This window comes from Myotis daubentonii, chromosome 4 (genome assembly GCF_963259705.1).
Source record: "Myotis daubentonii chromosome 4, mMyoDau2.1, whole genome shotgun sequence".
NCBI lineage: Eukaryota > Metazoa > Chordata > Mammalia > Chiroptera > Vespertilionidae > Myotis > Myotis daubentonii.
The window spans coordinates 38,194,011-38,338,189 of NC_081843.1; the positions used below are offsets into that span (position 1 = coordinate 38,194,011).

At 39.1% G+C, this 144,179-nt stretch overlaps 1 protein-coding gene across 3 annotated transcripts; it reads right to left on the reverse strand.

Moving 5' to 3' along the window:
* Positions 1–528: 528 nt before the first annotated feature.
* On the reverse strand, positions 529–102,107 carry SLC12A2 (solute carrier family 12 member 2). Of its 3 annotated transcripts, XM_059693720.1 has the most exons (27): positions 100,911–102,105; positions 75,192–75,311; positions 73,912–73,987; positions 73,511–73,606; positions 64,420–64,559; positions 62,385–62,495; positions 60,063–60,171; positions 53,940–54,067; positions 53,740–53,824; positions 44,794–44,945; positions 36,619–36,726; positions 35,139–35,262; positions 34,042–34,143; positions 32,695–32,850; positions 31,307–31,406; positions 29,556–29,667; positions 26,963–27,103; positions 22,491–22,597; positions 19,703–19,782; positions 16,055–16,180; positions 12,602–12,649; positions 11,111–11,233; positions 9,597–9,708; positions 7,928–8,014; positions 5,585–5,720; positions 5,215–5,282; positions 529–3,420 (listed from the first exon to the last, which is right to left on the reverse strand). In XM_059693720.1, exons 1-27 carry the CDS (start codon positions 101,625–101,627, stop codon positions 3,285–3,287), a joined length of 3,600 nt encoding a protein of 1,199 aa, XP_059549703.1. In that variant the 5' UTR covers positions 101,628–102,105; the 3' UTR covers positions 529–3,284. The 3 variants fall into 3 exon arrangements, with proteins under 3 accessions (XP_059549703.1, XP_059549705.1, XP_059549704.1); XM_059693722.1 differs by lacking the exon at positions 5,215–5,282 and having other exon boundaries at positions 100,911–102,107; XM_059693721.1 differs by lacking the exon at positions 16,055–16,180 and having other exon boundaries at positions 100,911–102,106.
* Positions 102,108–144,179: the final 42,072 nt, after the last annotated feature.

A 144,179-nucleotide genomic window follows, 5' to 3' on the forward strand; every position in this document is an offset into this window, starting at 1 on the left:
TCCCCCGAGGAGTCCCAGACTGCGAGAGGGCACAGGACGGGCTGAGAGAGACCCCCCACCCCCGAGTGCACAAATTTTTGTGCACTGAGCCTCTAGTATTATATATAAAAGTCTAAGCGACTGATCGGTAACTATGATATGCAATGACCACCAGGGGGCAGATGCTCAATGCCAGAGCTGCCAAGCGACAGCAACCTTGCAGTGTGCCCTCTCGAACTCCGGGACCCCTCGAGGGATATCTGACTGCCAGATTCAGCCTGATTCCCCGCAGGCCAGGCTGAGGGACCCCACCTGCCAGAGGGGCCCCGCTCATTCTGCAGACACCCTTTGAGCCCCTGCGCTGCCCCAGGTGCAGCCTGCTGGGGAGAAACCATGGGAGGTTGGCTCCAGGGCATGTCCTGCCTGCTAGCCACCTTCTAATTACTAATTAATTTACTTTCAATGTGCACAGGGCCTCTAGTAGTTATATAAATGAGGTTAAGTTAAAGCTGACATAGACTTACAAAACAGATAAAATATGAGTAGACATTATATAGTTTTAATGAATCCACTTCCTTTATTGCAGTAACCTCTGTACAAAGCAGCAACTGCAATACTCAATGTTAAAACATTAGAAAAGCATGTGTGACAGTTATCATACAATATTATCAAAATATTACATTTTCAAACTTAGTAAACATCCACCAGAGCGCAAATCTTTAAATTATTTCCATAGTCTTTAAAAATATGTAATATCAGAAAGTATATAAAAAGAATGTAAAAGAAAACCTAAAATACAAATGAAGTAATGTAACAAATAAATATCTGATTTAATTAACCATTAATAATCAGCGTAACACCACCATTCTCTCTAAACCCATTGAATTTTTACCTCTAGGAATAATGAATGCTCAAATGCCATTGCATAATTATTTATTTCCAAGTTACCACGAATGATTAGAACTAAAAAAAAAAAAAAAAAATGGCATTAAAATAATCAAATTCAGTATAAATAAAAGACTAGAATAGCTTTGACACTAGCTAGCATCTCTAAGAATTAATTATTGAATTTTATTAGCGCACTATATTAACCTTAAAAATTCTGACCTGGTGTCTAGTGTTAAGTAAAAGTAATGCACATTTTTAAAAAGTGAAAAGCTTCTTACATTATTTCACAGACAATATTACCCTCCCCCCATTATGCATATTTAGATATATTTTATGTACTTTATACACAATGTATGATGCATGACGTTTGGTTCCTGCAGTACAAATCACAATGATGTTTTCCTGAATGGGAAAAACTTGAAAAAAAAAAAAAAGTAAGTGTACCTGTGCACATTTCAAGATAGCAGCACTTAGTTCATGCCCTATTATCCATTTTAAAAATTCAGACATAAATAGTTTATTGACTAATCAAACATTTCTACCATTCTTACCCCCAAACACTATAAAACCTGCCATAAAAGCAACAATGTTGTGCGTTATAACAGAGGAAAAAATATTTTGGAAAACAACAATTATTTCATTTTCTTAACATTCTGAATTCAAAATTATTATCAGATCTTCATTTTTATGTTAACTTAGTTCATACTTATGCAGCAAAAATACTGCACTGTTGACAACAATAATTTTATAATTTCTATCAAGATTTATTAAAACCTGCATAAATTCTTCACCATTGAAACTTATACCAATGAACCCACAAACAGTACTTTAGATGAAATGTTCCCCATTTTCTATCTGAATGATAACTGTGTGAATTACATGCCCTTCAAATAACCACCTTTGTTCTCCAGGAAACCTGTCTCTTTCAATCTAATTTTGAACTTACGTTTACTCAAACAAAAACCATTTTAATCTAATGATTCTTGATCATTTAAAATGCAAAAAAAAGCAACGTAAATGTCATTATATATACATATGCATCTGTGTATGTATATACATATGCACACACACATACATATATGTAGATATAGATCCCTTGAAATGTTTTTAGGAAATCCTTCCTTGAATAAAAACTGAAAAACTTTACATTAATAATTGTATATAAAGCTTTTAATAACAGTACATACGCACTGTCATATTTGTACTAGTAGACTATGTCAAAACAGACATTTCAAAAGCACAATCTGGCAGTTTTTCTTAACACAAAAGTTTTAAAGTATTAAGAATGGATTAAATTTAAATGTTCAGAATAATCTGTTCAAACCTGAGTATATTAATTAAGACTAAGTGTACTTGACATTTGAATGAATTAAGCCTAAAAACATTTCACTAAGAAACCAGTGGTCCATTTAACCATTTGATGAAACATTATTTTAATGACTTGTAAAGGATGGTATAGTGAAATTCCATGTAGTGTTTGAAATATTCTATGAAATGGCAATGATTTTCCTCCAGAAAAATTATTTAGCATTTCTTAAAAGTCCCTCAGATTTAAAGAAAACTCTAAATTAGGACAAATCTCTTTTAATAAATACAATTGATTTTGAGAATTTCTGTCAAAAGAATAACTATATAATTTGTCTAAAGAATGACTATGTAATTTTTCAGCGGTATATAGAAGTACTAGATAAATCTCCAACCTTCCCTAACATTTTAGTAATATTGAATGAAGATACAAATAAGAACCACATAGAAGTTAAAAAAAAAAAAGATTTATTGGGCCTTTTCCCCCTAGATCTACATTTATACATACTCATACAATCTAAACTTGGGGTCACTTTTTGGTTCCCATTTTCCCCCCCCCCAATTAACTTGCCCTAACTCGCACCTTTAATGTCTAACATAAACCTTTACAAAAATAATAGACAACGTACAGTACTCAACACTAACTGGTCAATGGAAGAAAAGCAGTGTCCATTTTAAGGTAGAAGAGACTAGAAATAAAACTAATAGTTGAAGGCAAAGTTTGACATTCTATAAATTTATAAAAGAGGATATATGGATGAAATTTGGTTATTTTCAGAAGGCACCTCAAGGCTAAAGGCTTTTTGTATTTCTTTCATCAGTCAGAAAATAACATACTTTTATTGCTATTTAAGTAGCAAAGGAAAACTTTACTTCATGAGCTTTAGTCCAACAACAAGGAATCATCATTAAAATTGAGATACATTAATGACTAAAACTGAAGTCTCCATATACATGTCAATGGATCAACTTCCCTGTGTGCTTTCAAATTAATGAAATAGTGAAAGAAAAGTCACAGTTCGCCATTGTGATGTTAACGTGTCATTGAAGATTTCAGTTACTTCACTAGGCAATGCAGTACTGTCTGAAGGGCGGTCCACTGTGTAGAAAGTTTAAGAATAGAATGTAAGGACACTCTGATGATTCCCACGAACTAGGAGAATTGGTGGCAGGTCCTCAGACAAAGCTTCTAACCAGGCCATGTAGAGAGCACTGGATACAGCACCTTTTCGTGCAACTGGGAGACTCCTGGTATCAAAAGGAGAAAGGAAATTCAGCAATGCATTTAAGTTGAGAAGAATAAAATGTAATAAAAATTAGATTATGTCAAAATATAGTAATTAAAAGTTACTATAGTTACAGCAGATAATATTAAGTGTGGGGAAATTCTGCATAAAGTATAGCAACTACTATACTACCATAACACTACTCCTATTTTTTCAAGTTCTAACAAAATATGTTTAAAAATTTCTTCCCACAAATACCATAACCCATTTGGTATCTAACATTAAGCCCTAAATTTCCCTTTCTTCAGTAAGTATAGAATTCTTTTAAGAGAAGATGATGTTTCCATCTGATGGTAAAAGTGGAAACTAAAATAGATAAATAAAATTCAAACAATTATTTCTAGATACTCATTTTTATCTTCTTGTCTCTCTGTGCTTTCACTTCTATTTGTCGATAGTAGTAGTAGCGGCCAATTGCTCTATAGTGTTTCTAGATTCTATGTTTTACCATCTTCCATTACAGATGTATGATTACTGGCAAAACTTAATTTCTGATGTAATAATAAATGTTTATTGTTAATCAGAAGCACAATCCTTTGGTGTTAACTTTATTCAATCATTTGCCATGTTTTTGAAGGCCTGAGCTTTTCTCACCCATTTAAGAACCCAGGTTATAGGACAGAGGGAATTTGGGTTCAAGTTAATATCTAGCTAACCTGGTTCAGTGGAAGGAAAGCCAGAGTTAGCTATATTCACTGCCAGGACAATGTGTCTATATGTAAAGTCTTGTGTGTGGGAACTTGGTGCAGGATTCAGACAGGAAACCATTTTAAAAATGTAATCCTCCAAGCAACTTTATTACAGTTAAACCTCATTTTTCAAAGTCTTCCATCTCAAACAATTTGGTTCTCAACCAAGATGTTCACAGGAAAAATGTCTCAGTGGTAGAACCAAACTTCAGTTTTTAACCTGACAACCCTTTCTGGTGATACCTTAGCAAGACAAAAAGCGTCTCAAGGTAACAAAGGAGAGGATGCTTACGTTGCTGGTGAAATCAACATTAGCACAATTTTAAAACATAAAGAGGCCATCAAGAGTTGCTAAGGTTGTGAAAGAAGCAATGATCACAGGTAATTGAAGAGGTAGAAAAACTGTTGTTGATTTGGATAAAGGAAAAGCAGTGAGCTAGTGACTGCATTTTGGAGGCAGTGATATATGAACAAGCAAAGATACAGCGTTTTGACCTGAAAGACACCTCTGTAACAAGTGCTGAAGGTGTTTGATTCCTTTAAGGCTAGTAGGGGGCTTGTTCGATAAATTTAAGGAAATAAGTTTATAGACTAAACAGTACAATAGACATGCATTGTATTTGGGGGTCTGGAATGGATTAATTTAATTTACATTATTTCTAATGGGGAAAAATGATTCTGTTTGCGAACAAATCGCTTCTGGCACTGCCTTCTGTAATGAATTAAGTTTGAGAACCAAGGTGCCTGGGGTCCAAATTTGAATTTCAGGCCATCATACCCCATATGGTTGATGGCAAAGTTAAACACAGTTAAAAGGTGGGAAAATTGCAAAATATACAATAATAAAAAATTACTTAGATTCATATAAGCTTAAGATTTTTCTTTCCTCCTACTTAATTTCTTCCCATATGCTTAGAGCAAAGTGTATTTTAAAGTTTGTTTTTCCTTCTTACAACTACTAGGTCATTATGAATGTTAAATAGATATGTACTTGTATAGAAATTAACCCTAATTGCATTATCATAAAAATTAATACCTAAGAAAATCTTAGTGCAGGTATTACTTACATGACAATGATACTAGCTGTGCTTGAATGTTCCTTTAATAATTCATTTAACCTAATCTGCCGGTATGTCTGAAATGAAACAAGACAAAGTCATGCCTAGACCATTTGAAAATTGGAATCTATCATGGTTCATAAAACTCTAAGTAGACAAAAAGAAACCAAAATCAATTTTGGTAAATAAAAATCAGTTCCATAATTTTAAAAAATCATTCTTTACAAAGACCACATATAAATCCAACTTAAAGTAGATTTAATTTACACAACTGGGTCCTTCTGTAACAAACTGCAGTTCTTGATACTTTTATGTCTTAGTATTTTTTAAAAATCACATGGAAGGTTAATGAAAAGTAAGCAGAAATAAAAAAGAATACCTTGGTCTTATAAAGTTCAAGTTCATTATCTGTTATTCGCCATGGTTCATCTTCTTTCATTTTATCTGCAATATCTTGTTCTTTATCATCTTCATGAAGTCTGTATGGCTCAATCATTTCATCAAAAGCTATAATACTTAAAAACAATAGAAAGAATACTGATAACCTTATTTTGAATTACTTAACAGTATTATCTTGAAACACAAAATTATAAATTAAGCAGTTATTGTTTTCCATCTACTGTGCTCCCCTCTATACCTTTAACTACTCTGATCTTTCTCATCTATCCCTGCTCCTATGTCTAACTACCCACCCCAATAGAAGTAAATTTTCACCACAATGCCAGAATGATCCCTTTGAGCAGTAAGTCAAATTGTGTTATTCCTTTACGCAAAACACTCAAAGGCTTTCCCTTTCCCAGTTCAAATACCACTAAAGAAAAGTAGTATAAGAAAAGGTACTAGAACATTTTGAAGGGAGGGACAGGCAGATACTAAACATTTAAGTAGATGGAGAATTAATCTCTAGATCCAAAAATACTTAATAGGACAAAAGATAATTAAAAGAACATGAACAGCATTCTAATCCTCTATGAATGTGAAAAACATTTTTCAGTATTGCAATATTGTGATTTATATAAGATATTTGGTCTTCATCTACAGTTCCTGGCTCACAGCTCCCCCAACCCCTTGGAATTTCCCAAGTGTTGAGAGTTATAAAGGTGTTTTTTTTTAATTAATGAGATGATGTTTGGACCCAACCCAAGGGTGGGGCTGGTTGCCAGTTGAACCCACCTTGTGACTAGAGGTTTGGATCTTTCAGTTGTCTCCCCCTACAAACCTCCAGTGTCCCACAAAAAGGAAAGGGCTGGAGATTGAGTATAATTGCCAGTGACCAATGACTTAGTCAGTCATGACTAATTTTTAACTAATTATGGAACTGATTTTTATTATACCAAAAGTTCAATCATGACTAAGTAATGACGCTTCAGAAAAACTGGGAGGACAGCTCCTTGGTCCTTTTCCCTCTTTGTTGGAGACCAGAATGCTTCCAGGTGCCACCTTGCTGAGCCCCAAGCTCCACAAGGCCAGAAGCTCCTTTGTTGGGGACCTCACTCAATGTATCCCTTCATCTGATTGTTAATTTGTATCCTTTGTAATAAATTAGTAATCTAATGAGTAAATGGGTTTTCTTGAGCCATTCTAGCAAACTGAAATTGGAGAGGGAAGTCATGTGAACCTCTGATTTATAGCTAGTCTGTCAGAAGTATAGGTAACAACCTGTGCTTGTGGCTGGAATCTAAAGTGGAGGGCAGCCCAGCTGGTGTGGTTCAGTGGTTGAGTTTTGACCTATGAACCAAAAATCGTGGTTCAATTCCTGGTCAGGGCATATGCCCCGGGGTTACGGGCTCAATCCCCAGTGTGGGGAGTGCAGGAGGTAGCTGATCAATGATTCTCTCTCATCATTGATGTTTCTCTCTCCCTTCTTTTCTGAAATTAATAAAAACATTTTAAAAATAAAAAAAATTAAGTGGAGGGCAGTTCTTGTGAGGCTGAGCCCTTTACCTGTGTAATTTGATTCTATCTTTGGGTAGATGGTGTCCTAATCGAGTTGAATTCTCGATACTCTGCTTCTGTCTGAGAATTGGTTGGTGTGGGAAGCCTCCACACATACATTGGAATTGAGTCCTTGAACACCCTTTTCAAGTATGTCTCATACAAAGCTCCTGGTTTTTATTGTTTTATAACAGGAAACAAATCTCTCCCTGATTACAATCTTACACAATATAATCTTACTATTATTTTTTAATTTAAAGTGGATTCTTTACACCAACTTCATCATTTATTCAATGTTTATCTGAGAATTAAAATTCTGTCCAGTAATATATATATGATAACAACCATAATATTACCATCTTCAGATACACTATTCCACAAATCTTTTCATTCTTGAGAATTGTAAATGCACTTAGACTTTTCTATTTTAGTAATAAAAGAGTGTGAATAATTTCTATGTGGAGTAGGGACTGAGTGGTCATAATGAACGTGGGCATAAACAATGGAAATTTAAAGAACCATGTGGAATTTCTGTGGTATTAATGATTTTCAGAAATTTCTTATAAAGCGGTAATTGAATTCTCTGAAAATGGAAGGCCTTTAGACTTACTTTGAAATCTGCTATAAGCATGCCAACTCTCAGTGCTAAATTTAAAAAGTTATGTAACTAACAGCAGGCCAAAAGGCCATATATTAGTTTAAGTTGAATGATCTATTACTGGAGTATCTGAGCAGGTTATCCAAAAGTATCAGAAATTTGTACAAAGTAATTTATTCAATAACTTACTTTTCTTTCTTTGGTTTAGTATTAATATCTCCTAGGACCATTATATCAGAGAAGTCTATCCGAAACTTGCTAAGCAAAGTAGCCATCCTAAAACAAAAATAAATAGCACTTAGACACATTTCTATTCTATTTAGAGCTGAATCTATGTATCTGAAAAGCATGATTTATAGGAAAAATATCTATCACATACAAAACAAACCCATCTGAATTAATTTCCATTGTACATTAACAAAGTGGATCTAAAAAATTCCTTGAGAAGAGACTTCTGTTATTTTACATTTTCTGAATCTCACCCAGTAATGGACAGTGAAAGACATTAATAATGAAGTTTGAATACAACTAGTATTTTTAAATTTAATTTTAGTGGAATTATATTAAGTATAAGGATTTCAATAAAAACTAGTTATTTGTTTAATTATTTTTGGATTATTCTTCCCTCCATGTTGAATGCATATCTCAAAAGGTCCAAATATAACCTTTTGGACCAAACTGAAGTTATAACTGAGAGTAGGTTAAGTTCACAGTATTTGGGAGGGGTGGGGGATTGAACTTGGACAGGCATGGGATAGGAGCTCCAACAGCCTCTGGCTTTTCAGTAAATATCGTTTTGGAGGCAGAGTTGGCAATGAAGCCTTGGTGGCAACAATAGAAAAGTTGAAACATATAAACAGTAAAAGCAATGAACAAAACAGGATTTTATTCTTAATGAGTTTTACCCAGATGAGAAACAGGTTTAACTTTTTTAGTTATTTCTAATACTGCTTGCATAATTCACTATTTGAAATGAATAAACACTTAATTGAATTCTGGCATAAAATAAATATAACAGAAGCCCAGAATGTGATGAGTGGTATCAAGTATATTGTGATTCAGGAAGGAAATGTAACAACTAGTGGGGGACAAGGGAGAAAATTAGGGAAGGTGTAATGAAGAAGGTGGCAACTGTCCTGAACTTTAAAGGATGGAGTATTTTAACTGAGAAGTACAAAGCTATTAATAGTAGAGAGAGGAGAGTAAGCAAAGGAGTGAAAGTCTGAAACCATCTGCATTTTTAAAGCAGGTACAGAAATGTAAACTGAAGTATAAGGCAATTGGGGGACTAAGAGATAACAATAGGGAATAGGAGGGTAGATTGTAAGGACTTCGATTGCCACATTTAGCATAGACCTTCTCTGTTATGTTACAGAGGAAAAGTTATGAAGTATTTTGGGCAGAGGAATCATGAGATCAAGCTCTGCTTTCCAAACCTGAAATTGGGAGCAATGTGCAAAATACATGCAAGCAGGTCAGAGACACCACAGGCACTTAGAGAAGCACTGAACCCAGAACCAGAACTGTGACAACACAGACAGGGAGTAGATGACAATGGCTGCACACTCTCCCCCGATTTAAAAAAAAAGAGCTGCTTAACACTTTAATGCCATAAATATTAATACTTTCTAAAATGTCAATATATTTAAAAATATTACATATCAGTAAAACAATCTACAACTTAAACGTAAAGACTAACTTAAAATTAAAGATGGTTTATTTGAGAATTTTCAGCTTCAGCATAGAATAGAGCAACATAACTGACATCTTATGGATTGCCTATGGATTATTCTATCAAATCTATATAGTAATAATAAAGTATTACAGATAAATGTCCTTCAATTTAAAGTAGACTTACGCTCTCCGATCATGGTCTATTCTGTTTATTTTTCCACCAATGAATACTCTGATCTTACAATCTTTCCACTTTTTCTTGGTAGTCAGAAGGTAAGGTATCAATAAGGTCAAACCTGAATCATAAAAATAAATCATATACTAAGTACTATTTTCTTAAATAAAAACTTTTAATTCAATTTAGTCTCTAAAAACATGTTTACAACAACTCTGTAAAACTAAATTTTTCTTTCTATCCTTCCTTGATTCAGTCATAAAGCCATAAGGCAGGACTGAACTAGAAGGGAGACCCAGTGGAGTCAGGGCCCATGTGAGGAAGTCAGTGAAATGGGATTGTGACCTGGCAGAGTTGGGAGATTAGTCCCCTACAGGAAGAGGGAGGAAGGAGAATATTTGCTGAAGCTAATGGGAGCAACATTTCTCACTAAAATGAGAAACATAGAGGGAGAAGCTGGATTGAACCCTGCAGTGTTGGGCTGGAATTAGTTTTCAGCCTGTAAGTATACATACAAACACTTCTATGTGTATTTCATAGATCTGTCCACTGAGAGGGCCTGGGAGCAATGACACCCTAATACCAACGAGCACATCTAATGCCCCGTTTTTGGTTCCTCAATACCACTCTCCACTAAAAGTAATCAGGGCTTCTTAGATAAAGGGTGGTTCAACGGATGCTGTAGGGAAGTACAAAACTGAGCCTGGAACTTCTTACTGTATTAGAAAACAAAGAGTGGTTGGGACATGCCACATGGACATAACAGTCAGACTAAACAGGAAATCTGGGACAATTTGAATATCAAAACAAATAATGAGAATGACAAATCATATCCCAGTGAATAAAATAGGAATCCATGGGAAGAAATAATAGGACTGGAAAATTATCATCTGGCAACCACAAACAAACCATAACAATAATAAATTCAGGCAGAAATATCAATGGATACTAAAGATGGTGGTAACAGTTGCAGTAACAATAGTATATTTACATAGTCTCAAAGTAACTCCTCATCCCCCAAATGCCTACAATTATAAAAGGGGAAAACAGTAACTCTTCAGTGTAATAACCCTGGTGAAAACCACCTTACTCCATAGTCAAAGCTAACTTCACCAGTGATGAGACAAAGCAACATCATGTGCCACCTGATGAGATATAGACAGAAGAGCACAGCATCACTTGTGATATTTCTGCTAAAAATACATAACTTGAAAATAATTATGGTGAAACATCAAATAGCACTCCAGATTAAGTGACATTCTATAAAATATTTGGTCTATAATATTTAAATATTAAGGTCATGAAGCTCAAAGAAAGACCTAGCAACTCCCAAATTAAAGGACAATAAAGAGAGATGACAACTAAGTGCAACACCTGATTCCGAAATTAATCCTGTTGCTTTTGGGAATGTTGGCTAAACTGGAATGTGGTCTATGAGTAAGGAATACATGCCAATTTTTAGTACTATTCCCACAACTTCAGTAAATTTAAAACTGTTAAAAAAAATGTATTAACAACCTTACCTCCATCATCAAAAAGCCACCAGACATCAATAGTATTCTTTCCTTGTTTTTTCTGAAACTGTGTACTAGCTTCAAGAAGCTTTTGGTCAGCTACATTTAAAGGCACAGCAGGGCCTTTGGATTCTAAAGGATTAAGCAGAAAAAGAAGATGTAAGGAAGCTAAATATTAAAGTCCCTTTTGCTGCATTCCTACAGTTTCCTAACTTTTACATATTTCGCAGATAGTAGTATATGGTATCAATCATAAGCTTTCAATTGTTTATAATTTAAACATACAATTAAGATGGCTAGAGATAAACACATCTTCACAACAGTTAAACTCATTTAGACCATCTTGCCTATTTTCCAATATTTTGAAGCATTCTGAATGAAAGAGAATTATAAATATCAATCAAGAAAATTATAACTGCTGGATTTTGATTTTTGAAAAGATTTTTTAGGCTAACTGGACAAATTAAGTTTATGCCTTTTCTTTTCTAGTCTAGTTTTTAAACCATTTAAAGCTCAAAAAAAAATTTTAAATAAAATGTTATATGGAAGACAGAAATGGAAGACATACCAATACAATCTTAACAATTATCACAGCGAAACCTTAGTCTAAGGAAAAAAAACTCTCATTTTTATCTAGCATTTGTCCCATTAATATGTGATACCCAATTATAAAGCCACATAACCATCACATCTTTCTTTAAACCACAGAAAGATGGTGGGAACTCCCTGGAAGGGCACCCATATACTGCAAGTTGAAAGAGCAATATACCAAGGGAGTTCCCATTTATATTCCCAGTAAATTAAAAAAAAGAAATCAACACTGGCTCTGTGAGTAAAAAAATGACTATTGTGAAACTCCTAGACCAAATTTTTAAAGCAAAAATCCATAGGAAATCTGATCACGTTTGCAGAATGCCTATCATTCACTTTTCATGCTGCCACGATGTATGCAAACATGACGAATGATTTGCATGATGAAGTAATATGGCTACCAAACCACACTGCTCCATAACTCTCACCTCTATCTCCTTCTCATAAAATTCATGTACGTTGACATGACAGTGTATCTCCCAAACGCAGCAGGACTGTGAGAAATATTGTAATTTTTGAAATGAAAAATATATTAGTATCAAAATTAAGGACTTGGCTGGTACCACTGATGGTAAAGAATGCAGTGACACTGTGAATAAACCTATTTCAGTGCCTCTACTTATCATCTAAACCATGCAGTTAAAATTAAAAAATTAATACTGACTTTCAGGGTTTGAATATTTCAGAAATGCTATGATGACTTAGAAGAATTTATATTTGATATATCACCTTTTCCTGGGATGATTTAACGCTTTAATTACACTAATGATAATTTTTCTAATCTGCATTTAATAAATAACTGTAACATCACCTCACCATGAAAATAAAAACTAAGATAAAAAAGAAAATAATAAATAAGAGTTAATAGTATGAAAAAGGGGTTAAAATAAAATGATGAAAAATGCCTGCCTTTTTTCAACAGTGGTTGAGTTGGAGTCTTGCCATCCTCTTCCTCATCTAGATTATGTTTAAAAAACACAAAATATAAGTTAATTGCCTTTATATTAATAAAATAATGAAAATGTAAATAGAGCACATTTATAAACAAAACATAGTACGAAGAAACAGTCTGAAAAATAATCAAGACTGAAGATCAATATTTTCTGCACTAAGTGTTCAGGATTTAAAAAAGCAAACATTTTAGACCTCTCCAATGGGGCTACTGATTAACACCCCTAAAATTTTATTCCTCTACAACTGACCAAAACTTTAGCAGAATTTTTAAACTTTTATGCTTGAAATCAGATGACAAGATGTTGAACTATGGCTAATAGAGTAGGAATATGGCATTAAAAAATTGATGTTTCAGATAACACATAAACTTTTATCATTATGCAAATGACTGAAAAGTAATTTTGGAAACACTTAAGGGATATTTGGTATATGTTCAAATCATTTGCCACTTGAAATATTAAGGAATTTGATCAGCCAGAGTCTCTTGGTTTATATAAAATGCCAGGTTATACAGGAGAGCGATTTTTTTTTCAAATACATAAAGTTGTATATATGCATATGCAAGTATGTCTGCATATACTTGTCCGTTGACATTTAAATCCCTATAAATGTTTTCCTGGAGTTAACAGTTTTCCTAATCTCTCTCTTCTTTTTTATTTATTTATTTTTTTAAAACATAAGCTTGCATTATTTGTTTAAGGCACATAAAACTCCCAGTTTGGTCAGGGAAGAGCACACTGCAGTGGGCTCTTGAGCCAGACTCCCAGCATTCCAGTATTACCACTGACCCCTTTCCTGGCTGTGACTCAACTCCTCACTTTCCTCAGTTGTAAAGAGGATGAACAATACCTACCTCTTAATGTTATTATATTGCAAACATTAATGCACTTAAGTCAGTGCTTAGCACAAAATAAAAGGGTGCTCCTTTTGTTCTTTTGAATACTCAATAATCAAGGCAGAAATATCAAATATCTACGACTACATAATAACCATACCAGAATGTTTATAATTCTGAAGACTTTTAAAACTGTATAAACTTTCCTATGATTTCTATGATAATTTTGAAAATAATTGGAAAAATAGGAAAATAAACACAAAAAATATTAATGCTATTTTTGAATGCTAATTTCTTACGCCTGTTAATGGAACAAGAAACATTTCAATTATTTTAATTTCTTAGTATTAAATACTGTTCCTATAGATATTTGATATTATCTGTCTTTGAAGATAAAAAACATTTATAAATATAACTATGGACATTCTGTATTCATTTCAGAGAGCTCAGAAAATCAAGGAAATATTGACATTTTGATTTAAACTAAATTAAAATTATTTACATTTTTATAACAAGAAGATAAATAGAAATATACTGACCCAGTTTCCTATTTCATAAAAATAATGATTCATAAGATTATGACACATTAATGAGCTAATGTATGGATAATATCTATTAAATTGTGGAAGGCACAAAGTAGATGCTTGATAAATATTACTTCTTCCCCTTCCATCATAGTTTTATCTATTAATTTCTAACAGATTCTGTAAAGGAAAGGATTTGTTTTAGGCAAGAGAAAAGGACAAATGAAAAGTAAGAGGAAATGAAAGAATGAATACCATAAACTAAAAATAAATGCAGGAACATAAGAACAGTTCTGTCATAATCAGTTTATAGAGTTTTGAGATGAAAAAGAAAAAATTATAATCCCAAGCCAGCAAAGAACTGAAAGGGACAATGGGTCTCAACTAAGCTCTCAACTACCATTCTCTAAGCAAACAGATAAATTAAATAAGGAGGAAATAAATAAATGCATGCTTCTAAATCTAGAAATGATCAATTTTCTGAGACAGGAACTATCCAATGTTATCAATTTCAGACAAAGAATGGCAATTATTTTACAGAAATAAAAAATATGATATGGTTTGATGATTTACAGTGCAGATTTTTCTTGTTGCATGTCAACTGGGAATAGGACAGATGGAGATACTAAACTAAACAGAGGTAGGAGAGTGAGGGTGGGAGAGTAAGATTTGGAAGTCATCTCTCTTTCCTTCTCATAAACATTACATATAGATTTGTGGATGAAATTATCTGAAAGTCTCATGAAACCTGGAAATTGTTTTGTGGCTTAGAGCACATAAGTTACCAGTGGTATTATGTCTGTAATTATGGCTGAATAGTTCAGCACCCAAATACAAATAGCTTGTTTCTTCAGAAAGACTAAATTAAGAAGTAAAATTGCACTTGATTTTTTATTTCATTGTTTTACCCAAACTTCAGATGCAGAAGTAGAAATATTCTGAATATATCAACACATAAATAAAAGCCTTGGCATTTAAATACCTTGATTTACTAAAAAGAATAAAAAAGGTTAATCAATTACATAAACTTAATTTCTTTCAATATTATCACATGCTTATAATAGGTACATCACTCTAAAACAGTGGTTCTCAACCTTCCTAATGCTGCGACCCTTTAATACAGTTCCTCATGTGGTGACCCCAATTTCATTGTTACAAATTGAACATAATTAAAGCATAATGATTAATCACAAAGACAATATGTAATTATATATGTGGTGTCTGATGGTCTTATGCGACTCCTGTGAAAAGGTCATTCTACCCCCAAAGGGGTCGCGACCCACAGGTTGAGAACTGCTGCTCTAAAATTATGTTTCTTTACAAGTTCAGATTTAACCAAAGCTTCAAATTAAAATGTTTTCTTTAAAGCAAGTATAAATAAAAACATACAAGAGCATATTAGTAGGTAATTAATTAGTATAGTTTCTGTTCTGTGATCCACTTTAATGCCTTATAAATTAATTATTTTGTAGACAGTTTTTTTTTTGTCTAATGTTTTACATATGTCTCCCTCTTCCCCAATTTGCCCTCCCCACCCCAGCCATTCCCACTCCAGGCAAGCCCCCACCATCCCAGTATCTGTGTCCATTGGTTATACCAGTGGTCGGCAAACTCATTAGTCAACAGAGCCAAATATCAACAGTACAATGATTGAAATTTCTTTTGAGAGCCAAATTTTTTAAACTTAAACTATATAGGTAGGTACATTGTTATTAACTTAATTAGGGTACTCCTAAGGCTTAGGAAGAGCCACACTCAAGGGGCCAAAGAGCCGCAGTTTGCCGACCATGGGGTTATACTAATATGCATGCATACAAGTCCTTTGATTGCTCTCTAACCTCCCCCACCCCCCCCCGCAACTCATTTGTCTCTGGATCTATTCTTGTTCATCTGTAGATAGTTTTGAAAGCCATAAATTTTGAGCAACTAGAAATGAAAAGTAAAAATTTGAGGACAGGTTACCTTATTAGCTATGTTACATAATAAAGCTATTTCTCTCCAAATTAAAACATTACCATTAATGAAATTTCTTGTTTGAATAAAAATTACCTTTATGTGTAACGGTTTTTTCACCAGATGGTTTGGAAGTATCTAAATCTGATTTCTTACTATACTCCATGCTTAGTACCACATCCTTGACACCAGGAGATTTCTCTTGTGATGACAATAATTCTTCTGTAGATATGAAAGTATTTAAAATATGATCTAAACCTTATTTTAAACATTAAGGAAAGCATGATGGTATAATATCAATTAAATGACCATTTCAAGCAAAGTTTATTACAAAATCCTATATAATAAAAGGGTAATATGCAAATTGACCCTAACAGCAGAACCACTGGGAATGACTGGTCACTATGACACACACTGACCACCAGGGGGCAGACGCTCAATGCAGGAGCTGCCCCTTGGTGGTCAGTGCTCTCCCACAGGGGGAGCTCTGCTCAGCCACAAGCCAGGCTGACGGCCGATGGCTGCCAGCACAGTAGTGGTGGCGGGAGCCTCTCCTGCCTCCTCAGCAGCACTAAGGATGTCTGACTGCAGCTTAGGCCTGTCCCCGCTGGCAAGTGGACATCCCCTGAGTGCTCCCAGGCTGCCAGAAGGATGTCTGACTGCCAGCTTAGGCCCGTTCCCTCAGGGAGCGGGCCTAAGCCAGCAGGTGGACATCCTCCGAGGGGTCCCTGACTGCGAGAGGGCACAGGCCAGATGAGGGACCCCCCCCCCACCCCCCGCGCCGAGTGCACAAATTTTTGTGCATCGGGCCTCTAGTAAGTTTATAATAAGTGAATGTGCTAATCTGTTTTGAAATGACTATTCACTTCAATATCTTGAGCCACAACTAAGTGTCAGACATCTGAATTAAGTGCAGGGGAATCAGTAATGAATGAGATTCATGAAACGCAAGAATCTGGCAGACAAAAGAATAATGTATGGAAATGTGAGTCAACTCTACTCTCAAAGTCATTTACACAAGTGAAAAATGTAAAATGTGACAGATGTTCATATATAATGTAAGAGGACAGACAACACTGAAAAATTACAGCCATAACTACAAAGCCAAACTAGGGAATAGAGTCCTTTACCAAACTCATTGTAAAAGTACCATTTCTTCATTTTCTGTTTTTTTGGGAAGAGTTAGGAAATATTTAACTTCCACCATAAAAATATTTTCATGAAGATAAACATAATATGAATTTGATCATCTATCCATAATCCTCATCACTGATTTGTGCATTAAGAGAAATAACAGTAGAAACTATGTGAGCTTCTGTGTAGGCACTGCTAAAAGCTTCACAGGCCTTACATCTTTTTTAATCTTCACAATGACCCTATGAAGTAATTATGTTTTAACAGATGAGAAAACTGAGGCTTGGATGTCAATACATTTGCCCAGACTACAAAACTACCTAGGAAAAAATACTGGGATTTCTAAAGCAGATATGACTCTGTTCTTTAATCCTTGTGCTAAATCAAATCCCTGTCTTCAAATCTTAATGATGAATAACAAGGATTTCAAAACAATTTTCATGATTGAAAACACATAAAAATACTTTCAAGTTCCAATATTCAAAATCTCAGTAAATTATAGAATTATGTAATTTATTGGCCAAACTGTGATATTTTTGAATGAAAGGGGACACTACAAATAATTATGCAGAGTTAACCCTAAACCTAAATTACTCTCAGAGCAAGTAAGAATTAAAGTTGTATGTTGCAAGGCATACTCTAGATAGAGTAAGAAAGTGCATTTTCAGCAAGCCATACTTTTGTGTTATATGGATAAAGATCTTAAAGCATTCCTTTCGGGAATGCACAATATACTTAAAATGGTGGAGGGAGTGGGAAGAATAAAACAGTTTAAATTATGGTTAGAAACAGATGACAAAAGTTCATTATGTCTCTCAGCTATTTAGGCTTTAGTTAATTTGGATGATTTGGTTATTCAGTTGATAATGGTAAAATATTAGGTATGCAAATTTTCTTAAGCTTTTAATATTTTTTTTAAATCATTAGAGGCTATGGAATTTTCCATAGTTTAAAAGTTTGCAAAAGCTAATATTATACCATAACTGGTTTCAATGTTCACTTTTTAAAAAATGGTTGGTTTGTTTTATAAATGCTTTGAAAATTATATTGTTGGAGAAGAGATTGGTGGGTGTCAGAGTTTAAGGATGGAGAGCGAGGAAGAATATGGTGAAAGCTATATAGGGGTAGAACAAGGGAGATCTTTGTGGTGATGGTACAGTTCTGTATCTTGATTGTGGTGCTGATTACATAAATCAAAATATGTGATACATACCACAAAGTACACATGTGTGTGCATGTATAGAACTACAGATATGTAAGATGTTACCATTGGGAGAAATTTGTAAAAATATCCTATATAATAAAACCCTAATATGCAAATCGACCGAACAGCAGAACGAAGGATATGAATGAAGGGTACACAAGACCTCTTTACATTTTTATAATTTCTTGTGTACCTATAATTATTTCAGAATAAAATGATTTAAAAATGATTTCTAGGGTCTTTTCCGGAGTTTAGTTTTTCACTATTAATGTGCCTCTATATATAAAGCATGACTTTCATAAACATGATCATGTCTAACAATTTAGCACTCATTAATTTTGTTTTTCTCCAACAATTCTATTTATTACTAGAGGCCCAGTGCATGAAATTTATGCATTGGTAGGGTCCCTAGCGGCTGCCAGCTACTGGCCAGGTACTCCCTCCTATCCCCCGGCTGCCTGCCACCACTGCTGGCCAGGGCCTTCCTTCCTTCCCCCAGCTTGCCCACCCACTGGTCAAACTCCCGGAAGAACTCTGGTCAAGGGGACAATTTGCATAGTATGCTTTTATTATATAGGATACTAGAGGTCCGGTGCATGACATTTGTGCACTGAGAAGGAGGGAGGGATGTCCCTCAGCCTGGGAGCGGGCCTAAGCTGACAGTAGGACATCCCCTGAGGGGTCCTTAGCGCTGCTGCGGAGGCGGGAGAGGCTCCTACCACTGCCACTGCACTCACCAACCGTGAGCCCGACTCTGGCTGAGTGGCACTCCCCTTGGAGTGCACTGACCACCAGGGGGTAGCTCCTGCATTGAGCATCTGCCCCCTGGTAGTCGTGTGTCATAGCAACCAGTTGTTCTGCCATTTGGCCGATTTACATATTAGGGTTTTATTATATAGGATATTTTTACAAATTTGGCCGATTTAGAATCATTACTAATGTTTGTTTTTCTTAAACTGATGATGTGGATTGAATTTTATTCTCTAATCACTAGCCATCATCCAGGTTAGTATAATGAATGAAAAAGCACAAACTTTGGTGGAGCCAAACATGTGACCTTTTTTTGTGTTTTTTTGTTTTTATATGTTTTTATTGATTTCTGAGAGATGAAGGGAGTGGGAGAAACAGATAGAAATAATACCGATGAGAATCATCAATTGGCTGTATTCTGCATGCCCCCTACTGGAGATCAAGCCCACAACCCAGCCATTTGCCCTGACAGGAATCAAACCATGACCTCCTGGTTCATGGGTTGACTCAAATCGCTGAGCCACACTGGCAGGGCCAGATCTGATCTTAAAATGCCATTCACAACAGATGGTAAATATTAAAATTATTGAAGGACTTGTAAGACTTAATTTTAATTTATATATTTAAAATAAAAAATTATTTCAAAGAAGATTTACCTTGTCCTTGAAGATGAGATATATCCAGACCCTCTTTTAGGCGAATAACCACTACTCCGTATTGTATGTCAAAGGCATCACTATAATAGGAAAAATATAAAAAAAATTTGTCCCTCCTCTATAAAATGAAGGCAATAATTGAAGGTCTTTAAAATTACTTTCAGCTTTAACATTTGATTCTTTAATATGCTTAAAACATTATGGTGAGAGCCAAGATAGTTTCAAATACTATACCATTCCTTTTCCCTTTTTCTGTAATGCCTCTAAAACTATTTACATGAAGATCTTTATAATACTGATAATCTACTTAAAGCAGCTATTTAAAGCAGTAACTATTTTTATCCTATTAGAAACAAGCTAACATTATGGAGTCAAACCATTATTTAATTTAAACTTAAACCCCTAAAGTCAAGAGAAATACATGAAGACAAAGATGGATTTTATTACTGAGAATGAGATCATATTGTAGAGGATGAAGGGATCATTTCTCAAAGGAGAAAGGGTATTTTTAAGTAATTTACAATTTTTTACAAAACTAGTTTTAAAAAGTACTAAGATTTTATATACATTTGCAGACATGTATTCAAAAGTCGTTTTGATTTTTTTAAACACAAATGGGAGCATCCCATACGTATATAATATACATTAAACCTTTGTACACAACTCTAAAACCAGACTTTAATTCTATAAACTTCGTTAACACCATAAATCACATAAACCCAAGTTCTCCTCAGATCTACTAAAAAAGTTCGAAATTGCAAAACTTCAGGTTGTTCCACTGAGGGGCAATTGGCTTACAGTAGGAGAATCCTGGGTTACAACAAAGTATAAACCCAAAGCCAAAGGGCAGTTACACATGTGTGACAAACCAGCAAAGCTTTCATTTTACGAAAAGCATTTAACAATTACTTGGGAAATCTTATTCATTGTATACTTTATTATGTTTTTTATCATCTACTTTACATAATCAATAGAGATTTTAAAAGTAAAGTATGAGATCTGCCTACTTCCTCAAATTGTTTTAAGGCATCTGTGAAGACAAAACTATCCTATATGATACAGGCAAATAATTATGTGCTTTTATCTATAGATACAAAAGGCGTTCCAGTAAGGGAAATAAAAAATAATATGAACAGAGTAAAATCAGAAAGACAAAGTAACAAAACAAACACTAGAAAACCCCTAACAGAGAAGTTAAAATGATGTAAATAAAAACTTAGCCAACTGGTAAAGATCATTGGAAATAGCACTAACCGTGAATAGTGAACTCTGAACTTATACTTTAAGGGGTGTAAAAGCAAAACATATTAGTACATTTTAAAAAAGAACTCATGGACAACAATGTGGTGATTGTTTGGGAGAGGGGGATGAAAGAAGTGGATGAGGGCATGGGGGGATAAACGGTGATGGATGGAGACTTGACTTGGGGTGATGAACACAATACAGTGTACAGATGATGTGTTACAGAATTATGCACCTGAAACCTGTATAATTATGTTAACCAGTGTCACCCCAATAAGTTAAAAAAGATAAATAACAAAGAAGAAAAGTAAATAACCTAATAGATGAACCAAATAATTAACAGCAAAATTAGTTTGAGTGGGAAACAAATCTAACCTCTGAGGTTGATATCAGTGATGATATGCCTTCCTCAGCATCAGATATTATAATGACACTAGAGGCCCGGTGCACAAAATTCATGCACTGGTGAGGGGTGTCTCTCAGCCCAGCCTGCACCCTTTCCAATCTGGGACCCCTTGGGGGATGTCCGACTGCTGATCAGACATCCCTCTCACAATCTGGGACTGCTGGCTCCCAACCGCTCACCTGCCTGCCTGCCTGATCACCCCCTAACCGCTCCTCTGCCAGCCTGATTGACGCCTAACTGTTCCCCTGCCAGCCCGATCGCCCCCAACTGCCCCCCCCGCCGGTCCAATCGCCCCCAACAGCCCTCCCCTGCAGGCCTGGTCCCCCCCAAACTGCCCTTCCCTGCAGGCCCAGTCACCCCTAACTGCCCTCCCCTGCAGGCCTGGTTGCCTCCAACTGCCCTCCCCTGCCGGCCATCTTGTGGCACATGGGGGTGGCCATCTTGTGTGTTTAAGTGATGGTCAATTTGCATACTGGTCATGACTAATCAGCATACCAGGGCGAATTAGCATACCCCTCTCTTATTATATAGGATAACTTAAAAGGGGATGGGTCTGACAACATTCAGGAACTCTGCTCGACAATAGCTGTAGGGATGTGAAAAAGCCAACTAACTTAAATGGGAAGTCAAATTATATGCGCGCGCATGTATATGTGTGTGTACACACACACACACACACACACACACACACACACACACAAGATTTCCCCCAAAAAATGTATACACACCTTAGCTGATAGTTCACTTTTGCAAAGTAAATGTTTTTTTAATAAACAAGTGGGGGGTGGGGAGGTTGGGGGTTAATGGGGGGATGAGGACACATTTGTAATACCTTAACCAATAAAGAAATTTAAAAAAATAAAAAATAAACACTGCCTTTATAATTATTCAAATGGTGTGTGTACATTTTTGGGGGGACACCCTATATGTGTATGAATGTTCATGTCTATAAAAAAACAAAGAAAAGATCAGTCAAAATGTTTCATTAATAGATCAATTCAAAACCCAGGTAAGCGTGTGATTCTTTTCATTCTTATGCTTCTACTAGAGACTATTATGAAAAACAGGCTTCAAAAATCAGTGCAAGCTTTCAAAATTAACATTTTCTGAACCAAGTTATTGAATTAAAAGGATACTTACTGGAATACGTTTATATACATATCCACTTCCCTCATATCTGCTTGCAACCAATCTTTCTTAAATCCAAGGACAAGTGTGTTTGGTTTCATACGCCCAAGACCAGCAGCCTAAAATGAACGAAAAATACAACTTTAAAGATATACTTAGTCTTTTATAAAAATCATAGTAACAGTTTTCTCAGTTACATATTTTGAAAACTAAAACCTATAAGCAAAAGACTAAATGCATTGTTGGTTACAGTTCTGAATCACGTCAACACTAAATGCCCCAAAAGCCAATAAAGCACTCCTTTTGTAAGATTTTAAAATTTGATTCCCAGGGTGTGTGTGTGTGTGTGTGTGTGTGTGTGTGTGTGTGTGTGTGTGTGTGTGATTGTAAAAAATTAAAACATTTTGCCATTTTAACCATTTTAAAATGTATAATTTGTTGACATTAATTATATTCACAATGTTGTACAACTAACCCCACCACCTACTTCCAAAACAAACACAGCAGAAATTCTGTAACCATTAAGCAATAATCACTCATTCTCAACTTCCTCCAGACCTGGTAACATTGCCTTTAGTCTCTATGAATTTGCTTATCCTAGATATTTCCTACAAGTGGAAATATCAATGTATAGTGCCTGAACCATACAGCAAGAGCATCACGTGGAAACTTTTTGGAAATGCTAATTCTTGGGTCTTACCCCAGACCTACTGAAATCATTTCAAAGGTGGGGCCTAGCAGTGTGTGTTTTAACAAGTCTACTAGGTGATTCTCATGCATAATGAAGTTTAAGAACCATTGCTCTAAGAAAATATTTTCATAACATTTATTAAATATATAAGTAGTTATCAAAATATTCCTATAAACCAGGGGTCCTCAAACTTTTTAAACAGGGGGACAGTTCACTGTCCCTCAGACCGTTGGAGGGCCAGACTATAATTTAAAAAAAAAACTATGAACAAATTCCTATGCACACTGCACATATCTTATTTTGAAGTAAAAAAAACAAAACGGGAACAAATACAATATTTGTATTTGCATGTGGCCCGCGGGCCGTAGTTTGAGGACCCCTGCTATAAACTGTACAAGAGCAAGCAAGATTTACCCACTAGAACCAACTTTATGAACAGGAGTCACATTCTACTTGAAATATTTACATATTTTGCATACAAAGGTGAATAAAGTAATAAATAATCATGTACCCACTGCCTAGCTTAAAAAAATAAACATTACAAACACTCATCAAGTGTCCCATTCTCATGCCCCCTTTTATTTTCACTATGTATTCCATTATTTAGACACACATACGTATATATTTTAAATTTATATATTTAAAAAGTTTATATCTTAAAATTATTCATATAACTTGCAGTTTTTCCTTCATACTTTTTCAAGTTTATTTTTGTTGATATATATAGCTCCTTTTACCATTATATAGAATTCCATTGTATTATTACACCACAATTTAATTTTGTGATTGATAACTGAAGGCTGAAGTTTCTTCTTTATTTTTTTTCTTCCACTATCACAAATGATGTTTGTAAGAAGTTTCAGATAGCCTTTTTCACATGTTACATTTTCTCTAAGGTATACACTTAAGAATGGAATGTCCTAGGGTACCCATGTCCTAGGACAGTGATGGCGAACCTTTTGAGCTCGGCGTGTCAGCATTTTGAAAAACCTTAACTTAACTCTGGTGCCATGTCACATATAGAAATTTTTTGATATTTGCAACCATACTAAAACAAAGACTTATATTTTTGATATTTATTTTATATATTTAAATGCCATTTAACAAAGAAAAATCAACCAAAAAATGAGTTTGCGTGTCACCTCTGACACGCGTGTCATAGGTTCGCCATCACTGTCCTAGGATATCCACACTTTGAAATTTGCAGGATATTGCCAAGTTGCTGTACAAAGTAATTGTCCAATCTACCACACAGTTCAACGATTCCAATTTCTCTACACAATTTTTAACACTTTGCAGGCTTAACTTTGGTCACTCTGATGGGTATGCAGTTTTAATTTTTATTTCTATCATTTAGGTTTCCTCTTCACCTTGTATCTTTTGCTTCCTTTTTTCTCTTACTAATTTACTAGTGGCCCGGTGCACGAATTTATGCACATTGAAAGGAAATTAATTAGAAGAAATATTTTAATATCACTATTCGCCCTTTCTCTATAATAGAAGTGTCAACCAAATTCACGATCAACAATGACAGACTGAAACACACGTATGCAGTTGGCACCAGGGAGAGCTTTATATATATATATAAAGATAAATTTGCTTAATTAGACCTGCTTTCTGATTTAGCTAAACTTTTTCCAGCCGAATGAAGCACCCCAACTTCTCTTTCAGGTAATTGTCAGCAACACAGCAGTAAACATCAACACGAAGCAGATTATTATTATAGATGCAGGGAGAACAAAAGGTAAAATATTTAACTCCAGCAGTATTTGACTATATTCTGCACAGTGAGAAAACCTGAAGTCATTTTCAAGGTTCACCATTTCTTCTTTTCAGTCGGGTCAAGTTTCTAAGCTTTCTAAATCTCCATTTTCCAGCTAATGAAAAGAAAATAGGATTCCACTGAGTCTCCTACTCCAGGACTTCTGTGAGGATCAAATGAGATGAGACGTAGGAAAACACTTCACAGACATTTGGTTAAAGTGTAAAATGTTTCCGCCTGGCTATAAAGCAAGTCGTGTTCCTGGGCTGAACAAACTCCAAGGAGGCTAGTCGCTAGAGAAAGGAAGCCGGGCGTTGCTACGTGATGTCATTACCTGGTGCCCACAGCCACCATTTCTGGGCTGGGCTGGGCTGTGGGCCACATTTTGTGCCATGGGGTCTCTGCAGTGTGGGCTGAGATTTGGTGTTGCTCTGGGGTGATGGCAGGGCCTGTGACTCACTTGGGGGAAGCTGAGTGTTGCTTTGTGGGAGCCAGGTCCGTGGTGCTGTTCTCTGTAAATGGCCAGTGCGCATCACGGCAGCCCCTGCACTGAGCATCTGCCCCGTGGTGGTCAGTGTGCATTATAGCGACCAGTCAGACGGTCAGACACTTAGCATACTGGGATTTTATATATGTAGATAGTATTGCTTTATACATGGTGGACAAAAGTAGGTTTACAGTTGTTCGTTTGGAAAATAATATGATAGTTAGCAAATAATAATACAAGTACTTATAACTGTAAACCCACCCTGTATATTCTGATCTATCTCTGGTGTGTGGCTTCCTTTTTTTCGTTTTCATTATAAGCAGGAAAGCATTGTCTCATTTTTTAAAAAGTCTTCCCTATACTTTAAAAGATTTTAAAAATTGCCTTTCATACAGGTCTTTAATCCATGGATAATCAATTGTTCCAGCTGATCCTTTCAATGCCACCTCGGTCAAATATTAAATTTCCTAAATGGGTGGCTCTATTTCTTCTGATTTCTTTCATTGCTACTTCAACACCACAGTGTCTTAATTACTATAGTCTCATGATATCTGCCAAAGCAACCCCACTCTCACCTCTTATGAATCCTGAGGATTGCCTATCCCATGGTCAGCAAACTGCGGCTCACGAGCCACATGCTGCTCTTTGGCCCCTTGAGTGTGGCTTTTCCACAAAATAGCACGTGCAGGCGCGCATGTACAGTGCGATTGAAACTTCGTGGCCCATGCGCAGAAATCGGTATTTTGTGGAAGAGCCACACTCAAGGAACCAAAGAGCCGCATGTGGCTTGCGAGCCGCAGTTTGCCAAGCCGCAGTTTGCCGACCACTGGCCTAACCTATTGTTAACCCTATGTTTGTCAAGTTTTAAGAAACACAAAACAGAAAGGGCTTAGATGACAGTACTGAGCCTCCAACTTCTATTTAGCAAAATAGCTCCACAATTAACACAATGAGAAAGCTTTTTTTGAAGAAAGGGATTCCTATAAAAATTTATTGGCAAACACTGTATCAACCCATCTTTTTTTCTTCCCACAACCTTTAGAGTTTCAGAGGAGAGGAAACTGAGTTTCAGAGTATTTTGTTAACTTGCTCAGTCCCAAATCCATAATAAGGAAGTGGCAGTGCTAGCCTTTAACCCTACAGCTGACTCTAAATCCCACAATCGGGCTACTATGCTATACACAAAACTGAAAAAGAAGTCTAAGTTTAGTACTAGTAAATAGTGAGAAATACAATAAAGAACTAGAATTTTTTTAAAAAAAAATAAATAAGGGCTTCCATTACATCATACTCCTACAAAAAAACAAAAACAAACCCAATAAGGTTAGAGAAATAGGCTAAGATAATAGGTTCTTCAATAAGCCAAAAGCACATTGTTTTTATAGTCCCTTTAACTCTCAAATTATACAAATCTTAATTTACTTTAATAAAGATTTTTTAAAAGGTTTACCATCTATATCAATATGAAGAATGAAACCTAGCATAAGAGTTTTTAAAAGCTTACAATAAACTAAAATGTCATTTGGAAGACATAAGAAATTTACCTGCATCAAATACTGTGCTCCTTCTCTCAAGTCATCTGCATGTACTGGAGCATAAAAGGCTTTCATTTTGTTTTTAATAAGCCATCGCTGATACTTAGCTTGATCAATGGACATCTCTTTCATGGCTTGTCTTCGTGGCCCCTGTAAGGTAAAAATATTAATAATACCTTTAATTGAAAGATGATCTATTCCACATTTATAAAAATCTATTATATTGGCTTAAACAAGGTGCCTAAACATTGAGGGCTGGGGAGAAAGGTATAATAACGGCATTTCATTTTCATGTAAGTGAATTCTTTCCAATACTTGATTATAAAAAGATGGAGTTGATGAAATAGTAAAGGCACACAGGGAGTGCCTGTAGAAGAGAGAATAGAAGAGAAAGAAACACAGACTGAAAAACAAGAAGTTTTTTGGTTTAAGTAAATGCAAGTAGAAGTTATCGAATCTGGAGAAAATATTATGCAGAAAAAAAGAGCTTTCTGTTGTTCCACAGAAAGTTTCCCAGCTTGTTCTCTGTTTATCCCAAATGTCTGTTATTAATTTTCAGTAACCTAGAAATATCATTGAAAATCAAAGTCAGCTATACAATATAAATGCATTTTTTCTTCATACTTCTGTTAAACAATGAAATAATAAAGGACATCTTTCTTTCTTATTGTTAATCCTCAGCTGAGGATATTTTTTTCCATTGCTTTTTAGAGAGTGGAAGAGAAGGAAGAATGGGGTGAGAGAGAGACATCCACTGGTTGCTTCTCGCACGGGCCTGACAGAGGACAGATACCCAACCCACAACCCAGGAGTGTGCCCTTCACCAGAAATGAAACCCAAGACCCTTCAGTTCTCAAGCTGACACTCTAGCCACTGACCCACACTGGCCAGGGCAGGAAATGAGCTTTTTAAACTTGCAATTCAATTTGATCCTTGCAAGCAACACATAAATATGTTACATACAAATGTATAAAGCAAAAATCTAAAAATAAGTTTAAGAGCATTCCCTAATTACACATGAATACGCAAAAGAAAAATACAACTTATCTTTCCTCATAGAAAAATTGCCCCATATCTAATTTCTTGTGCTCAAGATCCCAACTTGAATTGATGAACTTGGAGACAAACTAGGAAACTCCTCAGGTCCCAAATGGGATCAGTGTCTAAATGTCTTCTTCCACCACCCTACACACACAACACAGCTTTGACTTTGCTACTATTTAAGTAGAAGAGCAACTCTAGCAGGGGCTTGGACATGGGCATACAACACACATTTCTAGCACCAAACAATAGAGCTTGGGAGAAAAGCTAACCTGATAAATACTCCAATACTTATGCAGAACAGGTGATCCATCTTCTAGTGACTATTTTCAATAGCCAAGAGGCCAAAAAACAGAAAACTACTTTTAGACAAAAGCTTACCACTATTTTTAATATTGTTTTACTCATGGTTAAAACAAAAATTAATGAGTAATTAAAAGTGTTTGAACTTGGAAATTCAGCATTCGCTCTATTCTTCCTATATACTGGACTAGGGGCCCGGTGCACGAAATTCGTGTACTGGGTGGGGGGGGGAGTATCCCTCAGCCCAGCCTGCCCCCTCTCACATACTGGGAGCCCTTAGGTGTTGACCGCCATCACCCTCCAATCGCAGGATTGGACCCTTGCCCAGGCCTGACGCCTCTGGCCTAGGCGTCCGGCCCGGGCAGCGGGGACCCACAGCTGCAGCGGCCCCGCGATCGTGGGCTTCGCTTTAGGCCCAGGCAAGGGACCCCTAGCTCCCGGGACTGCCAGCTTCGACCGTGCCCAGCTCCCATCGCTGGCTACACCCCTACTTCCTGCTATCACTGGCCAGGGCGGCACAGGCGCCTGATTCTCCGATCATGGCTGGGGGGCAGGGCAAAGGCAGCCCCAGGGCCGCCTTTGCCCTGCCCCCCAGCTCTTAGTTCCCCCCTGGGTTTCTGATCACTGTCAGTGGCAGGGGGCTTCTTCCTGCTTTCCCTTTCGCCTCCCTGCATTGTGCCTACATATGCAAATTAACCGCCATCTTGTTGGCAGTTAACTGCCAATCATAGTTGGCAGTTAATGTGCATATAACCCTGATTAGCCAATGAAAAGGGTATCGTCGTATGCCAATTACCATTTTTCTCTTTTATTAGTGTAGATACTAGAGATATTCATGGTGATTTGTCTACCTCCTCCAACTTTTTTTTCTGGTAAGTAAATATTCCCAGTGTTCTCAGGACTTTATGAGAAATATCAGTAAGAAAAAATACATACTACCTTTCATTTAGCTCCCTTACTTAGTTATCAAGAAGCTACTTTGCTTAACCAAACCATTCCATAAGGGCAATATAGGTTGCTAAAATCTACCCAAAATAAATAAGAAAAACAATTAAGATTTCAAATTCTAATATCGTGTTAGAAATAAGATTTTAAGACAGTTTAGCAGCAAAAATATTTTGACAAAAATAACTGCCTTTTAAAAAAATACATGCAACAGATTTGTTTATCTTATCAAATTATTTCAGGTCTAGAAAGCCCCACAAATTACATACAGAGTAAAAAATGTTTTAATATAGAAAACAAAACAAACACTTACCATATGTACATGACCACAGATCATCAAACCAACATTTTTTGTGAAATCATGGACAAGATGAAGTAGAGCTGGGCGTGAGTTTGGAGCACCTGTCATAACAAGACACTGTGGCCTAATTTACGATTGAAAATAAAAACAAAATTAGAGTTTAGGTTTTTGGTAACATAGACATGACTTTAAGTTGTTTCTCTAAGAATATATTATTACACTAGAATCTCATTCATGTAGGTGTCTTTAAGACACATGCCACAGGATTCTCATAAAAGATGACTTTTAGTCAGGGTTTCTTGCTATATGAGAAATGCAGAAACAGAACCTTCTTAGAACAAACATCATGCCAAATGTTCTTCGAAAGTAATAGGTAATATGATACATCAAGATTCTGGTAGGTATTACAGAAGGAAATAACCATACTGATTAAAAATTATGTAACAACTTTGCATCTTGTAAAGGTAATAAATATCCCAGTTCTTTCATGGAATTCACAGAACTTCTTCAGAGCATGGCCTTGCCTTCATGTACAAAAAAACAGGTGACTGTCCTTCTTAGCTTGATGACATGATAATTACTTCGGCTTTGTAATATTAGCCCTCTCCATTCTAGCTTAATTTTTATGGCTGCTGCCATATAAGTAAATGCACCTATGGTGAAAAAAAGGCTTTTATGGCTTCTATTTGGACTAAACATTTTGAATCTAATTAATTATGGTGAGAGCCAAAATTCAATTAAAATAACAGTGGCATGACTTTCATATTTATTTTCCCTGACTACAAATAGAAATCAGTTTTTTGATGAAAAAATATTTAGGTATCCTTTTTATAAGTTCAAACAGATAAGCAAAAATTCTTTAAAACAAGAATTTGTACAATTAAAACAAAATAACAAAAAGCAAATAGACTAAAAATTCTGCTTTAATCACTAATTATTACGGTAGTTACTGACTGTACTCATAAAATAAGCATGAAAGCCTGAATAAAAATGGAAAATATACTAACATTCATAATTTTAGCAAGTTATCTAAAAAACCAATTCTGTCTCCCGAACTGCTTTGGAGCAATCAAACGTGAAATCATCCTCTATGGCCCAGCCTGCTAATATAGTCCACTGTCCCCATCTGAGCTTTAGCAGGTTAGGTGGGCTCCCAGGTACAGATTACATTTCTTAGCCTTCCTAGCAGCTAAAACTAGCCTCATGACTGATTTACAGCCCACATGATATTCCTGTTTCCAGGATGTGTCCTTTAATAAGGAAGCTGACCACTGTTGCTCCTCGGTGGTTAGAGTGTTGGCCCAAGCACCACAGGATCACAGATATGATTTCCGCTCAAGCACACATACCTGGGTTTCAGGTTCAATCTCTGGCTCTGGTTGGGGCATGTGTGGGAGGCAGCCAATCAATGTATCTCTTTCACAGTGATATCTCTCTCTTCCTCTCTCTCTCTCTCTGTCTCTCTCCTTCCTCCCTCTCTTCCACTCTCTCTCGAAAATAAAATTTAAAAATCAATGAAAAAATATAAAAATAGAAGTTTTCAGATGATATTTTGTAGATAATTTACCTCTTTGTAAAATTTGATAACTAAGAACCTCAACCTTGTTCTTGAATTAACTGCCCAAGTCCAACAACAACAAATATTCTATGTATACTTTTTGAGAACTTCTCATGAAGTATCAGTATATAAAAATTTACCGAACAATAAGTGAATAACTGATTGCCACCAAAGACAAATGTTTCTATATTACCTTATCACTTACCTAAAGTTTTTCACATGGTCTTCCACTCCAGAAAGTCGAATGGAATGCTGCAGTGCACTCAGGTAAGTCAGGGCTTGTGTGGAGGATCCCCAGTTCACATCTGTGGGAAGATAGTGTTCATGCAGCAGAACACCAATATTAACAGCCAATCAGTAACCAATGAGACACACAGAGAAGTAAACAATGCTTTCCCATTTAAAAAGTCAGTTGCTAAAATAAACTATTATAGTTGAAACTTTTAATAATTCAAGTTCACAGCATGACATTAAGAAAATGCTAATGTGAACTATAATTGCATTTAAAGAGAGAGTACAATTTAGAAAAGACGGAGATGACAGGGCCGCAGACATGCTATGGGTGCAATTCAAGAGTCTTTTATAAATAAAGGAAACATTTTAAAATTATTGTTTATATTGCCAAAGGTTGAAAGGAAAAGAGGCAGCTCTCCAAATGTTATTTATAGTACTTAACAATTTTAAGTTATTTTAATAGGCAAATTTTTTTCTTATTGATAAACAGCCTAAACACAAATGATTTTAGGCATTTGTTACTCTAGAGACTTAATAAGCATATTAGAGAAATTATTGCTTCTAAGGTGGTTAAAATAGTATCCTTTGTCCATTTCATTTCTAAAGCCACCACTGTAATCCAAAACCTCATCCTGTAGTATTATAATTACGAAATGTTTCCTCACAACTACACTGCAACTACTCTTGTAATTTCTTCCTAATCTATTCTGTTAAGCCAAAACCTTTTAAACCTATATCACTGGATCTTTCTTCTGTGTTACAGGTCACCATAGTGAATAGTGGACCAATCCTAATATATCTTAGCATCCTGTTATGTGAAGATATACCAACAGTTATTAATAAAACACATTCAAGGTAATCTGTGACCATTTTCCAGTTAAAACATGTTTGTCCAATTTTCCCCACCACACATAAACTAGTGGGAAGATAATAGGTCTTCTGGTATTTTGTGAATTCCATGGTATTACAGTAGGTACAGTAGGTAGATCGATCATACATACATATGCTTATTAAGCTATCAAGCTTCTATAATACTGCAAATCAAAGCCTTTCAAATAATAATTTTAAAATTTGTTGAGTGCAACAGAATGTTAAATATATGATTTTGTTATTTTCCTACAAATAAAATTAAATTTAATTTATGGAAAAGAATGGAATTCCATAGAATAAAATGTCACAATTCTTTCATTAAAACTACATGTATTTGGAAATAAAATATTTGAAGTTTTATACAGCCCTGGCCAATTTGGCTATACAAAGTACCATTTAATTATATATCAGATGATGCTTAGATATGAAAAATAACAAAGAACTTTTAATGTTTGTAGCTTGAAATACTAAATAGAAAAGGTTACTGACCTGGCTTTTTATAGGTAACATAAATATATAGCCCAAGGACTATCACATATGTCAGCAATGCAGCCCACCAATTAATGACAAACATTACTATGCAACAAAGAATTGCTCCAATAAGTGATATCCACATATTGTAGTATTTGAATGCAGGACGCCATCCTATCAATAACAAATAAAATAGATTAATACAAGTCACTCACATACATCATCTATCTGCTTTAGACAATAGTTCATATGTATGCAAAAAATAACTTTCTTTATGGCTGCTCCAAGAGAGGGCTTTAAACAGTAAGTATAAAACTAATACATAACAGTAAAGTCATAGATCATAGATCATGATTTAATTTCACAATTCTTGACAGCCATGAAAAGGGCACACCTATTTACTTCCACATTATTTTATCTTACTAGTTCTGTATCCAATAAACTCTTTACCAAAAAAAGTGTAAATCAACCTACCATAGTGAACACTTAAAACTAAAGATGGTTTTTTAAAAAGAAGTTTAAATTGAGTCTTAAATAGTGTGGTGGTTTTCTTTCTTGATTTTTAGGGCTTCTCCACCTCCCCCTGCTCCTGAGGGGCAATCGGGGCCAGCAGCCACCTCTCACACCCACTGCCAGCAACAGCCCCGCTTGCACCCATTGCTGGTGCCAGCCCTGCTCGTACCCACTGCCAGCCCCTGGTGCCAGTCCCAATCGCTTGGTGCCATCAGCGTGTGCAAGCAGCAGCTGCTGGCCCTGACTGCCCCTGAGGGCTTCTCCACCTCTCCCAGCTCCTGAGGGGTGATCGGGGCAGCAGCCGCCATTCGCCCCCACTGATGGCACCAATCCTGCTTGTACCTGCTACTGGCGCCGGCCCTAATTGCTCTGCGCCTTCAGCAGGTGCAAACAGGACGGAGGCTGTCAGCGCATGGGAGTGGTGGTGGTGGGAGCAGGGCTGCTGGCAGACAGGGGACCAGGGGCCACAGCGGAAGGGGCTGGCCGAGACCCGCCCCTGTGCCCACCACAGCCTTGCGGCCCACAGTTCCTTTCAAGGTGCACAAATTTATGCACTGGACCCCCAGTATCATAATATTCTTAGAACTGAAAGAGAAAGCAGATAAACAAAAATAAAACAAAAAAGCAAAGTAAGTCTTTCACAGTGCTGCTCAGATTTTTAAAACAAAATACAGAATATTATCAGTAAAGTTCACAATAAAGAGATCTTTGAAGACTCAATTTGACTCAATTATAAAGGCAGACTGAGCATTAATGAGCTAATCCCACACATACTATTTTTTAAAATGTGTTTTATTTCCTCTAGAATCAAAGACATTACATTTAAAAAACTTTTTAAAAGTGTAAAATCACCTGGAGATTTTGCAAGTGATGCATGGAATACTGAAAAATTGATCAGAGCATAGGATGCAAGGAAGAAGTTAGAGATAATTGGAGCAATAACGTTCAGTTCAGCTGCAAAAGAAACAAGGCATATTTATTGACATATTAGACATTTTTAACTTTTCAAAATTATGAATTATTTCAAAACTTTAGATAATGGCATATTGGCCATCTAGATTTAATAACTACATTTTGCCATGTATACTTCATGTACTTTTAAGAAATCAAATCTGAAACGTACAGTTGAAACCCCCTGTATACATCACTCTTCCAAAACTGGCATATTCTTTTTCCAATGCTATATAGTTTTACTACATACATAGTCAATCAGTATTATGTAGTAATGTTTGGGGTATTTTAAAAGTTACATGAAATTCGACTTCACACTTTCTATATTTGAAGTTTATCCATATTGATATGTAAAAACCAAGTTCATTCTTTTTTACTGCTAAATATTATTTTGCAGTTTCATTCTTCCACTGATAGATATTCAGGTTGCTTCCATTTTTTACTATTATAATTAACACTAAAACATTCTTGTATATGGGCACAAATGCAAGTTTCTATAGGGTACATTCCCCTAGAGAGAATTGCTGAATTTCGGAAAACTTTACTAAATGTTGCCAACTTGTTCTCAAAAAGCAGCTATACCAAATACATACCTAGCAGTACATGAGAGTTAGTTTCCACACCTGGTGGTATAATCAGACTTTTAATAAAAGTCGAATGGACTGGTGATCAGAGGCAAAGAACAGATAAGTAGAGGCCCCACTTTTAGGGGCGATCCTAAAATCCTTTTCTTTATGCTATTATTAAATTTTTTTTTAGGGACAACAACCTAAGAGTTCTTTCTACCCCTAATGGGGACTTAGTGATAGTAAAAATTTAAGAAAATATGTATTGAGTGCTATTATTTGCAGTATTTTTTAAACACTCTTTCATTTGATCAGAAACTAATTTAGTAAACTAGGCAAAGTAGCATTATTTATTATTTAATAATTCAATGTTTAGAGCTAACATTATAAATGCACCAAAACCTACATTAGCACACCATTTATTTGACTAACCAATTAAGATGAATCCAAGTGCAATTAAGAATGTTAAGATGTAACCACGAAGAGGTTCGTTATTTTTCCCATAACCTTTAGCAAACATCTGGAAAGCTGGGTAGATGTTGTCCTTACATAGAGCCTAATGAAAAAATGTAAACAATAAAATGAAACATTTTGACATACAGATTTGCTTATACTGACAACTGGTTAGTCAGGAATGGAGTCCATGTTTCTAATTCTTTGTCCTCTTAATTTCCCCTATCTCATACTGCTTCACCTACATACTGTACAGGAGAGTCTTAACATTTTAAGAATCAGAAAGAGTATAGAATACCAAAAGTTTTTATCCACCTTACTCCCTCCCCATGCTGAAATTCTTTATGAAGAAGGAACCAGGAAAGAAGGCATACAAATAAAAGAAATTTAGAAGCTTGAGAAGTATGACAGAGATGGGAACTGCTTTACAACAAGTCCAAATACTAGACTTAAAGCAGATAAGAATCCTAATTACAGAACTTAATTATTTTTCTTAAAACACTACTAGAAACTGGTTGAGAGTGTGTGTGTGTGTGTGGTTAATCCTCACCCAAGGATATTTTCCCCATTGATTTTTAGAGAGAGTGGGAGAGAGGGAGAGAGACAAAGAGAGAGCAACATCTATGTGAGAGAGACACATTGATTGGTTGCCTCCCACATGCACTCCAACTGGAGCCGGGGACTCAGCCTGCAACTGAGACATGCCCTTGACCAGCATCGAACCTCCAACCCCTCAGTCTTTGGGTCAATACTCTAACCACTGACCCAAACTGGCCAGGGCCTGAAAACTGTTTTAAGAAAGATATCCTAAATCTTCACTGTACTAACTGGCTACAACTACAACATTAAAAACAAAGCTGCAGAATCAACGTTTTGTTGATTCGATTTAGTAATAAAAAATACTTCCTATTCAGTATCAGCTATTCATTTAATGCTCATTAAAAGGAGATAATATCTATCTCATTCATCATTATACTCAATGTATAGCACATATTAGGCATTCAGACATCTGTAAAATAAAACATTTAGGTTGGCGTCATGCTATTGGAAACAAGATACCTTAATTCTTTTGATTTATGGTCTTGGACCGCACTCCTTATCTTTGGTACAACATTATGAAAATTTATGCTAACAGAGAATATCCAAAAAAGCAAAAATTTATTACTACTTCCAGAAACACAATTCAAAGACTGCACTCTAACTGTATGTAAATGCACAAATGTTATATAAATATATATATTCAAATATATATATATATATATACATATATATATATATATATATATATATATTCACATTCATATGCATAAAGTTAAATATACCAGTCGTGTGTGTGTATGTGTGTTATAATAATATACATCTGGGATTGACAGAAGCAATTCATTTAAAAATATTAACAATCTCAGACAATATTGCCTAAACTCTCCTTTAATAAAGATTGTAATATGAAAGTACTTACCTGAAATATTTTGGGAGCACTCACAAGGGATGCTAATGCAGATGAAAGAGTGGCTGAAAAGATACCTGCAGAAATCAATGGAGCAAATCCTGACACCATGCTCATTACCTTAAAAAAAAGTGATAAAATAGAAAAATAAGTCTTAAAAACAAGAACATAATACTTTACATCATTATTCTAATGAAGGAGACTAATATTGGGGAAAATTTGATAATAGTAAACACTAATAAATTGTTATGGGCATTACAAATTCAGAAATAGATCGACCACTAGCACTTACCTTAGAAAACTTTTTATTTTATAAAATAAACCAGAGGCCCGGTGCACAAAAATTTGTGCACTTGGGCGGGGGGGGTTCCTCAGCCCGGCCTGTGCCCTCTCGCAGTCTGGGACCCCTCGGGAGATAACGACCTGCTGGCTTAGGCCTGCTCCCGGGTGGCAGAGGGCAGGCCCAATCCCTAGGTGCAGCCCCTGGTCGGGCTCAGAGCAGGGCCGATTGGGGAGTTGGGGCGCCTTCCCCTGTCACGCACAGAGCAGGGCCCATTTGGGGGGTTGGGGCTCCGTACCCTGTCACGCACAGAGCAGGGTCAATCAAGGGGTTGGGGAGTTCCCCCCTGTCATGCACAGAGCAGGGCCGATCAGGGGGTTGAGGAGCTCCCCCCTGTCACTCACAGAGTAGGGCCAATAGGGGAGTTGGGGCACCGCCCCCTGTCACACTCAGGGCAGGGTGGATCAGGGGGTTGGGGCGCCGCCCTCTATCACCCACAGAGCAGGGTCATCAGGGGGTTGGGGCGCCGCCACTGTCACACTCAGGGCAGGGCCGATGGGGAGGTTATGGCTCTACCCCATCACACACAGAGCAGGGCCCGTGGGGGGGAGGGAGGGGTTAGGGCACCGTACCCTGTCACACACAGAGCAGGGCTGATCAGGGGGTTGAGGCGCCGCACCCTGTCACACACAGAGCCGCAGGGCGATCAGGGGGTTAGGGAGCTCCCCCCTATCAGGCACAGAGCCGGGCTGATCAGGGGGTTGGGGCGCCTTCCCCTGTCATGAACAGAGCAGGGCGGATAGGGAGGTTGTGGCCCCGCCCCCTGTCACACACAGAGCCACAGGGCGATCAGGGGGTTTGGGCGCTGCCCCCTGTCACACTGATCCCGGTGCCGGGAGGCCTCGCGGCTCCGCTGATCCCGGTGCTGGGAGGCATATTACCCTTTTACTATATAGGGTAGAGGCCTGGTGCATGGGTGGGGCTGGCTGGTTTGCCCTGAAGGGTGTCCTGGATCAGGGTGGGGGGTCCCCACTGGGGTGCCTGGCCAGCCTGGGTGAGGGGATGATGGCTGTTTGCAGCTGGTCACACACCCTTCAGGGTGGGGGTCCCCACTGGGGTGCCTGGCCAGCCTGGGTGAGGGGATGATGGCTGTTTGCAGCTGGTCACACACCCTTCAGGGTGGGGGTCCCCACTGGGGTGCCTGGCCAGTCTGGGTGAGGGGCTGAGGGCTGTTTTCAGGCTGGCAGGCGACTGAAGCTCCCAACTTCTCCTTTTTTCCTTTTTTTTTTTATTCTGGGCCAGCTTTAGCTCTGGCTCCAGCTCTGAGGCTTCTGCTGCTGAAAAAGGTATCTGGTTTGTTTCGGTTCTATAATCAAATCTCTGTATCAACTCCAGCTCTGAGGTCCAGGCTCGCTGAAAGCAGGTTTCTGGGGTTTTGTTTAGCTTCTATATTCGTTACAATGTTTCTTAAACTGCAGGCTCAGAGGCCGGCAAAGCAGGCGGGGAGCGTTGGTTTCCTCCGTCACTGAAGCAAGCAAGCCTCATGTTAGTTTCAAGCTGCCTGGCTGCCGGCCGCCATCTTGGCTGGCAGTTAATTTCAATATCTCGCTGATTAGCCAATGGGAAGGGTAGCGGTCGTATGCCAATTACCATGTTTCTCTTTTATTAGGATGACACACAATGACAGAAGAGCATATTGAACCACTAAGGATCCATCACCTAGTTTCAACAATGACCTACTCAGGGCCAATCTGCACATTATGGTCAATCAAACTACAGATATCATCTATATATATAAATGCCTAAGCAACTGGACGACCATTAGACCGGCTGACCAGTAGCTACGATGCGCACTGACCATCGGGGCCGACACTGAACATAGGAGCTGCCAAGCTGGGGTGACTTGGCAGCTGCAGTTCCCGGGTGATGCACCTGGAGCCAGAGGAAGGAGCCCAATTCCGGGGTGCACCACCCAAGACACCACCCTCTCACAATCTGGAACCCCTCAGGGGATGTTGGCCCAATCCCCACAGGCCAGGCCAAGGGACCCCACAGGTGCATGAGTCCTCTGCCCATTGCAGAGGTCGTGGGTCTTGGCCTTACAGAAACTTTCAGATTCAATTAGTTAAATAATGAGAAATGCAGGACCTACTGGCTATAGCCCCGACATCTGGCACCCATGCTGGGCAATCCACTTAATATCAATTTCCAGTGGAGATAGCATATTTTCCCGCTACCAGTCTCAGTTGGGAAACTGGCTGTGGCTTCCCTCCTTCTGGTTGGACAATAGCACCAGTGGGCAACCTCCGGGAAGGGAAGGAGGCGAAAGAGCAGCTCAGGTGGGAAGGAGGAGGTTCCCGCCGCCACAGGACTCCACCTGGGTGGAAGGGCCTGCATGGGAGCCTGACATTGAGCAGGATCCTGCCCTAGGCCAACTATATTCCAGGCTAAGTATATCCTGTTTGCTAAATAATTACATTTTGCAGTTAAATGACCACAAGTCATCAGTTACTGCCAAACTTAGGGTAAAGTGAGATGAAAGAAGTGAGACAGATACAGAGAGAAAGTGACACAATATTGGGAGAAGAGCGGACGGAGCCCGATTCCAGGGTGCATCACCCAAGAACCGCCCTCTCGCAGTCCGGGACCCCTCGGGATATCAGAGAGCCAGTTTTGACCTGATCCCCGCAGGCCAGGCCAAGGGACCCCGCCAGTGCACGAATTCGTGCACCAGGCCTCTAATATGCATATAAGATCTTTGGTTAATCTCTTCCCGGCCTTCCCTCTCTCCCCTTCCCACTGAGATTCATCAGTCCGTTTCATGTTTCCATGCCTGTGTGTTGAGCATCTGCCCCTGGTGGTCAGTGCACATCACAGCTTCCAGTAGAACGGCTGGACAGTCGCTTAGGCTTTTATATATATAGATGAGTGAGAACTTTTAAAACCTGTAACTGCAAAGCCCTGTCACTGCTTAAATACTAAATTAATTTCTTTACAGCACTAAATAGCCACACAGCATTCAAATTTCCCAAATTGTCCCTCATTTCTTGCTTTTCAAACTGGTTTATGCAAATCAGGATTGGCAAAAAGATTATACTTTACATTTAATGTGTCTCTTAAAAGTCTCTTTAAATATGCAGGTTTATCTTTTCCTTTACATTTTATTATTTTTATGTCGTTTCTCCTATAAACCTCCCCCCCACTCTGGATTTTGCTGACAGCATTTCCACTTTGTTGTTTAACCTGTTTCTTCTCACCTCTGAATTTTAGCCAACTGCTCAGTAGATATGGAGTTAATCAGATTGAAGTATAAATTTTCTAGCAAGAATATTTCAAGGTGATGTGATATACTTCCATCAGGAAGGTTATTTTTTGGATGTTAATAAATTGGTATTATGTTTTTTGAATGTTTGTTTTGCTTTCCCTATCTTTGTACATGTTCAAACATTTCCCAATAATGAAGTCTTTTTTAAAAAAATGGATAGATCATTTAGATCATAAGACAATCAGATAAATCCAAACTGAGGGGTACAATGCAGAACACCTGCCCTAACTCTTCAAAGTGTCAGCATACTGAAAGATTAAAATAGGCAAATTAGGGACTCCTCTAGGTTAAAGGATTTTAAAATAACATGGTAACTAACTGCCATTCATGATCCCAGTTTGGATCCTAAATGTGGGAAAAATAGCTATAAGCGACATTTGTGGGACAAGCAGAGAAATATGAATATGGTATATTTAGATAGAAGTATTTCATCAACATTAAATTGCCGGAATGGGATAATTGTACTGTGCTTGTACAGAATGTTTTAAATACTTCAAAGTGACTGTCATGTTGCAATGTCTACAATTTATTCTTATATGTTTGAGAGGAGAAAGAATAGACATACATAGAAAGGAATGGGGCAAAATATAAACAGCTAGCAAATATAAGTGAAGGGTAGGTACACAGATATTCATTGCACTGTTCTTTCTGCATTTTTGAAATTTGTCAAAATACCAAATTGAGCCCTGGCAGGTGTGGCTGAATTGGTTACAGTGTCATCTCAGGTTTGATTCCCAGTGTGAGGGCACATACTTAGGATGCAGGTTCAGTCCCGGTAGGGGCACATAGATGGAGGCAATCTCTCTCTCTCTTTCATTTCGATTAATTAGAAAATCAGATTTATGTATACAAAACTCCTCTTTATTTGAATGAGTCCGTACTAGACTTGATAAAGACAACGTACTTTTCTATTTTAAGGCAGCAACGCAGAAATCTGATTGGCATTTCAGTCACTGGGCAGAGACCAACATTTGTGCCTTTCATACACAATATCAATGTCAGAATTGGCCTGAATCATTAGTTGGACATGAATACTTTCTTTCATTCCTATGATTTTGCCTAGTCTTGTGACTAGCAAAAACAAACTTCTGTTACATAATTGAGTTCAATATTTGGAACCACAGAAAGTGTAGTCAATTGCTTGAAATGATACAATAGAAAATAAAAATAATGCCATTAAAAATTTAAGTCCCAGATTTTTATATAAAATTTATATATTCTACATAAAATTTATAATTTTCTGAAATATATTAAATCCTCGACTATTCTGCTTGATGTGTTTACATAATACTGGGAAAACATTAGGAAGCAAAATTTTTACTTTGAATTAGTAGAACCATCTATTATAAAAATTTATATCTATTATAAAAATAGATGTTTTAGTCTCCTGAATCTATTACATCTTTTGTGTTATTTTCCTTCTAGCATTCTATGACTTAACAAGCAGCTCTCAAAATTATCTTCGTAATTCCTTCTCCCTTTATTTTTTATTATTTTTTATTATTTTAATTCTCACCCAAGAATATTATTCCATTGATTTTTAGAGAGAGGGAAAGACAGAGATAAATACTGAGGTGAGAAAAACACATCAATTGGTTGCCTCCTGCATGCAGCCCAGGTGGGGAGGAGCCTGCAACCAAGGTACATGCCCTAGACCAGGGGTGGGCAAACTTCTTAACTCAAGGGCCACAATGGGTTCTTAAACTGGACCGGAGGGCCGGAACAAAAGCATGGATGGAGTGTTTGTGTGAACTAACATAAATTCAAAGTAAACATCATTACATAAAAGGGTACGGTCTTTTTTTTTTTTTTTTTTAGTTTTATTCATTTCAAACGGGCCAGATCCGGCCCGCAGGCCATAGTTTGCCCACGGCTGCCCTAGACAGAACTGAACTCAGGACCCTTCGGTCTGCAGGCCAGTGCTCTATCCACTAAGGCAAACTAGTTAGGTCTCCTTCTCCCTTTATATAACCTACTAGTGGCCCACTGCACAAAATTCATGCATGGGGGCGGGGGGTTTCCCTCAGCCCCGCCTGCACCCTCTCCATTCGGGGACCCTTTAGGGGATATCCTAAACCAGCAGTCGGACATCTCTCTCACAATCTGGGACCCCTGGCTTCTAACTGCTCACCTGCCTCTGCCTGCCTGATTACCCCTAACTGCCGTCCACTGCCGGCCTTATCTCGCCCCCAACTGCCCTCCACTGCTGGCCTTTTCTTGCCCCCAACTGCCCTCCCCTGCTGGCCTGATCTCGCCCCCAACTGCCCTCCCCTGCTGGCCTGATTGCCCCTAACTGCCTCTGCCTTGGTCTCCATCATAATGGCTTTGTCCAGAAGGAAGTCAGATGTCCTGAAGATGGCCATTTGATCTGATATAATTAGCATATTACCCTTTTATTAGTATAGATTATTAGTATAGATAGATTATATAGGATAGGATTGCTTAAATGGGTGGGGGGAGCCTTTTTCAGGAGGAGGAGATGCTCTTGGCAAACAAAAACACATAATCCCTATATCTGGACTGATAGCCAGCTATATGCACTATACTGCCAAACTGATCATGAAAAAAAATGAAACCCCTTTCTTACACCTTACACCAAACAGCTGTTGCCCTTAAAACCCCTCCTCAGCCCCCATCTTAGATTCTGCCTTCGCAGTTCACCCAGATTAGGTTCTGATTGGTCAGTTTCTATGCAAGTCAGCGTCAAATGCTCCACCTCCTAGGCAGCCATTGGCTCCTCACAGTTCACCCAGATTTGATTCTGGTTGGTTTCTATGCCAGTCAGTGTCTCCAGGCCTATCTCCGGGCCTGATCAGAGAGCGGGGCTGATCAGCAGCCCCCACGGCTGCTGGCAAGGCCTGGAGAGAAAGAGGGACAAGGGCTGATCAACAGCTGCCACTGAGGCTGTAGATCAGACCCTGCTTCTCTCTCCATGCCTCTCTCTGGGCCTGATCTGCAACCCCCTCAGCAGTCAGTGCTGGGTCACCATGGCAACCCAGCACTGACTGCAGGACTGACTTCCAGTGTTCGGTCAAGTCTTAAGTCATTTTGGATATTACAGTCCTTGGCTCTTTATATATATAGACTCTCAGTTTCTAAAACCTATTAACTTTTATTAAAAAAAACTAGTGGCCTGGTGCACAAATTCATGCATGGGCAGTGTCTCTAGGCCTGGCTGGCTATCAGGGCTAATTGGGGCCGGTGGGGGGAGGGACTGTGGGAGGTTGGCCGCTGGCCCCATTGGGAAAGAGGCCGCATCTTCTGCCACCCACCCCTGGTTCCCTGTCCCAGCCTAGGCCCCAAAGGTCCTGGCGGTGTTGGGAGATGGTTGCTGGGCACAGAAGGAAAGGACACTGCCATCGGCGCCCAGTGGTTCCCAGTTTCCTTCTCCCCCCCCCCGCCCCCATTCCCTTGCCGCCGTGCTACCACCATGGCAGGTGGGTGGCCCCCCGGGAAGGGAGAGGACAGGAGCAAGACAAACCCTTGTGTTGAGGGCTGATTTTCAATAGATCGCAGCAAGGGGACTGCTCTGCTCTGTATGAAACTCTGACCCAGAAGCTGGTCGTCTATGAATGATTTAGCACCAGGGGGCCGGCCAGCCGGGGGGAGGGACCACGGGCGGTTGGCTCTGGGAGCACACCAACCAGCTAACCAGCAGGGGGCAGCTCCTGCGTTGAGTGCCTGCCCCTGGTGGTCAGTGCGTGTCATAGCGACTGGTTGACCAGCCGTTCCGGTCATTCGGTCATAAGGGTCACTTAGGCATATATATATAAAACCAGTACTTTTAAAGGAGTATTTATATTTAAAGTAATTGAGATACTTTAATTAGAAAACTAAACTCATTTCGGTTAGTTTGGATCTAAACTGCTCAAAATAAAAATGAAATACTTAGGTGTATATTTAATAAAATATGTTTAAGACTTGTATTCTGAAAACTACACAATGCTAATGAAAGAAATCAAAGAAGTTTTAAGTAAATGGAAAAACATACTGTGTTCATGGATTGGAACACTCAACATAGTAAATATGTCAATGCTCCCCAAATTGATATACAAGTTTTTTGCAGATAGAATAAAAACATAAGATTATTCTAAAATTTATATGGAAAAGCAAAGGAACTAAAATAGCTAAAACAATTTTGAAAAAGGATAAAATGGGAAAAATCAATCAATCTGACTTTAAGACTTTTATAACTACAGTAATCAATAATGTATGGCATTGGTGGAGGAATAGACACACAGATCAATGGAATAGGCAGAGAATCCAGAAATAGGCTCAGCAAACATAACCATATGTGAGATGCCTCTGATGCTTTCTTCCTTTCTGAAACAGTATTCTACATATATTATACTCTTGGTATTACCCTTGGAGGTCCTTCTGCTCTTGAATGGCTTCAGATTTTAACTTTTCATATTTTTCTGTTTGTCCAGTTAGTTACCTACAGTCTTTTAAAAAAAAATCTAGATATAATATAAAAACAGTCCTCCTTTCTAAGTTATTGCTGTACTCTGAATGGTCAGATTTGATAGTAGTCTGACCTTAGATAAGTATAGAATGTGTATAATATAAATTTAATACTCACCTGGAAGTTGTTCATTAGGCCATAGGAACAAGGATTGCTTTCACAATAAGAAAAGTCAAAGTTTAATTTGCAGGCTGCAGAAGTACAGTTTGTTAGCTCTGTCACAATAGTATCATTAATGTTCCCGGTGGCATCCCGAACAACACAAGCACCTGAAGCACAAGTGACAACGAGAACAGATAATATAGCTAATGTTTATGTTCATTTCAAATTATATATACCCATAAAGAAATGATACTGACTGCATATAAACTTGCTTATATTAGCACACACTGCATTTACAGTTAAGATAGCTTTATGTGGAACAGAACTGGGAAAGCATCATTGTCCCCAATATCTTAATGAAATAGAACCTTACAAAGAGTAGTACCTACACATATACACTTAAGCTTGTGAAATATAGTTGTTTATAAATGGTATATTAGGAAAACTATTCCCTGGCCTATTTGGTTAATGTGTCCTTAAGCAAATATAAAAACCTTGTGTTCAAAGAGTTCCACATGGCAGAAGCATTTTCCTATACTTCAAGTACTTTATATTTGAAACCTATCAAAGATCAGACTTCAGGTAATTTCTTCTGTACAGGAAAACAATTTGAATATTAATAAATTATAATTCTATTTAAACATTTGTCTCAAATAAGTCTAACCTGATATTAAGAAAATACATGTTATCTGTGGTTTGCTTAGAAATAACCTTTAGAGCAGAGTGAATGGGTATAGACGAAACAAGATTAACCATGTACTAATAATTCTTTTTTTTTTTTTGCTTTTTTTTTTATTGCTTAAAGTATTACAAAGGGTATTACATATGTGTCCATTTTTTCCCCCCGCCCTAGACAGTCCCCTAGCCTCCCCCATCCCCCAGTGTCTTATGTCCATTGGTTATGCTTATATGCATGCATACAAGTCCTTTAGTTGATCTCTAACCCCCCTACCTCCTGCCCCCCAACCCTCCCCGGCCTTCCCGCTGCAGTTTGATAATCTGTTTGAGGCAGCTCTGCCTCTGTATCTATTATTGTTCAAAAGTTTATAATGGTCTCTATTATCCATGAATGAGTGGGATCATGTGGTATTTTTCCTTCATTGACTGGCTTATTTCACTTAGCATAATGCTCTCCAGTTCCATCCATGACGTTGCAAAAGGTAAGAGTTCCTTCCTTTTTACAGCAGCATAGTATTCCATCGTGTAGATGTACCACAGTTTTCTAATCCATTCATCTACTGATGGGCACTTAGGCTGTTTCCAGATCTTAGCTATGGTGAATTGAGCTGCTATGAACATAGGGGTGCATATATCCTTTCTGATTGGTGTTTCTGGTTTCTTGGGATATATTCCTAGAAGTGGGATCACAGGGTCAAATGGGAGTTCCATTTTCAGTTTTTTAAGGAAACTCCATACTGTCTTCCATAGTGGCTGCACCAGTCTGCATTCCCACCAGCAGTGCACAAGTGTTCCTTTTTCTCCACATCCTCTCCAGCACTTGTCGTTTGTTGATTTGTTGATGATAGCCAGTCTGACAGGTGTGAGGTGGTACCTCATTGCTGTTTTGATTTGCATCTCTCGGATGATTAGTGACTTTGAGCATGTTTTCATATGTCTCTTGGCTTTCTGAATGTTCTCTTTTGAAAGGTGTCTATTTAGGTCCTTTGCCCATTTTTTGATTGGATTGTTTATCTTCCTTTTGTTAAGTTGTATGAGTTCCCTATAAATTTTGGAGATTAGGCCCTTATCAGATATGTCATTGGCAAATATGTTTTCCCACACAGTGGGTTTTCTCGTTGTTTTGTTGATGGTTTCTTTTGCTGTGCAGAAGCTTTTTATTTTGATGTAGTCCCATTTGTTCATTTTCTCTTTCGTTTCAAGTGCCCTAGGAGCTGTATCAGTGAAGAAATTGCTTCGGCATATGTCTGAGATTTTGTTGCCTTTGGATTCTTCTAGAATTTTTATGGTTTCCTGTCGTACATTTAAGTCCTTTATCCATTTTGAGTTTATTTTTGTGTATGGTGTAAGTTGGTGGTCTAGTTTCATTTTCTTGCATATATCTGTCCAATTTTCCCAACACCATTTATTGAAGAGATTATCTTGGCTCCATTGTATGTTCTTGCCTCCTTTGTCAAATATTAATTGAGCGTATTGGTTCGGGCCGATTTCTGGGCTCTCTATTCTATTCCATTGATCTATATGCCTATTCTTGTGCCAGTACCAGGCAGTTTTGAGAACAGTGGCTTTGTAATACAACTTGATATTTGGTATTGAGATCCCACCTACTTTGTTCTTTTTTAGGATCGCTGCAGCTATTCGGGGTCTTTTTTTATTCCAGATGAATTTTTGGAGAGTTCGTTCTAGATCTCTGAAGTATGCCGTTGGTATTTTAATGGGAAGTGCGTTGAATTTATAGATTGCTTTGGGTAGTATGGATATTTTAATGATGTTGATTCTACCAATCCATGAACACGGTATGTTCTTCCATCTGTTTATGTCTTCCTCTATATCTTTTTTCAACGTCCTGTAGTTTTCTGAGTAGAGGTCTTTTACCTCTTTAGTTAAGTTAATTCCTAGGTAGCTTAATTTTTTTGGTGCGATGGTAAACGGGATTGTTTTTATAATCTCTCTTTCTGAAAGTTCACTATTGGTGTATAGAAATGCCTCAGATTTCTTGGGGTTAATTTTGTATCCTGCTACATTGCCAAATTCATGTATTAAGTCTAGTAGCTTTTTGATGGAGTCTCTAGGGTTTTGTATGTATAATATCATGTCGTCTGCAAATAAGGACAGTTTTACTTCCTCTTTTCCAATTTGGATGCCTTTTATTTCTTCTTCTGGCCGAATTGCAATGGCTAACACTTCCAGTACTATGTTGAACAGGAGTGGAGAGAGTGGGCATCCCTGTCTTGTTCCTGTTCTTAGGGGAAATGGTGTTAGTTTTTGTCCGTTGGGTATGATGCTGGCTGTGGGCCTGTCATATATGGCTTTTATTATGTTGAGGTATGATCCTTCTACTCCCACCTTGCTGAGAGTTTTTATCAAAAATGGGTGTTGAATTTTGTCAAATGCTTTTTCTGCATCAATTGATATGACCATGTGGTTTTTTTCTTTCAATTTGTTTATGTGATGTATCACGTTTATTGATTTGCGGATATTGTACCATCCTTGCATCCCTGGGATAAATCCAACTTGGTCATGGTGTATGATCTTTCTGATGTATTGCTGGATCCGATTTGCTAAGATTTTGTTGAGGATTTTGGCATCTATGTTCATGAGGGATATTGGCCTGTAATTCTCTTTCATTGTGTTGTCTTTACCTGGTTTTGGTATTAGGGTGATGCTGGCTTCATAGAATGAGCTTGGAAGTGTTCCTTCCTCTTGAATTTTTTGTAGTAGTCTGAGGAGGATAGGTTTTAGTTCTTCCTTGAATGTTTGGTAAAACTCCCCTGTGAAGCCGTCTGGTCCTGGGCTTTTGTTTGCTGGAAGCTTTTTGATGACTGCTTCAATTTCTTCCATAGTTATTGGCCTGTTGAGATTTTTAGATTCTTCCTGATTGAGTTTTGGAATGTTGTATTTTTCTAGGAATTTGTCCATTTCCTCCATGTTGTCTAGTTTGTTGGAGTAGAGCTGTCCATAGTATTTTTTAACAATCATTTGTATTTCTGTGGGGTCTGTTGTTATTTCGCCTCTATCGTTTCTGATTTTGTTTATTTGGGTCCTCTCTCTTTGCTTCTTGGTGAGTCTGGCTAGAGGTTTGTCAATTTTGTTTATCCTTTCAAAGAACCAGCTCTTGGTTTCATTGATTTTCTGTATTGTTTTTTTGGTCTCTATGTCATTTATTTCTGCTCTAATCTTTATTATCTCCTTCCTTCTGCTCACTCTGGGGTTTTCTTGTTGCTCTCTTTCTAATTCTTTGAGTTGTAGAGTTAGATGATTTACTACCATTTTTTCTTGTTTTTTGAGATAGGCCTGTAGAGCTATAAACTTCCCTCTCAGGACTGCTTTCATTGTGTCCCATAGGTTTTGGATTGTTGTGTTTTCATTGTCATTAGTTTCCAGGATGTTTTGAATTTCTTCTTTGATTTCATTGGTAACCCAATCAATATTTAATAGCATGCTATTCAGCTTCCAGGTGTTTGAGTATTTTGGGTTGTTTTTATTGTAGTTTATTTCTAATATTATGCCATCGTGGTCTGGGACGACGCTTTTTATGATTTCAATCTTCTTGAATTTGGGGATACTTTGCTTGTGACCCAATATATGGTCTATTTTTGAATATGTCTTATGAGCACTTGAGTAGAATGTATATTCCGTGGCATTGGGGTGAAGTGTTCTGAAGATGTCTATTAAGTCCATCTGATCTAGTGAGTCATTTAGGATTGCTGTATCTTTGCTGATTGTTTGTCTAGAGGACTTATCCAGTGCTGTCAGTGGTGTATTAAAGTCCCCTACTATGATTGTATTGTTGTCGATCTCTCCTTTGATATCTTCCAGGAGTTTTTTTATGAATTTGGGTGCTCCTGCATTGGGTGCATATATGTTTACCAGGGTTATATCTTCTTGTTGTATTGATCCCTTTAGTATTATGAAGTGGCCTTCCTTATCTCTTGTTATGGCCTTCACTTTGAGGTCTATTTTGTCCGATATAAGTATTGCTACCCCAGCTTTCTTTTCCTTTCCATTTGCCTGAAAGATATTTTTCCATCCTTTCACTTTCAGTCTGTGTGAGTCCCTTCTAATGAGGTGGGTTTCTTGTAGACAGCAGATGTATGGGTCATGTTTTTTTTATCCATTCAGCCACTCGATGTCTTTTGTTTGGAGCATTTAGTCCGTTTACGTTTAAAGTTATTATTGAATGGTACTTGTTTGTAGCCATTTCTTTTTTTGTGTGGCTGTTTTCTTTCTGAGGTTTTTATTTCTTCTTTTTATACCAGTCCCTTTAGCATTCCTTGCATTGCTGGCTTGGTGGTGATAAACTCCCTTAGCCGTTTTTTGTCTGTGAAGCTTCTTATTTCCCCTTCAAGCTTGAATGATAGCCTTGCTGGATAGAGTATTCTTGGATTCAGTCCTTTGCTTTGCATCACTTTGTAAATTTCTGTCCATTCTTTTCTGGCCTGATGTGTTTCTGTTGAGAAATAATTTGACAATCTAATGGGAGATCCCTTGTATGTAACTTTCCGTCTCTCTCTTGCAGCCTGTAAGATTCTCTCTTTGTCCTGAACATTTGCCATGGTAATTATGATGTGTCTTGGTGTGGGTCTTTTTGGGTTCACCTTGTTTGGGACTCTCTGGGCTTGTGTGACTTTTTTCTTCCCCACTTCAGGGAAGTTTTCTGATATTATTTCTTCTAATAGGTTTTCTAATCCTTGTTCATCCTTCTATTGTTCTGGTACCCCTATTATTCGTATGTTGTTTCGTTTCATGTTGTCCCAAAGCTCCCTTAGGCTCTCCTCCTGTCTTTTAATTTTTTTCTCCAATTGCAGTACATTTTGGGTGTGTTTTGCTTCCTTGTCTTCTAATTCACTAATTCGGTCCTCCGCTTCTCCTAGTCTACTGTTGATACTTTCAATGGAGTTTTTCATTGCAGCTATATCACTCTTCATTTCTTCTTGGGTCTTACTTAAGTTGTTAATTTTTTCATCTGTTTCTTCTAGCTTCTTCCATATGTTATCGATTTTTTCATCTGTTTCTTCTTGCTTCTTGCAGAGGTTGTCAATTTTTTCCTCCATCCGGTTTATGCACTCTAGGACCCTTATTCTGAATTCTTTTTCTGTCATGTTGCATGCCTCTGTATTACTTAGCTGCTTTTCTGGAGAGTCCTCCTCTTTCCTTTGGGGGTTTCTTTGTCTACCCATGTTTGATCTCACTGACATATCTAGACGTTGAGTTGTTCAGTGGTTGCTCCCTTGGTGGCAGTGACTCCTTGGTCTGTGGTTGCTCTTCGGGCGGTTGCGGTAGCAGCTGCTCTTCAGTTGGCAGCAGCTCCTCTGGTGGGTGCTGTTCACAGCTGTGGTGGCTCTTCTGGCTGGTGGGGTGAGGTTTCACGTACAGCTGCTGTTCCTCAGCAGAGGGTGTGGTGCTCAGGAGGTTGCTGTTGCTTGGATCTGCTTTCCAGGGGAGTTCTGCTCTTCCCGGCTGCAAACCGTCTCACCAGCTGAGCAATTTCGCCAATTCGGTGTGGGTGTTATTAGTTTCAGCTGCTGACTCCATTTGCTCCGGGACACAACCTGGGACGCGTCTGCCTATATCGCCGCCATCTTCCGTCCCCCCAACCATGTACTAATAATTCTTGAAAACTTTTTTGAGGCTGGGTAATAGTTATATTGGGCTCATTAGAAAATTTTCTCTACTTTCGTACAGAATTGAAAATTCCCATAATAAAAATTGTAAAAGTTTTCTTGAAGAAAGCAATTCACTATTTGAAATAACATATGATGTATAGTAAGTAATAATGGTTTCTTAGACCTCATATATTTTTACTTTTAAAGCATTTTAATACTATCTAATCAGATATAAGGCATTATAGCAAAAACTGAACAATAAAGGGAAGAATATTTTAATGACTAAACAGACTACACATAGTTCTTTTCTTTCTTTTTTAAAGAGAGAGAGAGGATGGGAGAGGTAGAGAGAGAAACATATGTACCCTGAGCAGGGCCAACCCAAAACCTGGGTAAGTGCCGTGAACAGGAATTGAACCTGTGACCTTTTGATACATGGGGCAATACTCAACCAACTGAGCCATACCAGCAAGAGCTACGCATGGTTTATTCTTAAATTTCTTCATCTAACTTTCAGAGCAGTGTTTGAAAAACCATGTTTCCTTGAAGGTACTTCTGAAACCATAGGGATTGAGGCCTGTCTATGCCTAAAGCAATTATTCTTTTATGTGTTTTATGTGTTTCACATTCCAAAAGGCTTCATTGCTTTGAACTAGTTACACAATCACTGGTGTAGATGCAATCTTTACTGGTTCAGCCACTGAAGACCAGGGAGAAAGGGCTACTTCTATTGCTCCAAGGGCTAATGTAGGCAGAATAAAATGATTATGTGGGCCAGTAGTGTTAGAGGGTCAGAAACAAACAGAAAACACTTATCTGCTACTGCTATAACAAATTAGTTTCTAATTTGAAATATATTCATTTATATCATTTGTGAAATTAAAACTAAATTTTCTTTAGCTTATGTATAGAATATATAAGAACACTAGGTAGAAACTTTTAAGGGAACAAAAATATTTTGGTAAGATTACAAATAGCATATAGTTTATTTGTTTTTTAAAAATTAGATTTATCTATGGATTTTAAGGCTAAATGAAAACTAATTCCTTTTTTAAATTTTAGTTTAACCTGCTACAATACTGATTATTAGAATTTCCAACTTTCATTTACAGATATTTCAATACTAGAGGCCCAGTGCACAAAAATTTGTGCACTCAGGGGGTCCCTCAGTCCGGCCTGTGCCCTCTCGCAGTCAGGGACCCCTCGGGGGATGTCCACCTGCTGGCTTAGGCCCGCTCCCCCAGGGGAATGGGCCTAAGCTGGCAGTCAGACATCCCTCTGGCAGCCCGGGAGCCCTTGGGGGATGTCCACTTGCCAGCAAGGAGCAGGCCTAAGCTGCAGTCAGACATCCTTAGCGCTGCTGAGGAGGTGGGAGAGGCTCCCGCCACCACCACTGTGCTGGCAGCCATCAGCCTGGCTTGTGGCTGAGCAAAGCTCCCTCTGTGGGAGAGCACTGACCACCAGGGGGCAGCTCCTGCATTGAGTGTCTGCCCCCTGGTGGTCAGTGTGTGTCATAGTGACCAGTCATTCCCAGTGGTTCTGTTGTTAGGGTCAATTTGCATATTACCCTTTTATTATATAGGATTACATTTGTGAAAATTAGCAGAAGAGTTTGTAAAAACAGTTCTGTCAGGACTTCCCAAAAATGACAGAATGTACAGCAAAAATAAAATTTTCTTATTGAAATACTATGGAAACCTTATTCTATAGTCTATGAATTTAGAGTCTGTAATTCTTTAAATTGGTATTATAATAAGATTTAATTTTGCAATGTGCTTAAAACATTTAACAATAAAATTTGAATTAGAGTTTATACATTAAAAGCAATGCTTACATCTTAAGAATGTTTCCTGGGTATATACTTTAATGAAAGTGTAGTAAATTTGAGACAATTCCTCTAATCACTGCATGCAAATTTTATGTAAATTAAGTTATTTAATTTTTTTCTAACTTAAAGAACCTACTATTATAAATAGCCTTTAAAGACTTTATTTTAAAAAAACACAAACAAACCAAAACTCACTTTATCTGAAAGCAATTCTATAAAGCAAGCACCAGTTATCCTTGGTAGTGAAATCTCTAAGCTCCAGTTCCATCATCTATAAGTGATTTTAGAGATTGGTTGACCACTTAAGTCCTTTCAAGTTCTAAAATGCTATGAGTCCATAAATGTAATAAAATGGTTAAATACCATTTTCATTCAATTTACTAAGACATTAGTAAGTTTTTAATTCAATGTACTATGTACTGTTCATCAAAATCAGTTTTTATGGTAAAAAAAAATGCTAGGCACCGCACTTAATGGCCTTGAAACAATCTTCATATAATAAGATTATGAGAAAATATTAAATAACCACCATAAACAAAAATATTCAAGAATGTGTAAAGATCAAAGTTAAATGCATTTACTTTTACATATAAATTATATTTTCTATAAATATATTTCTGAAATTTAAGAGTTTGCAGATAAGATTTTATATATTTTCTAACTTAATATAATTAAATTCTGGAGGAGGAGCATTTGGTGGTTTAGATAATATCTAGATAAAATCACTTACTAGTTTACTTAAAACTAATTTTAATGAAAATATGCAACACCATGTCTTTTGACTGAAATATTTCTGAATTGAAAAATAACTAAAATTTCTGAAACATAAAGAAATGTAAAGCTATTTACCTACAGATACTGCAATTCCTATGTAAACCACCGTAGTGATTAAAATGGCTAAGAGTGTTCCTTTGGGTATGGCTGACTGAGGATCCTAGAAGACAAGAAGATTTTTTTTTTAAGTATACCTTTAAAAATAAATACATGTATACCATTTTTAATATATAATCAATATAGTGCTTTTTAATATAAATCAATACAGTACTTACTGCAAGATCACCGGAGATATTTGCTCCAGCCAGAATGCCAGTTGCAGCAGGAAAAAAGATGGCAAAGACAGAAAAAAAGGTCTCTTCCCCTCGAAAATCTGGTCCAAAGTTCTCATTAAATATTTCAGCTGTAGAGAACAAAACATTTTTTGTAATTAATAGATAGAGTAGACCATAATAATTAGGTCAAGAGTAAGTGGTATGCATGACCCCTGACATTTCTTCAGTTCAAATAACTGATAAACTCTTGAATATTTCCTAATTCACACCTAATTCTTTTCTTATATGAGGGAACAGTATATACCAAAATGATGATTTGACCTGGGACATTTCCTACTATTTTGTGTACCTTCATAATCAAGTTTTGAGCACCTCTAATTTGATTATTAACGCTGGTCCAAATGTAAATCAAAGTGTGGATAAATCCCTCAATCTCAGAGGTCAAAGAAATAAGAAAGGAGGTAGGAAAACAAAGTAACATCATACTAATCTGGAACCTTTTTTTTTTTTAACATCCAACATAAATACTATCTGTACAGTTTTATCTATTTTGTAGTGATAACTTGTTTGATTTTTGAGGCTATTTTTGGGCCTTCCAATAATTTTAGCATAAGCAAATTAGGTAAAGGTCCTTTCCATTTCAACAATAATGAAAGCTTCAACTAATCCTACTGTTTCCATCTATTCTGATAGGTCCTGACACTAAACCAATTAACAGTCATTTATTCATCCATTCACCCATCCTTGAGCGTCAATGTGTCAGGTCCTGTACTGGAGCCATCTAGTTATATCAAGAAATAGAGTAGCAAAAAACTAGACATTGTTCCTACCTTTATGGAACTTAAGAATCCCAATTGGGAGCTACACAGTCAGTAAAGAAGCAAGTCATTACAAATAGCAGTAAGTAGACTGATGGAAATCGGATGTTGTGATAAAGAATGAGAGAACCTAATTCAGTGTGGTTACAGAAGGCTAAAGGATGTAACTATGGAAACAATACTTAAAAAGATAATTTACTGAGCAAGAATCAGCCAGGTGATGATTAGGGAAAATATTACACCAGGAATAAGAAATGACATTTATAAAGGCCCAAAGGTAGGAAAAAGGCTTAGCTCTTTGAGGAATTAAAAGAATGTAAAGCTCTTATCATAGTAACATGGAGAATAAAATCAGGTTTGTAAAATCAGTGGGGGTGAGACTATGCAAAATTTTATTTTAGATTTTATCCTAAATATAATGAAAAGCTAAGGTAGGCTAAGAAACATGCAAATGACATGATGTTACTAAGGCTTGTGTGGATAATGGACCAACAGCATCAACATCTGAAGCAGGAAGACCCACTAGGAGGTTACTCCAATGGTTCAATCTATGAGGGGAGAATAGTATAGAGGAAGATTAGAAAGTAAAGGGGCAGGTAGGGAACATTGAGATCCTGGCTTTTTCCACATACTGTACTCAAACGTTAAAGTCTGAAAAGGATTATGTAGGAGAGACATCATATAAGTAGTTATGTATATCCAGAATTTAAAAAGAGAAATCCAGGAATAAAAACATGTCAGTCTCTTGATAGCATTTGGAGCCATGAGAATAGACCTCACTGAAGGAAAGAATACAATTAGAAGGCCCAAGGCCAAACCTGTGCAATTGACATTTAGAAACTAGGAAGAGAAGGGGTAAAAGGAGTAATAGAGACAGTGACAATGTGACATCAAAACAAGAAAAGTATTTCAAGGAGAATGAGACAACTAAGTGTAATGCTGCTGGGAAGCAGAGGACTAAAATACTGCACACTGGATCTAGTACCATGTGGTTGTCACCTTGACAGATGGAAATCAGGTAAGGATTTAATGAAGGAAATAAAAACATTTGGTAAAAGTCTGATGGGAAGTAGGCTATGCAGTCTCCAAGTATCCTACAACATATTATTACTTAACTAGAGGCCTGCTGCACAAAATTTGTGCATGGGGGGGAGGGGGAGGGGAGGAGCGCTGTCCCTCAGCCCATCCTGCACTCGCTCCAATCCAGGACCCCTCAGGGGATATCCGACTGCCTCTCACAATCCAGGACCGCTGGCTCCTAACCCTCGCCTGCCTGCCTGCCTGCCTGCCTGATTGTCCCTAACTGCTCCCCTACTGGCCTGATCACCCCACACCCAGGACCCAGGATTCCCTCCTCAGGCCAGTTGCAGGCACCCAGGACCCAGGCCAGCTTCTCCTGGGCTGGCCGCAGCCAGAGGGTACTGTGGGCAGGTGGCTTCGCCTGGACCACAGCAGCAGACACCCGGGACCACGTGGCGGGTGCTTGTCCCTCTCCCAGGCCACAGCCTGGTTGGTTCCCATTCCTCTCTCTCGAGCTCATTTGTGCCTGGCTGATCCCCAATCCTCTCTCCCCAGTGTTGAGTGTCTGAGCCGTTATGGCTTAAGGGCATTACGACCATTTGCATATTAGTTCTTTATTAAAAAGGATTACAAAGTAGAAAATGGCAATCTCACAATAAAAAAACCTCTCAGATACCACTTTGACTAAGTCACCAAAGTTAAAACCATCACTGACAGGGAAAAAAAGATGTGTCTCCTAATGTGATGCATTACATATCGTTCATGCTATTTTCCTGGCAAAACAAATAACCTGAATCTATGAAAATAAATCAGATGAACCCACTGGAGCGAGTTCTACAAAACAAATGGCCTATATTCTTGAGAAATGTCACTATCACGAAAAACAAAGGCAAAGGAGCTGTTTCAGGTTCAAGGAGATTGAAGATTATGTAAAGAACCATTTAAAAAAAAAAAAAAAAAAGAAGAGACATGACAACTCAATGCAATACATAATCATTCACTGGCTCCTGGTCCTGGCTGGTGTTGCTCAGTGGTAAGAGTGTTGGACCATGCACTGAAGGGTCTCAGGTTTGATTTCTGGTCAAGGGCAAATACTTGGGTTGCAGGTTCCATCCCTGCCTGGGTAGGGACACATGTGGGAACAACCAATCAATGTGTCTCTCTCATGTCCATGTTTCTCTCTCCCCACCTCCTTTCCTCCCTTTTCTTCCCCTTCCCTCTCTCCTTCCCTCTCTGAAAATCAATGGAAAAGATAACCTTGGGCGAGGATTAGCAAAAAAAAAATTTTTTTTAGAGAACTGGATCCTGGAACAGTAAAAGAAAAGGGAAAAAAAAGCTACTATAAAGATTTTTATAGAAACAATTGGAAAATTTTGTATACAACCCATATATTAGATATTAGCATTGTGCCAAAGTTAAACTTCTTGAATTGTCCTTTTCCTTAGAAGATACATGCTTAAGTACAATGTTTAGAGGTAAGTCATGATTTCTGCAACTTCTCTTAAAAGTTTTAGCCATCATAGTAGTAATGAATAGATACATATGAAGTAATAAAACAAATGTGGCAGAGACAATATAAAACCATTCATCATTAGTGAATCTAGATGAAGGATATAAGGAATTCATTATATCAATTTTCCAAGTTCTCTGTAAGTTTGACATTATTCTGGAATAATACATAAGTGAGAAGTTTGTCTATGAAAGGGAACTGGAAAATGAGGTGGTAACTAGAGGAGAATAAAGGACGAGATAGCATTTCAAGGATGAGAATTACTAGAGCAAGTTCATAAGCTTTATAGAGGTGAGAGTTTTGAAACAAGGAAGTGAGAGTCAATTATCTATACTAATAAAAGGGTAATATCCTAATTAGACCGGGTCCACCGGACATCTTCCAGTCGTCCTGCCTTCCTTCCGGACAAAGCCATGGTGGTGGGGGGCAAGGCAGAGATGGATAGGGGCAATCAGGCTGGCAAGGGAGAGCAGTTAGGGGTGATTAGGCCAGCAGGCAGGTGAATGGTTAGGAGCCAGCGGTCCCGGATTGCGAGAAGGATGTCCGACTGCCAGTTTAGTGGGATCAGGCCTAAACCGGCAATCGGACATCCCCTGAGGGGTCCCAGATTGGAGAGGGTGCAGGCTGGGCTGAGGGATCCCTTCCACTCCCCCCACACCATGCATAAATTTTGTGCACCAGGCCTCTAGTAAAAGGATAAATGTCTTTGAGAAAGTAAAATAGGATCCAGAATAGAGCAGAGGCACTGGAGAGAGACTTCTCATGTCAGAAAGAAAAAAGAGGAAAAATGAATCCCCCTATTAGGTAGTCATTTGAACTGACAAGTTTATCAATATAACCTGTTTACTGCCAACACTGCCTTAGTATAACAAGAGGAGAACCAAGCAGTATCAACCACCAAAAAAAGAAAAGTCACATTCCAAAGTATATTTAGATTTATTTATCTCAGACTGAAATAGGCCCAGATGTGCTATTTAAACATAATATAATTATTATTCTAGCTAACTATGTGATATTTCTATAAGTGGCCAAATTTCTGAAAATAAGGAAATGAAAAATGTGGCCTAGAAAATATACTTAAATCAATTAAAGTAATAAACAGAAATATATTAATATTAGGAATATTTTAAGTAATCATTCACTATAACTTTTAATACTTCCTTTAGAAAAAAAAGTGACAAAAACTAATGTTCAGAAACATACATAATAATATAATAAAACATGTAAAAATCATTCATAATCAGATAATTTATGAGAGCATAAAGTACAGAAAATTACCTACCTAACTAATGTTGCAAACTTTTACTCCTGGAATGCTTAGTAGACACCTCTTCCCCCAATCCAGGAAATCAGGAATTTAATGCCCAGTTTTGAAGGTGGCAAGAGCACAAGTAGTCAGAACAAAAATCACACTATCAACCCAGGACCAGTAGGCACAAATAATGGGCAAGGTCCTTGAAACAATTCATATCAGAAAAATGCCCAGCCAACTAAGCCAGAGTCTGATATAGACTAAACCAGTTTTATTCACATATGATCCAAGGACTATATGTTGTTACCAGTCAGCAATAAGATGCAGGAGAACCTGGCCTTTTCCTCTAGGCAGTGGTTCTCAACCTTCTGGCCCTTTAAATACAGTTCCTCATGTTATGACTCAACCATAAAATTATTTTCGTTGCTACTTCATAACTGTAATGTTGCTACCGTTATGAATCGTAATGTAAATATCTGATATGCAGGATGGTCTTGGCAACCCCTGTGAAAGGGTCGTTCGACCGCCAAAGGGGTCGCGACCCACAGGTTGAGAACCGCTGCCTAGTGCTTTGTCAACTGAAGACAGACAGGCTTGTAACCCAAAGTAATAAGCTTCTCTGATGCTACTGCAACTATTCTTTCCCACTTTCATTTTATTTTGTGCAGATAGGTTCAGAATTGCTCATTTAAGTGGGGAGAAGATAAGGACTGGGGTAGGGAGTAAGGGTGGGGGCTGGGAGATACAGATAGACCCTTTAGGAAAAAATAACAATTAAATTTCACCAGTAGTGACAATTAGATGTGGAATGAAAAGGGTTATAGAAGACAAAAACTGAGAAATTCTCACACATTTAATAATGCAGCCCAGACAGTGTGGCTCAGTGGTTGAGCATTGACCTAGGAACCAGGAGGTCACAGTTTGATTCCTGGTCAGTGCACATGCCCAGATTGCGGGCTCAATCCCCAGTGTGGGGCGTACACAGGAGGCAGCTGATCAATGATTCTCATCATTGATGTTTCTCTCTCTCCCCCTCTCTCTTCCTCTCTAAAATCAATAAAAATATATTTAAAAACAATAATACTGCAAATTGTAGAAAAACTTAAAAAGTGCAATTACACAGAAACTGAATTTCTAGTTACTTTCAGTCTCAGACACTTTTAGACTGTTGTGCTAAAATACAACTAAAATAATGAAAAAGTCAACATCAGAACAAGTTACCTTTCACTTACAAATTCCCAAAATTGCTTTGAGAACTAAAGCATCTCTTTTCAGTAGCATTGATTTTTTTTTTTTACATTCTATTACCTTTTGTTGCTAATAATGAAAAGGAAAGATACAAATAAAAATGATTTTTTAACTCCAATTGTAACATACTTAAGTATACAAAACTAAATTGAATTGCCAATTAGTGAATTATTATACCAAACTTACTTACATTACAAAATATCTAAAATGTACTAAATTTACTAATAGAATGGTATAATATACACCTTTAAAAATATTCTAGCTTTTTTACTTACATTTATAACCAAAGAAACCTTTGGGTTTCTTGCTCTCCAATGGGATAAATGTTCCTATGACGAAATCAGCAATAGCAAGTAGGAGAATCACCAAAAGAACAATCTGAGCCTGAAATTTTAAACATTAAAAATAAAACTCAAATCTTATGTTGTACATTCAGTTCCATTAGAATACAACTTCCATGGGGGAAAGGATTTCTGTCTTGTTTCCTTAGAGCATCAAACAATGCCAAGCACAGGGTAGGCACGCCATAAAAAAAATGATGGCAGAAGTAGAATGATGCCATATATTTTGAAATTTATTAATGATGCGCATGCCTTCCTACAAATCATAAAACACTATAAATTCCAAAACACCGTAGGCTTTTCATTCTGTGCATCATTCTTTCCAGTCCCCTCCACCATACAGTACAACATATTTGCTAAAAACCCAAGTTTTATACCAAGTCCAAACACAATGTTGAATGTGTGACAGCGATATGAAAATAAGGAAAAGTATAAAAAGAAGACAATACCCAGGAGGGGAATTCAAGTAGCAGTGGGACTGGAAGAAAGGAATAATCCATGCGAACTACCATCTCTCCTCTTTCACTTTTTTTGTTTTGTTTTATTGGATATAACAGATATATAACAATATATTAGTTTCAGGTATATAACATAATGATCTGATATTTCTATATATTGCAAAATGATCACTATAAGAAGTTCCATCCATCACTATATAGTTACACATTTTTTTTCAGTGATGAGAACTTTTAAGATATACTCTAACAACTGTCAAGTATACAATACAGTATTATTAACTACTAGAGGCCCAGTGCATGAAAATTCATGCACTGTAGGGGGGGTTCCCTCAGCCCGGCCTGCCCCCTCACAGTCCAGGAGCCTTCAGGCGTGGGAGGCAACCCGGCGATCAGGGGAAGGCAATGCCTCTATCACACTTTTGCTGCTGCTACTACAGGCAGTGCAAGCCTCGGCCAGCCCTGGTTATTTGAGCCTCAGGCGGCCCTAGGCAGCTGGGGAGCCGCCATCCAAGGCTTGCCTGTGCCTTGGGCCAGCCCTGGGCGGCTGGAGAGCTGAGGGGTCTGGGGGACTCCGGAGGCAGGCAAGCAGCAAAGCCGGAGGGCTGAGGGGACTGGGCGCCACCATCTCTGAGTGCTTGCCAGTCAATTAGCATATTCCCTCCTTATTGGCTGTGGGCGCTGCCATCTTTGAGGGCGTGACAGTCAATTAGCATATTCCCTCCTTTTTGGCTGTAGTAACCGCCATCTTTGCCATAGCATGAGGGTCAATCAGGATATTCCCTCTTTATTAGATAGGATTGTCACCATGGCTGAACATTACATCCATGACTTACTAATTTTTCACTGCAAGTCTGTACCCTTTGACCCCTTTCACCCATTTTGCCCACCCCACCTCTTCTTCTCCACTCTTAACCTCCCAATAACACTGGGAAGATGCTCATGAAAAACTGCCATCTGTGGGAATAAGGACCACTTATATTGTTGTATGAAATTCTTTTCAGTAAAGTCAATTTGTTAAATGTATAAGTAAATGATTTAATTTTATACTAATGACTTACCTACCAGGGAAAAATTATTCTTTCAGACTTTGCTAATTCTTGATCTGATAAATATTATCATAGCTCACATACAATACAAATATGTAATTTTATACAGTCTATAAACACGAACCTGAAGTGACTTTGAGATGCTCAGTAGTATCTTTGTAGATATGCATTATTCAGGAAACAAGAGCTGTACTATGGCATAGTCCCTCAAAGATACAGAAATATATGTATTTGGGTGCTTTGCCTATATATTAACATGTGAATTCAGCAGTTTCCCCCCCGAAACAATGGTACCTGTTTGGGTAGTGATGATTTCTGAGATTTCAAAAGCAAGGAACAAGATTATCTTCTCTAATCCCTAATGGCACTAACTTGAAGTTTACTGCCCCTATGTTTATTTTTGAAATTGAACTTTTAAATAAATTATAAAGCCAGCAGTTTAATTTGGGCTACCTAACTAACCTGAGCATCTCTAAATAATTTAAGTCATACAATAGGGGCTGGAGGAGAGGTAGGAAGTAAAAATTTTTAAAATACTGTGTTTAATTAGATCCTGAACTGATGGCTATCTTCAAATATCCCCTGTCTTGTCAATTAGAAAATAACCCTATACATAAATTTCCCTGAAAAAGGCCACTTAGGAACTTTTAAAATCTAAAAATGTTACCACAATTTAATGCATTCTTAAAATAAAAGCTTTTAAAGTTCATATATTAAATATTTACCGATATTCCATTGATACCATTACTTACTTTTGCTTCCCACTCCATTCCAGCTACTGAGATACCTAAAAGGATCACCACAGTAATGGCTCCGATAATTCGGATATCATTGATTTCATCTATCATAAGAATAGAATGTTCCTAGAAAAATTATAAATAAGCAATATTAGTTCTTTTAGATAGTCTTTATTTCTTTTGAAACATTTTAGAGATATCACAGTGCCTTACATGTAGGTGAATAAATGCCTATTTAACAAATGAATAGGGAGACCAATGAAAAAGGAATATTTACTATTGATGTGTCATTCAAGTATATGATGACATCAAGAATATGATTAGCCGAAACCGGTTTGGCTCATTGGATAGAGCATTGGCCTGAGGACTGAAAGGTCCCAGGTTCGATTCCGGTCAAGGGCATGTACCTTGGTTGTGGGCACATCCCCAGTAGGAGATGTGCAGGAGGTGGCTGATCGATGTTTCTCTCTCATCGATGTTTCTAACTCTCTATCTCTCTCCCTTCCTCTCTATAAAAAATCAATAAAATATATTTAAAAAAAAAAAAGAATATGATTAAATTAATAATGCTATATTTAATCAGATGTGGTATATCAAAAAGGGAATTGCTGACAATAAAAATCATATAACTAGTTTTAATAGAATGTTCTTAAGGTACATAGCAGAAATATTTTGCATTCATTTTGATTAGTAAAGTCAAGCTTTAAATAGTCTTTTAGTTTGCATAAAAGGAGGTGAATATACTGTCATGCAGTAATCCAAAACACTGTTCCTATTCTATAAGCAAAAAAGTATTTGTGATTGAGTATCAATGAAATGAGAAACATATACTAAATTAAACAATGAAAGAACATGAACTCTTATTGATTATATTGCTTGCTTGCTTACAGCCCTACCTTTCATTCATCCGTTTAGCCTACATGGATGAGGGCAATGCCAATGTAAATGTCAGTGTTTTCAAATTTTACATATCCTAATGTACCACATACTACTGCAGAAAAAGAGTTACAATAGCCCTGACATGAACAACTGTGTCAGTTGAGGTTCCTATCATTTAACAATATTAAATGCTATTTCTCTTCTGCTTTAACTCAACACATCCTATGACTCTTTCCAAACAAGTTCTCTTGTAAACTTCAGAGCAGTATATCAACTACTTTCTGGCCAGCTTTACTTAGATACACCTCTGGTTCCTCAAATTAGACACCTAAAATTAAATTGTCCTATGTTCTCTATCTCAAGTGAATGATATTACATTCTGTCTAAATCCCCAACTCAGAAATTTGTGTATAAACTTGAAATCCTTCTTTCTCTTTAGTCTCCCTCATCCCATTAATCATCAATTCACTTATTCAACATTTTTTAAATCTGTCAAATTCACCTACACCTCCCCAGCCCCACTCATCATTGTTTTAATATAAGCCACATCTCCTCTCCCAGGATAACTACAACAACCTTTTAAATGGTCTCAATCTCCCATTGTGATCACTCAATCCAATCTCTACTCCGTGATCAGGTATTTATTTAGGTCACATCATGATAATCTGATCATGTCATGGTCCCCCAGTCCAATCTAGGTAAGTTCTATTTTAATAGCAAACAAGACCCTTCCTGACTTGATACTTTTTCCTTTCTCTAGTCTTAAATCTCTTGCCACTTTGTACTCGTCATACAAAAATATAGTGGGGGGTTTTTAACCCACCATATTCCACCCTTCCAGGTCTGTTTCCTTTTCTTCACTGTTCCCCTCATTTCACATTCCCACTCTCCTATCTGCCTGCTGAAGCCTAGACTCCCTTCCTTGACACTCCTCTGCGACCCCCATTTCTGGATGGTAAGTCAAGTGATCCTCCTTTGTGTTGCCAAGGTCTCTACAGTTACCCACTTCTGACATTCTGTAATGATTTTCCTTTGTCTACCTCATACACTGAACTTCTTGAAGGATGAGTTTTGTGTTCATCACTGCTTTCCTAGCATCTAACATGGAGAGTGGCATATAGGCCCTCAATAAAGATTTGGGAAACAAATGACTAGAAGAAAGGTGAATTACCTTAAGCAACTCCACCACAGTTTCTGCAAATCCAACCACATACATAGCAACTGCAACAGCATTGGCAAAAGCAAATATCAGGCCAATTGCACCACCAAATTCTGGCCCTAGACTTCTAGATATTAAATAATATGCTCCTCCTAAAGAAAAGGGAAAAAAAGAATAGTACTAAAGTTAGTATTTTAAATGTCCTCCTCCAGTGAGGGTGGGGAGAGGGGTGTGTGTGTGTGTGTGAGTGCAGCTAGAATAAATCAATGGGGGGGAGGGGGGAAGAGGACATCTGTAATACTTTCAACAATAAACATGAAAAAAATTGTCCTCCTCTATAATCAGCTGAAGGCCTGAATAGAACAAAGACAGACCTTCCCCAAGAAAGAAGGAAATCTGCAGCAGATAATCTTCAGACTTGGAACTACATCATCAGCTCTTCTCTGGGCCTACAGACTGCAAACCCACTGCAGGTTTTGGACTTCCCAGACTCTATAATCATGGGAATTACTTCCTTCAAATAAATCTAGACACACACACACACACACACACACACACACACACACACACACACACACACACTTGGTTCTGTTTCTCTAAAGAAAGCTAATACAGACATGTTACAAGGTAAATATATAAAAATCCACCATTTTCCCATGTACTACTAATGAACAATTAGAAACTGAAGTTCTAAAAAGTAACCTACCTACAATAGTACTCAAAGACTGGAAATACTTAAGTCTAAATCTAAAAAATATTTGCAAGGTCTGTGTACTGAACAACTTAAACCCAAAGGAGAACTAAATAGGTACACCACAATTATGGAGTGGAAGACATAGTTAAGATGTTTATTCTCTCCAAATTGATCTCTAGATTCAACACAATTCCCATCATAATCCCACCAGGATATTTCACAGAAATTGGCAAGGTAATTGTAAAATTTTTAATGAAAAGGTAGAACAGCCAAAACAATTTTGGAAAAATAACACACAGTTGGAAGACTCACACAACCTAGTCTCAAGAATTACTATAAAGCTACAGTACACCAAGATAGCATGATACTGGATTGAGGATAGATCTATAGATAATGGACCAGCATAGATTCCAGAAATAAAATCACGCATGTAGGGTCAATTAAACTCCCCCAGCTTTATTAATATATAATTGACATATAACATTGTTTAAGATGTACAGTGTGATTATTTGATATGCATATACATTACAAAATGTTTGCCAAAATAAGGTTAACATATTCTTCACATAATTACCATTTTTTATTATTGTTAAAAGAATATTCAAGATTTACTCTTAACAACTTTCAAGTATACAACAGTATTGTTTACTATAGTCTCTATGCTTCCTATTAGATTCCCAGAATTTATTCTTCTTATAAGTGGAAATCTGCACACTTTGACCAACATCTTATCATTTCTCTCACCCCGTAGCACACTTTCCTACTCTGTTTCTCTGAGTTCAACTTTTTTGGATTCTATAGGGTGTCCCAAAATTCACGCAAGAAGTAATTTTGATAGAAAACACAGGTTTATACTTAAAAATTGTAAAACTTTTATTGATTCATAAAGTATACAGTATAGGGTTATGTATGGAATAGCACATCGGGTCAACGGCCTCCATGGCTTTGCTGGCATATACGCAAAACCGTGGTCTTCATTGATCTTCATTGTCCCTGCTCCTGGGCCATAATTTGTACTTGGTAATGCTTATCAAATTGAAGGGATTGAAATCAAAGGGCAACAGATATTAGAATCTGATTCAATAAACCAAGTAAAATTAGGCTTTTGTTTTTTGTTGTTGTTGTTGTTAACGCTCACGCAAATTCAAATCTTGCGTGAATTTTGGGACACCCTATACATGTAAGTTAGATTATACAGTATTTGTCTTTCTCTGACTTATTTCACTTAGCATAATACCCTCCAGTTTCATCAATGCTATTGCAAATGGCAAAATCTTCTTTTTCGTGGCTGAATAATAGTTCTCGAGTGAGTGCGTGTGAGTACACATACATCACATTTTCTTCATCCATCCATCAGTGAACACTTAGGTTGTTTCCATGTCTTGCCTACTATGAATAATGCTGCAATGAATATAGGTGCAAACATCTCTACCAAATAATAATTTCATTTCCTTCTAATAAATACCCAGAAGTGGGATTGATGGATCATATGGTGGTCCTATTTTTTGAGGTACCTCCATACTGTTTTCCATTGTGGCTGTACCAATTTACATTCCCAAAAATGTACAAGAGTTCCATTTTCCCCACATCTTCACCAGCTTTTATTATCTAGTCTTTTTTTTATAATTGCCACTCTAACTCATTGTGGTTTTGGTTTGCATCCCCCTGATGAGTAGTCATGTTGAACATCTTTTCATTAACTTGCTGTCTTCTTTGGAAAAATGTCTATTCAAGTGTTCTGCCCACTTTTTAATCAGATTGGTTATTTTTTGCTATTGAGTTATATGAGATCTTTATCTATTTTGGATATTAGCCCTTTATCAGATAAGTGATTTGCAATTATTTTTTCCCATTTTTTAGTTGTCTTTTCATTTTGTTGTTTCTTCTGCTGCACCAAAGCTTTTTAGTTTGATGTAGTGCCATTGTTAATTTTTGCTTTGTGTGTATGTGTGTGTTTTTTTGTTGTTTGTTTTTTCTTTAATCCTCAGCCGAGGATATTTTTCCATTGATCTTTAGAGAGAGTGGGAGAGAGGGAAAGACAGAGAGAAATATCCGATGTGAGAGAAATACATTGATGCTTTTTTGTTCTTGTGCTTTTGATGTCATATAAAAAAAAAATTCACTGTCAACACCAATGGCGAGGAGCTTTTTCCTTGTGTTTTCTGGGAATTTTACAGATTCACGGCTTACATTTAAGCCCTTAATATTTGTTGAGCAAATTTTTATGAGTGGTATAAGAGTCCATTTTAATTCTTTCACGTGTGAATATCCAATTTTCCTAACACCTAGTTTTGTTCTTTCTCAAGATTGCTTTGGCTATTCAGAGTCTTTTGTGGTTTCATATTAATTTTAGGTTACTTTTTTCTATTTCTGTGAAAAATGTCATTGAAATTTTGATAGGAATTGCATTCAATCTATAGATGGCTTTGGATAACTAGGGTTGATTAACTTTTTACGAAAATGCTAAAGCAATGAAATAAAAAAGGGATAATCTTTTAACAAATTGTGCTAGAGTAACTGGATATCCACATGACTCTTGATGGGCTTGATTCCTATTTTGTACATATTACAAACATTAACTAAAAATGATGAGAGATATAACTGAAAACCTCAAGTTATAAAACTTCTAGAAGAAAAGCTTTGGGACCTTTAACAAGGCAGGATTTCTTATATAACATACCAAAAGCATAATCCAACAAAGAAATAAAAAGTGGTAACTTAGATGTAATCAAAACTAAGACTGCTCGCCCTAGCCAGTTTGGCTCAGTGGATAAAGCCCGAGGACTGAAGGGTCACAGTTTTAATTCCGATCAAGGGCATGTACCTCGTTGCAAGCTTGATCCCAGCCTTAGTCAGGGTGCATGTAGGAGGCAACCAATTAATGTGTCTCTCTCACAATGATGTATCTCTCTCTCTCCCCCTCCCTTCTACTCTCTCTAAAAAATCAATGGAAAAATACCCTCAGTTGAGGATTAACAACAATAACAAAAAGGTAAGACTACTCTTCGAATGACACATTTAAGGGAATGAAAATACCGGAATTTACACTTTCATCTTATAAAAAGATGTGGATGTCCCCTAATTCATAAGTGAGTCCATATCACAGACTGAGGGTGGGAGAACTCTGGTCTGTGAGTCTAGGACAGCTGTGGGCAAACTATGGCCTGCGGGCTGGATCTGGCCTGTTTGAAATGAATAAAACTAAAAAAAAAAAAAAAAAAAAGACCGTACCCTTTTATGTAATGATGTTTACTTTGAATTTATATTAGTTCACACAAACACTCCATCCATGCTTTTGTTCCGGCCCTCCGGTCCAGTTTAAGAACCCATTGTGGCCCTCGAGTCAAAAAGTTTGCCCACTCCTGGTCTAGGAAATACTGGCCTGAGTGAAAGTGGCTGCTGGCCAGGACTACCTACGTCACAGAACCTGTTGCCCATAGCCCAAGTAAATTCTGTCAAATCCAAACTCTCCAGACTGACAAGATTTGCAGAACAGGAAAGAGCTCTGGGCTCCCAGCCAACTGCAGTAATCTATAGAACATAACTGTCTGTCAAGGCAGGACTGTGCCAGAGATGAAGGTAAGGTGTGACACTATTCTTACTCTGTGGAGACAGAGAACTGAGGAGATAATTAATTAATCTGCTGCCAGTAACTTTAAGCAGTACCCACCAAAAAATCATCACTAAAATATAATCAAGCCTGAAATCTTTAAGCCTCTTTTATTTCTAAGTTTTGACTCTTTTTTTTTTTTCAGAAACACCGAATGTTTCCATATTATTTTTATCCTAGGCTTCATAATTGAACATTATTACATGTTTACAAGCAGTTCATATTTTAAAAAATGACTTCCACTGCTGATAGAAGGAAAAGAAAGGTTCCTAGCACTTTCTGTCTGGGAAATCAACCTACATTTTTCTAGATTGGTATCTGTTTAATCTCTAAAAGATGCTGATAAAACCAATTTAGTAATATTAAATCTCTCCTGTGGCAAAAAGCACAACATCAGGAAAAGTACACATTTCACATATTTTCACAGGAATGGAAACACATACCTTACAAAACAAGAATAAAATATTATTCAATATAAAATATAGGTAAATGTCATAAGAATCAAGATAAATAAAATTAAACTATCAAGTACTACCTCAATAGTTCTATTAATAAGATAACTACACAAGTTTAAAAAGGAACTCTTCAAATTGAAATTACTAAACAGAACTGCAACCTTTAAGCAAATTTTAAATATTTCCCTATTAATTCCCTTATTAACAACTTTAAGTTCATAGAAAATTAAGATGGGTCTCAGTAAACCAAAATAAATCCTGTTAGGGGTCTCTACACATCATTATTCCCATAGAATCCCTCCATTTCTCCTATCTAAGCCTTTGGCACCTTGATCCTCTGCACAGTTCTAGTTCTATTACTCTCTGTGCAGACCTTTCAATAAGGAAACAGTCCAAATTAAGCCCTCAGTTGCTGAGCTTGAAGAGATCCAATCCAGCATTTTGGTCCTACCCTATTAAAACATAAAATGGTTTACTGTTAAGAACTACAAACAAAGTCACACTCTTAAAGTTTGTTCTCAACCATAACTCCCTATCTTTTTTGCTCCTTGGAAAATTTTGAATTAAAATTTCTTGTTCCAGGGAGATTGCCAGTGTGTTATTTGCTGTTACTGTCCTATAGTGTGTGTGTGTGTGTGTGTGTGTGTGTATAAAAGCATAATATGCAAATCGACTGGACTGCAAAAAGACCAGTCGCTATGACACACACTGACTATAGGGAGGCAGACGCTCAATGTAGGAGTTGTCCCCAGCCTGCAGGCCCTGATTGCCTGATTGGGGCCTGCTGGCCAACCTCTCGGTCCCTCCCCCTAGCCAGCAGGCTCAGATCGCCCAGTGGTGGAACGGGGAACCGGGTGGGTGGCAGCAGGCATGGGCTGCGCCAGGCCAAGGCGAGTGCAAGCGAGGGGGGCCCTGATCACCATGCTGGTCACCCCACACACAGAGGGCAACTGGTGGCGGTGGGTGGGGCCGGCGAGCAGGCAGGAACAGCCAACCTCTCGGTTCCTTTCCGTGGCAGGCAGGCTCCAATTGCCCAATGGGGAACCAGGGGTGGGTGACTGTGGGGGTTGGGGCCAACTGCCAGGGAAGATCAGCACTGATCACAGGCCAGGCCTAGGGACCCTACCCGTGCACAAATTTCGTGCGCCAGGCCTTTAGTCATTTAATATAGTCTTCGCTCCCCTGTGTGCATATTCTACAAAATGATTCCTGGAGCTGTAGGCATGATACATTTCAGATTCAATTTGTTGGGAAACAATATTTCACAGGTACTCCTACTGAGTAAAGGGTTTACAAAGTTGGAATCTTCTAATTCTCTTTCCTTCTTCACTTATGTAAATTATATAACGAAAAAATCATTTATTAATTTCTTGGTTACATTGAGTTCAGACAAAGAAACTTTCATTTATGAAAGCTTTATTCAACATTTATCTTTATCAATTTCATAGCATTCTTCAGAGGTGAAAAATGGGATTTTTTTGTTGTATTTGTGATCTTACGGATTTTAGATGTTTCCATCCAAATCAGTTATTAGCAGTAGTAGTATTACTGTTCAAACTAAAAAAACTTCAGTCAGTATTAGCTTCCTCAAGCTAATGAAATTAGTTTTGAAATGAAATTAGTTTTTGTTACCTTCTTTACTTTACGAGGTGAAAGATGTCTAGACTCCTCTAGTGCATTTCCTGCCCAGATCTGCAACCAAGGTTCCCCTTAATAGAAATACACAATATGGGCACTGGGGGTGCTCCTTGCTACTGGGGGTGGATAAAGCTAAGAAATATGTCCTTTCTGGATATGAGTCATACTGACTTGATACTTTCAATTTAGAATCATGAGTTCAGGATGCAATGTAATTTCATCAGTTTTATGCCTATATTTACTTACTTCCATGTGGAAAATATGGTTTTCTCAGGAAACCAGTAAATCCTGTTAAGAATTCTCCAAGTGCATAAAGCAGAGAAGACAGAAGGGGCTTATATTCATTGAAGGAATCTCCAGGGAACATTTAATATAGATGACGCAGCTCATTTATATTCTGTAAAGGACCAGCCAAGTGTCCAGTCAACAACTGGCAAGTGAAAAATGAATACCTTCTAGCATAGCTTCCAAGTACTTGGTTATTTCTTTAAATTAATGCCTTTCCCTTTTTTCCTCTATTGGTTTCATTATTTCAACAAATGTATTTACTTTCTCATTTGTATGAATATCTGAAAACAACAGAAGAATTCTGAATTGTATGATCCAATGGGTTTTTCTCTGTAGTTTCTTCCTTAGTGAGTTGATTCTATCATTTTGAGGGAATGCAGGCAAAACTGCAACATATGATAAGTTGTTGGGACACACTCCACATTCTCATACTTCCTTAGTATTCCAGGCCAAAGGACTAGGACAGTCTCTGAGATATACTTGTGAATATATATGAAAACTTTTGGTAGTATTAAAAGATGAAATGGGTTTTTAGTCATAATGCAGGAAAATCGATACTTTCCATAAATTTGGATTCATGTGGAAAACTGTCCAGGGTTCATGCTGCCAGTGGCTTCATGTCCCATCCCCCTTGAGGCTCACAACCTAGATTTGAAGAGCTAATAGAGAAATTCTTTGATGATTTTCTGATTCCCTCAAGTAGCTAATACCCCATTCCCTTTCTCCTTCCACTTCTATTCCCCAATAGTAACAGAAAGAAATGAAACACGGGGCATCCAGTACATAAGCCAAAAAGCAACTTCCAGTATTACCTGATAACTCTGGATATATACACATCTTACACTCAAATATCACTCAATCCAGACTCATGTACACATGGAACTTCAGCAAATAGTGATTCATGTTCAGCATAGTCATAATCATATTGATGTGAGCTACCAGCTTCCCTGAGGACAACAATGATTTGAATCCTCTGGTAAGTAAGAAATATGAAGATAATGGGGGAAAATGAAACACTCAATCTGGGTCTCTCTCTCAAAAAAACAAAAAAAAAACCCCAAAACTGAATACAGATAAATAAGAAATTATCCTATATAATAAAAGCCTAATATGCAAAGTGACCGAACGGCGAAATGACGGGTCGGTGGGGGGCAGAGCTAGCAAGCGGGTGGCGCCAGGCCAACCAAGGTGGGTGCGTGCTAGCGGACAGAGGGAGGGGACGGCGATCGGGGGAGTGACAACCGACGGCGGCAGCAGAGGGGTAATTGGGGGGCGGGGCTGGCCACTCGGGCCGGCACTATCCCCTTATCAGCCTGCCGGTCGCCTCCCACAGAGGGAGGCCAGACTGCGGCTTAGGCCCCTGAGGGCTCCTGGACTACGAGAGGGTGCAGGCTGGGCTGAGGGACCCCCCAAGTGCATGAATTTTCGTGCACTGGGCCTCTAGTGTGTATATAATGTCCAGTACAGATCTGAAAAATAGTGGAGGCAGATGGAACAGGTTGATCTTTTTCTCAGGTGATCTGCTATGATGACTTTACAGAAGCTGGTACATATTTCTTTTTCCTTTCTCTAGCTGGATGATGAGCTTTGTTTGAAAAATGGAGTTCTTTTCTTCTTGTTCATAGGGGTTCCATGGCCACTCTCCTGGTCTCCTGGGTGCTCTTCCTGGGGAGGGTAAAATCTTACTAGACAGATCTTGTGAACTCCAATGAAAGAGGCCTCAGGAACCTCAGAATATAGTTAGAGTTGAGGTTGTGAATTCAGGGTCCCACATATAACTCACAAAAATTGTTAGATAATGGGGAAAGAACTGTGCCTGTTTCCTTCAATGAGAAGGAATGAGGTTACACTTGTACAATACAGACCAAATGCAAGATGATCCTTTACGCCGAAACCGGTTTGGCTCAGTGGATAGAGCGTCAGCCTGCGGACTGAAAGGTCCCAGGTTCGATTCCGGTCAAGGGCATGTACCTGGGTTGTGGGCACATCCCCAGTAGGAGATGTGCAGGAGGCAGCTGATCGATGTTTCTCTCTCATCGATGTTTCTAACTCTCTATCCCTCTCCCTTCCTCTCTGTAAAAAATCAATAAAATATATTAAAAAAAAAAAAAGATGATCCTTTAGCTCTATTGATCCAAGGGCTAAAGCATAAGAGGAGGAAACAAGGGGCAGCCCTGTGGAGAAGAAACCTAGCTAGAAGCTCCATTCTTGCTACCAAATACATTCAACAACCTAAAAACTTAAAGCATACATGTTGGGTCAATATAAATATACTAGTTTGAAAGTGCTTAGTAGCAACTTTCTTGTCTATATAGACCAATATGCTGCTTTTTAAAGGTAAAAAAATAATAAGATTTAAATCTCATTTTTTTAGTAACAGTAATCTGATGACAATTGATGTGAAAAGACTGAATTTACCTCCTCGTACAAATCCATTAGTAGCTATTGCTGAAGTAGACAATCCTGTGATAGTTGTCACAACAGTGGCCATCATTATTACAAGGACCGACAGACCTTTAGAGAAGAAGAAAAGGGACTGAGAAAACTTACACCTTATTTAACCTGCCATATTTAGAAATGATTAGTCCATTTATATGGAATTTTGTAATAATAACCTTATTTTTATCCCATTTTAGAGAAATCAAATGAGAATTATGAGGGAGAAAGTAACATTAAAACAATAATCTTATACAAAGGAGAACAAAGCTTAAAATGATTCCAGTTGCTTGTATTTTATGAAGTTCAGAGCCTAGACACGCACACAGCTACTTTTGTTTATTCATTCTCAAATGAAACAAGAAGCATGTAACTTCACTTACCTATTCCAGCTTGACCTACAATCCATGACAATCTAATGAAGAGCATCACACCCCAAATGTTTAACATGCAACGTACCTGGGAAAGGAAAAGAGGCCAATTCACAGATTTAAAAAAGTAATCAAGTATGATACAGCAATAAATGCTAAACTAGCCAAAAGTAGAATACCTATATTTAAAACGTAGAAAGTCCTTTTAAATATAACTCTTACTCCACCCTTTTCCTTAACAGTTTTTTAAAAGAGCTTAATGAGAACTTAAATGTGAGCTAATATAAGTATATGTGACTATGTGTATTAACCTATATATACACATACCCATCACAATTATCTGAAGCAGCAGAAGCAACCAAAGTAGGAAGACTTATCCTTAAAAAAAAGTTCATGTTCCCCTTTATCAATCCACGTAAGTTTAATTTTTGTTTTATAACATCCTCATTTCATGATTTCTACAGATTTAAGTTTTATATATTTATCAACACAAAATGCCAATTGTTCACATATCTTTCAAAAATACTATTTAAAAGACAGTTTCCCCAATTTACTTTTACTTTGTTTATTATGCTCATTCATAGAGCATAGTCTTCTAAAATACTAAAATCTAAAAATAGGCAAACTAAACTATTTGGACCTTCACATTTACTCTGTTAGCTAGGCAATAAAATTACTACCAGAACTGGGATTTCCCTCTGCCCCTCCCCTAAATGTCAATACAACTCCAATTAAGTGCCTTCAAAGTTCCAATGAGCTTATTTTAGCTTATCTACTCTAATCAGATCCTTAGTGGCTATTCAAACACAGAAAAACAGAAGTAAATCTAAACCTTAGTCGCCTATAACTGTCTACTGAAGTGACCCCAACACTTAAGAAAAGGATTTTCCTTTTATTATATTCCCTGTAACTTCTATACATTTCTCATCAAAAGGTAATGGGAGTAGCAGAAAAGGAAACAGGCATATTTCAACCCTATTGCCTGCTCAGCTTGCCTGATTCCGAAGCTCCTGTCACCTGTACTGAAAGGTGACAATATGTGAAATTTGCAAGAGGCAATAAAATACAGTTTCGAGGTAATCAAGTATAATACGATTAAATTAAAAATATGTTTACTGAATTTAATATGCACAAGGGAAGGAAGTACAAGTTATTTATTTGGTCTTCTATAGTACTCAAATAAAAAAGTTTAAAAAAAAGAAAAAAGTTCTCGACGATTGATGAGAATAATAGGAAGATTTTATAAATAATAGAAATGCTGTAACTCTAAAATTAAGTCTATATGTACATACTAATACACCCTTGATCCAGCCAAACTTCACAACTCCTTTACTTTCCGCAGCATATGTAACCACAGCATCTCTGGTTGGAGTACTTTCTTCCCCATTTGCAAAGCCATCCTCAAAAGGTTCCTGGTTATAAAAGGAAAAATGTGAATTATGCTTAAGAATTATTTAAAATCACCTGATAAAAACAAACATCACTAAATACACTTGACCATGTTTAGAAGGACATAGTACAGATTCCCAAGGACCAAGGTTTTCTGAATATCTTACCTGAGGAAAATATAAAGCAATAAAGTGAAAGAAACTTTAATTATTAAGTTTTGAAAAATTTAAATCTTATGACAGAAACCCATTTTAATCATTTCCAATTTTAGTTACACTCTGGCAATGTCTGGAACAACACAGTGAATACTGTTTGCTCAGTATAGGCTAGCTAGGTCAGTCAATTCAGACCTTGTCTCTCCAGCCACAAATTCACATTGCCTAATTGACATCTTTACCATATCTGAAATTTCAACGTTAACTATTTTTTCCTGGCCGGTGTGGCTCAGTTGAAGTGTTGTCCTGTAAACAAAAAGGTGGTGGGTTCAATTCCAGGTCAGGGCACATACCCAGGTTGCAGGCTCTATCCCCAATGGATGTTTCTCTCTCCCTTCCTATCTCTAAAATCAATAATAATAAAAAAATTTAAAACTCCTCTTCACCAATAATGAACAATTTTCTCTTTATAATCCATGACAGCAGGATTACCAAGGATCCCAACATTCACTCACAATTCCTGTTACTCCTTATCTGCATTCAGTCACTCAGTGCTCTTCACTTTTTCCTTTGTAATCTGTCTCACATTCATACATGAGCTAGTTACACATGCATTTCCATAAAAGTGTTCCCTCCTTAAATTTTTATTTCATGTCTGATTCTATCATTTTTAGTTTTTTGTCCCCTATTTTCTCTCTTTCCCTCTGTCCTTTGTTCTCAACTTTTGTTCAGTCTCAATACACCCAAGTCATGACAAATTTCCAAACCAGTAACAGTGCTTTAAACAGGTCATAAAAGGGTAAAAGGAGAAGTTAAGAGATAGAAAATGTTCTAGATCTAGAGTCATGTCCCTAATACTATCCCCATAGTTCTTCCTCTACCCATATTCTTAACAGCAGGGAACAAATGATGCTATATTTCAAGCATCATTCTTTAAATACAGAAGAGCCAACTAAATTAATTATTATTTAATCCTGAAAACTGATCTAGATTTTCTATAGCACTTTTTAAAAAACCATTTTCAGTGGTTGATATCCTCAACACAAATACATTTTCATAGAAACGAGCTGTTGCAAGTTCTGTGTTACCTCAGAGCAAAACCTGTCATAATCAAACTTCCCTATTCTCCTTGACCAATGTGTTAGCCAAGTAGACTCATTTAATTCTGTTCAATGCATTATTGCTATATCTTTTTTCAAAGTACTATCAACCTAGAGTAGCTCTTAGATTCCAATTTATATATTTTAACTACTGCTAATATTTAGATTTTTATGCAAAAAAAGAAATATTATAATAAGTTAGATCCAACAATGTCTTTAAGTGTATCTTTTGAAAATTACTTTACCTAAGCTTTTTAATGATGTTAAGAGAAAAATAATCAAATTTTCAACTAATCCCCATGTTTGCATTAACAGACAGCTATAACTTTGACTATGTGAAATACATAGAAAATAAATCATTCAGAGATCACTAAGAACTTAAATGAATTTTAATGTTAACCACTTCTGATAATTCAAAAATCTAAGATAAATCCTAAGAAAAATTATAATTTACCTTTCAAAAGTTTCAAAACTATTGTATCAATTATTACATACTATTCTATATAGAACTAACCACTCACATAAAAATTTTTTTTAATTATCCCAATCCACTAAACTTTTTTAAAAACTTTTGTTTTTCCATCCATTAATCGATGATCATTTGGGCTAATTCCACATTTTGGCTATTAGGAATAATGCTGCTGTGAACATTTGTCTACAGTTTTTCTTTGTGGACATTGGTTTTCATTTACCTAGGAACGGAATTTTGGGATCATGAAAACTTTTTGAAATGACTACTTCTGATAATTTTTCTCATCTCTTGTATCAGACTGCAGACTGTCACTCCTCATTTCAGTCAATGTGTCTGTCTACTGTTACTTCTTTCCCTTGCTTAGACTCATGTACACATGGAAACCAATAACCATTAAACTTGTTAGAAATATGTATAAATAGAAAAGAAAGTTGCTCTTTACAAGAGCAACCCACTTTTGGTTACTTCTACTGTTAGATGTCTTCTAGATGGTCAAGTATCAATGACGATCCCAGATTTTTTTTAAAAAAAGATCCTTCATAAGGACTGATGACTTAACTGTTCAATTATTCAAATAAAAGTCAGAACAAAAAATGTTTGTGTAAATTTAAATAACTAAAGTAGACAGCAGTTGCTCGGTTTTCATTCTGATACTGTTCAGTTAATTTATGACTTTAAAATATTACATAACCTCCAAGTATCACCAGAAAAAGTAACTGTGCATAGTATACACAAAAAGACATCTCTTTTTCCATCTCTGTTAAAAGAAAGTTAAAGATGTGTGTATGTAGTAGGCTACTTTCTCCAAGGCCACATATTGATGTGGGTATCTTACAATGCAAAGGAAGGGATGCAGGCAACTTAAAATTTTTGTGTGGATGTCTATCAGAATTCCACTTCAAAGTTGAAGGTTTAGTAGTAATTATACTAATTTCCACTATATTGCGATCAACTATATTAAAAAACAGAGTAAGATTTTCTATAATATATGAAATAGTATTTTAACAGATGGGGTCCACATAAAATGTGGAATCCTCGCCCTAACCGGTTTCACTCAGTGGATAGAGCGTCAGCCTGCAGACTGAAAGGTACCAGGTTCGATTCTGGTCAAGGGCATGTACCTTGATTGTGGGCACATCCACAGTAGGCAGTGTGCAGGAGGCAGCTGAATCGATGTTTCTCTCTCATCAATATTTCTAACTCTCTATTCCTCTCCCTTCCTCTCTGTAAAGAAATCAATAAAATATATTTTTAAAAAAATGTGGAATCCTCATCATGTTCTGATAGTTATATTTCAGGAAGTGTGTTAGTAATCTCAAATATACAACTCAAAAATTAAAACACAAATATGCTATTATTTATAGTTCAATCAATATATTTAAATGTAATGAAATTAGGTTTACAACTGTATTAACTTCCGGAAGTAATAGGAAACCAAAGTAGAATACACATACAGGTTTCTCCCACTATCTAGAAGTAGAGCGTGACCATGAAACCTTTCATAAGCTGAAATGACATAAAGCAAAGAAGTAATTACTTTAAAATGCATCTTGCTAACAAATGCACAAAATAAACTGAGATAAAACATAGATGCTCACAGACAATTAGTTCAAAGCTTATGATAGCTTGATACCAAGCTGCTGAGTGCGGTTCCCAGAGAAGCAGGTTAGTGATGCCACTCTCACTGTGCCCTGCCTCCACAATGGCTCACTGCAAAACAAATATGGAATGCTATTTTTGCTTTTTGCCTTTTTTCCATAAAAGCAAAAATCCTTCTTGTTTGTTTGTTTTTGTTTGTTGTTGTTTTTCAGTTAGCGAAAATAGATACTAATCCAAGTCTTTTTTATTTATTTATTTTAGAGAAAGGAAGGAGAGGGATAGAGAGAGAAACATCTATCGACTACCTCCTGCATGTCCCCTACTGGAGATTGAGCCTGCAACCAGTGCACATGCCCTGACTGGGAATCGAACCAACCACCTCTTGGCGCATGGGTGGACGTTCAACTGCTGAGCCACACCAGCCTGGCTGCAGGTCTTAACAAAGTGGCATAAAACAAACTTTCAAAAAGTAGGGGTACCTGTATTTTGTTTCTTTAAATAAATCAGTTTCAGAGAAATAAGTAAATTGTTGGGTAGGACATTTGGTCTGCACATTAAAACTTACAATTGGGAAAATTTCACACAATTATGAACTATAAATTATTCTGATACAAAGGTACATAAATAAAATCTTCAGTCTCCCATTTTCATAGAAATGATGGGCTTGTTTTTTTACTGTTTTTCACATTATGAATAAAATGCCAAAAAAATAACAACATAAATGATTTTATGCATAACACCATATTAAATGAGGTGGGATAAATTAATTAGGATTTATTTGGTGAAATAACCCTTCAAAAAAAGGAGTACTGTGATTCTCAATGTACCAAGCAGGGATTGAGGGTGAGTGAGGTGAGAATAGATTGGGGAAGTGAGGAAAAGAGAAGAGATAATGGAAGACCCAGATAGGAAGACCCTCAGTAACGAAAAGGATCTCTTAATGAAAGAAATAGAGAACTACTAAATAATTATGTCAGCCTGAAATTGGACATGCTGAATTTGAGGAGTCATGAGATGATTAAAGAATTCTACCAGGCAGTTAAAAAATTCATGACTGGAACTTAGGAGAGGGGCCAGGCTAACAAGCCAGTGGGTGAAGCTATGGTAACAGAATGAAAAGAGAAACTTACAGAGAGAAGGCAAGAGGAGTTGAACATTTTTCTGGGGATACAGAAAATACAAAGGGAACTTTGGTCTCCATGGTCATTATTTCTTTGCAGGGAGTAAAGAATTTTTACACTGTGGATAATATCTCTCTTGTATACTCAATTGTATACTCAATTTTCCACCTCAACTTGATCATTCTCTCTCCTGTAACTGTGGTTAACATATATTGCACACCACTTCCCTTACCTGTCACCAGAAGCCCAACCAAACTTGCTAAAATACTACAGCACATTCCTCAATACACAGCAACCTAGCTTTGCCACACAACACTGAACTAGTTTTATAAGACATCCATAGACCTCACTGATGCCAAATCTAATGTACATTTTTCAGTCCCTGACTCGCTGGACTTTTGAAACAACACTAGATATATTGTTAACCACTCCCTCTTTCTTGAAACATTTCTTGAAATACCACATTTTCTCTCAGCCTCTTTTACCAAGCAATTAAATAGTAAGAGTCCCTTCAACTTGGTCCTAACCCCATCTCCTTTTCCCACTCTATATTTTCTTTGTAAGGTCTTCTTACCAGACCTGTGGCTATAAGCAGCATCTAAATGTTTTAAGTAATAAGTGATGGCCTCCATTCATTTCTGGATCAGACCTCACCTCTGAATTTCAGCCTGGTATAGGTAAATACTGATGTTGCCACTTAGATATTTCATAATGTTTACTATTCTAATTCTTACCAAATGAGAATAAGAAATTGTCAATGTGTGATGAACAGCAACTTTTCCTAAATAAAAAGAAAAATAATTTATCTTTTTTGATTAGCTCTTATTTCCTGAATTTTCCAGTGAACACTTAACTATCAGAAATACTGTGGAGCTGAAACCGGTTTGGCTCAGTGGATAGAGCGTCGGCCTGCGGACTGAAGGGTCCTAGGTTCGATTCCGGTCAGGGGCATGTACCTGGGTTGCGGGCACATCCCCGGTAGGAGATGTGCGGGAGGCAGCTGATCGATGTTTCTCTCTTATCGATGTTTCTAACTCTCTATCCCTCTACCTTCCTCTCTGTAAAAAATCAATAAAATATATATAAAAAAAGGAAAAAAAGAAATACTGTGGAAAACAGTATGGAGTTTCCTCAAAAAATTAAAAATGCAACTTCCATTTGACCCAATAATTCTACTTCTAGAACTATATCCCAAGAAAACAGAAACACCAATCAGAAAGGATATATGCACCCCTATGTTCGTGGCAGCATAATTTACAATAGCTGAGATTTAGAAACAGCCTAAGTGCCCATCAGTAAATGAGTGAAACTGTGGAATTCTACCTTGCTATAAAAAAGCAGGAATTCTTACCATTTGCAACAGCATGGATGGAACTGAAGAGCATTATGCTAAGCGAAATAAACCAGTCATAGAAAGATAAATGTCACATGATATTTCTTGTGGAATATAATGAATAGCATAAACTGATGAACAAAAATAGAACCAGCCAAAACTGGTTTGGCTCAGTGGATAGAGCGTCAACCTGCGGACTGAAAGGTCCCAGGTTCGATTCCGGTCAAGGGCATGTGCCGGGAGCCGGTCCATCCTTGCTGTTTCAAGGGACCTGGCATATATGGCATACTTTTCTTAATATGTTTGCTCACCTTCTTGGCGCTGTGTTTTAACCAAAGTCACCTCTCCGAGAAAGGTTGAATCCCCAGGTAGGGATTTTCCCCTGAAGTTAGGGAGGGAATAAAACCCCTCAACTAAGTGCCAGGCGGGTAATTAATCCCTTTAACTACGAACAATCATGCTTAAACTACATAATCTTTTCTCCCTGGAATGGAGATAAGAAACGCCCTAACCTTTGTAATAGAGATTGATAGGATTGAATCAACTGGTATAAATACAGTTGTAACAAGACAGAAAGACTCGGAACTCAGGAGACAGAATTCAGAAGACAGAACCTACACGGAGCCTAGAGACAGAAGAACTTCGCTGGCGAGAGCATGCCAGAGGATCCTGGACCGGGACTGGCCTCGGAGCCTAGAGACAGAGCCTAGCGGGAGAACATGGCAAGGGATCCTGGACTGAACCTGACTACAGAGATTGGCAGGAGAACCTGACTGGAACCTGGACACTGAACCTGACTGGAGAGCCTGGACAGAACCTGGCTGGAGAACCTAGCGAGGGAACATGGCTACAGAACCTCGCTGGAGATCCGAAGCAGAGCCTCTCTGGAGATCAAGACCAGAACTTGGCTGGAGATCCTGGCTAGGCTGCTGATCAACTGAACGCTGTCTCCGTGTCATTCCTTCTTCGCCGACTCCGTCCACACCTTTGGGGACCCCTGGACCTGCTGGGGTTGGACCCCGGCAGGCATGTACCTTGGTTGCGGGCACATCCCCAGTAGGAGATGTGCAGGAGGCAGCTGATTGATGTTTCTCTCTCATCGATGTTTCTAACTCTCTATCTCTCTCCCTTCCTCTCTGTAAAAAATCAATAAAATATATTTTAAAAAAATAGAACCAGAGACATAGAAGCATCCAACCTATGAGGGAAGGTGGGGTGATGGGGTAAGAGATCAACCAAAGGACTTGTATGCATGAGCATAACCAATGGACACAGACAGTAGGGATGTGAGGGAGCGGCTGGGGAGAGGTCAATGGGGGAAAAAGGAGACTCATAAAATACTTTAAACAATAAAGAATTTAAATTAAAAAAATCAATGGGAAAAAATATCCTCGGGTGAGGATTAAAAATAACAACAAAAGAAAAAAAAATGAAGAATTTGGGTCCTAGCTGGTTTGGCTCAGTAGGTAAGAGCATTGGCCTGGGGACTGAAGGGTACCGGGTTCGATTCCAGTCAAGGGCACATGCCCAGGTAGCGGGCTTGGTCCCCAGTAGGTGGCATGCAGGAGGCAGCCAATCAATGATTCTCATCATTGATGTTTCTATCTTTGTCTCCCTCTCCCTTCTTCTCTGAAATCAATAAAAATATATTTTTTAAAAAAAGAAAAAAGAATTTGGCCCAGCCAGAGTGGTTTAGTGGTTGAGTGTTGACCCATGAATCAAGAGGTCACCAGTTGGATTCCCAGTCAGGGTACATGCCTAGGTTGCAGGTTCAAACCCCAGTAGGAGGCATGCTGGAGGCAGCCAATGGATGATGTTTTTCTCTCATGGATGTTTCTATCTCGCCATCCCTCTCTAAAAATCAATAAAAACATTTAAAAAAAAAAGAATTTGGCCAGGAAGATAGTAAATTCTTAATAATTAAAAACCTTTATGATGTAAAATACATTTTATATTTATTCCTTATTGCACAAGTCTTAAATATTTATAAAGTTTTCTCAGTTTCCATTATCCAAAAGTTAACTTGTCTTTTAACAAATTCAAATTCTTTTACATAACAAAGGTCATATTTCAATTATGCTTGAGAAAATACTGCTTATAACACAATGACTTGGTTTAATAATTATTTTTCAGTTTAAAAATTCTTAAAAATCAAGCTATTATTTCTTCCCTAACACTAGAATTTCCTTCAGTATTTTAGCAACAACCTATTATGAAATCAGCTGTCTTTTTTTGTTAATCCTTGCCTGAGGACATTTTTCCATTGATTTTTAAGGAGAGTGAAAGACAGAAGGAAAGACCGAGAGGATTGGTTGCCTCCTGCGCGAGCCAACCAAGGCCCAGGCCAGGGAGAAGCCTGCCACCAAGGCATGTGCCCTTGACTGGAATCAAACCCTGGACCCTTTGGTCCACAGGCTGATGCTTTATCCACTGAGCCAAACCGGGCTCAGATGTCTTTTTAAAATAATGGATAAAAATCAATACTTAATTAAGTTTTTAAAAAACCTGTAACAGTGCTTTTACCAGCTGTGTAACCTAGAGTGCAGGATTGTTTTCTGTGTACATTACATCCTTCTCATTTCCCAAATGTGTACACTAACGTGCTTCTCATTGTTAAATGCTTTAAGTATAAATAGCATGGTTTTTTCTTTCTTTGAACATCCCAGTTACTAAGTTCACAAAATTTTTATCTCAGGTATGCACTGTAGCATAGCATGGGTGGTCTTTGCAATGTCACTAGCCAAGGACTTAATACCCATGAAAGATGATTGTATAGTAATCAAATGATTTGTGATCACATTTTTTTCCAGAGTAAGTTAACAAAGGTGTTTATCATAGTGCAAAGAGAAATCTGTATCATTTGAACAGTGCAGCTTCTAAATAAGTTAAAATACTAATACAACACATTTCTGGCATTGTTTATTACCAATCTATTCATTCTTCATACTAATTTATTCTATTTTTACAGTTTAACTGACAAAGCCTGGGCAAAAGGGTCTGCTCCGCAATTTTAGGCCATAGTGGGCAAAAAGACAGTAACCTACTATTTTTTTTAACCCTCTGAGTGCCAACCAATATCCTAGGAACTATGCTAAAATTGCCAAGGCATTTTTGCTGATTTTACAGCAGTTTAGGAAAAAAATTATGAATTGCAAGTAAATGAAGTTACATATTCAAAAACTTAAGGAAACCTTTACTACATTTGTTTTCTGGACTTAGGTGTCATCTGTCAATAAAGAGTGAACTACGAGCATCTAATAGTGACACTGCAGGAGGAGTGTGATAGCGCTCCCGGCACTTTTGGGGAAAGACAGTAGGAGTGTGATAGCGCTCCCGGCACTCTAGGGGTTAATTTCCAAGGAGGGAGAAATGTTTGGATTTTTATTTTACTACTAGAGGCCCAAAGGCATGAAATTCATGCAAGGGCCTTGGCCTTCCTTCCCACCGTCCCCATCCTCTCCCCTCCTCCCGACCCTATCCCCTCGTTCTCCCGTGTGGTGCCCTATGAGCTGGAAGCTGACGTCAGGGGCCTGAATTCCTGACTTTGCCTGCACGCATTTGTCCATATAAGGTATGGGAACCATGTAAGGTATGGGAAGATGGGTGCTCAGGAGCCACATGGCACTGCCTGCTGGGGGAGGGGGCGTCCGTGGTGGGCAGAGGCTGTGCCAAAAGGTGGGTACACAGTGGACATTTTATTTTCTGGAAATGAGAGGAGACTTAGGGATAAAGGGTGTATCTGCTGGCTCTGGCCCCAGCGACCCAGGAAGCCAAGCCTGGCCAGAGAGCCGAGAGTGGGAGAGTGGGCAGGAAGGCTTGGCTTCCTGGGTCACTTCCCGCCCGCTCTCCTGCTTCCCAGCCAGGCTTGGCTTCCCATCCACTCTCCCACTCCCTGACCAGGCTTGGCTTCCTGCCAGCTCTCCAGCTGCCTCCATGGCTCCAGCCAGCACCGCCATCTTTGTCACATCAATTTGCATATTCCCTCCTTATTGGCTGTGTGTGCCTCCATCTTTATCATGAAGAGATGGTTAATTTGCATATTACTCTTTTATTAGATAGGAGGATTGTGAGTCTATGCTTCTATATAAAGGTCCATTTATTTAAAAGAACAAAATTTGCTTTGAGCATCACCTCTGCAACTAGAAAGTGGTTCTTAAACTAATACACTAACTTACATAGTTAATGTAAAGACTGTGTAAGATAAGATATTGGTTTACAAAAAATAAACAAGGGTGAGTGCTCACTTCGGCAGCACGTATACTAAAAAACAAGGGTGATTATTTATTGAAGATGAAGAAAGCTGCAAAGAAAGAAAAAAATAGGAGATCATTTTAGTTTTTCATTAAGACGAAGTCAATACATATTGGCTAATCAGCACCAGGCTGTCACAAACATGGTTCAAACAATGACTAATCCTGCCAGATGAAGACTAGGAAACCATACTGAACTGGGAAATACCATTTTGATCCCAATCATCATTCATGTACCTTTTTACACAGTAAATCAACCTTACTCAATAATCTAAAGTGACAGAAAAAACATGAAAAGGGAGCCCTAACCGGTTTGGCTCAGTGGATAGAGAGTTGGCCTGCGGACTGAAGGGTCCCAGGTTCAATTCCGGTCAAGGGCATGTACCTTGGTTGCAGGCACATCCCCAGTAGAAGGTGTGCAGGAGGCAGTTGATCGATGTTTCTCTCTTATCGATGTTTCTAACTCTCTATCCCTCTCCCTTCCTCTCTGTAAAAAATCAATAAAATATATATTTAAAAAAAAAACATGAACAGGGAAAAATGGGGGGGTTTAGAAAGTTTCAATGCATTTAACAACTGTTTATTCAGAAGAAGGTGCTGTGTACAAGGTAGTAGCTATGGTAGAGCATTCAGAAATTTTAAAATATAAATGTTTACCTTATTCAGGTTATCCAAACTCAAATTATTCTGGAAGACCACATCATTTAAATGCTAAAAAAATTCTACAACTACCAAAAGAATTATAAGTCCAACATTAAGGAAAAGCACACACGAATAAAGCCAATAATACAGCAATCTCTTCCAGAAGTTAATTTTAAATTCTACCCCAATTAACACTTGCACTGGGTGAAAAACAAGATGGAAAAGCCTAATTAGCAGTGTAACAAACTGCCTTAGTAGTTAAATATACTTTATTGCCATATGTTTCTTAGCAATCCCCTTACAATTTGATATAACTACACAAACACTTTGAAAATACAATGGGAAGGGATGAGTTTTTTCACATGTCAACTGAACATCCCAGTATACTTCTTAATAAGAACTGGTTTGTAGGTTAGGAAATAATTTGGCTTTGCATATTTGGGGGTTAAGTGAACCTTAACACAATTCAAGTTTACTGTGACATACACCAGATTTGGGGTTTTGCTAAGTAATATTGCAAGATATAACGAAATAGTTTTTCTGCCTTCAAGAAACAAGTGTTTCTCATAAAATCTGGTTGTACATCATCCAGGTCTGGTTACTGATTACCTGTCCGATAAACCAAGAATTCTTCATTTGTGAGACTCTCATAATCTGCCGGGCTTACTTTAATAACAACTACAATCTACTCAAAGCCAATTGTGTGTCAGACACTTCCCTAACGCTTAGGTGTCCTACTATCCTGAATTGACAATGATCTCATATTTTTTCTTTCTTTCTTTGCAGATTGTCCTATTGTCCATCTTTGAGAGGTAGGTACTATTACCCCCACTTAACAAATGAAGAAACCGTCTTTTGAGAGGTTAACTTACCCCAAATCATATATCTATTAATGTGACAGTGCAGAGAATCCTCCAAATAGTAGAATTACACAAGGAAAATTATTTTAGGTACCTATTTGGGGCAAGGGGACAAAAGATAGACAACTCACCCAACTCAGGAAACTGTCCTACTTGAACTTCCCAATTACCCAGCTATTCTCACTCACCACCTTACTTTACCTTTCCTTCTTTCTCTGCTTCCAAACCTAAGAGCTTCTGACATGGTCCTCATAAAAACGACATCAGTTCTGCACTGGATGGCACTAGAGGGATTTTTTTTTTTTTTTAAATCTCTGTGCTTTGTAGAAATTCCTCCAGGATTTACAGTGTCTATGATACTCTGCCCTACAGGATGATTACAGACAACTGCAACGACCACCCATAGAGGAGAAAGAATTGCTAGTGTCCAGACATAATGCATCTGGAAGGCATGTCCAATGTTTTAAGTATGAAATTGTGTAGTAGATAGAGTTATGTGTTTATTTAACTTTGGAAGTTTATTTGGAGGCTATTTTGGTAGAGAGAATAGGTAAAATAGGCCAGTCATTCCATTTCTATGTACCTAGAATTTTCTTTTTCCAATTAAAAACCACATGTAAGTGGACCAGCACAGTTCAAACCTGTGCCATTCAAGGGTCAACTGTAATATTCTTCAGGAATACATAAAGGTAGCAAAAGTCGTTTTGGGTGGGGAAAAGTCAGGACAGAGGCCCAAGGGAAATTATTACCCTTAAGTCATGATAACAGATACTTTGATGGAAGGATCAGAAAATAGTGTACAGAGGCTGGGGGTGCCAGCAAGGTTCTGTTTCTTGACGTGGATGGGGATCATTTGATTAAGTTATATATTTATGGGTTTTTCTCTCTGCTATATTCCACAATAAAAAGAAAGGCTTTTAAAAGGGTAAACAAAAAATAAGTTGTGTCTGGTATACTGCCTGACATTAACAGAGTAAGTGCTAAATAAATTTTGCCTAATATTATAAACAAGAAATAAGTGATCTATTATTACAACTGCCCATGTAATGAGTTTAAATAACTGGATGTTGAACAAACACATAAAAATAAATACTGCAAAACATCAGTCATCTAGACTCTACTACATAGGTCTTAAAATTTGATATTGACAGAGTTTAAGATTACCTCTGGATGAACTTTACATATAAACATGGCATCACCATTCTGCCTGGTGAGAAAGGATTTATTATGTACTAGAGGCCCAATGCACAAAATTCGTGCAAGGGGCTCAGCCCTCACAGCCCTGGCTTTTTCTGGAAGGTTGTCCAGAAGGACATCCGGAAGGTTGTTTGGCTGGCCGGTCTAATAAGCATATTACGCTTTTATTATTATAGATACCATCAGCAAGTCAGTAGGGTATAGTGTGAAGAATGTGGGTTTTGATGATCAAAGATGGCACTACTAGAAATATTTTTTAAACAGGATTGAAGAGTGAACTATGTTCTTTTTTTTTTAAACAGAGTTTTTATTGAAGGGAAAGGGAGAGAGAGGGTGAAACATCAATATGAGAGGGAAACATTGATCCACTGCCTCCTGCATACCCCCTCACGGAGATCAAACCCACAACTGAGTTTTGTGCCCTAACAAGGAATCGAACCAGCAACCTTTTGGTGCACAGGATGACACTCAACTAATGGAGCCACACTGGCCATAGCAATTCTAGAAATGTTTTGCAACTTCTCTTTAACTAAAAATGTGCTTAGTAAATAACTTCTTCCCTTCCCTATTTCCTTTAGTGGCAACCAACATGCACCTTACAGCAGGGCTAGCTTAGGTTCATATTGGATTAGCAAAACCTCTGGACCCAGCTTTAATTAAGCAAATTAAATCTTTGCTAATGACAGCCAAAGGAGTGGAAGTCTTTATTTCAGGGCACGGTTAATATAAAATAATTTATTGTTTTGTTTACAAGCATCTTATTATTGATTTAAATAAACTCCAAATTACACTTCAAAAATGTTCAAGGTCACCCAAAACTATGATTAAAATTCTAAAAACAAACCTCTGAAATAAAGTATTAATAAAGATACTTTAAAGATAAAAATTTCTAATATATTTTAATAGCATCTGCTTTAATACTAAGGTAAGCAAAGGCAAAGTGTTAATATCATGACACATAGCCAAATGAGTAACTAAAAATGATGCACACATATGCAAATTTAGATGCCAAAGTGGCTGGATTTATTCTAACAATTTTTTCATCAAGCCTTAGCCAATTATTTCATCCCAAAGCTACCAACTTTTCCTATCCGTGCTGTCGGTGATTGGTGTATTCAGTGTAATGCTCCCCATACAGACTACTCTCTCAAAACCAAGTATTGTTTTACAGGAATCCAATCTGCTCTGGTTAACAATGGTCTATTAGTATCCAGTGGCATTAATGCAAAGCTCAAAACTCAAGTGCCACAGAGAAAAGTGATGGTGTGGCCATGTGACTTTACAATAAACCGAGTCAGAACTGCTGACTGCAATTAAAAAATTCAGTCCTCTACCTAGCCCATCATGTTCTTTACTAATCATTCAAGACTGAGTTACAACAGAATGCATTAAGAATAGCATAATTATCATTTCAAATCCCATACAACTTATTAATGTCAACAAGCTAATAACTTGAAAGTATTTTAATTCAAATTACCAGAAAATTTGTACCTTCCAGTATTAATTAATAATATACTGATGAGCACTGACAGGTGTGACTCAGTTGGTTGAGCATTATCCCATGCACTGAAAGGTTGCTGGATCGATTCCAGGTCAGGATACATACCTAGGTTATGGGCTTGATCCCCAGTAGGGGGGTGCAGGAAGCAGCTGATTGATGTTTCATTCTCACATCAATGTTTCTCTCTCTAAATCAATAAAAAAATCTTTAAAAAAAGAAGACTATTAGGAACCTTACTAAAGTTAAAAGAAAAAAGTCCAGCTGGTGTGGGCTCAGTTGGTTTAGTGTCGGCCCATGCACCAAGAGGTCACCGGTTCAAATTTGGGTTAGGGTACATGCCTAGGTTTCAGCCTCAATTCCCAGGAGGCAACTGAACATGTATGTTTCTCTCTTATTGATGTTTCTATCTCTCTCTCCCTCTCACTTCCTGTCTAAAAATAAATACATAAATAAAATTTTAAAAATACTTAATACAATTCAGTATACAGTTATCTAATGGTTAAAGCCAGATCTTTGATTGTTAACACTTGTCTATATAAGGGTATTTCAAAGTGGAGAATCAGCACATCAAAGAAAATAACTATGTACTAAGTTATAGGGGCCATCAAAGTGTATATCTCTCATCATGTTCTAGGACACTGCTTCTCAAACCTGGCTTTCTGAGAGTCACCAGAAAGTTTTTCAAAAGCTACCTGTATATTCTTTGAAAGAGAGACATCTGTAATTTTTCTCCAAATTTTTAGAAATTTGGGGGTCACTGGTCCAGAAGAAAAGGATAGGGAGACAGAAACCTAATTTCAAAAAAATTCAGCTTCATCAAGTATTAGTTATGTGGCTTTAGGCAAATCACAACCTTGCAAAATGAGACTCCTACTCCAAGACTTTCTGAAAACCCAACTCCTCCAAAGATAGATTTGAAGACCAAATACAGATATGCAGCTTAAGAGTGCTTTAGAAAATCTAACAATTTATACAATATTAAATTCCACAGCCTTTCCAATTAATTCTCAGATAGAAAAAATATGAATTCCCTGATTCAACAAATACTTCACTGAGGCCTCTGTTCTAGAAACTTTTGAGGAAGAACCCCATACAAAATTAGAAGAAAATCTGAATGTGACTAATTTTAAACTTGTGGTGAGTATTTAATATGAAAGAAAAAAAGAAAGAAGGAAGAGAAAAGGAATGTATAATAGTAACCTCTGTGGTGACAGAAATGTTCTATATCTCCATTGTCCAATACAATAGCCATCAGCCAAATGTAGGCAATTATCACTTAAAATATGGCTTGAGTAATTTAATTGAAGCTTTAGTTTTAATTTAAACTGAGTTTAACAGCCACATGTGACTAGTGATTACAGAATTTTAAAAAACACAACCCTAGAACTTTTAAAAATTTAGGTTGCACTTTTGAGAGACATGGATAAGGAAAGTCAGAGGAAATGGGAAAAAAGTTAGGAAGATTCCATTTATAAGATACTTTCTTATATTTCTTTTTGAAGGTATTTCTACTAGGAAAAGATATATCCATACAGTGAAAGTGAAGAGTACAAATCTTTGAAAGTAGCACCAATTGGAAGTCAGAATGTTTGCTGCAAGTTCCAACCCTGGTGCTGCCTGTTACAGGCCCTATGATTCTATAAGGGTTCCTTAGCTGCTTTTGAGTGTTAAACTCCAACTATGCAAATTGGGGCAATATGCCTGTCAAATGAACTATAGAGAGTCTACATAACAAATATAAGATATATAAGAGTTTAAGACTTTTTTGTACTACATTAATTTATTTTAAAAAACTAGTTCTATTATCCAACATATACTGATTGAGGGTGTGCTGTGTCAGGCCTATATACAAGGTACCGTGAATATAATAAAAAGCCATAAACATAGTCTGCTTCCCATGCAGCTTGAAGTCCAATCCAGTTGAGTCAAATAACCATATTAATAAATATACATGAAATAAGTACTTGAAGGGAAAGGGGGCTTGTTCTGGACCAGAGGACAATAAGGCTTCCTCTCTGAGGAAATAAGGATTAAAGAGAAATCTCCAAACTGAAATGTTAACTGTGTGTATAAGGTGGAACAGAGGAAGAGTTAACAGTATCATAAATATGGTCAAAGGTATTGTGCCTTGGAGTAATTTTAACACTCAAGAAGTAGGCCAGAGCTAGACAATGCAGGGCTAGTTTTAAGCTAATGGATGACATAATCAATTTTCTGTTTTGAAAAGATACTCCTGGGCACAATAGTGATGGGAGGGCACAGTGAATTCGGAGAACCCAGTTAGATTACTGTAAGATGCGACGTGCATCAATTGGGTCTAGGTTGGTAGTAGTGAAGGTAAAAAGAATATTTAGGAAATAAAGGTGACAGGACTTGGAGATGAATTGGATGCGGAGGAATGAAAGAAAGTGTCAAGAATGACTCATGTTTCTCACTTGTGCAATATGATGCATGGTGGTACCATTCATAGAGACATAGGACACACTGAAAGAAGACTTGGGTTGTTCTGTTTCTGAAGGGGGAAGGAGGCAATTATAGGTTTGTGAGTCTGGGGTGCCTTTGAGATACAAAGCAAAAATGTCAGCAGGCATTGGATGCCTAGAACTCAGAAAAGGGGTATGGGTGGATGACAAAATTATCTAGGGAGAGAAGAAAGAAGCCAGAAGAAAAGACAGAACCAAGCCTTGAAGGTGGCTTAGTTTAGAGATAAAGGAAACTGCAAAAGACACTGGGCTGAAAGAGCCAGAGAGGGAGAAAAATGAAAAGACAGACTAGTGCCTTGGCCTGGTGAGTCAGTGGTTAGAGCACCATCATGATGCTCCAAGGCTGTGGGTTCCATCCCCAGTCAGGGCACATACAAGAAGCAACCAATGAATACATAAATAAATAGAGCAACAAAATGATGTTTCTCTTCTTCTCTCTCTAAAATCAATAAATGTAAGTTTTAAAAAAAGGAAAGTGCTATATGGAAGCTGAGGAAGTGATGAAAAGACTGCAAAGGAACATTAAATGCTATTGGAAGTTTGAATGCTGCTGGGGAGGAAAAAAAGGTGTCCTGGAATTGGTGATAAGAATGGAGATGACTGCCCTAGCCGGTTTGGCTCAGTGAATAGAGCTTCGGCCTGCAGACTGAAAGGTCCCAGGTTCAATTCCGGTCAAGGGCATGTACCTTGGTTGCGGGCACATCCCCAGTAGGGGGTGTGCAGGAGGCAGCTGATCGATGTTTCTATCTCATCGATGTTTCTAACTCTCTATCCCTCTTCCTTCCTCTCTGTAAAAAATCAATACAATTTTTTTAAAAAATAAAAAAGAATGGAGATGACTGGTGACTTTAACAACTATTTAGGTGAAATGATGGGGTAGAAGTCATACTACAGCAGATGGTCATGGATCCTTTAAGTTTCCCTCCACAGGAGTAACCAAGCCTTACCTACCAAGCCACCTTACCAAAAAACTCCAAAATGATTTGCATACTAAACTCAAAGCTACACTAATTAAAGAACTAATTCACACCAACTGACAAAGAACCATGCCAGGGGTTTTTAGAATTCTTAACCTAAATGAATATCTAATTTGTGAATGTTCAGAAACAGCATAGTGAACATTTAAAGCAGAGAAATTTCTGAGCCCAAGGGTGGTACAAACACACCTGCCTGTTACTAGCTTCTGCAGAGAGATAACATTCCACTAAGCTATTTTTGCTTTTCAGATTTTCCCCTTCTTCTAATTAGAAATCCCCAAGTTCTTTATCAGCTCCATGGTTTGTATAATTGCTTTAAGACAGTACTGGTTCTAGTGAAAAATGAAAGAATAATAAAGCCACTGGCAGATGACAGCTTTCATATTTTAAATAGGAAGCCATTGATGTTTTTAACTTCAGTATTTTAAGTAGTTTTCCCTAGTCTGTCCCTCAACACTTTCACTTTATGTTTCAGCCTATTAGTTCCCCACCCCTTTGTATTCTCTTTGAAAAATTGATTTTCATGGCTTTACCTAAATTTGTAGCATAAAAGCACATTTTTATGCGATTATTTAAAAACCATTTTCTTAAGTTCTTTTCTTTCACTAACCAGTAGCTGCAATTTTATGTGTCTGCCCCATTGTAGAACTAATTTATAGAATGAAACCCAACTCTTTCGTGCACCTCTCAAACCTGCTCTTCCCACAGCCCTCCCTATCTCCATATCTACAGACTCCATTCTAAACAGTGGAAAACCCTGGCATTAATCTTTCCATACACCCCTTCATCTAAACCATCAGCAAATCCCAACAGTTTTACCCTTTAAACATACCCAGTATATGAACAGCTCTCACTGTATCAAACACTATTACTACCTTAATAAAAGTCCTATCATCGTGACTGAAATACTGTTCTAACTGGTCTCCCAGCTTCCACCATTACCCCCTTACAGAAGGATATTCTCCACAGAACAATCAGAGTGATATTTTAAAAACATAAGTCGGATCATGTCAAGTCTGTGCATTAAACCCTCCACAACTCCCTATCTCACTCAGAGTGAAAACCTAAATCTTTATCATGATCTACTTATTTATTCCTCACTCCTGCTTTGACCTCCTCTCCTATCACTCTCCCCCTTGTCACTCATCTTGCTGGCCTCCTTATTTCTCAATCCAAGACACTCCCATCTCAGGGTCTTAGTGTGTGCAATTCCTCTACCTAGAGCAGGGGTGGGCAAACTTTTTGACTCGAGGGCCACAATGGGTTCTTAAATTGGACCAGAGGGCCGGAACAAAAGCATGGATGGAGTGTTTGTGTGAACTAATATAAATTCCAAGTAAACATCATTACATAAAAGGGTACGGTCTTTTTTTTTTTTTTTTTTTTTAGTTTTATTCATTTCAAACGGGCCTAATCCGGCCCGCGGGCCATAGTTTGCCCACGGCTGACCTAGAGTGTTCTTCCCCCAGGTATTTTGCCTGGGGTGATCCCTTACTCCCTTCTAGCGTCTGCTCACATATCAGAGAGGCTTTCTCTACTCTAAAACAGCTCACCCCAGCCATAGCCATCTATCTCCTTCAATTATATCTGATCTATTTGTTCATTGTCTCCTACTATTAAATGAAAGCCCCATGATTCTGTTGTGTTCATTGCTGTATTATCCCCAGCACTTAGAATAGTGTTGCTGGTACCCAATTTGTTGAATAACCAAATTCATATTTGTTTTACTTCAGCAAGGAACCAATTTGATTAGTACTACACACTTTCCAAACACATATATGAAATATGTAATTAAATATTAATGAAGCAAGCATACTCAATACACAAGAACCAAGAAACATTATTTCTGTCCTTTAGACTCCAAATGCCCAGCATTGGAAATATGAATCTGAACACAAATATACATAGAGAAAACATCAATTATGATAGCATTGCACAGATTATTTTCCACATTTTAAATCCCCAAATTTATCTTTCCTTTTACCCAGGCAGTCAGTTGGTGTATACTTGGAGAATGTATACAGTATTATGGGTAAACCAGACTTCAGCGCTGGTGGCATGGGTTTAACAGGGTGAAGCCTCTGGCGAAAGTGTGAAATAATCCAATCTTGACTTTGCTATATACAAGTATTTTATATCAGGGTCCTAATTTTACTCAATCCTGGAACTACTCTACTCCCTAACCCCAGGGATATGGCCCATTCTTGTTCCTTCAGGGTGACTTTTAAGAACTCAAGCTATATACTGAATTAGTGGATGAAATTTCTTGTCCAAGAATCAATACAGCCCACTCAGAAGCAGTTACAGGCATTAGAGGAGATAACATACTTGTTTCTGTTTTACAGGAAGTCTTTGTTAAGTGGGAGGAATTGTCCACCCTGAGACATTCAATGAACAAATCTTTATTAAGTACCTATTCTCTATATGGAGATGAATGAGATACAAGTTCAGATCCAATGAAAGAGACAGTCATATCATACATCATAAGAATTCCTCCTCGTTTCTGTTATGTAGTCCTAGAGGCCTGGTGCACGATATTTGTGCACTGGGGGGGGGGGGGGGAGAGTGGTGTCCCCTCAGACCAGCCTGTGCCCTCTCGCAGTCCAGGAGCCCTCAGGGGATGTCCTTAGGCCCACTAAAGTCAGACATCCTTAGCACTGCCACAGAGGCAGGAGAGGCTCACGCCAGCCATGAGCCCGGCTTCTGGCTTCGCGACACTCCCCCTGTGGGAATGCATTGACCACCAGGGCGCAGCTCCTGTGTTGAGCATCTGCCCCCTGGTGGTCAGTGCACGTCATAGCAACCGGTCATTCTGCCATTCAGTCAATTTGCATATTAGCCTTTTATTATATAAGGATTCCATTCTCAGGAGGTCATGGTAGAGAGGTGATGGTGGTAATCCCCATCGTGTCCCCCTCAACCCCCCTGCCATCTCAGAGCAGGTCTGGGGGATAGGCAGGAAGAAAAGGTAATAAGAAAGCCCTGGCCTGTGTGGTTCAGTTGGTTGAGTGTCGCCCTGTGCATCCTCTTATGCACCAAAAGGCTGCAGGTTCAATTCCTGGTCAGGGCACATACCCAGGAGTGTGGGCTAGATCCCTGGTAGGGGGTGTGCAGTAAGCAGCAGATCAAAGTTTCTCTCTCACATCGATGTTTCTCTCTGCCTCTCCCTTCTTCTCTAAGAATCAATTTTAAATAATCTTTAAAACAAAAAAGATAATAAGAAAGAGGATACTATATCCTGGCATTGGAGTCAGAAAAACCTGGGTGTGAATTCCACCTGCATCACTTTCTATGAGAGTGACACTAAGCAATTTTTTCAGCTTCATGAACCCATTTTATCATGAGTAAAATGTGTACAAGACCTATTTCATAGTAATTAAAAAATCCACAAGCTTAGTAAGACATAAAAGACACTTGATGATATAGTTGTTCTCTTTAATGCTCCCTTTTTATTAATAAAAAAGGCTAAAGCCCTAACCGGTTTGGCTCAGTGGACAGAGCGTCGGCCTGCAGACTGAAAGGTCCCAGGTTTGATTCTGGTCAAGGGCAATTAGAAAAAAAAAAAAAAAAAGGCTAAAATAGGCCACATACAACCAGCAAAAGGCTCCCAAGCCATGGCCTAAGGACAACTGTGCCAAGGTAATGCTACCTTTTAAAACTGTTTTAATAATGCTTTATCCTGGCCAGGTATCTCAGTTGGTTAAAGCACCGTCCCGATATGCCAAAGTTCAGAGTTTGATCTCTAATCAGGGCACATACAAGAAACAAACAGTGAATGCATCACTAAGTGGAACAAAAATGTTTCTCTCTCTCCCTTCCTCTCTCTAAAAAAAAAAAAATTTTTAAACATCAATCATTTTTTAAAAAAACCAGTGATTTCAAATAACATTAATGCTTTAAATCTAGTAGGAGCTATTATAGATTGTCTACACCATATTTTTCCACATTTGATAATCATGCTACCCTCCCTCCACTTTTTTTCTTCCTGTAGAGGCAGGAATCATTACTTTGGGTTGATTTTTTGAAATACTTTAAAAAAAAACACAATTCCAGGCATTAGCTTTGAAGAGTTTCTGCCTTCTTGAAAACTTTTCTCTCAGCTTTCCTGAAACAGCTCTCCTAGTTATTTCTAACCAGCATAGCAGCTCCTTAATTTCCTTTGCTAGTGTCTCCTCAATCTCTAACAGACCTTCCTTTAGACATTTTCTAAGCCTAATCCCAGACCATATACCTGTTCTCTTATCTATGCACTCTCCTTAAATAATTTCATTCATAACCTTAGACACTATACACACACATATATACATGATTTTTATACTTTCTAATACACACACACACACACACACATATACATACATACACTTTTCTACTCCCCTCCCTCATAATGATTCATGGACTAAGATGTCTTACAGGCTACTGAGAATTCTTTTTTTTATCCCTCAAATCTATTCCTTCTCCAGTATTTCCCATCTCAGGCAACAGTACTGCCATCTATTCAGTTGCTCAAGACCAAAACCTGGGAATCAGCTTCTTTTCCACTCCCGCATTCAATCCACCTACATCCAATTCTATCTGCCACCATGCCTTATTATCTGTTACCCAGACCACAGTTAAGAGCTTGGATCTCCCTGCTTCCATTCTTGTTCCTGCCAATCCACTCTCCACCCAGCAGTAAGCAATGTTAAAACAAAACAGATCATGTTGCTACCTCACATAAAATCCTTCAATCACTTCGGACTACATTTATGGTGAAATCTTACACTGGTCACCTTATGTTCTTTAGATATATCCCTCTCTCACCTCACTACCTTCACAAATGCTGTCTCTTCAGCCTGGAATGTCTTCCTACCATATCTTCAAAATCCTTAAAGTTTCAGCTTCAATGTTATATACTTCTGGAAAAAGGCTTTTCCAACCCAATTAAAATTAGGTCCTATTATATCCTCACTAGAAGCCTATACTTTTCTTCCTAGCATTAAAAAAATAATTATAACTATGTTATATGTACAACTATTTGATTAATGTATGTTTAAGCAGAGTCAGTCAGTATCTGTTTCCCTAATCACTGCATCATTTCACAGTGCCACAGCCATGTGTCCTTTCACCAATAAATATTTGAAACAGAAAACTCCTGAGTCCTGGCCCTAGAATGGCTGCATAATACAGCAAGATATGCCATGGATATTTAACTATTTCCCTTCAGTTGAATTTTTAGGCAAAATACTTTTTAAAAATCACAGTGCTAGGCAATGAAAGGAATTCAAGTAGAAGGAAGACAAGTTCTCAAGAAGTTTCTGGAGTGCCTGTCTTTTTACTTTTTTTGTTCTTCCATAGTTCCTAGCACACAGATCCCTGGTAGATACTTAAAGCATTTAGTGACCAAAGTACTACATGATAATCAAAGTGATAATAGGGTTCACTGAAGGCTGAAGCATTAGAAAAATGTTTAAGGAGCTAGAACTCAATTTAGATAGGGTGAGGAATAACTTTTAGGGATCTGCCCAACTTATGCTATCACCCCTCACCTGCCCTCCTTCAACAGCAGTATGGCCAGATTGTACTCCTTAACACAAAACATTTCTATAATCCATTTGCTGAATTCTAAACAAAATTATCTTCAATATGAGATTCTATGCTTAGTTAACATATATTAATGAAACTTTTTTTGGCCATAAAGGACCCGAGTGGTAGATGATAAAAAAAAAACTACAAAGAATTCATCATACTATCTGTTGCATAAATGGAACTTAACAAAACATTTTACATGCTACATTCATTTAATAATGTAGGTATTAGGATCGAAAATTGAAATCCTAGAGTTTAACTATGTACTTTCTGAAGGACCAATATAAGATCAAAATAATAACTACATTAGCAATTATTTTCCAAGCACTGCACATGGGACTTTCTGTGCATCCCCCCCCCCCCCCCCATCTTCAAAATAACCCTGAAAGTTGAAAAAACTGAGGCTGACAAGCTGGGTGACTTCAACTACTATACAGCTTACAATACAGGTGTTCTTTTTTTAGACAATGTAAACTGAACTAAAAATGCCAAAACAAACATAAAAACCCTGATGTTTTGGAGAACTTCATATGCTTGGTTACTGAATTTAAAATAACAAAAGTTTTCCTAGGAAGCATACAAGTTCAAGGAATATAACATACTTTAATTTAAAAAGTCTTTCTAGCTCAGCTGATGTGCCCCAGTGGTTGAGAGTTGACCTATGAACCAGGAGGTCATAGTTTGATTCAGGTCAGGGCACATACCTGGTTGCAGACTTCATCCCCAGTAGGGGGCGTGCAGGAGGCAGCCAATTAATGATTCTCTCACATTATTGAAGCTTCAATCTCTCCCTCTCTTCCTCTTTGAATTCAATATATATATATTGAATTCAAAGTATAGGAATGTGTGTGCGCGCGTGTGTGTGTGTATACACACACACACACACACACACACGCACACACATAAAGCCTTTCTAAAACTCATGGGTAAATATAGAGTGCTTTACTGCCAAATTACTCAGCTTTGGTGAAATATATCTGAAATTTACCTGCATTAATAATTTCAATAAAAGTTCTCTTAAAAAAGGAAAATTACCAGCTACATAGGTACTTTACAAAGATTTTTAGTTTTGAAAGGAAAAAATAATAGATTTGAGAGAAAATACAAGAGTATGAGTGTTATAGAAAGTGTTTTTCTTCTAATATAACAAAATACCACAATAGAATAACAGTAGCATTATCCAAAGCCAAATGATGTCAGGCTTCTAATCAATAAGCTGTTAAGGGTTGAGACATCTGTAATTATTTCAAACTGTATGAATGCTAGATTATCAAACACTGGGACAAGTAGTTTTGTATGAAATGACTGTATGAGATCAAATAATCACATCAAAAAGAAATTACATACTTCTGTATTTAAACTTTACATACTAAGATCTTTTCAATCTGTATGGTACCAACTCTTTGCATTCACCAGATTTCATCAATGTAGTCATTACATATTGTAAAAGCAAACTTCAAGTATTCCCATAAAATAGTTAACTAGTTGAATCTCAAAAGCATCAATGTTATCGCGAAATAACAATTTTGTACCATCAAGAAATAAAAGTCATATGTGGCCATAAAATGGAATTACAGAAACAGTATAGGGATGATTTTCTGTTAACAAAGTATAACTATCTATGCAAGACCCCACAGTCTTTCTGGACTTCCTCCACAGAAAAAACTCACTGCCGCTCTCTCAATCTCTCCTGTGCGCCCCCTCCCCCATCTTATTTTTTATAGCCCTCTCCCTAAAGGTTTACATTAAAAATGGATTTATAGCATTATCAAGAACAGCATGTCTCTAGATTTATGATCTTTGCATATTCAAGGTTGCAGGAATTGAGCTTTAATAATTCACGGACCGCAAACACGCCCTGTTAAGAATTTTCCCTCCAACACTAAAGTTCCTACTCTTGGGATCCCTAATGGGTGTACATGAGCCATACAACAATACAGCCTTTAAAAAGGACACAAATGGTAGGTGTGCTCTCCTGAGGCGTCCTCACCTAAACCTCCTGCACATTCCCTAGGGGGCCCACAAGCATAACTGTCATGCAGAGAGATGGTTAATTGTTCAACGCGGCTGAGAAACCAAGCGTAATTGAGATATATAACTGGATGGGGAAGGTGGTTAAATGCAGCCTCTCCAGTATCGCGTAAGTAGCCTAACCCGCTGCAAACTTTTCAGAGATTAAGTTACATTCCTCTGCAATTCCACCCTTGACAGCTGAATCCAGAGATGCTAGCGAGTCGTGCACATCCATTCCCGCCACCTCACCGGGAGAAAGCAGGAGGCCACATCCTGTGGCCGGCGCTGACCAGAGGTTGGGAACGAAGGGAGGGCTGGCGAGAGGGCTGCAGGGGGAGGGCCGGGAGAGCTCACCTTCTCCAGCTCGTCGTGCAGCTCCGCTAGGCTGGGACGGAGCAACTTCTCGCCCAGCTGGGCCACAGTGTGCCGGTAGTGGTCGATCCTGGGCACGGCGTCCATGGTGTTGTGGCCGAAGGTGCGCTGGTAGTAGGTGTTGGTGTGGGTGTCATAGTAGTAGTGCTGGTGGTGCCCGCTGCTGCCGCCGCCCGAGTGCAGGCTGCTGCCCTCGCTCAGCACCGTGTCCCCGCCGTTCTGGAAACTCACGTTGGGCCCGTCGCCGCCGACCCCCGCCGCATCCGACTGGCTCTCCTCGGCCGAGGAGGCAGCCGGGTCCACGAAGTTCACACGGAAGCGGCCCTTGGCTTCCTCACTGCCTTTCGCCGGCCCGCTCTCGCTGGTGGCTTTCCCGTCCACGGAGGTCTCCTTGCTCCCCGCCCCGGCACCAGCCGCCGCCGCCGCCGCCGCAGCAGCAGCAGCAGCCCGCCCCGCGCTCTCGGAGACCAGGTCCACCTGGAAGCGGCTCTGGCTCGGGGTGGGCCCCAGCGGTCTGCCCAGCCCGTCCCCGGCCGCCGAGACGCCCTCGCCGCCGCCCCGGCTCGCGGCCGCAGCATCCTCCGGCATAGAGGACACGGCCGCGCCGGGCAGGTTCACCCCGGAGGCGGCCCGCGGCGTCTCTCCGACCCCGGGCAGCCTGGGGACGCCGGAGGAGGGCGCCGGAGGCCCCGGATCCATCGCCTCCGACCCTCGGCGGACCAGAGAGCCTGGCGGACTTCGCGGGCTGCACGCCCTCAGCGCCCCTGGCCGGCGGTGGCCGCGGTCGCAACGCCAGAAGCAGGAGTCGGCTCTCCGCCGCTAGCCCGGGCCGGCACGGACCCGCCGGCAGCCGAGTCAGCGCGAGAGTGCGGCCGGCGCGGGGCGGGCCCGCTGTTTAAAGGCTCGGCACGGCCGCGGCGGTGGCGGCTGCCGCTGCAGCACGCGGGAGGCGGGGCCCGAGCGCCCCACCCCTCAGCCCGCCCACCGCGGTCCTGCAGTGACGCCCGCGGACGCTCCCCGGGCGCCCGGCCCTCCTGGGGTCCTGCGTGGCCCCACGCGAGAGCGACCCGCGCGAGGATCGTGTCCGCCCAGCCCGCGCCCCGCTTCAGGCAGCACGAGCCACGCGGTCGGGGAGCGGCCGCGCGCCGCCTGACCGCCGTCGCCGGGAAGATCTCGCACCGCTGCCTCCTCTTCCGTCGCCCTCCTCCCACCCCTCCACCTCCTTCCCCCGCCCCGCTCTGCGGTGCTGAGGAGTGGGCCCTCGGCTGTCTCCTTCTCTCCCCGCCTCCGGGGCTGCGGGCCGCGGGCCGGCAGCCGGGACCGCGGGAAACCGGGCAGCGGAGAGGCGCGCGGGCCCTGCTTCGGCGCACGCGGATCACGGACGCTCCCGCGGCCGCTGCCACCACCGCGGCCGCTCAGAGGCTCGAGCCCACTGGCCTTTTTTTTTTTTTTTTTTTTTTTAAGTTCTGAACTCGCAGTACTTGTGCTGAGCGGGCGAGATCTCGCGAGATGCTGCAGGGCCGCTTCCCCTGAGGCGCGTGGTACCCGCGGCGGTGCTGGACCCGAGCTCCTCAGGAGGACGCCGGGGGCGCTCCGGTCCCGCCCGCAGGTGCTTCCGGAGTGGCGGGCGGGGCGCGCTCCCGGGGAGGCCTGCGCGGGGCTCCCGCCGGCGGCGACTCTCGCGCTCGCTCCGGGCCTGAGCCTGGGGGAAGGCAGGGTTTCCGCTGCCGCCTTCGAGGTGTAAACGCACCCGCAGGGCAGCCTGAGGCTTGCGTAACCGGAGACTCGCCAGTGGAGATGCCGTGGGTGTGTCCACACCCCAGGGACACCTTACTGTACCAGCGGTGATGTTTGAAGGCGGGAGGAGGGAGATCAGTTAGGATGCCCTGTTGTCTCGTGACGACTTTAAACGCGGTATTTCCAAAGCCGAGAGGAAGTTCAGAAGTGAATGTGAGAGCAGTAACTAACCGGGAAGTTTCGACATCACGGAGGTGGTGAAGAATCCTCTGTTTTAACCAAAACAGAAAGGTCCTCTTGCAGGTCTGTTTTCTCTCTCAGTGGTTCTCAACCTTCTGGCCCTTTAAATACAGTTCCTCATGTTGTGACCCAACCATAAAATTATTTTCGTTGCTACTTCATAACTGTAATGTTGCTACTGTTATGAATCGTAACGTAAATATCTGATATGCAGGATGGTCTTAGGCGACCCCTGTGAAAGGGTTGTTCCACCGCCAAAGGGGTCGAGACCCACGGGTTGAGAACCGCTGCAGGTAAAATGTAGGGGAAAGTAATTATTTTGCAACTTCCTTAACAGAATCCATTTTTAACCTAAATTCTACCCACAGCCCTACATGAACATAGAACAATGAATGACTTCTTCGGTCACTTGCCTTTTATGTGTTTATATGTATTTTTAAGTTTTATTTATGGGAACCAACACCGTCCTTTGCCGAACCCTAGAAGCGTGATCGAAGAGCCGCAGAGTGTGCAGGACTGTTTGAAAACACAGTGCTGTTAAGAGAGCTGCAACCAGATTGTTTTTAAAACGTTGTCATAACCATGATCTTACTGGACCTGCACAGCTTTTCGTCTCAGTTTACTGTCTCCGTTGTAAAGAAGGAGAGAGGAAGGAGCCACCCTTGGATCATGTAGCTGTGGTTCTTAAACCCCCTCTTGAGCAGTGTAATACCAGAAAACCGTAAGAGGCCAGAAAAATCAGGTGGTCCTTCAGGCAGTGCCACTTCTACCAGGGCATTGCTGCCTCGGTAGCTGACCTGGTGGTACCGCTTAGCTCCGAGCTAATTAGGTGGCTATTTCCACATTCATTGAACTGCACAAATGGTAAGCACCTACCATGAGGTGCTCTGTGTTCTGTGGATATAGCAGTGAGCCAGACAGACTATCTCTCATGAAGCCCATTGTTGGGGGGGAAGGGGGGAGCATCAAATGATAAAGTATATAGCATGCTATAGGAATATAGAAATATAGAGCGTGCTTTGAGTGCTAAGGAAAGAAATAGGATATGTATGTGAGATGGAGGTGGTAAAATCTTCCACAGGATGGCCCCACTGAGAGGGTGACGTCTGAGTGAGGAAGTGGGTGATGCAAATATCTGGGAAAAGAACATTCCAAGCAGAGGAAAAGCAAAAGCCCAAAGGTGAGAGCATGGCTGGCAGGTTCACAGAATTTCACATAGGCCAGTGTGGCCGAAACCGTTTAAGGGATGGGGAGAATCAAAGCCCATTCGTCAGAGAGTTCACACATTGGGGGTATAACAGACCAAATTGTGTAGGACTTCTTAGGCTATTGGAAGGACTTTGACTTGTACCCTGAGTGGGATAGGCTATTAGTCAACTTGGGCTGCCCTGACAAAATACCGTAGACTGGGTGACTTAAACAGAAACTTATTTTCTTGCAGTTTTAAGATGAGATCAGCATGCCATCATGGCCAGGTTTTGGTGAGTGAGTGGAGCATGCCACCTTCACATCTGGTCACATGTTGAAGAGAGAACTCTGGTGTCTCTTCTTGTAAAGGCACCTGTTCTCTCTGATCAGGGCTCCACCCTATGACCTCATTTAATCTTAATCACCTCCTTAAAGACACATAGGTTAGGGCTTCAATATATGGATTTGGGGGGAGCGGGGAGACACCATTCCATCCCTGGCAGATGGCAAGTTATCCTGAGTAGAGGAATGACGTGATTTGACATAGATTTAAATGATCAGTCTAGCTGCCTTGTTGTAAATATACAAGGGAGTAAGGGGTGGGGACAAAGAGGGAAGCAAGGAGATGTGTTAAGAGGTAATAACAAAAGTTCAGGAAGTGGTGGTGTGGCTTTGACCACAGTTGGTAGCAGTGAGAATGTTTGGAAAGTGGTTGAATTCTGAGGGAGCAATAGAATTTGCTGATGAATATAGAGTATGAATAAGAATCCAAGGGTTTGGGGTCTTAGCATCTAGGAAAATGGTGTTGCTGTTTTCTTGGATAAGGAGATGCTGAATGGAGCAACCTTGGGTAGTAAGAATACCGGGAGTTCAGTCTGAGATGTCTGTTGGAGAAAACAAATAAATGCATAGTAATAATAATAAACAGTCACTCAAAAAATGTGTAAGTGCAGCCGTAACCAGTTTGGCTCAGTGGATAGAGTGTCGGCCTGCGGACTGAAAGGTCCCAGGTTCGATTCCAGTCAAGGGCATGTACCTTGGTTGTGGGCACATCCCCAGTGGGGGGACGTGCAGGAGGCAGCTGATCAATGTTTCTCTCTCATCGATGTTTCTGACTCTATCCCTCTCCCTTCCTCTCTGTAAAAAATCAATAAAATATAAAATTAAAAAATGTGTAAGTGCAAACTGAGAAGTTCTAGGACAGGCTCAGCTGGTGTGGCTCAGTTGTTGAGCATTGACCTATGAACCAAGAGCTCATGCTTAGATTCCAGCTCAGGGCACATGCCCATGTAATGGGTTCCATCCCCTATCTTTTCATGCTTATTCTTGCTCCTTTCCAATCTTTTCCCCACAAAATAACCAGAGACTGTTAATAAATGTAAATCTGATCATGTGCCTCTCTATCTCCCTGGAAACCCATTAATGGTTTTATAGGGCTTTTAGAATAGACAGACTCATTAATCTCTTACCATGGTACAATGAGAATGTAAAATAGAGGGACCAAACTTAGAAAGGAAGTGACCTTTCAGCTGAAGTCTGAAGGTTGATTGGGATTAAACTAATTTGCAGGGGAGTTTCAAAAAAGGGAAACATTGTGGACAAAAGCCCTCTTGGAGTGAACATGACCCGTCTAGGGAGCTTGAAGCCAGTTGGTTAAAGCATAGTGATTAAGGGGCAAGAGTGGTAAGAGATTAATGAGTCTGTCTATTCTAGAACTTTAAAAGAAAATATTTTTTTTTTATTGATTTCAGAGAGGGAGAGGCAGAGATAGAAACATCAACGATGAGACAGAATCACTGATTGGCTGCCGCCTGCATGCCTCCTATGTGCTCAAAGGGGAAGTTTGTATAAGAGAGTACATATGTGGGGGACTTCTGCAAATAGATAACTGACACCATGGACATGTTGACATAAAAAAATGCAAACCTATAGATAATTTTTTTACTAGTTTATTGAGCCAATCTGATGACATATGCCAGGGAGCAAGCTCTCAAATGCTCCATAGAAATACAGTTTTGCAGCTTATTTATGCATTTGAAATTAAGGAGGGAATGTAAGAAAGATTACATGGAGGTGGAAGAAAGCAAGGTGGGGATTGGATTACAGGATAGTTAACAAGAAAATGTGCTCTCTTAAGGATGGTGTATTTCAAAGGTGTGTTAATCTAGACCAGTGGTTCTCAACCTTCCTAATGCCGCGACTCTTTAATACAGTTCCTCATGTTGTGGTGACCCTCAACCATAAAATTATTTTCGTTGCTACTTCATAACTAATTTTGCTACTGTTATGAATCGTAATGTAAATATCTGATATGCAGGATGTATTTTCATTGTTACAAATTGAACATAATTAAAGCATAGTGATTAATCACAAAAACAATATGTAATTATATATGTGTTTTCCGATGGTCTTAGGCGACCCCTGTGAAAGGGTTGTTCGACCCCAAAAGGAGTCGCGACCCACAGGTTGAGAACCGCTTATCTGGACACACAGAAACAATGGACAGGGCTTGCTTAAGGCAAAGATAAAACTTTTACTAAAATAATATATGCCAGGGGCATGACTACCCACCATGACCTGCCCAGTTAGGAATTTATGATCAGATCACCCTTGAGGTAAATTTCCACAGAACCCCTTTTTTTTCACCCACAGACATGAATGGGACCACTCCGGGATGGTGTGGAGCAGCACTATACAATAGAACTTCCTGTGATGATGGGAATCCTGCCCTGTATGATAGCCACGAGCCACCTGTGGCTATTGAGCACTTGAAATGCCTAGTGCAACCAAGGAAATGAATTTTTAATTTAAATGTAACTTTATTATTTTAAGTTTATTAAAGAGCCCTATGGGCTAGAGGCTGCCATATCTAGCAACTTAGGTATAGAGTTCAAAAGATGGCCTAGGGCCCAGCGTTGTATAATTCCTGAGGGAAGAGAAGAAAACCAGATGAAGGCATTTTCAAAGTAGGATTAGCTGTGTTAAATTGGGCCAAGAGGTGGGGAAAGATGAGAGGTGAATATAGCATATTGAATTTATTAACATGTATTGTGCAATATCATAGAAGGGTAATGAGAGGGAGAGCAAGTGTTCCAGGAGATATAATCAAAATATATATGTGAAACTCACAGAAACACTTTAGGAGAGGTCTCCTTTTAGTTTATTGTCAGCAAACATTTGGTTATTAGTTTCACCATGTGTCCATTTAGGCACTAGCCTTGAGGAGAACAGACTCATTGTTAGTGCCATGATGAAGTACCCAGGTCATTTTGCTCATTTTCCTTTTTTGTCAAAAAGTCAGCCTTTGGCAATATTTGTTTCAATGTACTTAGTACTATGTATTGAATGTACTTAGAATTTTATAACTAGAAAGGACTTTAATTTCACAAATGCTAAAAGAGATAATAAGTTATATTAGACCTACATATCTTTAGCATTAGAACATGTGAGAACTATGTAGAATCTTTGAAATCAGCTCTTTTGTTTTCCAGTGAGTTTAATGTGCTATGCTTACATTGTACCTGGTTATGGTTTTCCTTTTTTAGTAGCATACAGATTAGGGCAATGGTATTTCCATTAAGAAATAAAGTGATTATACTATCATAGAAAAAAAGTTACTGAGAGAAGCTTGTTTATTCTTCGTCATAATTTTGTTCACTTGCCTAAGTTCCAGTTACATTCTTCTTTAATTAAAAATATTATAAACATTTTAAAGTCAGTCATGTAATTAAATAATCAAAATCTGATTGTGCTTTTTCTTTAATATTTAAATATATTTTTTTATTGATTTTAAAGAGGGAAGGGAGAGAGATAAAAAAAAACATCAGTGATGAGAGGGAACCATCCATTGGTTGCCTCCTGCACGCCCTCCAAAGGGGATCTAGCCACAACCTGGGCATATGCCCTGCCTGGGCATCAAAATATGACCTCCTGGTTCATAGGTCGACGCTCAACCACTGAGCCACGCTGGCCGGGCATCATATTTGTGAATTATGTCTTTCAAAACAGCCCACGATTCTACTGAATTTGAATCTTATCCAAGCAGTAAGTTCATGACAAATGCCTTTAAAATAAATGTAATATCTGTCTTTTCTCATTCCTCATTCTACCAATGTATGTATGTCTTAAAGCTAGTCAAGGAAATCTCTTCTACTCAAATTTTGTATTGGAAAAGTTACCTTTCATCTCCACTGATTTACTTCTATACATCTAACTCTGCAGGCTATGAACATTTGCAAACTTCAAAATTGTTATCAAATATTAATATGTAGAAGCAAATAGTTTTACAGAATAGTTTAGTTATTCCAGTGATGTGGTCTCCGTAGCCAGACTGCCTGGGTTTGAATCTCGGTTTCAGTAGTTACTGGTCATGTGAACTTGGGCTAATGTGACTTCTGTGCCTCAATTTCCTCATCTGCAAAATAGTGATAATAATTGTACTACCTCCTAGAATTATGAGGATTATATGAATTAGTATCTAAGGCACTTAGTGCCTGATACATGGTAAGCCCTAATGTATATTAGGTGTTTAAACTTTTAATATGTTATTAAAAAAAAGTAACGCTAAGACAAACCTTTAAAAATGTATTCTTTTTGTGACTGTCCTATTTAGTTTTTAAATTTTGCTTTTTGTTTTGTTTTTGAGAGGCATTGGAGTGCATTTAAGTATCAGATAAGCCATTCGTTACTGTCACAGGTTTTCGGTTTTTAAAGCAGTTGTTAATGTCATTTTGCTGCCACTTTTTGGGGAGGTGAAACAGCCTCGACCGAGGATTTCTTTCTTGTTCATCTTAAATTCATTTTTCCTTATACGGGACCCTTAAAACTAATGGTTTGTCACTGAAATCACTACATACTAAATGTATGTTATATGCTAAAGTATGCTACAGGAACGTTTTGTCTGCATTCACTTTCCAAAAAATAGAGGTTTAAAACACACCAATACTTACAAAACACGCACATACCTTAATAACTACTTTAAATGTCCCCCTTTATGAAGTCAAATATTGTAGTGCATCCCATAACTAAATTACATACCTATATTTTCTTCACTATTAATGAAAAATACCTGATTTTTTTTATCTTCTATTACATTCCTTTATGATTAATTAATGTTTTCACTTTCAAAAAGCTACAAGTATAATTGAGAAATGTTTTTATAATTATTTAAGATACCTGAAATTCAAAAAGCCATAAACATGGAAGGGATCCTAAAGGATTATGTAGTAAGTCCCAACTTTAAAAAAAAATAGAGCAATTATTCTATCTTTGACACTTAAAGAAAAAACAAAATACTTTTTTTTTAATTTTTGAGAATATATTTATTAAAACTAAAAACTGTGAAACAAGGAAAGCCTCTGGGTTAGAAGAAGCAACAAGAGAGAGCCTGAAGGCGGGGGTGGGGGTGGAGTGGGTGCTGATTTGATTCCTAAAAATTTTATAGGAAAGAAATCAAGGTGGGGCTGCTGTCAGCTCACTGGAGAGTCAGAGAAAAGGGGGTTTGGGGGACAGGCTCAGGGGGTTAGCCCAGGATGAGCTGCAGCTGCCTATTGCTCCCCTGGTTACAAGCCTTGCGGTATCCCTTAGACTCTAAGGCTTAGAGTTTAGGAGATACAAGCCTGTGGGGGAAGAATAGGGGGAAGGGAAAGGCACAGGGCATGCTCCCAGGAGGGAGAGCACGCCAATAACATACTCTAAAGGTTACAAGTTCTTACAGCCATAGCATTAGACATGTAATACACTCAAAGAATAGGCATTCTTCCTAATGGCTAAACAAAATTATTCTTCTAACGATTCTAATTTTTTTTGCTTTTTTTTTTCTTCAGAGGTTATGGTAACCCATAAAATGTAAGGTTATTTTTGGTTTTACTTTTCAAGTGATTTCCTCTTGCATGTCATTCTAGAGCCCAGTTTCTAAGTACGTAATTATTTTTATTACTTTCCTCTGGGCTCTTTCCAAGTAATTTATTCTTCCTTTAAATGTGGGCCAAAACTATTAGGTTCAATATGCCAGTTAAAAAAACAACAATTGGTGATTATAAAGGTAAAGACAGATTTTTTTACAGTACAATTAATTGTTTTTACTTAAAACTGGGCCACCACAGCTGACTTAGACTATGGCCCTGGGTATCAACTCTTCTGATTAGTCAAAAAATATATATATTTTTGTTTTTTTAAAGAAATTTGAACCAGAGGTCCATCTCTATTTTAACCAATTTCTAAATGTTATTGGTGGAAGTGGGGTATCCCCTTCCCACCGGGTGCTCAGGATTGGAGCGTGAGAGTCCTGCAAGCCAGGAGGGCAAACCAAGAGGCAAGAGCAAGAGGGCCAGGAACAAAGGGAAGGCCAAATAAGATAGCCATTCATTTGTGCAGCTTTGCCAGAAAGCTGCAATTTAGAGACATGCCCAGTAAAGTCTGCGTGAAATAGGGAAGGTACTTTCTTATCAGTCACATCTGGGAACAAGTCATTGGCCAGAGTAGGCATGGCTACTGCAAGCGTGGGAAGATTTGAGATGCATAAGCTCCTGAACAAAGGAGTTCCTCTCTTGATTCACGCTCTCTTGGCCCTTATGCTCTTGCCTCTTGGTTCGGGCTCCTGACTTGAGGGGCTCTCACACTCCTGCATCCACCTACATGGCCCAGAGCCGTGTGGATCCCCCACACAATGGACTAAGGGACTGCAACTAGCCTAATGTTAAACCAGACCCAGCTCTACTATGAAATGGAAACTTTGGACTCTGACTCTGCTGAATCCCCAGCCACACATTTCCAGGACTGGGTTAAGGGAAATGCGACTTTAAAAAATAAGGGATGTAATTTCATGCAAATAAGAATCATTCATCCTGCCATGAGAATCTCAGAAAATTCTTTTTCTCAAAATATCATAGGGACCAAGACTCAGTGGGGAAAGGGATCCTCCACTTCCACCAGTGGGTACTATACTTCTACCAATAACATGAAGACACAAAGTTCTAGAATATAGACTCAAAATTTCATATTTATAAGAGATCAATTTGATATTGATAATATTTGGCTAATAAAGAAAATACATGTTGGTTTTATTTTCATGGGGGGGGGTTAGAGCCGTGGTCGGCAAACGGCGGCTCGCGAGCCACATGCGGCTCTTTGGCCCCTTGAGTGTGGCTCTTCCTAAGCCTTAGGAGTACCCTAATTAAGTTAATAACAATGTACCTATCTATATAGTTTAAGTTTAAAAAATTTGGCTCTCAAAAGAAATTTCAATCGTTGTACTGTTGATGTTTGGCTCTGTTGACTAATGAGTTTGCCGACCACTGGGTTAGAGCATCATCCTGATATGCCACGGTTGCAGGTTCCATTCCCAGTTAGGGCACAAACAAGAACAAATCAACCAATGAATGCATGAATGAAATGAATGAATGGAACAACAAATTGGTATCTCTCTCTTTTTCTCAAATCAAAAAATTAAAAAAGTGCATTGCCATCAAGTATCTCAATCTTTTTCTTTGTGATTTTTACTTTGTTATAATGCTTGGAGGCCTTTGCCATCACACATAAAACTAATAGTATAAAGTTTTTATTTTTAATCCTCTGATTATTCTAACATTTATCTTTTCTTTGGTGTGAGGCAATGATTTAGCAGTTTTCTTCAAATGATTTAACTGAGTATTTAAGCTTTTATGTTAAAGTCTACTTTATCAGTATCCTCAAATTTCAATGCTTAAATAAGATAGACATTTACCTTTTACTCAGACAACAATCCAGAAATGACACGACTCAAGCAGGCCAGGTAGCTCTGCCATTCTCACCAGGAGGCTCTCATTTCTGGGTCAGAGGCAGCTACTCACATCTTTCTATATTCCAGTCAGTGGGAAGGAGGAACTAGAGAGTGAAAAAAAGCAACTTCACACACACACACACACACACACACACACACACACACACACTTGGAGTTCTGGAATTCCCTGTGATGATGAGTCCTGCCAATGGGTAGAAACTTGAATTTTAAAGGGTTATAAAGGTTCTATTACTAACATTAAAATGGTAATTATGTTTAACACTAGAGGCCTGGTGCACAAATTCATGCACGGGTGGGGTCCGGCCGGCCCACCCCAATCGGGGCTGATCCGGCAGGTCGGAGGGAGGGACCTCGGGTGGTTGGTGGGTTGGCCCCACCTCTGATCAGAGTGTGGGGGGGCGATCAGGGGTGGGCCCAGCCAGGGGGAGGAGCCATGGGTGGTTGGCGGGCTGGCCCCGCCCCTGGTTGAACTTCCGGTTGAACTCCTGGTGGAGGGGACAATTTGCATATTAGCCTTTTATTATATAGAGTGGAACTGAAAATGAACCTACAAATATTAAGTGAAAATTAACACATAGCTCTAACATGTAAGGGTTTTCCCTTACAAAGTGGTGTGTGTGTGTGTGTGTGTGTGTGTGTGTGTGTGTACCATAGCAATTCAAAGCTTCTCTTTTTCCTCTCCACCATATATTTTGATGCGGGACATGAGTTGAGAAGAGACTTTTAACTAGATGATTTGAAGCCTCTTGGACATGCTTCATGTACTTCTTTTGTTTAGTTCTCAGATTTCTTTCTGTGCAGGCTATGTGAATGTGAGCAATGATGATAGGAACGATATATTAATATAATTGTTTAAAAGGATTTGCAATTTATGTAGTAAATTAATCAGGAAATATAATATTCTTAAAGAGGAATGGCCTACATCTGATTTAGGTATGAATATGAAATATCTAATAATGAAGAAGGAATCAAAGTTCTATCTTCTCATCTAAATATAGAATCTACTGTTAGTACTGATACTGATTTTTGTTGTGATGGTTTGGACACAGTCTCTCTGTACATTCTTTTGGGGTTATAAATGCCCAATCTTAGAATTCATCCTGCACGCCTAAGGATGACTCCTTAGAAACTCACAGAAGATGTCCTTCGGAATCAAAGAACATTGATCTATGTGGGCCAAGTTTTTGATGCAGAATGGTAGTAGGTGCTTTGTTTTATTTTTGTAGTTTTTATTATTATGTATAACATACAGTGAAGTGTTTATAACATGTATATTTTGATGAAAATTACAAAGCAAGTATCTGCAAATCAGCATCTAGGTCATGAAACATAATACTGTGAGGTCTCCAGTAGCTCCCAAGTATGCCCCTTCCTGATCACACCCCTTTTATCCCACTCCCAGAGATTTTGTGACTATCGTTTTCTTGGCTTTACTTTTTGTATATCTATATCTATATCTATATCTATATCTATATCTATATCTATATCTATCTGTCTATCTATCTATCTATCTATCTATCTATCTATCTATATATATATATATTAGAAGCCCAGTGCATGAAAACTCATGCACTCAGGCATGTCCCTCAGCCTTGCCTGCACCCTCTTGCAGCCTGGGACCCCTTGGGGATGTCCACCTGCCAGCTTAGGCCTAGCTCCCCAGGAGATCAGGCCTAAGCTGGCAGCCAGACATCCCTCTGGCAGCCCGGGAGCCCTTGGGGGATGTCCGACTAACAGCTTAGGCCCTAAGCCACAGTGGACATCCTTAGCACTGCCAAGGAGACAGGAGAGGCTCCCGCCACTGCAGCTGCACTCACAGCAGTCAGCATGGCTTGTGGCTGAGCAGAGCTCCCCCTGTGGGAGCGCACTGACTACCAGGGGGCAGCTTATGCATTGAGTGTCTGCCTCCTGGTGGTCAGTGCATGTCATAGTGACCGGTTGTTCCTGGTTGTTCTGCAATTAGAGTCAATTTGCATATTACCCTTTTATTATATAGGTTATATCCCTAAACATGATATCAGTGGATTCACACTGCATGTTTCTTTTATGTCTTTCTTCTTTTCAGCATGTGTTTATGCATTTGATCCATGTTGTTGTTTGTGTCATAGTACCTTTATTTTTGTAACATTATTGTGTTACCTTGTATGGATATACCATCATTAATGTGGCCATTCTATTAATTAATATTTTGGTTCAGGTTATTTTTGCTATTGTGAACATGACTACTGTGAACATTTTAGTACACATCATAGGAATATGTGTAAGTTTCTGTAGGATCAATATTTAGGTATTGGTAGTTCATACGGTATATTCTTCACCTTGAATAGATGGTGTTAAATCATCTATACAAGGTGACAAACCATAGATGACAAACTGTTTTCCAAGTGGGTATTATTAAGACTGATATTATTTTTAAGGTTCTTTACCATGTCTTCAAATATTTGCTAAAAGTTTCCCGAGAGAAGAAAAATATTTGGCATATTATCTTACTATATTTTATTATAAAATAAATTTTAAAATATCATCTAGAAAGGATAAAAACCCATTCTTTTCCAGTCATTGGTATAAAAAGGTATCTCAATGTGAATAACATGTATTAATATATTATATATAATATAGTATATAAAATATATAACATGTAATGTACTATATGAAATATATTACATATAATATATATAATATATTATAAATTATGTAATAATATAAAGTATGTACTGTATTATAATATGCCACATATACTATATTATAATATATAGATAATAGTTATATCATATAATATATATTTATGTATTAATGACATATTTATAAAATGTTATAATTGCATAATATAAATATAGAGGTCAATTTATATATGACAAATATATATATCAAATATGTAATATAACATATATATTAATATATATTGATAACTATATATGGTAAAATAAAATTTTATATTAAGCAAAAAGGTATAAAGTGAACAACAAAATCTCTATTAACTTCTCTCCCTAAAGTTCTGCTTTAAATATGACCTAATAAGCAACTTTTGTATGCTTTTTAAAAATATATATTTTGATTTTAGAGAGGAAGGGAGGAGAGAGAGAGAGATAGAAACATCAATGATGAGAGAGAATCATTGATTGGCTGCCTCCTGTACACCCTACACTGGAGATTGAGCCTGCAACCTGGGCATGTGTCCTGACCTGGAATCATGACCTCCTGGTTCATTGGTCCACACTGAGAACAGCCAGGCTGTATGCTTCTTAAAAAATTTATCTTTATTGTTGGAAGTATTGCAGATGTCCCCTTTTTTTCCTTATTGACCCTTCCATCCCCTGACACACACACACACACACACACACACACACACACACACACCCTTGGCCTCACCACACTATTCTCTGTGCTCATGGGTTATGCATACATGCATATAAATTCTTTGGTTAATCTCTCCCCCACCCACCCACCTTCCCGTTGAGATGCATCTGTTCCATGCTTCTATGTCTCTGGATCTGTTTTGTTCATCAGTTTATTTTGTGCTCTTGCAGTGGCCCTGCCCCACGTAGCCAATTGTCTTTTTCCCAGGTCAGACTGACAAACACCTTCCATATATCACCCCGACTGCTATATGTGCCCACTTCTCCTTTGATCCCTTCCCCCAGTGATTTGCAGGGAATGGATTGGTGGTTCTGTGGGGAGTGTGAAACTTGCAGCTTTCTAGTGAAGCTGCCCAGATGACTATGCTTATAATGCCTGGCCTCCCCTTTGCTTTCTTCATATTATTAATGTTAATAACTAGCTAATGACGATGATAACATAGTTACCTAATATAAAATTTTTTTCAAAATTTCACAGGTCATCAAAACCTCTAATTCCAACTAAAGATTTAAAAAAAGAAGAGTTCAGGCCTTCAAATATTCAAGTATTGGTTTGTACTTCTTAAGTCTGAGGTAAATATGACATTTTTATAAGCTCTTGATCAATAAGAGAATCAAAGTTATTTAGATACATTAGCACATGAAAACAGTCAACTGATTTACATCCTGCTTTAAACCCATGAATTCATTAGTATCTCCTAGAAGAGAAATTGGCACACACTATTCCATCAATAATATAGATGATAAATTGTGTTCTACAAGGATTTCTCTGAGATACAAAAAGGTTCCAAACTATCCTCATTTTGTATTAGTTATACTGCATTTTAAACTTTTTTCCCCCAAAAGCCAAAGCTATCCTTCTGGAAATATAAAGGATTAGCCTTGTAATAATTTATCCATAACGGTTATATGATAGTTTTATAAATTCAATTTGAACAGGACAGCAATTATTTCTGAGTTCTAATATTTTATTTGTAGGTAGATTATAATATTGTACCAATAAATGCTAAAATTACTCTACTCCAACATGTCTATACTTACCTTTTGTAAGTAGTACAAATGACCATTTTCTCTTTTAATGTTAAAATAGTTACACTTCTGTAAGCAGCAGTATGGCATAGTGAAAAGTAACTTTTAGAATCAGATATACTTGGAGTTAAATTGTCTGCTATTTATCAACTGTGTGGCCTTGACCAGGTTAATTTCTTAGTACCTTAGTTTCCTCAAATCTAAAATAAGAATAGAACTCATCTTGTAGTGTTGCAAGGATTAGGGATGACAACTACCACCCTTCTTTCAGTTTGCTTCAGAATTTAAAAAATTATACAAGTAAAATAATTAGTAAACCTAGCCGGTTTGGCTCAGTAATAGAACGTCAGCCTGTGGACTATAAAGGGTTCTGGGTTTGATTCTGGTCAAGGGCACATGCCCAGGTTTCAGTCCCAATTCCCAGTAGGGAGCATACAGGAGGCAGCCAATCAATGAGTCTCTCTTATCATTGATGTTTCCTATCTCCTCTCCCTTCCTCTCTCTGAAATATATATATATATATCTCCTAGCTAATAAAAGAGAAAAATGGTAATTGGCGTACGATGATACCCTTTTCATTGGCTAATCAGGGCTATATGCAAATTAACTGCCAACTAAGATTGGCAGTTAACTGCCAACTAAGATTGGCAGTTAACTGCCAACAAGATGGCGGTTAATTTGCATATGTAGGCACAATGCAGGGAGGCGAAAGGGAAAGCAGGAAGAAGCCCCCTGCCACTGACAGTGATCGGAAACCCAGGGGGGAGCTAAGAGCTGGGGGGCAGGGCAAAGGTGGCCCTGGGGCCGCCTTTTCCCTGCCCCCCAGCCATGATTGGAGAATCAGGCGCCTTTGCCGCCCTGGCCAGTGATAGCAGGAAGTAGGGGTGGAGCCAGCGATGGGAGCTGGGCACGGTCGAAGCTGGCAGTCCCGGGAGCTAGGGGTCCCTTGCCTGGGCCTAAAGCGGAGCCCACGATCGCGGGGCCGCTGCAGCTGCGGGTTCCCGCTGCCCGGGCCGGATGCCTCAGCCAGAGGTGTTAGGCCTGGGCAGGGGCGGAGCCTGCAACCGCGGGGAGCTGGGGGTCCCCTGCCCAGGCCTGACACCTCTGCCAGAGGCCTCAGGCCTGGTCAAGGGGCCGATCCGGTGATTGGTGATCGGAGGATGATGAGGGTCAACTCCTCTGGCCGAGGCATCAGACCTAGGTGGGGGGCGGAGCCGGGGATTGGGGGGATATGATGGTCCCCTTGCCCAGGCCTGAAGCCTGGGTCAGAGGCGTCAGGCTTGGGCGGGGGTGGAGCAAGCGATCAAAGGGAGATGGGGGTCCCCTGCCCAGGCATGATTCCTGGGCCAGAGGCCCCAGGCCTGGGTGGGGGCCAGAGCCAGTGATCAGGGGGAGATGGGGGTCCCCTGTCCAAGCCTGACACCTCTGTCAGAGGCGTCAGGCCTGGGCAAGGGGCCGATCCTGCGATTGGAGGGTGATGGGGGTCAACGCCTGAGGGCTCCCAGTATGTGAGAGGGGGCAGGCTGGGCTGAGGGACACTCCCCCCCCCCCCCACACACACACCCAGTGCACGAATTTCGTGCACCGGGCCCCTAGTATTCTAATAAAAGAGAAACATGGTAATTGGCGTACGACCGCTACCCTTCCCATTGGCTAATCAGGGAGATATGCAAATTAACTGTCAGCCAAGATGGCAGCCGGCAGCCAGGCAGCTTGAAACTAACATGAGGCTTGCTTGCTTCAGTGACTGAGGAAACCAACGTTCCCCGCCTGCCGCTGCAGGCCTCTGAGCCTGCAGTTTAAAAAACATTGTAATGAATATAGAAGGTAAACAAAACCCCAGAAACCTGCTTTCAGCGAGCTGGGATCTCAGAGCTGGAGTCAGAGCTGGAGTTATACATTGTTTTGAACCGAAACAAACTAGATACCTACTTTCAGCAGTGGAGGCCTAAGAGCTGGAGCCTCAGAGCTAAAGCTGGCCCAGAATTAAAAAGAAAAAGAAAAAAAGGAGCAGTTGGGAGTTTCCGTCACCCGCCAGCCTGAAAACAGCCCTCAGCCCCTCACCCAGACTGGCCAGGCACCCCAGTGGGGACCCCAACCCTGAAGGGTGTGTGACCAACTGCAAACAGCCATCATCCCCTCACCCAGGCTGGCCAGGCACCACAGTGGGGACCCCCAGCCTGACCCAGAACACCCTTCAGGGCAAACCAGCCAGCCCCACCCATGCACCAGGCCTCTATTCTATATAGTAAAAGGGTAATATGCCTCCCAGCACCGGGATCAGCGTGACAGGGGGCAGTGCCCAAACCCCCTGATCGCCCTGCGGCTCTGTGTGTGACAGGGGGTGGGGCCACAACCTCCCTATCCGCCCTGCTCTGTTCCTGACAGGGGAAGGTGCCCCAACCTCCTGATCGGCCCTGCTCTGTGCCTGATACGGGGGAGCTCCCCAACCTCTGATCGCCCTGTGGCTCTGTGTGTGACAGGATGCGGCGCCCCAACCCCCGCCTCCCATGGGCCCTGCTCTGTGTGTGATGGGGTAGAGCCATAACCTCCCTTCGGCCCTGCCCTGAGTGTGAGAGTGGCAGCGCCCCAACCCCCTGATAGGCCCTGCTCTGTGGGTGATAGAGGGCGGTGCCCCAACCCCCTGACCCACCCTGTTCTGTGTTTGACAGGGGGCGGTGCCCCAACTCCCCTATCAGCCCTACTCTCTGAGTGACGGGGGGAGCTCCTCAACCCCCTGATGGGCCCTGCTCTGTGCGTGACAGGGGGCAGCACCCCAACCCCCGGATTGGCCCTGCTCTGTGCGTGACGGGGTGGCATCGCAACCTCCCCATCGACCCTGCCTTGAGTGTGACAGGGGGCAGTGCCCCTTCCCCCCAATCGGCCGTACCCTGAGCGTGACTGGGGGTGGCATCGCAACCTCCTGATCCGCCCTGCTCTGTGCATGACGGGGCGGTGCCCCAACTCCCCAAATGGCCCTGCTCTGAGCCCGACCAGGGACTGTACCTAGGGATTGGGCCTGCCCTCTGCCACCTGGGAGCAGGCCTAAGCCAGCAGGTCGTTATCTCCCGAGGGGTCCCACACTGCGAGAGGGCATAGGCCAGGCTGAGGGCCCCCCCTTCCCCCCGAGTGTACAAATTTTTGTGCACCGGGCCTCTAGTATATATATATTTTAATGAGTAAATGTATTCTCATAAAATAATAAACTATTATAGATAAGGGAGTTAGACTTTGATGTCCATACCCTTTCCCACCTGTCAATAGTAACCACTAGTATCAGTTTGATGCATGTTGAGTGAACAGTCAAGGAGGGCCAGACTATATATGTCAATGGACCTCTGACACTCAAGCTCTGTTGCAATGGTCCAGAAGTGTCACAGCTTAGCCAATGACTGTCAGCTTTCAACTCAGGAGCAAAGAGAAAGTCAGCTGCCCAAACCAATCACATAAGATGTCTACTTCTAGTTAGTCCATCTCTAGCTTCCCATACCAACAATTTCCAATCACAGCATACCTGAAGCCTTCCCTTTTTTCCACTATAACACTTCTTTTCACCACACCTCTGCCTGTCTTTGAGACCCTGCCAAACATCAGTGATGATGGCTGACCCCTAGGAGGGTCCAGAGCTAGCCACCCTGTTACTGCCGTTGGAGTTCTTGGGTTCCCCAAAATAGAACTCAAGAGGAAACCCCAGAGAAATTTCCAGACAGGTTTTATTAGGCGTATGCTCTAGCACAAGGGAGATGGCACAGAAGGAAGGAAGGCCCTCCGAACAGGCTCAGGGCTGGCTCTGCTTGGCTGCTTTTATAATCTGGGGATAAAGTGGGCTTTCGGGAAAAGGAGGGCTTTTTGAAAGAGGCAGGCTTTCCATTTTGGGTGGAGCTATTTCCTCCGGTAGGGTTGCTTAGCAATTATCTTCCAGCCTGGGCTGTGAGGGCCAAAATGAGGGAGTGCTCATTACTGCCAACCCAGGAAGGTCATATAGGAGTGAAATCTTGATCAACTGCGATTGCGGAACAGTGTTTTTTTTTTTACATCTGGTGTACCTTCTGGTCATTTGGCATTCCTTCGGCTGGCCCCAAATCCCTATGCTCTCTCAACCCCAAGACGCTCTTCTGTGGAATGTGGATTGTTTTGAACCAAGGGCAACTTGAATTTGGCCTCAGGAGAAACTTCTGCCCCACCCTTGACTACCTGGAAGAATTTGAATGAGGGGCCTTGCCCATAATGGGAAACTGTCACAGATAACCTCTTTTGACCTGTCTGGACCCTTTGAAGCCCCCAAGGCACCTTACTTACCTCATCCCTAGCTCAGAATATTCTATACGCCTGCGCTCCTTCTCTGTCTCCAAACCTCTCCTGTGTGTGGGGTCTCTCTCAGGCATGCCGGGTTTCCATACATGATTATTCAATTTAGTTGTTTTCTCCTGCTAATCTGTCGCATGTCTGTTTGATTATTAGAGCAGCCAAAAAGAACCTTGAGGGTAGAGAAAAATATCTCCTCCCTTATACTTCTGCACTACACTTATTTAGCAAGCCCTGAAGAAGTAGCCTGAATGTGCTCATTTGGTGGTCTTTATTTTTACAATAGCCTTCCAGTCTCTTTACTATGAATTTATAGATGGAAATTTATATGTACCCTTGGGAAATGCATACTACTCTATGGATTTTCAAAAACAAAAATAATGTTAGACATATTTTCCTGGAACTTGATTTTTTTTTCTTAAAAATGTCCTGTGAATCTATTCATGTTAATTCATCCCAATTGTTTTCACTAGAGGGAAGTAGTAATGTCTATCCTGGCTTCTTGGAACACAGCTGGCTTTGTGGTGTTAACAGTCTAGTTCTTTACAGGCTGTTTGCTTTCCTGTGTCCATCACAGGACATTTCTTCCTGCCTTTGCACCTCCATCCCTTCCCTTTCACCCCCATCTTCAGGCCATAAAAATTCTTTACAGGTTTGGACATTGTTTTATATTGATGCTACCTTCCTTCATGGCTGCTGAAAGGGCGAGACTTCAACCTAGAGGCCCTGATGCCCAGCGCTCCCCGCTGTCGGTCCCGGCGTTCCCCGCGGCGGGCTCCCGCCAGCCTGTCCCCGCCCGTCTCCTGGCACCAGCGCTGGGTTGGCCGCCCCCGGTCTAGTTTCCTTCCCGGGAAGGCCGAGGGCCACAGAGAGGGGGCGGGCCCGGGGCTCTGGGGGAAGCAGGGGCGGCCCGAGCCCCCTCCAGCAGGGGAACGGCGCCCCGGGCTCCTGGGTGCTGGGGAGCGGCCTACGGCCTTTGGGGAAGGACGCCTATCGAGGGGCAAGGACTGTGCCCTCCATCTTGCCCTGGGTCCTCCATTTTTGGGGCAGCCGCCATGTGCTCAGGAGAGTACCTTCTTCCCGGAAGCCCAGGCCCCTGCTGGCCACGCCCGGGATTTCTTTCGCGCCTGGCCAATGGGCGGGGCCCACAGTCCCCTCTCCTGCCCTCACTCCACCCCCCTATAAAACCCACAGTCCCATCAGGCTTCGCTCTCTCTCGGCCACTGGGCTTACCATTGCATCGGTGAGTGTGGTCGGGGAGCCGAACTAGTTCGAAATGAAGGAATCTTTGCTTTTGCATCGGACTGGCTGGCTCCCTGGTGGGCCCTTGGGAATCTTGAAATCTGGGCACAACAGCTGCTAGTAATGGCTGTTTGAGGGCTGGTTCTTCAGCTACAAAGTTAGGGCATGTCTAGGAGTTCTGAGATATTGGTCTCTGATTGGTCTAGGTTCTCTGTGTTATTTGCTCAACTTCTTCATATGGGCATGTGAAAAATGAAACCCTTACTCATGCTGTATTCTTTCACCTTGAGTCACTTTTCCAATCTATCTAATCTATCTAATAATAGGATAATATGCAAATTGGTTGGGACGTTGTCATGTAATGACCCATCAGCAGGCTGGGTGCCCGCCCCCTGTGCCAGCCCGGGGACATGAGGCTTGCGTCCCCACCCCTGGCAATGGGCCCGGGACGTGAGGTTCGCGTTCCTGCCCCCCTGTGCCGGCCTGGGGGTCCGCGGGTACACAGAGAGGCCCCTCTGCGGCAGGCACAGCCAGGGGTCTGCAGGCACGCAGAGAGGCCCCTCCACTGTAAGTCTGGCTGGGGGTCTGCAGGCGTGTGGAGGTCCTCAGACCTCCGCCGTGACCTGGCCCGGGGGTCCACAGGCCTCCCCCGGCTCTGGCCTACCTCTTTGGGGCAATCCATCGAGGAGCCCCGGATGGGTGGGTGGGGCCTACCACTTTGGGGTGATGGGTTGCAGGGCTCCCACACTGTGATAGGGCACAGGCCATGCTGAGGGGCCCCCCATCCCCCACCCCGAGTGCACTAATTTCATGCACTGGGTCACTAGTTCTATATAAGAAATTTATTCCAATGAATTAAACATAACATGGACCCCAAGAAATAAGATCCATTTGATATGGACCCCAAGAAGGAATTTATCTGCTGAGATGGACTCCCCCGGGGCAATCAAGGGCCCAAATTTTATGAGTAATAATTGTCTAGGGGCCTTTGCTGATGGACTCCTCAGTACTCTGTGTACTGGGAAAAACTTAGAGTGAATCCTCAGCTTCCCACATTATGCCTGGCTTATTTACACTGTGTGAGTCAACCACTGAAGATCTGCCCCATCCAATAAGAACTACAGCCCTAGCTGGTTTGGCTCGGTGGATAGAGCGTCGGCCTGTGGACTCAAGGGTCCCAGGTTCGATTCCGGACAAGGGCAATGATCTTGGTTGTGGGCACATCCCCAGTGGGGAGTGTGCAGGAGGCAGCTGATCGATGTTTCTCTCTCATCGATGTTTCTAACTCTCTATCCCTCTCCTTTCCTCTCTGTAAAAATTCAATAAAATATATATTTAAAAAAAAAAGAACTACATAATTTAGATACCTCATTTACATAAAATGAACCTAATTGATAACCTGGGCAGAAACATACTCTATAACAGGTGGCCTCCCCTCTGTCTTTGTGAAACACAATGTAGAATTTAGGTTGCTACCTAAATCTGTGTCTCCTGGGCTGCAGCTCTTTTTGCTCAAATAACTGCTTATTATTCTTTATCACAATCTAAAATTAATTTTAGTTTATAATACCAACCTTAAAAACTAGTTTGAGGGAAGTAAAATAAAGTTAAATGCTTCATTTATCCTTGCTTTTCCCAAATAATTTAAGTACACCTTGCAGTCTTCCAAATAATATTCCTCCTGGTAAATACCAAAACATTCAAAATTAAGGCATTAATGGTAAGGTCTTGGAAGAATTGCTTTTAAGATTTGACAATTCACTTGGGTTGGTAGAGCCTCTAGACCAGTGGTTCTCAACCTTCCTAATGCCGCGACCCTTTAATACAGTTCCTCATGTTGTGGTGACCCCCAACCATAAAATTATTTTCGTTGCTACTTCATAACTGTAATTTTGCTACTGTTATGAATCGCAATGTAAATATCTGATATGCAGGATGTATTTTCATTGTTACAAATTGAACATCATTAAAGCATAGTGATTAATCACAAAAACAATATGTAATTATATTTGTGTTTTCTGATGGTCTTAGGCGACCCCTGTGAAAGGGCCGTTCAACCCCTAAAGGGGTCACGACCCACAGGTTGAGAACCGCTGCTCTAGACCCAATATACACAATGTAATGAATTGATAGTAGCATATATACTAGCATGGCATTGATCTTGACTCCTTTGTTTAAGTGAACTTGGGCAACTTTTCCTAATTTCCATGCATTTAAGGGTTCTCTCATGTCTACAGTGAGGATGAGATATACTTACATGATAGGATTTGTAGGAGGAAAATTTTTTACTCTACCCTGGGGTTCAATAACTGGGGATATGGGAATTGAACTGGCAAAAGACAGATTAGCAAAAGAATTGACAGCTTTTACTCACCTGAGTAGTGGGAGCACACAGAAAAATGTGACTCTCCAAACAGCTAAAGATGGGGTTTTTATTGCACTTTGCTTTATTGGATTTCACAGGTGTTGCTTTTTTTTTTTTTTTTTTTTCAAATTGAGACAAGACCCTTTACCAGCTAAAAGATTACTATGCGTTTTAGGGCATTATGGTGGTCTGGAACCCAACCGCAATATCTTCAAAGTTTGCCTACCTATACCTAATTTAATAAGGGAAGGAGTGGGTAGAAAAGGCTTATGGGAAAAACAGATGGGTTTCTAGGGGAACAATGGGAGGTAAAGTTTTTGATAATGTTTGTTTGTACAGGTACAAATAGTCTTCTTCATTGTTCTGTCCAATAAAACTCCTCTGCTTGGGGATTTATGGTAGCCTCAATCCTAGAAGTTTCTATCTTAATTAGATAAGAGAAGTTTCAAAAAGCTTCTTTCAGCATGTTATATCTCAAATGTCTTTAGTGTAAAATCATCTTCATACCAACTCTGGGGGTCTGAGCAGTACCCGCAGGTTGCTGTTGGAATAATTGAAGTAAATCCGGTGAAGCTGTTAATACAGCCAGCACTCCAAAAATATTTAGTTATTATTGATGTTTGAAAATAAGCCTTTCTGCCTTGACCAGTGGCAGATGGGAAATTATGGTGATTTTTAGTTCTAATAATGACCCATGTGATAGATACCAGTTAGTCTGCTTAATTCCTGGATTAGCATTTCTTATGTAGTTATTCAGTTGCTGATTCATCACTTTTTGCTTATATTCATTTAAACTCTAACTCTTCAAAATCAGTGTTTTCCTGATTGTTAAGTTTGCCTTAGAATTCGTTGTAGTTGTGGGTGACTCAAGAAAATTAACATCTGCTAAGATCTGTTTCTATCTTTCTTAACCTCTTTCTGGCTTCCTGTGGATGCCCTGGAATGTCACATGGGGTGGGTTTTTGGTTTTTGTTTTCAATCTATATCCTCTTCATCTCTTTGGCTTTTTGCCCCTGAGAGGAGAAACAGAAAAGTGATACCTTTGTTTATGTAATCCTCTCATGTCATCAGTTGTTTATAAATGCCTAGCATTTACTGGGTCACTATGGTTTAGTGGGAAAAATGCATCTTATCTATGGATATCATCTTTTTTTGCCATTTGATAATGCCATGAACACAAGGTCCCTGTAGCTGAAGTGAGCAAAATCCTAAATATTTAGGATAGGTCAGAAGATCTAGATATTAGGTTATATTGCTTGCAGGAGTTATGTAACTTCCCTTCAAATTTACTTGCAACAAGATACATTGCAGTTTTCTTCTGTTGCCTGAATTTACCAGATACATATTTGGTTTGCTTTGCTTGGGAAAGCATTACTCATATTAAAAATATCTTAGGTGTTCTTTATACAATTGCGGTGGAGTATAAACATGCTTATTAATTCACCACTTTAAATTGGTAAATTGCTATTTTATTTGTCAATGAATGTTTTATTTATTGTGATATTAAATAATTGGTATATATATTAATAGATTTTTTGCTAGTTCTAAAAATATATACTGTATCTTATAAAAATGCATTTTAAAAACACTTGAGTTGCTCACTTGGCATGAAAGCATTATTCCATTTTGTATTCAAGTTGCCAAGAGGTAAATACTTCATGGTGTTCCCTGAAGACTAGCAGGTTTACAATTTGTTGGCCCGCCAGGGGGCGTGAATACCGGAGCTAAGAATACCTCACTGATTCTATAGTAGACTTGAATAAAATTAGGTAAACATCCATTTAGTTGACCAAACAGCCTGTCAAAATGCATAAGAAAGAACTAGTTTGGCAGCCTTATTAATGATAGCAAATAATTTCAATTAAACCAAGCATTAATTTAAAAAAAACACACCCAATTATATTGCCCTGGCCAAAGTTGCTCACTTGGTTGAAGCGTTGTCCTGTGCACCAAAGGGTCATGAGTTTGTCAAAGTGTGTGAGGGAGGCAACCAATTGGTATTTCTCTTTTACATTGATGTTTCTATCTTTCTCTCCCTCTCCCTTCCTCTCTCTCTAAAATCAATAAAAACATATCCTCAGGTGAGGATTAAAAAAAAAATACATCAAAACCAGTTATATTCTCATCTCATTGCCAGTGGAAATGAAGTCCTTTCATGGAGTCGTGAGAAAAGCATTTCAGGAGACTCACACATGGGAGGATGAGGTTTTGTGGTAAGAATCATTATAGAGGCAAAATCAAAGGCCTGCCCTGGGTTTCTAGGGTCCCATCTCCACCTGTCCCACCATGGAAAAAGTCCAATCTTGTCTTTATCAAGCCCAGTGCAAAGGCCAATGTCCAAAAGTTCAGTCCAAGTCTAGTCCCTGTCACCATCTGGCTAGCTTAGTCTGTATTCTGGGCTGATCTCTGGCTTGGGAAGGACAGAGACCCTTTCACATTAGCCAATCAACTTTCCAAGTATTCACGGGCTGGTCCTGGAACCTCCCCCTAACCTATCCATTTTCTAGATTTTCTGGGGTTCTGTGTCCCTTATCCTATGCAATCCTTTTCTCAGGCTAGACAGACAGACCCCTTTGGTCACCATCTTTGCTCCTACTGAGCATGCCTCAAAGTGGAAGTACCTCCCCATGCACCATTGTGACTTTGCTGGCATGTGTCCAGCAGAGGAATTTCTCCTTTATTGTCTCATCCATCCCCACCAGTAATCTGTGGGGATGGGACTGGTAGTTTCCTGGGGAGTGTGTGAAGCTGTAGCTTCCCAGTGAAGCAGGCCCAATATTGGATACAACCTCCCAGTTCATTAGACTTATTAATGTCTAATTCCTTTTGCTTCCTTCCTTTATTAATATCTAACTACCTATGCTAACAATCTGACTATATCTTTTACTACTAGAAAAGTAGAATTGTGACTATGACATATCAGAATAGACATCAACTTTAGACTTGGCTTTCTGGATGTGGAATTTGTTCCTGATTTACTGGCATCTATTACAATACAGAAGTTCTCTTAAGTGTTCTCGGTCTTCTAAGAAGGAAGTTGAACTCTAACATGTTACTTAAAAGATTGCCTTCCCAAGTCAGAGCATCATTTACAATAAAAAGACAATAGTTCAGGTCTACAATTATAATTGGATAATTCAGTACAGGAAGCACTTGAGGAGAACAATAAAACCCTGTGGTTTTTCTAAAACAAAACCAAACCAAAAAACCCATAGCAAAAATCACTGGCAACTTAAAAGCTGGTTTCATTTCCTTAAGGGCAAAAATAACTTAATTTTACAAACATAGACCCATCTCTGTACTTAAGGAGATTGGAAATATTTGTTTTATTTCCTGAGGATGCAAAGATAGGGCAGGGGAAAGGTATTCTTCCCCATAGATTTATTAGAATCTTCCTTCTTATATTAAAAATATAAGGGAAAATACTCTGTATTAAAACAGGCTAATTGCTCATATCTAGCATACAAATAACTGCTGGAAAACATATTTTCTGACTGAAAGACAGTACTATGTAGTTCCCAAACAACAACAAAATAATGGGCTTTGTTCTCACTCTTTTTTCAATTTTCTGGTTAGTTTTTCTAACCCTTAAGCCTTCTGACAGAAATACTAAGACAATAATTTTACTATAGTATGGTCACTTTCAGCCAATGTGAAAAACAAGTCACTGACATGATAAATTAATCTTGGCCTCACCTCTGACTGGGGCAAAATGAAGGAGTGTAGAGAATTTGACACCATCATCCTTGTGCTCCAAAGGATACCACATTCCTGATTTTTGGTAACTACCTAAGTATAGACTTTTCTTGCCTACACCACCAAATTCTATTTCTAATTAAACACCAAAGGTTATTATGATGAACAAAGAGAAACTCTATTCAAGGTTGGTGAATATCTCTTTATGATCAGAAAGAGTTAATGTAACTAGGCATTCTAAATGTCTCTTTAATAGCAGGCACTGTGGGGGAATTGAGCTGTATTAGTATATTTTGTTTTGGTTTGGTTTTTAATGAGACCCAGGAACTATCCCCTAACATTGTTATTAGCATACAATATGTGTCATCCCTTGCAGTAAAATACCTTGAAGAGTAAGATATAATCCCAGTATCTGAATATTGTAGAGTTTACTCAAATAGAGACTCTTGAATTTTTTTTAACCTCCAATTTGTTCTAATGAAAGCATTTTTGAGAGGAGTCCACCAAAGTAGCAATAGAGACATCCATCAGAGGTGAATAGTCTTCATATTCAAATGATGTATTTACAGGTACTTTTATATTTCTAAGTTTTTCCCTCGTTTATTTGTTTTGCATAGGGTATATTTAATGTTTTGTAAGGGGAAAAATAAACACTAGTTTTTAAAGTGATGAACAAGATCTTACAGGACTTTTTCACAACAGTGTGCTCAATAAATATTTCTTAAGTGAATGAGTACATTTTTCAAATTCTCAAAGTCTTCTTTAAAAACATTAAGGACATTTATTTCAGGTCAAAGAACTCCCCAAATTTCTGATAAGGGACGTATTCTGTTAACTTTATCTTCAACATTTGAAAACCACTGACAGTACATAAAGAACTTGATAAATTCTGTGGATGTCATATTGTACCCAAAGGGTAAAGAAAGTAGATTTGCTTTCTCTCTTTTCAGTTTTAGAACATTTTATAAATAAACACTACTGGTTTGTAGGACATAAACATAATGTCATTGTAACTTGGACTTCATTCACAACTGCTAAAGTCTGCAACTGATCTTGATGGAATAGATTAGAGAAGAGAATGCAAAAAATGTTTATCCAAGCTATAGGATGTAAAGATAAGTAATTGTAATAAAAACCAAACTTAAATTACTAGAGCAATTTGACCCTAAACCAGGGGTAAAAAAATTCAAAACATAGTCTATAAATTTAGGTTAGTTGTCTGGACTGTAATGAGTCCAGTGTTTCAATTTCAGATAGTCCACTCACTTTATTTCTTTAGCCAGTGGCTATGCTGCTAAACTGGTCAGCCTTCCTACATAAATGTGCCATGGTGTTGAGAGAGAGAGAGAGAGAGAGAGAGAGAGAGAGAGAGAGAGAGAGAGAGAGAATGAATTGATTGATGGGCTGCCTCCTGCATGGCCCCTGTTGGGGATCAAGCCCCAAATTTGGGCATGTGCCCTGACAGGGAATGGAACCTGCAACCTCTTGGTACATGAGATGATGTTCAACCAACTGAGCTACATCAGCCAGGGCTCCCCTGCACTTCTTGATTGCACAAGCATGAGTCTGTGCAGTTCTGCTGGCCTGATATAGGAACACAGTAGTATCATGAGAAAAGAATTCAAAATACAATGGGTATTTAAAAACAGTAGGTGGGGAGTTCTTTGACATCAACATTGAGGGCTGGACCAGGGAGGAGTGGTAGTAATTGTTGGTAAAATTTTCAACTGCATGGCTGTATGTCACTGAGATACTTAGAGTACCATTGAAGAGACAAAGGACACACATGGAAAATGAATTTATAAGATATATCATTCCTTTTATAAGCCTTCCACTCCTATTTGTGCCATGTCTTATGGATACAACTGAACAAAATTTACCTAAGCTCAAAACATTCTCCTCCTCCTCCCCCTCCTCCTCCTCCTCCTCCTCCTCCTCCTCCTCCTCCTCCTCCTCCTCCTCCTGTTTATCCTACTACTTCTTGCCTAGGGCTTCTCTAATGCCACAGTGAAGGCCAGCAGAATTGCACAGACTCATGCTTGTGCAATCAAGAAGTGCAGGGGAGCCCTGGCTGATGTAGCTCAGTTGGTTGAACATCATCTCATGTACCAAGAGGTTGCAGGTTCCATTCCCTGTCAGGGCACATGCCCAAATTTGGGGCTTGATCCCCAATAGGGGCCATGCAGGAGCAGCCCATCGATCAATTCTCTCTCTCTCTCTCTCTCTCTCTCTCTCTCTCTCTCTCTCTCTCTCTCTTCCTTTCTCTCTCTCTAAAATCAAAAGCATATTTTTTTTAAAAAGCACAGGGGAGTTATTGCCATTAGCACCATCTTTAATCAGTGCGGGACAGGAGCTTATAAGTAAATATTTCTTCCTTTTACTCTCAGGAGATTTTCAGAGACACATTCTATAAGGCTCATTAAAAGATCCAGGTGAGACCTGGCATCAATTACTTGTAGTGTTGGCCAATTCCATAAGTTATCCTAGAACTGGCTCTCCTTCTATCTCTGTCCCGCAACCTCAGGCTGTCAATCATGCTTCTTGGGATCACTTCCCACCAATATGCAAGCCTATGTCTTAGCTCTTCTTTTGAGATAACCAATGTCAGACATCAGACAGGGAGAAATTAGTGTGATAATCAGGCCATAGCCAAAGAAAGGTAATTGCAAAGAGAAATCAAGAGATGGATTTCAGATTTTATAAAAGACTTGGTAAAACTTAGTAATAAAACAATGAAGAATGAGGATAGTCAGCTTGGAGGGCAAGGTGATGGGTTCTATTCTACATGAGGCCCTAATTTAATGTTAATGCCTAGCAGGCAGTTGGGACTGAACTTTAGGAATCAAGTGAGAGGTGAAATCTTGAGAGTGAATGAATTCTCTAAAAGAAGACTTTATGAACTTAAGGCTATGGACTAAATTTCAGATATTCATCAGGTTTCAGGGGTCAAGAAGAAAAAGAAGGGCAGATATTGGGCACTCAGGAAAAGAGAAGAATTTAGGGCTTTGGGTAAGGGCGGGTGAGTGGAGAGACCATACAGTTCAATTCTACCATCAGGTCAGAGGCCAAACTGAAGAGGCTTAAGATTGAAATAGATAATACACAGTGAAGAGATGGAGACAGTAATGTAGATAGCTTATTGTACAGGTAATGTATGGAGCTAGTTCACTCCTGACACATAACAAACTTGGTATGAGTGAACAGGAGGGAAGGTAGAAGCTCATAGAAATAAGTAAAATTTCCCAAGGATTTAGAAAAATGGAAAAAAGGTAGTGGAGACAACCTCTGTCTAAAAAAAAATCCTGAGCATATTTTATTTCTAAATAATCTTTATTGAAATCAGCTATTTACTACATAGAAAATGTAAGATTTATCTTACTCTCACTTTTATTCCTTTTTATTTTTAAGAATACTCATTTTTAAAAAAGATGAATACTCATAAGCACTATCCCTAAGATGTTGGTCAACAGAGTGGCCAATACATCTCTTTCAGAAAATATTGGAAGAATTCCACTTGAATAAATATTGCATAACTCGGTGCCTACTTTTACATACCCATATTTGTGTTACCCTAATCCTAGTTTCTAAAAAAAGGTTTTGGTACAGTTGAAAAGCATTTCTGAAATACTGCCAACCCTATCTTGTGATTGGAGTCCTTTGGTAAAAAAAAAAAAAAAAAAAAAAAAAAAAAACAGGTTAGAAGAGGTAAGATGCCAAGCAGGTATTTAGAGAGTTTGGTTTTGATGTTTTATATTTGAATGGGTCATAGTTTAGACAATATGTTTCTGTACAAATGTTTTCAATATGCAATCTGATCATTTTCTACTTTTCCATGGAATATTTTCTTGTTGGTCCTTTAAAACCATCTGCTTTAAATCTAAATGACAGTTTATCACAGCGGGCTTAGATTTTAGCAAACAATATCCCGCTAGGGGATGTTTGTTATCTGTTGGACTTACACTTTGGATCAAATAGTTACTGTATGAGTGAGATTTGAGACTGTGGCTTGTTGCCCACAGAGAATGAGTGAGCCTTACCAACCACATACTGTTTATTCAATTTGTTATTATAAACTTGTTGTTTATCTACACAATGTAACTGTGACAATCAAACTGTAATTCATTTGCAGGAGGGTTTTTTTCTCCTACTTCAATTCTCATGACTATCATATTATCTCATTTCAATGGATATTAAGCTACTGCTGAGTTCTTTCTTTTTTAAAGTTTTACAGATTTTAGTTTTACTTACTCAACTTGTGGACTGAGAGACATTCCATATATTATTTTAAGTTTACTTTTAGTGTAAAACTTTATTTGTTCTTAATGCACAAGAAGTGCAAGTCCATATTGATAAAGAGATTTTAAAAAAGGTTGGAGGGATAAAAATGTTTGCAATCCCACCATTCAGAGAGAACCACTATTGACATTTTCATCTGATGCCATACTTTTTTGTATGCCTATGTATGGATAATTAAAAACAAAAATGTCGTCACTTGGGACATAAACTTCCAAAACTTTCTTTTTTCATCAACATGTACATAAACATATAGTCCTACCCTAGTATTACCCTACACAATGATTTATAGCTGGCACATTATAGATATTATATATCAAATGTTTAGTGTTTTCAATGCTGTGATCAATAACTGCTTAGATAAATCTCTCCCGATTGCCTTTATTAAAATATATCACTACATTATTTCTGTATTAGAACCCTTATTCTCTAGTAACATAAACCCATTATATATCACAGGTTCAGCCATCCTGAGAAAAACTAAATCAATTCCAATCCTTCCTCATCTCTCTACCCCATTTACCATTTTAGATTTCTAGGATTAGTAGATATTCACCTTCAATCAGCTCGGGTCTAGGGGTGATGTTTGATGGACATGGTTGGTGGGCATCCCCTGATAGTCATGTAAATGATGGGGAGGAAAAGAGGGACTGGGGAGACAAACTATGCATACCATCACATTTTCATCACACTCTCATCACACTAATTTTTATTTGGAGATGTTTATTGCAATACATTGTCACTGTTAGACCAGTAAAAGAAAGGAAATCCTTTTTTTCCTTTAATAAGAATAGCTTTTTCTAAGAGTGAATTCATTTAATCTGACAGTAGGTTGCAACACCTTCAGAGGTTTTTTAGTCCTGCATCTACAGAGGAGATACCAGAAGCAGTCATCCTTAGGTGACTCAACTAGAAAATTATCTATTGTCACAATCATAAAAGTAAGAAAATCCTATGATGAAATTAAAATTTATCAACTGTTCTCTTCTAGATTAAACACTTTAATATACATAAGACCATGTTTCTCACATAATGAGTTTCGTAGTAGTTATAAGAAAAATACATCTATTTAAGAATAGAACATTAATATTTAGAGTAAAGTCATGAGCAACTTAAAATAAATCTAAATCTTCTTTGGACTTTTATTATGCAATTAAAAATATGTTTCCACAGGAGAGTGAAATTTTCCAGTCAGGTGTGTTGAAAACTTTTGGAGAGGAAGGAATTAATAGGATGGAAGGCCCAAGGCAAACTAGGAATTATAGAATTTCATCAGTTCTATGTTTTCTAGAGAAGCCTATAATGCTGCCTAAGTCTGGGATCTCTACATATTTTTCACTTCTATTCTCTACTATAATAGTTATCTATTGCTACATAACAAATTACCCCAAGGTTTAGTAGCTTTCAACACCAATGTTTATTAGTACACACAGGAAGCCAGGAGGAGCGTAGCCGGGTGGCTCTGGCTCAGCGTCTCAGCTGGGGCTGCAGTCATCTGCAGGCTTCATTTAACTGGGGTGCCTGCTTCTCAGCTGACAGGTGTAACTGTCAGGAGGCCTCATTTCTTTACTACATAGGCCTTTCCATAGGGCTGCTCATTTACTCAGGAGCAAATTATCTAAAGAGAAGGAATTTGTAGGGAAGGGACATAGAAACTGCACTGTCTTTTGTGACTTAATCTTGGAACTAACAATCCATCCCTTCTGCCATTTACTATTGGCTATGTGGAGCTAACCCTAATGTAATGGGTTATGTTGCATAAGACATGAACACCAGGAGGTAGGAATCACTGCGGGGTCACCTTGGAGATTGGCTACCACATACACTGTTGTCAGATCTTAAAAATTACCCTCAAAACTTGATTTATAGCCCGGCTGGCGTGGCTCAGTGGTTGAGCATCGACCTATGAACCAGGAGGTCACGGTTCGATTCCTGGTCAGGGCACATGCCCGGGATTGTGGGCTTGATCCCAAGTAGGGGATGTGCAGGAAGCAGCCGATTAATGATTCTCCTCATTGATGTTTCTATCTCTCTCTCCCTTTCCCTTCCTCTCTGAAATCAATAAAAATATATTAAAAAAAACAAAACAAAAAGACCCCCCCCCCACTTGATTTATATTTGGATCTCTAGAGCTCTGGTTTCCTTCTATTTTTTTGATACTCAGAATAATGTTACAAATCAATTGTGTTTTTACAATTTGCATGTAGAAGTTTTCTTCAAATATTCCTAAAGTTTAGGGATTGGGAACCAGCAGGTTTTCACATTTTTACCAATGATATAAACCCTAAATTATATATATGTTGTGATTATTTTTTTAAAAGCATGTTGATTAAATGTCTCTAGTCTAGGCCATCATTCATTCATTTATTGATTCATTCAACAAATAATTATTGAGTTCAGGGCACTGTGTTTTCTTTTTTAATCCCCACTGGAGGATATTTTTCCATTGATTTTAGAGAGAGTGGAAGGAAGAGGGAAAGATAGAGAGGAATATGGGTGTGAGAGAAACACATTGATTGGTTGCATGGGGCTGGCTGGGGAGGAGCCTCCAACCAACATGCCCTTGACTGGAATCGAACAGGGGACCCTTTGGGTCTGCAGGCCAACACTCTATCCACTGAGCCAAACTGGCTAGGGCTTAGCTATGTTTTTTTTAAGTATACAACTAGTACATGTACATTGCTGAAATAATAGAAAATACACAAATGCAAAAGTAACAAAGAATTTGTAAGCACCCTTACTCCTGTTATGTTGGTGTATATCCTTCAAAAAACAAAAACTAAACAAATTTGGGAAGGGTATATATTTATATAAACTCTTAATGCGGTTTGTAAGCTTTAAAAATCTATGATTAAAAACTGGGCCTGTATTGATATATCTAATTGTGGTGCAATCACCTGTTCTGATCTCCAGGAGGTATCTAGCACCTTCTTTCCTCCCTGCCGGCTGGCTCCCCTGGGTCCATGTTCACTGACTAGAATGGTCCCTGAAGGTGCCTCACCACCACCATTACTCATGGCGCCCCTTGCCTGTGTGAAGGGACCTCCCATCTCACAGTGCTCAGAAGGCTGCCCATCACCTCAAAGCAGCACTGACATGTGCCATGACTCTAACGAAAACCAGAGCAAACAGGTTTTTCTATTTCTCAGAGCTCAGCAAGCCTGCAAACAAGTATACACATTTTATTTATAAGAACAAGTGCCATTTTTAGAATAGTGAGATCTCAAATCAGAGGTATAAAACAAAACATTTCTCAAATAGAATAATACCTGTCACACTGTAAATACCATGTGTGTGTAAGCCTCCTGTGTGAACCTCTTCGTACTAAAACATGAAAATTTGGGGGGCTCATCATTTCAAACACCTTCTATTCAGATGAGGGATTAGTTTAATACTGACATAATGGCCTATTCAGGATTTTCAGATCTAAGTAGTAGTTTTCCCTGAAAGAAGATTCAATACTGCAAAACAAACAAACAATAAAAACCAGTTCACTCCTTTGACAGTTTTGTAGGCTATTATCTTCTTCATCCAGGTTTCAGTTGGCCAAGTTTCAATAAAGATACAAGTTCAAGGTTCTTGTTCCTTGTTAATATCTCAGCTCCTACACTGACTCCGCTGAGGAGGGTCTTAACTATGGGTGGGAGTGGCAACGAGGGATTGCATTTTCATGCTTTAGACACACACACACACACACACACACACACACACACACACACACATCCTATATAGTAAAAGGTCAATATGCAAATTGAATGGCTGAACGACTGGTCGCTATGATGCGCACTGACTACCAGGGAGCAGATGCTCAACGCAGAAGCTGCCCCCTGGTGGTCCGTGTGCTCCCATAGGGAGCCTTGAGCCTGGCTTATAGTTGGTGAGTGCACCAGCGGTAGCGGGAGCCTCTCCCGCCATCTCCGCTGCAGGCGGGTGGTAAGGAGCGAGGGGTCCCGGACTGCAAGAGGGTGCAGGCAGGGCTGAGGAACCCCACCCCCCAGTGCATGAATGAATGTCATGCACTGGGCCTCTAGTTTTAATAATAAAAGGCTAATATGCAAATTGTCCCCACATGCAGGATTTTGACCCACAGGGAGTTAGACATGTGCTGACCACCAGGGGGCAGCACGGAACAGGTGGGTGTCAGTGATGTGGCGCTGGCAGCAGGAGGCAGTGGAGTCACTGCCAGCACTGATGGGCCCTGAAGAGAGCGGGACCGCGGTGGGATGGTAGAGCAGGTGAGCGGGTGGTGCCAGGCCAGGGCAGGTGCGAGCAGGGGCCCTGATGGCCCTGCCAGTTGCCTCACAGATCTGCCTTGATTGCCGGCCAGGCCTAGGAACCCTACCCATGCACAAATTTTGTGCACTGGGCCTCTACTTTTTAAATATATTTTTATTGATTTCAGAGAGGAAGGGAGAGAGAGAGAGACATAGAAACATCAATGATGAGAGAGAATAATTGATCGGCCGCCTCCTGCATGGCCCCCACTGGGGATCAAGTCCACAACCTGGGCATGTGCCCTGACCGGGAATCAAACCATGACCTCCTGGCTCATAGGTCAACACTCAATAACTGAGCCATGCTGGCCAGGCAGACACACACACACACACACACACACACACACACACACACACACATTTATTATTTTTATTTTTTAAATAGATATATTTACACATGTATATTTTTATTGTTGCAATGAGAATATATTCCTATATCATATAATTTTAAAAAACTGCCAACATTACCACCAACAACACAAAGGTAGAAAACTGGCCTCAAATACATTGAAACATTCAGAGTGGAGCTCATGACATATCAATTTCTAATGCATGGTCCTTTGGGAAGGCTAGTTCAGAAGTCATTCACTTGGCTTTGTAACATCTGTGCAATCCATGGGCATGTCATTAACTCTCCCGCTTTCCTTCCTCATCCCATGGTAGGTGGAATGATGAGGCTTCTTTGAATCCCACAATTCTTTAGTGTGTGTGATTCTCATTTGAATGCCCTGGTTGTAACAAATGTCGCATTGTTTTATTTCTCCTAATAAAATGTAATCATCTTGATTTCTCTTTGCCTGGGTTACAGAAAAATTCATTGCTATCCTTTTGTCAGATTTCCTTTCCCCTGTTACAGGATTCTGTCAAGAGTCCCGGACACTGTGCAGCCCACACGTCTAACCGTGGGTAGACGCGCTGTGGACATGCTCCTTGTCCAGTTCTGTGAGAGTTTGAATGGCGATACCTCAGCTTCTTTTTACCTTATTTTGACCATGAGGATCCTTTAGCAGCCCTCCAAGAAACTTGCCTTAAAGCTTATTGCTAACTCCTCTGTACTGGTCATGTGTTTGCTTGCTGCTCTGCGCCTGCTGCTCTTCTTGTTCCTTTAATATTCCAGAGGGCTGAAAGTCGGCACCTTGCATTTCCTGGGGTTCCTTGCCAGCAGGCTTTAGGTTAGGGTGGCTAATGGAAGGCACTGACTAAAGTGAGGAAGAGGGATTCACCTGTGCCTTCCAGTTTCTGAGTGTCTTGGGCAGCAAGGATGAAATTTACTGCTGTAACGGTGTTGCCAGAATTCCATTCCTGGGAGAGGCAGCACCTCATCAGCAGGTCTGGAGCTGCCAGCAGTAGGATCTCACTTGGTGCCCTGAGTGGGAGGTCCAGGCCGGGGAACCCCGGCTCAGGAGCACTGGCAGTTTCTATCACTTGGGCATATTCTTCTTGCTTTTCACCCTCCACCTCCCCTAAGTCCCTATTTTCTCTCTCCCAGTACTTTTATAACCAGTTGCTTGAATTGAATTTTCTCTAATTGGAATATTTAACTTGGTTTTTGTTTTCTTGACTAGAAGCTCATTAACAGCTCCCTTTTTTCCCCTACCCAGTATCCTGAGCCACCCTATCACATACTTGGGTACTTCTTATGGAAGTCTATATAAGAGTAAGATGTTGTCCCTGCTATTCTTAGATCCCAGAAAAAAACATAGTTAGGATTCCTTTGGCCCTAGCAGGTTTGGCTCAGTGGATAGAGCGTTGGCCTGTGGACTGGAGTTTGCCAAGTTCAGTACATCAGTTGCAGGCTCAATGCAGGATCAAAGCCTGGCCCTGGTCTCTCTCACATTGATGTTTCTCTCTCTCTTTCTCTCTCTCCCCCTCCCTCCCTTCCACTCTAAAAATCAATGGAAAATATCCTCAGATGAGAATTAACAACAACAAAAAATTATAATAATAAAAAAAGATTCCTTCAGTTGCAAATTAAAAAAAACAACTCACCTCAATTGAGGAAACAAGACAAATTAAAAGGTGTATTATAAGACTATAAGTGTGAGCCATGGAACATCAGTGCTGGGATACATCAGGGCCTCCAGAACCATGGATGGAAACATGGCAGGGAAGTGTGTCAGTGAGCTAATGCTGCATAACTAACCGAGACTTAGCGCTGTATAATAACAACCTGAGACTTAGAGGTATGGTCACAGTCATGAGACTATGGGTTGGTTGGGTAGTTCTGTTCATTTAGGCTGGGCTTGGATGGCCTGGGTTTTTTAATGTCTCTTTGGTCAGCTGCTGTGTTAGTTAGAAGCTGGTTGTTTAGGATGGCCTTGGATGGGGCATCTTATCTTTCTTCTCCTTCCAGCATACTAGCCAAGTATGTCCTCAAGGACTGAATGGGTCAAAGACAAAAAGTGGAAACACACAGGGCTTTTGGCGGTCCAGGCTTGAAACTGGCACTCTGTCACTTTCACCAAGTCACAAGTCCAGCCCAGATTCAAGACATGAGGTACTACTAGGCTCTGCCTCTTGATGGGAAGAACTGCAAAGTCATCCTGTGAAGGGGGTTGTATCCAGGAAGGGGAGTGGAGAACTGCGGCCAGTTTAGCAATCTATCTCCTACAGTAAACCCAGGAAGTCATCTCTGCTTTTCGGTAAAATTTTGCTTTATTTTTCTTTCACTGATGCCAGTTTTCTCTCTTACCTGGTCCATGTGGTAGAAAATGGCCATGCTACCAGCTTCCTAGTTTCCATGTTTGCTCTTCAGTAAGATGGCCAGGCTAAAACTGGAAGCTCAACCAACTCTCCATATTCTGGAAAAGGTCTTGGGGGCTCATCTTGAGTCAGGTGCCCAACAAATGGTTGTCTAGAAGACAGGATCAAATTGGTGTTCCCACTATAGCCATATGGAAGGAAGGAGAGTGGAGAATAGTTATCAGAGAAGGAAGCGGCAACCCAAATACTGTCTAAATAGAGCCACAAAACTTACAAATGGTTCCCAGATATCTTCAATTTTACTTTTAAGAAAAACATGTTTTTCCAACTCTGACTTAGGTCATGAACAAAGGAGGAAGATGAATTAGTGTCAAGAGCAAGAGTGTGGGTTCTGTATTAAGACTGTTTTTGTAGGCAGCTCCCATCTGCAACATCCTCGCTGTTTGAACTTGGGCAAATTCTTGACCTCCTTGTGGTCCAGTTACCTTAATAGTAACACTGAAAAGAGAATGATTTCTTCCTTGTAGATTGTTTTGAGCATTTAATAAGAAAATATATACTGTACATAGAACAGTGTCTATATATAGTAAATGTTCGATAAATTCAATAAATATTAGCAACCAATACTGTTATTAACACTAAAAATGTGTTGAACACTTGAGTATAAACATTTAGCAGTATAGTACTTAGGATTTCTGGTTTTTAGTTTTGTTGTTTTTGAAGAGCTAATGTTGGTAGAACTATTGTTTTCCCTTTTTATTTAATTTATTGGGGCAATACACTGGTTAACAAAATTCTCCAGGTTTCAGGTGCATGCTTCTAGAACATACCACCTGTACACTGTACTGTGTGTTCTCCATCCCCAAGCACCTGTGATTTGTATCAACCCTCACTGTAAGGTTTATTTGCTAGGTGCTGCTAGTGATCTTTAATTTGAAATAAAATTAAACTCATCATAGAAAATCCCCACTGGAAATCCCAGATTTGTTTTTACCGTTCTGACCATTAGTCATCTTTTCAAGGCATTTCTTCAGGTTTTTGTGTATCCTTATCAGAGGCACAAAGCTAAAAGTGAACAAAGACCAGGAAGTCCAAGGCATTAGTGACAAAGCTGTGAACCCACCGGAAGAATGGGGACCAGAGAATGACTCTCTGCTTAAGGCTATAGTAAGTCGGAAAAGCATATAATTGTTTAAGAAAAAAATTTATCCTTATTTAATTTTTCTTCAACTCTTACACAAAACCCAAAAACCTAGAAGTGTTAGTGATTGTATACCCAATAGTCCTGGCCAAAAAGGTAAAAAAAAAAAAAAAAAAAGAAAAGCCCACACATTTAAACAGTGAAAGATTCCACATAGGTAATTAAAATCATATTACATAGAACACAAGTAAATAGGAATTTAGAGGACACTAAATTGGGACCTTATTTTAGCGAGAATAGGAAGAACTCTCTTTTTTAATTTATTTTGATTTTCAATGTAATATAATTTTTTTAAAGATCATATTGCCTTCAATGAACTCAGTTTAAAAGAATGCGCAAGATGTTATAAAAATGTATTGAAATAGCTTCTTTTGTTTTATTTACCACACCTACATTCTTTGTGCATATTCACATAGGAAGCAGCTAAGACTGAAGGCAGGCAATTCCTTTATAATCTTATCAAAAATAGAAGCCAATAGTTGTAATGACTCACTTGCTTCCTCCTGCTTTCAATCCTTATCTTGGGACCACAGATTGCATTACTGTCGGCAAGTAATTGTACATCTTTTGTGAAGCACCTTGAAATCCTCTGGCATGATAATAAACTGGCCACGTGTTAGAATTCCCAAACAAAGCTAAGTTTTGTGATTAAATCCTGTCCCTTTATGTAACACTTTATATTATTTTGGGAACCTGCAGCAAGTAACTAGAAAAAAGATCAGTGCCAAACACTTAATAGAAAGTAAATTAATTTAAATAAAACATTTCTGCCGAAGCCGGTTTGGCTCAGTGGATAGAGCATCGGCCTGTGGACTGAAAGGTCCCAGGTTCGATTCCGGTCAAGGGCATGTACCTTGGTTGCGGGCACATCCCCAGTAGGAGATGTGCAGGAGGCAGCTGATCGATGTTTCTAACTCTCTATCTCTCTCCCTTCCTCTCTGTAAAAAATCAATAAAATATATTAAAAAACAAACAAACAAAAAAAAAAAACAAAAAACATTTCCCTATAGTGAGACCTATTTATGTAAGTATTTTTCAATTTTAAAATATATGATGAGCATGTCTTATTGTAAATTCTAGGTAACCTAATGCTTATAAATTTTATGTTTTTTTCTATATTGACCTTGGTGCCAATTTATCCTTTCTCTGCATGAAGTACAATGGAGTAGTTTGAACTATGAATAATGTTACTTTGGGTAAAGGTCCAACTAAAGATTAAAGAAATTCCTAAGATGAATCCTAGGCACAATTGATTTGATTATTAATACAATGTTAGAATGTGTGGTGTGGAATGTGGAAGAGACTGCTGGTTCTTCCCCTAAATCCATTTTCCACCTCTTTTCCACTTCGTATTCATCTGGGCACATGGCTACCCTACATGAAGGCTGCATTTTTGTACCCTTTCTTGCAGCTGGGTATGGCCAACTAATTCAATTCTCGATAATGGGATCTAAGTAGCAGTTATGTATGACTACCTCTGGAATTTCTCATTTGAGAAAAATGAACCTCTCTTACCCCACATCCCACCACCTACCTGCCTCTCATTGGATAAAGTGAGTTCTTTGTCATTAGGTACAACAAAAATAGAGGACCAGGAGAGGAAACTATACCTCAGTCTGTAATCAGAGTGAAAGTCCTGAACTTTCGCCAGCATACCCAATTTCAATAGAAGCCACGTATTTCTAAGCCCTCCTTAACAGTATAAAACATTTGTAAACTAGTCATTGCTTTTCTGTATGATAGGCCCCACTCAATGGTTCTATCTCTGTCAAAGGTGGAAAATGAAAATTGGACTCAAGTCATGGGAGGAGAGATTTGTGCTATTAGGGAAAATTTAAGGAAAAATGTGAAGATAATAAAGAGTGAAAAAATCTAAGTAAAAGATTTAAATTATGATTATATTTTAAACAGGATAAACAGCTACAGTTTTTTATTATAGTCTCTCCAAATCTCTTTCTAGACTTACATAAGTCCCCTAAATATTAGACCTAGTTAAAATTTAGAAGTCCTCTTTTGAGAAAAAGTATAGTATCTTTTATTCTCATTTCTTTCTCATAGGCATTGCTTAAAAAAAAATGCATCTGATTTCAAACATAAGTAATTCTTAGAGAAACTAAAAAAAAAAAAAAAGAAAAGAAAACACTGGCTTACATTTTTATTTCTGTCATGTGAACCTTAGGTAGGCAGCTAAATATATATTTAATCGTATCAAGGCATACAGCTAAGCTATAATTTCTAAGCTGTTTTACAGGTCATAAATAGGACAACAATGTCTCCACTGCATGCTCTAAATATTTTGTTTAGAGCATCTGGTAAGATTGGCTGTAATTATAGTTTTCTTTATCAAATTTAGAAGGCTATCAACTACTACACACATTTATTCCACCAGTCACTTTAATCAAGTCTGAAAACCATAAGACAAACATCACTGCATTCAGTCATCTATGCCCAGTCATCATAATATGCCTCAGCAATTCTTATTTCTCTTGGACATGAGAAAAGAAATGAATGTGAAAAGCCCTGTCAGGTAGTTAGTTGGTTAGAGCATCCTCCCGATACCTCAAGGTTGTAGGTTCAATCCCTGGCCTGGCACATGCAGGAATCAACCAATGAATGCACAAATAAGTGGAACAACAAATTAATGTTTCTCTCTCTGAAATAAATTTTTTTAAAAAAAGAAAGAAATGTCAAAATATCTTTAATTTCTTATAGTGGTGTATGCAAAGTGTTGAATGTTAGTCATCTCCTTTCACTAAAAAAAAAAAAAAAATGATGATGAATTTCTTCTCTTCCTCCTACTGCTATACTAACAGTGAAACTGATCCTAATTTTTCTCTTGTTTGAAAAACTCTCCCAGAATACCATTCTTTAAATATAACTTATATCTGGGCAGCTGAATCGCAGAGTTTTTCCCCTAAGTTTGACAAACACATTATCAAAATATGGTAACTGTACCAGCATATGTTTCCTCTTTGCGTCTACTGTCTAATTTTAATTATAGTCCACTTATACTGAACACTGAGTGGGATAAAACATAATATTACCAATGGAGCATTTCTGACAATATCTTAGCATTATAGTGTTCACTGATTTTAAAAAAGTATTTTTCTAGTAAAGTGTAATGCAAGGAAAGGAATTAGGAGGCCTGGATTCACTTTCTGACTTTGGCCTTGATTCGCAGAGTGAACCTGGGTGCCTGGAATGTTAGTGGGTATCGTTGCCTTGCCTGTACCATGAAGGGAATTAGACTAAAAGATCTCTAAAAATTTTTCTCTAAATTACCATATGCTAAAGTTAAAATTTAAACAAACATTTAAAATGACTTCTTTCTTTACTTGGTATACTGAACTTATATAAATGTCCCTGTTTTTCGCTTTAAAAACTATAAACCTTTGAAATGGTAGTATTTGTAGGGTAATTTAAGTGGGAATTAGAAGTAGATTTTCATTGATGTTTTAAAAAAAATACTAACTACTCATATCATCTTTCTGAAATGCGTAGATTGTGTATGTTTATACTTAATGAGAATTTAGATATAGATCCACCAATTATAGCCCAAAGTTACGCTTGGAGTAAACTAAATAATGAGAAAGTCTGAAAATTCAATGCCAAAATAATGTAGAAGGGTTGGCAAACGTAGTTTTACAAATAATTAATACAATAATCAATAAATAATACAAGAATAAACTCTTTCATGTACCCACAACTGTAGATATACTTTGGCCCACTGCTGTATAAAATATACATTTTGTTTTACAAATTCTATTAGTATATCCTCTGATTTTACTGATACTTTAACTTTTGGAGAAGAAATTTGGAATTATAGGGGATCTTTATTTAGA

Bases quoted from the DNA above. Each gene is read 5' to 3' on its own strand.
- SLC12A2 (XM_059693720.1), bottom strand. From the start codon at position 101,627: ATGGATCCGGGGCCTCCGGCGCCCTCCTCCGGCGTCCCCAGGCTGCCC. The intron at 22,598-26,962 runs GTAAATTTCTTA...CGTTCATTTTAG, and splicing joins GAGCACAGTATTTGATGCAG to GCTGCTGGTCTTGGGCGTAT. The intron at 12,650-16,054 runs GTAATTTTTATT...AACATAATCTAG, and splicing joins AAAAACCGTTACACATAAAG to ATGAGGAAGAGGATGGCAAG.